The sequence below is a fragment of the Copadichromis virginalis genome, linkage group LG15 (genome assembly GCF_057382275.1).
Source record: "Copadichromis virginalis isolate Kocher_CV1m ecotype Utaka linkage group LG15, C_Virginalis_male_GT1.1, whole genome shotgun sequence".
Classification (NCBI taxonomy): domain Eukaryota; kingdom Metazoa; phylum Chordata; class Actinopteri; order Cichliformes; family Cichlidae; genus Copadichromis; species Copadichromis virginalis.
Genome location: NC_140632.1, coordinates 16849386 through 16992142, shown reverse-complemented (window position 1 = coordinate 16992142; position 142757 = coordinate 16849386). Strand labels below are relative to the sequence as shown.

The 142757-nt window shown below is 41.0% G+C and overlaps 5 protein-coding genes and 2 long non-coding RNA genes across 10 annotated transcripts; 4 read left to right on the top strand and 3 right to left on the bottom strand.

Moving 5' to 3' along the window:
* Positions 1-44855: 44855 nt before the first annotated feature.
* On the bottom strand, positions 44856-50542 carry LOC146692203 (uncharacterized). The gene has a single exon (XM_085433243.1). The coding sequence runs from the start codon at positions 50540-50542 to the stop codon at positions 44915-44917; it is 5628 nt and encodes a 1875-aa protein (XP_085289369.1). The 3' UTR covers positions 44856-44914.
* A 1474-nt stretch (positions 50543-52016) lies between these two features.
* Positions 52017-65451, bottom strand: gpr176 (G protein-coupled receptor 176). Its single transcript, XM_085432228.1, has 3 exons — positions 64574-65451; positions 58029-58281; positions 52017-53977 (listed from the first exon to the last, which is right to left on the bottom strand). The coding sequence occupies exons 1-3, from the start codon at positions 64803-64805 to the stop codon at positions 52738-52740; spliced, it is 1725 nt and encodes a 574-aa protein (XP_085288354.1). The 5' UTR covers positions 64806-65451; the 3' UTR covers positions 52017-52737.
* Positions 65452-66217: 766 nt separating this feature from the next.
* LOC146692201 (acyl-coenzyme A thioesterase 1-like) lies at positions 66218-74264 on the bottom strand. Of its 3 annotated transcripts, none has more exons than XM_085432224.1 (4): positions 74191-74264; positions 68887-69402; positions 68614-68816; positions 66218-67762 (listed from the first exon to the last, which is right to left on the bottom strand). In XM_085432224.1, the coding sequence occupies exons 2-4, from the start codon at positions 69341-69343 to the stop codon at positions 67175-67177; spliced, it is 1248 nt and encodes a 415-aa protein (XP_085288350.1). In that variant the 5' UTR covers positions 69344-69402; positions 74191-74264; the 3' UTR covers positions 66218-67174. The 3 variants fall into 3 exon arrangements, with proteins under 3 accessions (XP_085288350.1, XP_085288348.1, XP_085288349.1); XM_085432222.1 differs by lacking the exon at positions 74191-74264 and adding an exon at positions 70413-70496; XM_085432223.1 differs by lacking the exon at positions 74191-74264 and adding an exon at positions 70391-70472.
* Positions 73583-107413, top strand: susd6 (sushi domain containing 6). Its single transcript, XM_085432225.1, has 7 exons — positions 73583-73831; positions 80425-80610; positions 102171-102368; positions 102875-103069; positions 103199-103337; positions 104079-104551; positions 105017-107413. Exons 2-7 carry the CDS (start codon positions 80466-80468, stop codon positions 105040-105042), a joined length of 1176 nt encoding a protein of 391 aa, XP_085288351.1. The 5' UTR covers positions 73583-73831; positions 80425-80465; the 3' UTR covers positions 105043-107413.
* A 976-nt stretch (positions 107414-108389) lies between these two features.
* Positions 108390-114021, top strand: LOC146692199 (uncharacterized). The gene is made up of 2 exons (XR_014915152.1): positions 108390-108770; positions 108899-114021. It is a non-coding gene; the product is annotated as an uncharacterized LOC146692199 (long non-coding RNA).
* A 3368-nt stretch (positions 114022-117389) lies between these two features.
* On the top strand, positions 117390-119306 carry LOC146692198 (uncharacterized). The gene is made up of 3 exons (XR_014915010.1): positions 117390-117700; positions 117903-117989; positions 118689-119306. It is a non-coding gene; the product is annotated as an uncharacterized LOC146692198 (long non-coding RNA).
* A 729-nt stretch (positions 119307-120035) lies between these two features.
* Positions 120036-126740, top strand: srsf5b (serine and arginine rich splicing factor 5b). Of its 2 annotated transcripts, none has more exons than XM_085432226.1 (8): positions 120036-120168; positions 120385-120531; positions 122168-122238; positions 122323-122436; positions 122792-122864; positions 124186-124259; positions 124350-124457; positions 125363-126740. In XM_085432226.1, the coding sequence occupies exons 2-8, from the start codon at positions 120406-120408 to the stop codon at positions 125676-125678; spliced, it is 882 nt and encodes a 293-aa protein (XP_085288352.1). In that variant the 5' UTR covers positions 120036-120168; positions 120385-120405; the 3' UTR covers positions 125679-126740. The 2 variants fall into 2 exon arrangements, with proteins under 2 accessions (XP_085288352.1, XP_085288353.1); XM_085432227.1 differs by having other exon boundaries at positions 120036-120311.
* The last annotated feature ends 16017 nt before the right edge of the window (positions 126741-142757 follow it).

Sequence of the window (142757 nt, the reverse complement as noted above, 5' to 3'; positions counted from 1 at the left end):
ACACAGCCGCAGGAATGCGGCTTACTGATACTCAACTACAAAGAGCACAAAAGGCATTTAATATGATGCAGATCTCCACTGCTTATCTGAAAAGGAGAGGAACAGTCAAACTTGGCTCTCCTACAAACTTTGGGTATATAATTTCATCTTTGCCTCCTTAGAGGCAAAAACAATGGTCTCTTCTCTCCTAAGGTTATCCAAATAAAGCTGCAACCTTCCTGACTGAAAAATAAAGCCAATTCAGAAGTGCTGAAAGCTCCAATTCCTTGAACAACCACTTCAGGTTGGTTCAGTCTCCACAGACTGTCATGTTAAAATGCCCAGATTTCAAGGAGGTCAGTATCTGTGTGGTGCACCTATACCATCTAATGATGTGCCTTGAGTAACAATTTAGCTAGTATTAACTTTTGGCTTAGTGCCACACATTGTCATCCAAATATTGCACCTTCTGGCTTCAAATTTAAAAAATGAAAACACTTAATATGCAACAAACATTTTTCAAACCAACAGGCGGTGCCATTTGAACAAAGTGGCAGTTTGTCACATAACAAAGGAAAATATGTTTGTTTATCCAAGACAAGCAGAAGATATCATCTTCCCCCTTTTTAAAGGCAGATGAAAGAAAAGTACTAGCAATGTATAATTAGTCATGATTGTAACTGCTCATGGAGGGAGAGTTAAGCTTTTACTGAGCTGAATTCAAACTGTTTATCTTGTTTTTGAAATAAGTCTAATGGGCCAGATATGTGTGCCATATTGTCATTGTATGAACATCTTACTAAAACCCATTGAACAGCCTTTATTTTTATTCTATTTTGTTGGCATTGATTCAACAAGGTGCTGGAAATATTCGTCTTTTGCTCAGTATTGACATGACAGCATCACACAGTTGCTGCAGACATGTTGGCTGAGGTTGAGTTCTGGTTACTTTGGAGGCTAAAACAGAAATCAGTTTGAGTTCTGTGGCATAGCTGGAAGCAGTCAGCCAAAGGTGGGTGCACCGTGGTCCCTATAAAAGGGATGGCCATGGTCAGCAATGATCCTCAGGTAGGCTTTGGCATTTAAACACCAAGAAAATGTCCTCCACACCAAGGCAGGAGGGATCTGTGCTTTCATGTTGTTAACAGTGCATTCTCATCCCACATCAAGACTCAACAGACCAGGAAACATTTTTTTAGCCTTCTTTTGTCGAGAGTCCATGGAAAATGTAGCCTTAGTTTCCTGTTCTTAGCTAATGGTGTGGTCTTCTTCTTATTTGAGTTGGTGTCGCTGTCCTATCAACTCTGACCCCTGATATCGCCAGGTATTTTCACCCAGAGATTTGCACTCACTGAATGTTTTCTTTTCCCATCATTCCCTTAAAACCATAAAGATGGTTTTGTAGGAAAAACCCCAGTAGATCAGTTTTGAGAAATACTCAGACCTGTTGTCTGGCACCAACAACCATGCCCCAAAGTCACTTAAATCAAGTTTCTTCCCTATTTGGATGCTGAGTTTGAATTTCAGAAAGCTTTGACCATGTCTACATGCCTAAATCCACTGACTTACTTCTACACTATAGGCTAATATATTTGCATCAATAAGAAGTTAAACACTACCTAATAAAGTGGCCAGAGGGAGTATGTTGATTTAGTGACTCATAACCACATTAATGTGGCTTCTGTGGGAGTGATACTGTGCACAGAGCAGCTTATTCCGGCACACTTGTTTGTTTAAATTGTTTCCCCATTATTTTGACCTTCCTTTAATCAGTTTAAGTCTTTAATCATTCCGAGTCCTGTAGTTTTCTAGTTAAGAACAAACATCACACTGCGTCAACAACAGTGTCGCAGCACACTTGCTGTAATCGTATACGTGTGCCAAAACAGAAGTTTCAGCAAGACAAATTAATGCAAAGATAAAAATGTTAACCAAAGAGTCGTCTGGGGGGATCTATTTATTCTTTGTTAGCACTCAGGCAAACACAGGAGCAGGAACCATAAACATTTCCTTTAGAAACTTGAGAACAGGCCCTGTCGGTTTCTTCGAGGCCTAAACAACTGACACAAACACTACTTTTCAAAGTCTTTTGTTTAGCTTGGAGACTTTCACGATCTAGCTGACATTAAGAAGAAATGCATGCAATGTTTGGGTTTGTTTTTGTTTTTCCCTTCACTGGCATGTGTGTCATGCTGAAAATAAACTGAGGCCTTTTGTTCCTGTGCTGAATGGTGTTTTTCACAGCCGTCTCAATGTGCTGACTGAGCAGAAATGAAACAAAACGGATGATGGAGGTAAAAATATGAGTGAAGCCACAGAAACAGTTTCTCTAAGAAAAAACACCAAATAAATTATGATACAAACAAGACTATGTTAACTTATCTCCTTTAAAGACTTAGAATCATATATATTCAAGGAATAATTAAAGGAAGTTCCTTTCACCTTGTAAATTCTTGCATGTCTTGTCAAAAACAGAGGAGTCCATTCATCTATTTTCTTCTGCTTATCCATCAATCTGCTTTAAGTTGGGTATGGCAATAAATCTATATGTATATTAAAGATGTTGACATGGTAAAGCTCCGTGGCTTCCTCCTCCCTTCCTGAATGGAGGTCCAGGCTCTCTTGCTCACTTTCCCTAGCTTTCAATTTTGGAACATGGGTCACCTGACAACTCGAGCAGGGCAATGACCCTGCATACCCAAAGAAATCCCGATAATGCTTTAGAGTTTAAGTAATTTGCAGACTTCTTTCTTATGTTTTTGTTTTGTTTTTTCATTTATCAGAGAGAGTGTATTCATGTGTTTAGGAAAAATTTATGGCTAGAGGATTTCATGCTGGCGTTTTCTGAACAGAAAGCCACAGTGCATACAGTTTGCAAAGGCTTAAATAAACACAGTATATAGTGTCAAGTAGCTCTGCCACATGTCTTTACAAATACACTGCCATGTGACTGTGATGTCACTTATTCTGACTTCCAAGGGAAAGGGAAAAAATGGTTCTGGGTGAAGCAACTCATTCTTAAAACCACAAACAATCACTCTCTCTGCACAGAACATGCAGCATTAACCAGAGAATGTCTAACATTAGTATGCAGTGATTTTTGCAGAAAATATGAAGCGACCAAAATACAATTTCTAGAGGCTTTTAAATCCAAACATATAATTCTCTTGTAAAATTTGCCTTGCCGTCGCGACGTTATAACCACTAAGAGCTTGATTCACATACTGTCTGTGTCGAGACTTGCCTACAAAATCATATCATTATATTGCAAACCCTGAAGTTGGAAAAAACATTTGCATAATTTGGAGCATGTTCCAAATGGGAGCATATATAAGTACATTTGGAAGTTCAGAAGATTGGCTAAACTAATGCTAACCATGCAATGCGAGAAAAGGCAGCTTTCTGCTTTTCATTAGCGCCAGCTTGCAAACTGTCAAGTGTAGCCAGCACAGACTTTCCAGATGCATCTGTCCCTTTGCGCTCCTGAGATCTGCTCTGAGGTCTCACCTCGGGGATGGAAAGCAAGACAAAGAAGCATGCGCAGCAAGGGAGCCCGCTCATCCGGCCAAAGTTGTACGTTTGCAGGAAGCTGGGCAGACAGGCAGAAGGCTGTTCTGCAGTGGGTCTGCCAAATTAACAACACATCTCTGCACTCAGTGACTGGCACAGCTGTTTAAATTGATGCCAGGGTTGTTTTTTCTTTTTTCCTTCCTTTTTTAAAAAAAGTATTTGTCATGTGTTGTTAGTGGGTTGTTGTTCTTTCAAGTGGCAGGACAGGAGAAAACATTATGCCAGCACGAAGTCTTTCATCCAGTACAACTTGTCTCAATCACCTCTGAAACCTCAAACATATTAAAGGATTTAGCTATGCTGCTAACAAAGACTTGCATTCACCTGTAGTCAGTTTTATTTCAAAAGAACAAACACAAATTGAATGCCTAATGTGATTTGGAATTTCGGGTGGTCTGAAAACTACAAACTGATCCCACTAAATTCCATTAGAAGCTGGAATCAGATGATAGTGCTTTATAAATTCACCAAATCAAGTGCTGTCCACAACAATGTCCTAGCGAGGATAATTAATAGTAGATGCTTGCTTTTATTCTCTTGAAAGCTGTGATTGGGACTTCAAGCAGCTTTAACAACTGAAGGGAGTGATTCACCAGTTGTGGTATTACATTTTGTTATTTTCTGCTATGCAATACCGTTCAAAAGTCTTGACTTCTTTATATTTTGAGAAGAAAATGTGGAATAGGTCCAGCGATTTTTAAGTATATAATGCAAAAACAGCTTGAACAAAACCTTTACAATTCTAGCAGTTTAAAATTCAATATTTGGTATGACCACCTTTATTCTTCAACACAGTCTGAACTTGGGCAAACATTCTTGCAGTTTCTTTAAGTAGTCTTCAGGAATAGTTTCCGAGGCTTCTTATGGGACAACCAAAGCTCTTCTTTGGATGTGGGCTGGGCGTTGTTCTGTTCTCTGTCAAAATGTGACAAATGTTCACATCCAGGATCTGTGAGGCCAATCCATGACTGATAGAGTTCCATTGTGGGTTTTTCCTATCAAGATATTGCACTGCGTAATGATTCGAAATCTGGCTATCATTTTCCGTGTTCATAATTTCATGCCGCCTCAAACTAGGACAAAGCCTCCTCGTGATTTTCTCCACACATACTGGTAAAAGTAAGGAGTGGTTCAAGAGTTTTGCACAGTATTGTGTATGCAGTTAAAATGATAGACACTCATATCAAGTGGTTTGAACAATGAGATAAGAGCATGTAAAACATTGAAAACATGGAAACATTACCCACCTTCTGTTCAAATCTTAAGACCAAAGTTAGATTAAAAAGGCTTGTTGCAAACAAGCTGGACTTATACAAAAGTACTTTATTTGAATACAGGAATCAAATATGGTGTTGGAAAGTACAATTATGGGTCCCTTTTAACATTAGCATTGCCAGTACTGGCTTAGACTTGTGGAGACATGCAAGACAGTCAATAGTTAAATATTGTAGAAAAAAAGAGAAAGAGTGCCAATAGGTTTCATCAAAGAAAACCTTCTAAATAATATGATGTAAGAAGTTGTACCGGCCAGCTGAAAACCAGTACCAGTACAAGTGTAAACATCTCCTAGAAAAAGTAGTGAATAAATAAATAAATGTCCTAGTAAACTAAAAGAACTGTTCAAAACTAATAAAAAAATCAGTCTGTAAAAAATAATCCTACTCAAGCAGAACACTCTGCAAAGTTACAAAGATAACTGACATTTGGATAATATCTGTACTTGGTGTGCTTTCTTGAATCTAAATGGATAACAAATGGATCTGCCAGGGAGTGATGAACACTGGCTCAACAACCAAACTTCTCATAACCAACTTTTCATGTCTGTCCAAAGCATTTACTCTTATTATTAACGCCATACAACCAGCTTCTCGCAAGGACAAACACACATTTGTCAAAACTGTCCCACATTTAAGATTTTGGCTAAAGCAAAATTATGCTGTCATGCTTCCTCTTCACCGATTAAGCAGGCCAGGAGAAGAAGTAATTATTAGCAGGCAAAGCAAGCGGACAATCAGAGGGGGTAAAATTATGACATCACTTCCATAGAAGCTTCTAAGACTTTTCTGTTTATGTCAACAAATATTCAGCCAGGTCTGTCAGGAGATCTGACAATATATGAAACAAGAGAAAAGTTTGAAATGCATGAGCTGGAAAACCAATGGACAATTAAATGATTGGCTTAATAGATTTCAGGCTCCAGTAGATCTGTTGTTTTTTTGATTTTTGTTTTTTTCACGTCATTTCAAGTCTACTAGGTCAGAGCTGTTTTCCACTTTCCCGTTTCACTTTCTGCATAGACAGTGTTAGGTGACAGACTTCAAAGGCTTGTATAAACCTCAAATTTTAAGTAAGTAAGTAAGCTTATTACAGTCATTTATGTTTATGTATTTACAGTTGGTCCTACAGTGTAACTCACTGGTCAAAATAATCCCCATTTAATAGGTCCTTTGTGCAACTCCTCAGTTCAACCTACACCTGAAACAAGCTGCTTTAGCTTATGATTGACGAATGCCACTTACACTTTAAGTCAGTTCTCTTCTGATACACTTGATTAGGATCTGACATCTGAGGAAAAATTTATTTTGCTTGAAAGAGACAAAGATAAAAACTGTTGTAGTGTATTCGTTTTCATGCTCAGTGGTACATGGTATAATGCAAAAAATGCAATTTAAATGTGTGCTATCAAGAGGTGTTCAGTTGCCGCAGTAGTACTCTACCAGGGCAAACAAGGCAGGCAGGGCTTTCCCAATTAAATCTAAATACAGATATTAGTTAAAACCTGCAAATGTGAACTCAGTCTCTCTTTCCACACAGCGTTCTGTCATAAAGAACATTGGGGGGATACTCCCACTGGGTTTAAATCTGGGACTCTCGGCCATTTGACCTTACAACTGAAGAAGCTTCTCGGATGAGAGGTGGAACGTCTTCAAGCAACTTAAAGAAGTCCAGACGCTTTTCTTTGCAAGCTCCTTTGACTACGATGACCTGAATGACTGAGAACCTTCACAGACATAAAGAACATACGCTTTTCTCATTGCCATCCTTTAAATTACTGCCTTCTTGTGTATGCAGTTGGCTATTATTTCTGGAAGCAGGCTTAACTGTGTTTTCGTCAGACTTCACAAAAATTATTTGGTATGCGTATCTCTTTGTCCCACTAACAAATGCTGGAGTTGGAGAGCTGAGAGGACAGCAGCCTTTACGGTTGTTTGGTTATAAACGTCTGGTCTTTGATGGCAAACATGTGAGACAAGCCACTGGCTCTGCTTTCACTGCTCTGAGATCATTTATGATCTGTGTGATTTGTGGAATCAGAGATACCATTTCCAAGTAAGCAAACATGCTATGATTTGTCATCTTAAGAGATAGGTTCCCTGTTACTGATGACATAATACTGATAGGTCAATGCAGCTACACAGCTCCTTACACTGACCTATAGGTCAGCAACACTTTGAGCATAAATAACCTGCAGGACTGATGGACTTACACCTGGTGCCAGTTTTTAGATAATTATGCTAGTTAACCTTGCTCACCATAAAGCTATCTAATACAATACAGTAAATTAAAGCACAGAATAACCTGGGCCCTAGTTCAATTTAAATTTCTTATTTTCTCTGTCTCCAATTGTTGCACTTCATAAAGTTCTGTTTTCTTGCCTATAAAGAGTCTATGATACACCAGCAGCGGATGTTGTTGTCATCTATTTCCCACTTCTATTTTGCACTCCACAAACCAACCTGCCATTATCATATAATGTATCCATGAAATCATATTTCACCACTTATTACAGAGCATAAAACCACATGGGTCACAATTTTAAATCCACGAAGTTCAAAATGTTTCTCAGTGACTCACGATTGTCCCCGGTGTCATGGCTGAGAGCTACGCAGACAAGCTGTGTTCATGTAAGACCACACAAACACAAACAGCAAGGGATTCATTTGAAATCTGCAGGGGGAAGCCAGATTCATAATGAAAGCAGATGGTTACTGATATAAAGTTGAAAACAATTACAGCATCACATCATAAAAAGCAAGGTTTAAAAAAGTGTGTTCCCATTTATGATTAAAAAAGTCGTGCTTTTTGGTCAGTTTCAAAACTTTTGCCAGCCACAGACAAACATGGTGCATTTTTACACATTCTTGTGCAGTTTGAATTGAAAAAGAATTAGGAATTTTGAAATCCCAGCCACCCACTGATAAACATTTCTATCACTACTGTTGTTAATTTCCTTTGAAACTGTTGGGTTAATAACAGTTTTTCACCCCAAACATGATTGATAGAGCTGTTGACAAAAGCACTAACTGCAAAAAGGCCGCTAGTTTATCAAGTCCTGAGGACAGAGTGGAAGAAACCCAACTGCTCGAAACATTTCATACACTGCTGATTAGTGACTTAATCTATTCAACAGACTATTCTATTCAATACCCTTGTAGATGTGTCATTTTAAATATCTGTGCTTCTAGTATTTATTTGTACAGAAACAATGAGTAAAAGTAACTATTCCTTTTGGGATTATTCAGTGCAAACACACTAAAAAGCATTATGCTGGATTCTTACTGTATTTCTTATTTTTCCAGTTACCAGCCGAGGTTGTTGTGTGGTTTATTCCTCCACAGTTCAAGCACCAGAGCTGAGAATGTGGCTTATGCCCATGAAAAACTTGCCAAAATTTCTCTCCTAATATCAAACAGCTTATTTTGACTCTTTTTCCCGCAGTGTCACTGTTTAGAAGTCTGAAGAAACGAGATAAAGCAGAAATTCAACATTTCACAATTTTACAACAGCTTGAAGAGTAGTTGACCATCAGCAGTCTGCAACCAAAGCAATCACCAGGAGGTTTTCATCAAGCAGCTGGGGAATACACATTTTTACTATGAACAATGATTGTCAGTTGGTCGCTAACCAGTCTTCAGGCCTGTACGACTGGGGTTTTGTTAATTTTATTCACTTCTTTTTCCCAACCAAAGCAAGAGAATCTTAGTGAAATGCTGCATTTCTGCCTTTGATAGATACAGTTGACTAAAAACAAAAACAACACAAAAATCCATTACAATTTGTATCAGGTTGACAGGTGGGAGATACTATATGTTTGAAAAGCTATAAACTAAGTTTTTTTTCCTCTTTCTGGTTCCAAAAGCTGCTCTGTCGATATGTTTTCCATGGTGGCTATATCAAATAAGTATGTTGTTACATAGACACTGGTGCATTCTCAACTGGTGAAATCAACAACAACTTAACTATGGTGGGTGAAGGATGAAGGTTATCTAGTGGATGTTTTCTGGCCATGACCCTTATACCCATTTTGGTGTAATGTCAGCTCAAATGAAAAAGTGCTGCTCCACTCATATTCCAGCTTTCTCCAGTCCTGTGCCTTTTTGTGAGAGCCACTGATGTGTCTCATTTACTACCTGAAGTTTCCAATGCACCTGGTTAGTCAAACAGGCCTGTCTCACGGGGTACTTACCTAAGTATCTTGGGGTGTTGTTTACGAGTAAGGGGAAGGGTGGAGTGGGTGATGGACAGAGCGGTTGTTCTGGGTGTCAGTGATGCAAATACTGTTCCAGTCTGTTGTGATGAAGAGAGAGCCGAGTGTGACACCAAAGCTGTGAATCTACCAGTCCATCTATATTTCGATGTTTTTACCCTCGTCCATCATCACGAGCTTTGAGTAGAATGAGACTGCGGATTCAAGCAGTGAAAATGAGTTTCCTCTCATGGGTGTCTGAACTCAGTCTTAGAGATAGTGTGACATTGTTTATTTGGTAGATGGATAGATGAGACATTTCAGGCATGTCCTAGTGGGAAATTTGTTTGCTTGGGAACATCTCAATGTCCTACCAGAAGAGCTGGAAGAGGGAGGGGAGAGGTTATGTGGGATGGATGGATGGGCTGGCACTACAGGGCTACAGTTTTGAAATGGAAAGTGTTAACCTACAATCTTTAATTAATCTTAACCAAGCAGTTTTAGGGCCTAAACCCAACTCTGTAACTTAAAGCAAAAGTGAACATAAAAAAAAACATGTTTGTGTGTTACACTCAACATATAACAACAGTTTTGTTATAGACAGAATGTGAAAAAAAAATCCATGAATTCACATGGTAGGATTTGTAAAGAATTTATTCGTAAATCAGGGTGGAAAATAAGTATTTGGTCACCTCAAACAAGGAAAATCTCTGGCTCTCACAGACCTGTAACGTCTTCTGTAAGAAGCTTTTCTGTCCCCCACTCGTTACCTGTATGAATGGCACCTGTTTGAACTCATCATCTGTATAAAAGACACCTGTCCACAGCCTCAAACAGTCAGACTCCAAACTCCGCCATGGCCAAGACCAAAGAGCTTTCGAAGGACACCAGGAAAAGTATTGTAGACCTGCACCAGACTGGGAAGAGTGAATCTACAATAGGCAAGCAGCTTGGTGTGAAAAAAATCAACTGTGGGAGCAATCATCAGAAAATGGAAGACATACAAGACCACTGATAATCTCCCTCGATCTGGGGCTCCACGCAAGATCTCATCCCGTGGGGTCAAAATGATCATGAGAACGGTGAGAAAAGATCCCAGAACCACACGGGGGGACCTGGTGAATGACCTGCAGAGAGCTGGGACCAAAGTAACAAAGGTCACCATCAGTAACACACTACAACGGCAGGGAATCAAATCCCGCAGTGCCAGACGTGTTCCGCTGCTGAAGCCAGTGCATGTCCAGGCCCGTCTGAAGTTTGCCAGAGAGCACATGGATGATACAGCAGAGGATTGGGAGAATGTCATGTGGTCAGATGAAACCAAAGTAGAACTTTTTGGTATAAACTCAACTCGTCGTGTTTGGAGGAAGAAGAATACTGAGTTGCATCCCAAGAACACCATACCTACTGTGAAGCATGGGGGTGGAAACATCATGCTATGGGGCTGTTTTTCTGCCAAGGGGACAGGACGACTGATCCGTGTTAAGGACAGAATGAATGGGGCCATGTATCGTGAGATTTTGAGCCAAAACCTCCTTCCATCAGTGAGAACTTTGAAGATGAAACGAGGCTGGGTCTTCCAACATGACAATGATCCAAAACACACCGCCCGGGCAACAAAGGAGTGGCTCCGTAAGAAGCATTTGAAAGTCCTGGAGTAGCCTAGCCAGTCTCCAGACCTCAACCCCATAGAAAATCTGTGGCGGGAGTTGAAAGTCCGTGTTGCTCGGCGACAGCCCCAAAACATCACTGCTCTCGAGAAGATCTGCATGGAGGAATGGGCCAAAATACCAGCTACTGTGTGTGCAAACCTGGTAAAGACCTATAGTAAACGTTTGACCTCTGTTATTGCCAACAAAGGTTATGTTACAAAGTATTGAGTTGTATTTTTGTTATTGACCAAATACTTATTTTCCACCCTGATTTACGAATAAATTCTTTACAAATCCTACCATGTGGATTCATGGATTTTTTTTTTCACATTCTGTCTCTCACAGTTGAAGTGTACCTCTGGTGCAAATTACTGACCTCTGTCATCATTTTAGGTGGGGGAACTTGCACAATCGGTGGCTGACTAAATACTTTTTTGCCCCACTGTATGTGATATTATCCAAGTGTGTGCAGGTTTAATACACAGGTCTTAAGGTGGGGACTGGTATTAGGCCTATAAGAGGAAACGTTAAAATAATATCTAAATAGCGTTAGCAATATTTGAGTTACAAAGCATCATAAGTCCCCTTAAAATTAAACTCAGCCCAACTAAGCCGAAAGTGAAATGTATCTTTAAGACATACACAATAACAAGAAGACGCATAACAGTCAAGCTATTTAAAGCAATTTAATTTAGCAAATTTTGTAAGTAATCTGAATTTAATAAGACTGTATTGTCTTTACGTATTTTGTTTGTTTGTTGCGTTTCTATGAAGATTTAAATTTTAGACCCATCATTATGGTCAGCTGGAGTCAACTGCTAATTGGGTGCTGCCAAGCCGTGCTTCCACCCACAACCCCATTCACCGAGCAGGCAACTGTGACTTCCTAACCACATCAATAAATCCCATCAGTAAGAAGACGACATCAACAAGACTTTCACATAAACACCTACTTGTTTGCTGGGAATTCCCCAATGCTTGGGCTATGCCATGAAGCAGTTTATAAATTCAAACGTGCACAAATGTGACTCACTTCAACCACTGGTGTATGTTTATGCAGCATGACTTTTTCTTTCCTATAATCGGATGCTTATGGTTGTTCAGCGTTTAGTTCTGCTAGACACGTTTATACGAAAAGACGACCATCTTTTTGAGCTATATTAGACAACAATCGCATCATTACTGCTTTAATGTGTTGGTTATGGTGACTGGCTGAATATGTGCAACAGGATCTTTTTCAAGCACACTGTGGGAAGACTTAAATTTTTGGGGGGAAAGTACGTGCTATTTGATCTCCAGTTTGCAGGGCTTTTGGATAAAATTTTAGCAATCTATCACTTTGTGTTGCTTGAGTGTGGTAGGCCTGAAATTTGTATTGGTAATACATGGAGAGTTCACTGCCCAAAGACAAATGTTAATGAATATTTTTCACTATTCTCAGTGCTTCTATGAATTTTATCATGTTCTGTTTTAGTAATTGGTGACAATCTTTGACTGATTATACCATGGTGTCCTCAGTGTCACAATTGGTGGGATTCTGTTTTTCCCCCCGCTACTTCTCTATATCCATTGCTTTCTCATTGCCAGCAAAGTTCTCATCTGGGTACAGCCAAGTTTTTCAAAATAGAAGCCTAAATGTGGCAGCACACCACCCAAAACCAGCAGTCAGCCAGTCGTCTGGGTGTTTTTCCCTTATTTTACAGATTTTGTCCCCTGGCTTGATGTGGCCCTTAACAAGAGGGTGGTGGCACAGTGCTTCTGACTTCTTCTGTGTGAGTTTAATCATCAGAGGACAAAACTTGCTATGTTCACATATAGAAGAGTTTGGAGAGGCTTTGGACTGTAAAAGCGACTGATAATTTCAACTATGACCAACTATGTTTTCACTGTGGCACAGCAAGTTATGAACTGCATTTAGTGTTCATTTTGAAAAGCAGTACTAAAGCCTCCAAAAGGAGTACGCGTCAAAATCACATCCAAGGAGTAGCCTTGACTCAAGTAACACGATCAGATCACAAAATAAAGGCAGTTCTGGAGAAGACGATGTGGTTTCACTGGCTTGCAGTACCATAACGTTAATGTCCCCTGTGCTCGGCAAATCTGTCTCTCTCAGACGCCATGTGTATGTGAAACCCCCTTTATTTAACCCCTATTCACAGTCCCACAGTGATGGGAGCTAATTGGCATAGACAGTTAAAATTGATAATGATAAGAGGCAGCTCCCCTAGACCGTTTCAACGAATCCTGATGTTATGCTGTTTGTCACAGCACTGGGGCTGGAATGCAGGGCCTTCTTGGAAAAAAGATGAACACAAAAAGAACAAAAAATGTGAGGGATTTTTTTTATTATTATTTTGATCTGTTGCTTTTTGCTTTGTTTTTTCAAGCTAGACCTGAGAAATAACAATGATATAGTTGTGTTATGTTAGCGAAGTGAAAGAAAAATTAATATATTTTGATGCATTCTCTGTTTTTGTGATTGGATGAAACAATATATATTGTAGATCAAAAGTTCACACCGAACTGCCTGGTAAGCAGCTGTAGTGGTAGAGAGGCTTGTCCATTAATCACAGTTGGCTAATCCCTGGTGCTGTGATGGACCAAAGTGTTCTTGGCCAAGTTATTAAACCTGAAGTAATGAGAGTGCTTTGTAAAGTACTTTGGAGTCACAAAGGTTTAAAAGGTGCTTTATAAGTATAGTTCATTTAATCTAAACATTAGCTTCTTAAAAACAACAAAGACAGTCAAACCACTCCGTGTATATCAGTGGTACTTGGGTCACTCTGTCCTTCTTCAGAGGTCAAAGGTCTTAAAGAAGAACACTGCTCATCATTACATCTCCACAGTCCACTGGGTGCATTTAACTGATCAACAGCTGATGACCGCTTGGACTCAGTCACTCTGCAAGCTGCCTAATAATGTCTAATGACCTGCTGGGTAGTAACCCTCATAGATGAAAGGACTCTCACGGATGATGCTTCCAGACTACTGGGGTTAAAGTGTTTTTAGAAAGTTCCTTTGTTGTCTTAGCCACTCGAGCGGCACTGGAATTTACCTACGAAGTGTGTCTGGTATTTTTTATTTTTTTTTGTTAAATGCAGTTTTAGCAAAAGAAACAAAATTAGTTTCGGCCTTCTCTTCTAACCATTCACATATTTGCACAGCACTTTTAGATACTTACATATGGCACATTTCCTCTTACATTAACTCATTCTGCTGCTTTGTCTGCAGCAGCTGTGCTGCTTTCTGTCATTTTGTGTTTAACATAACATACTTTTTAACATGATTGCTCAGATGCTTTCCACGTACCTCCCACTCTTTCACACACACGTGTTTTGTTTTGGTTCTACTGACTGTCATTTCTCTTACTTCCAGAGCATACCTCTCATAAACCTTCCACCTCACTACAGATCACAATTTTCTGCAAACATCATTGTCCACAGAGACTCCTGCTTGACCTCAACTGCCAGCCCATCCATCACCACTGCAAAAGGGGCTAAATGCCGATCTCTGATGTAATCCCGCCCCCACCTTGAACCCATCTGTCACTCCTACTGCACACTCACCTCTGTCTCGCTATCTTCATACATGTCCTGCACCACCCTTACATACTTCTCTGCCACTCCTGACTTCTTCATTTAGTTCCACAGCTCCTCTCGTGGCACTGCACTAGGTTCTTTCTCTAGATCCTTCTCCATCAACACTCTCAAAGCAAGCATCAAATCTGTAGTGCTCTTTCTAAGCACAAAGACACACTGCTTTCCTATATCTTCGTGGTGTGGCTCATCAGCTTTATCTCTCTATGGTTACTGGAGCTCTGCACATCAAATTAATTTTTGAAAACCAGTACCAGTACTTTCCCTCATGTCAATATCAGAGCATACTGTTCAATTCAATTCAAAATTTGTTTGTATAGCACATTTAAAAAACAACAGAGTTGACCAAAGTGCTTCACAATCGTTTAAAAACAAGAGAAAACATTATGGTCCAGGTATCTTGAAAATGCAGCTTTCCTTCACACCATAATATCACCAAGCTGTGAAATCAAAACAATAATCCAAAGGCCACAAACACTCTAGGAAAAGAAAACGTTGCTTCACTGTGATATTTATTATTTGGGCTCCCATTCCATGTCTTTTATTTTGAACTGCAGCTTCGCTCAGTTTTGCTCACCTTATGTTTAATAAGCCTTTAGTCGTTTACAGGAAGAAAAACAAGCAGATAAAAGGGGCTCACTGTTGTTCTTGTGCTCCCATTGGAATATCTCTGTAACCACTATAGCAGTGTTGTGTATTTAAACTACATTGCACCTCTGAAGACAGAACAAATACTCTCCCTTCAGACTGCAACAAGGCCACAGCAGTTTTAATTAACTGCAATAATATCCTGACATTATCAAAAATAGATCACCACTGACCTGCAGCTTAGAACAGTAGCAAGAGTGTCCTTTCAACATGTTTGAGATATTGCAAGTTTCCCAATCGCCAAAGAGGTGATTATTAGAAGATAAAGTAACTTAAAAATATATCTTATTAAAATTATTTTATTTAATGTTGAACTTTTCTGATCTGTTTCATGGAAGGCTGTCAGATTTGAAAAACACTTTGACTGTAAAGTGTTTTTTGCTGACTTTCATTGGAAAAAAAATCATTTGTATCTCAGCTGCCTACTGAAGCTTTGATGAACCAATTAGTTTAATAAGCAGTGATCATTTATAAAGCACTTCAGTTTGAAAAAGTGTGTAGCCAATACCAAATTAAAATAATGCAAAAAGCTCTATTTAAGCATTTAAGACCCTCTTTACTGTGCAAAGAGAAACAGTCACGACCCTGATCAGGATCCTGCAGAGCAGAGAGGCCACGGGCTGCTCTGTGTTGTGACTCCAGCTGCAGCCAGACATTTCCTGGACGTCCTGCACGTGAGATGGAAAAACACATCACTGTCCGCTTCCCATGTGAAATTCCCTGCCCTTTACTAATCCCCTAAAGTATGTGGATGACTCATTAAAATCACAAAATTAACAGACAGACATACCTGGAAATTAATGGAAAAAACAATAAAATGGGGACATGAGAAGGTTAGATCTTTAAGATGTTTTCAGTTTTCAGAGTTGGTCATATGATGATTACTGTGGAAAAAAGGGGAGAATTCAGTGTAGAGCCTTCATTATTTTTATTAGATTTTTATTTTATTACATTTTCTCAATAGAACACCTGGATAAAATGCCTCCATAAATTACACAGTGTTCTAGTGGCACATGTGCTTTCACATGCAAAGAGAATCCATTCTTCATCACTATGCATCAATACTGGGATAACCTGAATTTGTAATCATCTGAAACAGATCAGGATTGTAATAGATGTTTTTTTGTAAGATTATTTATGTAATTTTCAGAGCAAACTACTACAGAACAAATATTATAGTAGGCCTAATGGTTTCCACATGAAGAAAAGTCATCATTCTACATTATTCAAAAAACAAAATAACAGATGATTAATGGGCCATCTGTCTGCCCCACTTTAATATCTAATTGAATAAACTATGGCAGCAGCTCAGTAGACAAGATCAAGGTGACCTGCTGAGATTCAAACTGAGCACCAGAATAGGGGGGGCAAAGGTGATTTGCCTGATTTTGAATGCAGCATAAAAACATCCAGTGAGTGGCAGTTCTCTCAGCAAAAAACAAAACAACTTGATGGAACAGGAAGTCATCGGAGTAACCCAGTAACTCAAACAACCCCTCATTACAAATATGGGCTGCAGCAGCAGAAGACCATACCGGGTCACACACAGATAAACATTGCCTGGTCTGATGAGTACATTTGTGCTGTGACATTCTAAAGACAGGGTCAGAATTTGGCACAAACAACAATCATGGATCCATCCTGCCTGGTATCAATGATTTAGGCTGCTGGTGGTGATCTAATAATAATAATGATGTGAGCCCCTTACTATTGGACCGTAAAGTATGGCTGCTTCCAACAGGTTAACATAACACGTTACAAAGTTCAGATGAACTCAAACTGGTTCCTGTGATTGTCCTGGGATGGTTAGGATTCCTCTGTTCTCTTCACTAATGTTTTGGCCTTCATTGAGGATGTGCAAGTCCTGCCTCAGACTCCACCTGCTGATTGAGCCCCCTGGTTTCAGCCTACACACCTGATTCTCATCAGGCCATCAGTGACAGTATTTAAGGACCAGCTGATGTTCCCAATCGCTGCCAGATTGTTGTTTATTGGTTGCAAAGACGTCTTTCATCGACAGAAGGGTGCAGTCTCCTCAAATTTTCTCCATTTTCTCCTGCATTGTCTGGTAAGGAATTGCTGAATACTTGCCTGCCTGTCCACCTTCTGACAACACCTACTACCTTTGGAATCCTAACCAGTCATTCCCAAATTGCCTTGCTCCTGGAAAATCAAAATCAGTCTGCCTTTGCTGTGCAGTAGACTGAAAACCTGTCCAGGGTCTACTCATCCTTTTGCCTCGTGACAGCTGGGACAGGTATCGGCCCCCATCCAACCTTAAATCAGATGTATAGATGGACTCTACACTACACTAACTCTAAAATACACTTTAACTCTATAAACACACTGAAGAAGCAGAAAATCTGAGAGGTAAGTTATTCTTTAGATCACCATCAATTAACCAGTTTCATAATGAATGGAATGAGTCTGCTATGTTGAAATGATAAGGATGTTTTTTGTTTTGTTTTGCTTTTTACCTTTTGTTCCTGATCCTTTTGGATTACTTATGGGTATTAATAATCTTCTTTAGCATGTTGAGATGATGTAATAACAGCAAGCAAAATCTCAGATAAGCCGACGTTGTCGTTTGGTGCTAATGACGAGAAGCAGATGAGGTTATCAGCTACTTAAAAAATATAATGAAGTTAGTGGAGACTTAAATCGGAAGAAATCCATCTACAAGGTAAAGTTGCTTTATGCATTTCCTTGTAAATAGGCAACAATTTGTGAAAATGCCTAGTATATCAACTTTATGAGGCGATAATAAGCAATTGTTGTGTTCACAGTTGCTACCAAGTCAGTAAAAAAATATTTATGGTTCTCATAAATATCTCAAAAATTGGCCACAGAAGTTTAGCAGGCTATCAACATGTTTTTTTTTTCTTACTTTTTTCCCCCTTTCTTACTTTATTTGCTCGCTTGTTTTGTTTTTATTTCTTCATATATCAACTCCTTGTGAAGAGGACCTCATGTGGCCACTAAAGGAACTGCAAATTCTGGCTTCATTTTTCATCCCTGTAGATTGCCAATTGGTGGGGAGGCAAAGGCTAGTCTGCAGTTCTGTATTACAAATTAAACAGTCAGGATGGTTGTTAATGTATAACGCCAAACCTTTTTGCAGGTATTTCTTCCTGAAACATAAACCCACATAAAGCACAGTGCATCTGGAGTGCACTCTGAGGCAATGCGTGGCACAGTGGCACAAGTGAGTCTTTGTTGTTTAGTGGGTCTTACATCATCTCCAGACTCCAGTTCCTGGATCAGCTACTGAAGGGGTTGGTAAGCGATCCCAGAAGTGCACTTTACCCTGGCCTGAACCCACTGGAGTTTTACCTGTCTCACAAAAGCTGCTGTTAGCTGCATTTTAACAGTGCATGTTCCCACAATATGTTTTTGTGATTCTGTCAACCAGTGAATTAAAATCTCACCTTCATGTCCAGTGTAAGCCTTTGAGCCTTGCTGTTTTCAATCAGTAGATGCAGGGAGCCCTGCTGGCAAGCAGGTCAACAGTTTCAGTGCTGAAACAGTTGTTGCACGGCAGTATGGCTACTGCTGCTGCTCCATCTCAGCCCCATCTCCTGCCTGAGCTCAGCTTTTCCAGCCGTAACTCATTCCTGCTAATTAGGACAAAGGCTCTTGCTGGTCTGTAAGGGAACCACTTTCACATGGGAAGCCCTTCGTTTGTTTCCACCCCCTGTGCCCAAGCACGAGTTAGCCGCGTTATGAGACAAGACTCCAACAGAAAAAAACACAGACAAGAAGAATCTTTCAGCTCTTCCCTGAGGTCACCTTCACTTGGCAAAATAAAATTCCCCTCACGTGAGTGCTGCTCAGCCAAATGTATAAACATAAAAAATTGATGGAAACAGCTATGAGCTGCTCATCCTTCATCCAACAGACATTTCTATATGATCTAACTTGACACACACACAAAAATGAATATGTAAATAATTTTCCTAAACCGCACAAGCTTTGAAACAAGGTGCTATTGATCAGAAGCTGACATGTAATGACTTACTGACATGTAAATGATTCATCATTTCCAAATATATACTTTTTTTGACTTTGCTGAGCACTAAAAGAGTTTGGTGCAAGTAACCTTTAGTCCCGTGCTTGCTGAACACACCTCACTTTGCCTTGTAAATTAGTGAGGTGTAAATGACCCTATTTAATTGGAAAAAATCAGTGCAGACGAGTGTGGAAGTAAATGGAAAATGCAAATCAGTAACTGGAGTCAATACCCAAAACTGGGTAACTACAGGGAGTGCAGAATTATTAGGCAAGTTGTATTTTTGAGGAATAATTTTATTATTGAACAACAACCATGTTCTCAATGAACCCAAAAAACTCATTAATATCAAAGCTGAATGTTTTTGGAAGTAGTTTTTAGTTTGTTTTTAGTTTTAGCTATTTTAGGGGGATATCTGTGCATAATTATTAGGCAACTTAACAAAAAACAAATATATACCCATTTCAATTATTTATTTTTACCAGTGAAACCAATATAACATCTCCACATTCACAAATATACATTTCTGACATTCAAAAACAAAACAAAAACAAATCAGCGACCAATATAGCCACCTTTCTTTGCAAGGACACTCAAAAGCCTGCCATCCATGGATTCTGTCAGTGTTTTGATCTGTTCACCATCAACATTGCGTGCAGCAGCAACCACAGCCTCCAAGACACTGTTCAGAGAGGTGTACTGTTTTCCCTCCTTGTAAATCTCACATTTGATGATGGACCACAGGTTCTCAATGGGGTTCAGATCAGGTGAACAAGGTGGCCATGTCATTAGTTTTCTTCTTTTATACCCTTTCTTGCCAGCCACGCTGTGGAGTACTTGGACGCGTGTGATGGAGCATTGTCCTGCATGAAAATCATGTTTTTCTTGAAGGATGCAGACTTCTTCCTGTACCACTGCTTGAAGAAGGTGTCTTCCAGAAACTGGCAGTAGGACTGGGAGTTGAGCTTGATTCCATCCTCAACCCGAAAAGGCCCCACAAGCTCATCTTTGATGATACCAGCCCAAACCAGTACTCCACCTCCACCTTGCTGGCGTCTGAGTCGGACTGGAGCTCTCTGCCCTTTACCAATCCAGCCACGGGCCCATCCATCTGGCCCATCAAGACTCACTCTCATTTCATCAGTCCATAAAACCTTAGAAAAACCAGTCTTGAGATATTTCTTGGCCCAGTCTTGACGTTTCAGCTTGTGTGTCTTGTTCAGTGGTGGTCGTCTTTCAGCCTTTCTTACCTTGGCCATGTCTCTGAGTATTGCACACCTTGTGCTTTTGGGCACTCCAGTGATGTTGCAGCTCTGAAATATGGCCAAACTGGTGGCAAGTGGCATCTTGGCAGCTGCACGCTTGACTTTTCTCAGTTCATGGGCAGTTATTTTGCACCTTGGTTTTTCCACACGCTTCTTGCGACCCTGTTGACTATTTTGAATGAAACGCTTGATTGTTCGATGATCACGCTTCAGAAGCTTTGCAATTTTGAGACTGCTGCATCCCTCTGCAAGATATCTCACTATTTTTGACTTTTCTGAGCCTGTCAAGTCCTTCTTTTGACCCATTTTGCCAAAGGAAAGGACGTTGCCTAATAATTATGCACACCTGATATAGGGTGTTGATGTCATTAGACCACACCCCTTCTCATTACAGTGATGCACATCACCTAATATGCTTAATTGGTAGTAGGCTTTCGAGCCTATACAGCTTGGAGTAAGACAACATGCATGAAGAGGATGATGTGGACAAAATACTCATTTCCCTAAAAATTTCCCAAAAAGTTTCCCAAAACCTCTCCGCTAAACAGCCACCACAAAGCAACAAAGAAAAACACAGTTCAACAGTCCAATCCCCCGGTCCAGTGGCAGCAAACACAGTTCTGGCGGCCGACCCGCAGGACGGCAAAACAAGCGGGACCTGCTGTGGGTTAGGCAGTGGCGGCAAAACAGTTCTACCTCTAACCCCTTGATGGAAACGCAGCAGCTCTGGCGGGCGGCCACGGGTCCGGCAGCAGCGGCGGAACAGTTCTGGTGGCCTGCCACGGGTCCGGCGGCGGCGGCTGCTCCTCCGGCGGCCTGCCACGGGTCCGGTGGCAGCGCTGCTCCTCCGGTGGCCTGCCCCGGGTCCCGTGATAGCAACAGAATGCATCAGGCGGCCTGCCACGGGTCCGGTGGCGGCGGCGTCGCAACAGCTCCGGCGGGCGGCCACGGATCCGGTGACAGCTCCGGCGGCCGGCCACGGGCCCGGTGACGGCGGTGTTGCAGCTCCGGCGGATGGCCACGGGTCCGGTGACGGTGGTGTGACAGCTCTGGCGGACGGCCACGGGTCCGGTGTCGGCGGCGGAGTAGAATGGCCCATAATCCCCGACGTGCTGGACGTGGACGGCGTGGAGGTCGTGGACGCGGATCGCGTGGATAGCGTGCTAGACGTGGGCGGCGTGGATGGCGTGGAGGGCGCGTTAGACGTGGGCGGCGTGGATGGCGCGCTAGACGTGGAGGTCCCTCCGGCTCGCTGACCTTCGGCTGAGCGGGTCCCTCCAGCTCGCCGAGGTCTTCCGCTGGCAACGCCGGTCCCTCCGGTTCGTTGAACTCCTCAGCTGGTGGTTCGTTGAGCTCCGGCTCCTGCACGCTGAGCTCCGGCTCGGGCAGCGCGAGCTCCACCGGCTCGCTGAGCTCGACAGGCTGCGGCGCGGGCTCCTCCCGCTCGCTGAGCTCCCGCTGGGGCTCGCTGAGCTCCGGTGCGGGCCCCTCCGGCTCGCCGCGCTCCTCCGGCTCGCCGGGCTCCTCAGCTGGCGGGGCTGGCTCCTCCAGCTCGCTGAGCTTCTGCTCGGGCAGCGCGAGCTCCTCCCGCTCGCTGAGCTCTCGCTGGGGCTCGCTGAGCTTCAGCTCCAGCACGGGCCCCTCCGGCTCGCCGCGCTCCTCCGGCTCGCCGGGCTCCTCAGCTGGCGGGGCTGGCTCCTCCCGCTCGCTGAGCTCCTGCTCGGGCAGCGCGAGCTCCTCCCGCTCGCTGAGCTCCTGCTCGGGCAGCGCGAGCTCCTCCTGCGGCTCCCGCTCGCTGAGCTCCTCACCAGGCGGTGATGACGGCGACACGGCAGCAGCAGGCGGTGGAGGTAGAGCAATGGATGCGGACGATGGAACAGATGACAGTTGAGCGACTAGCTGGGTGGCAGACAGAGAGGGTGATATGTCCAACATGAAGGGTGGAGAGGAGAACAATGTTACCGCTGGCTGCTGCTCGCTGAGCTCCGGCTCGGGGAGCGTGAGCTCTTCCCGCTCGCCGAGCTCCTCTGCAGGCTCCTCTGCAGGCGACGCGGGCTCCTCCCGCTCGCCGAGCTCCTCTGCAGGCGGCTCGCCGAGCAGATCCCGCTCCTCAACTGGTGGCTCGCCGAGCGGCTCCCGCTCCTCAGCCGGTGGCTCGCCGGGCTCCCGCTCGGGCAGGGCAGGTGCGGGTGGCGAAGCAGCAGCCGGTGAAGAAGATGGCTGAGGGGTGACTGCAGGTGGATGAGATGACGGCGGCGCTACAACTGCAGATGGTGAAGCAGCGAGTGGTGTGGAGACCGCTGAATGAGGCGGCGCTAGCTGTACCGTTGGCCGGCTTGCAGCAGCGTCAGCGGTGTCACCATCCACTGTAAACAAAAAAGCAGACTGGGTGAGAAATGAAAAAGTGTCCTTATTACTCACCACAGCCGGCTCTTGAGATGTCCAGGAGGTCGGCTGCGGTGAGGAATGCCGACGGCGCGAACGTCGTTTCCGGGTAGACGTCGGGGCCGGCATGTCGGGCTGAAGAACTTCAGGCTGGCCGGGTGGGGGGGGCAGCCTGGATCGGAGAGTGGAGGTGAAGGGTGTTGAGCAGGAAATCCGCCACAATCGGAAAAAGATTGTCCAACACCCAGGGAAAACAAGTCAGTGTTTCCTGCAACCGCTTCTCCACAGCGCACCGTAAAACCTCCGCGTGCGCTTCCAGCCACAGGTCTCACAGGTCCATCTGGCAGGATCGTTCTGTCATGGTCTGGGTGGCAGACCGTGGGGGGATGTTGGAGAAAGGACCCAAACGCTGGACTTAGTGGAATGAGCAGTGGATTTATTTACAGTGAGGTAAATGTACACCATACAATAAATCTCCAAAGTGCTACCTCGACTCCCGTGATGTGTCTTCCCCTAAGTGCTGGTATCTCGTGCTCTCTGCCCTGTGCCTTCGCACACCCCATGTGTCTTGCAGTCCTGTGTTCTGCTGTCCTCCTGAGAAAAAACGACAGACACAGCCATTATGGCACCAACTCCAGCAGGCATACACTGACCAGCACTATCAACACTGACATGGAGTCTAACTCAACGATCCTGCCCCGGAGGAAGCTCCATCGCTCTGTTAAGTACGAGCCCGATCAGAAGCAGGTGTGTGAGAACCTAGGCGTGACCGGCAGCCGGCAGGGCCACGCCCATCAGGCCTGCAGGTGGCTGTCCTTCATTCTTCAGTCACACCCGCAGACACCCACACACCCACACCAGCATGGAACACAAGAGCACAGTGCAGCAAACATACATCCAATACACTAATAACAATAATAATAACAATAACAATAATGGTTCACACTGTTCACGAACCCCGAGTCCCCGGAACCGGGTCCGGGACATATATACAACAACTATTTACCTAAAAATGAAACCAATGGCTCTGGCATTTTTTTGTACAACCATTTAAAACTTGCCACATATAATTTGAATTGCATATATTTTTTTTTAATCTGAACTTTTTTCTACATGGCCTATCAACACAATTAAAACTGGTATATAGTTTGAAGTCTGCAATTTCAACACAAGTTGAAACAGAAACATAATGAGGCTGTATTTTGCTGCTATGTCATCTTAAATTGGTTATCTGTGTCTGTTTGAGATTCTTGCATAGAGCTATCAGCATTAGCTGATAACATAGCCCTCCGCACTGCTGTCCAAATCCCATTACCAAAATGCTATAACTGAGGCGCCGGTTAGTAAACAAACCAATGAGTTATGTCACAGAGCCCATCTTCAACATACAGTCTATGCTTTCATACGTTCACTAGCTACTTGCTAACATTGTTTGTCTTTGCAGATGACATAGAGCAAGGTTATCAAAGATAAAAACAACTGTACATGGTTGAAAATGACAGCAGCAACAGGGAACTAAATCACAGCAATAAACTTCTTGTCCACCTAGTCAGTGGGTAAGTATTCATATGGCCTCTTTGGTAGTTACATCTTGCTAGTATCAGGTCAAGAATTCAGAACTGCCTGAATTCTTTATGGCACAGGTTTAAAAAAAAAGCGCTGGAAACATTTCTTTGGTCCACATTAACAGCGATAGTATCACACAGCTGCTGCAAGTTTGTTGGCTGCACATCCATGATGCAAATCTCCTATCCCACCGCATTCCAAAGGTGAATTGAGATCTGTGACTGTGGAGGCCATTTGAGTACAGTGAACTCATTGTTATGTTCAAGAAACCCGTTTGAGATGATTTCAGTTTTGTGACATTTTGAATTATCATGCTTGAAGCAGCCAGAAGATGGGTACACACCGTGATCATAAAAGGATGGGCATGGTCAGCAGTTATACTCAGGTAGGCTGTGTTGACTAAATGATGCTCAGTTGGTAATAAGGGATCCAAAGAGTGCCAAGAAAACATCAGAAGCAGCCTGAGCTGTTAAGTTATTTTTCTCTTTTTTTTGTATCACTTTCTGTAAACCCTAGAGATGGTTGTGTGTGGGAAAATCCCATCAGATTAGCAATCAGCAGGCTGAAATGCTCAGACCCAAAAAACCTGCCATGCAGAGTCACTTAAATCACATTTTCAGTAGGCCATCTTGACAACGTCTACATTCCTAAATGCAGTGAGTTGCTGCCATGTGATTGGCTGATCATCCATTTGTGAAATCAGGGCGTTGAACAGGCAGTGAGTGTACATCATGTTCATATGAAAAAGGGAAAAAAAACACTTTTTGTACAATTTATTGCACAATATGGATTGGCTCTTTTTTATATAACTACTAAATGTAAGTAATATTTTACTCACTCAAACATTCATTCTTTAGGGGGTGATCAATTTAAGGGTTTTAAATTCAGAAGATTCCCAGGAAATGATTTTTTAAAAATCCCCAGGAAAATAACACAAAGTTATTCTATGAACTCGTGCAGTTTTGTTTATGTTCTATGAAAATGTGGGCCAACAACAAAAAGGTTATAACCCCGTGGACTTCGCTCCTTCTTTTTTTAATGTGCCACAAAATCTGCAAGGTTTCGTGCTGATAAAATTACACTTGGGTAGCAACAACACTCTGTGATTGTGAGAGCCATTGTGCATGTTTTTATATGAGACACAGTAAAGCTGGTATGCAGCAGAGCGAGGTGACTGGGTGGAAAAAAAAACACAAGGAACACGCAGTCTGAGCCACAGTGGGGAATACAGAGAAAGCTTTAAACCAGAAAATCTCCCCTTAAATTACAAGAAGCCAAAGGAACAAGAGATGCGAATAAGAAGCCAAGAGCACGACGGGCAGAAAAAGAAACAAAGAAAAAGAAAATACAAGAGGCAGATAGAGAAAGGGAATAAGCCCTGCAAACATTTAGACAAAAGGTTCTTCCCTGTATAAACTGAAAAAAGAATCAATAAATGTATTTATTTGTGGCGCCCTGGAGAACTGTCTGCTGTTAAAAATATATATTGCCCCAGCAAATATAAATAAAGCTTATCTTGACAGACAGCCCAGGCTTTCTCGAGCTTCTTTGTCCTGAATCAACCCACTGAAGTGTTTGTTATTTTAAGCGTAATGATTATTATATTGCACGATAATAAACACATGAAACACAGAAACGTACATGCACGCACAAGGCAAATTAAAAAACGGTCTTAGGGTCTACTAAAAGAGTAACTGTGATGTTGATAAAACTGATTTCTGTTACATTTTATGAAAAGAGGTCATTTTACTGACACTGAGTCTTTTCAAAAGTTCAGCAAGTTCATCTTCCTGCATCGTTCCTTTGCTAAAAATAAGTCTTTTTGGCGCCCAGGAGGTTCATCTGGCACCTTGTTGCAGGCAAGTTGCACATATTCATTCTGCCCTCTGCCCCGAAACAACACATTTTCTTCAAATAGACTTCTCCCCAAAGCAAAGCACTGGTAAATCTGTCATCATACTCATCCAATAATGCCATAAATCAGCAGCCTGCAGCTTATGAGCCAGTGTGAGTTTTAAAACTGGGTTAACATGCTAATATTTTTATTGCGTGCACTGATGTTTATCCTTTTTTCCCCAACTCCAACATATTCTCCTTGCACTTAAAGGAACATGAACGTAAAGATGACTGAAAAATAGTCGTCAGTCTACGGGAAAACTTCATCACCGCTGTGTGTTCTGCCCTGTTAAATCCAGCAGATGGGGTCAGAACTCCAAGCACTCTTTGATTGGGGTTATTGTGACTTCGGTCTGCTTGGAGAATATTGTTACAAAGCCTCGAGAGCTCAGTCATTTAAAGTATTTTATCTTATGTAGTATATAAATATCATCCCTGCTGAGCCCAAACAAGGCCACATATCTTAACTGAATTCAACGGTTCCTTCTCTGCACCATTTTAACCTCAGCCTTTCCATAAACCTTTGGTCCGATCAAAATCCTTCTGGTTTTATTATGTCTCCTTGGACGTGGATAAAATAAACACTCATGTCTTTGAAGCTGGACTCAGAAGGAAGACAGCATCTCTGTGTTTGCTGTCTGTCAGCTACAGACAGGCACAGGGTCTGATTAATGGATCATGTTGATTCCTAATTGAATTAATATTTGCGCAATCATTTTAAATTCTATACAGCAAGATTTTTAACTTTGCTTCATCAAAAAAAAAAAAAAATGGTTGCAGACTATGTATTTCCTGAACAATGCATCCATCTGTTTTCTGACACATCTATATATGCATCCATCCAAATGCCTGCTAGTTTGTGTTTCTGTGATCGCTGGCGTGTTAAACGAGATCGCTGGGCGTCCGTCAGCACATCAGCCTGCCTCTGTGTTTGCCGCCTCTGTCCCTCACAATCCTCCAAGACACTGAAGCTTTGATGCCTGCTGTCACCAGAACATGAGAAACTGTCATGTCTGACAGCCGTTTGGTCGCATGGCATGGAGAAAGTGCCTGAAGGAGCGGACAGCCTGCTGTCATGGCTGATCATCATGAGCTACATGTCTCTCACCCTCACAGAATAACCTGGAAAGATTTCTGACCAGTCTATTGCAATTCGTAACTACTGTTGGTTTTGTTATCATGACTCTTTAAAGCACAACAACTACTTGCATAATGTCAAGGTGTTTCCTGTGAGGCACTACTGCCCTCTATTGGCCAAATCAGCCAACATTTCCTTTTTTTTAAAGAGATGTTTGTTCAGATCTCTGTCACTTAAAATCTTGTGTCATTTTTTTATAAAGAATCTCTATTTTTCATCATTCTAATGAGCTGCAGTTGAAGGTACATGCGTTTATGCTTTAGTAGGTAAGCATCCACATAACTGCAATATCAGTCACGCTTGAGTGTGACAAAGGGGACAGCAATGCAACAATTAGTCCTCTTTTCAGTGTAGCACTCTCCTGTTTTATTACCTATGAGCCTTGTTTGAATGGTTTTGCTGATTCTCCTGCCTCAGTAATAAAGTCACCTATAAATCTGTTTAAACAAAGGTCAAGTAAATTAAAGGAAAATAATAAAGCACTCAATGTCACCTAATGCTTCTGCTCAAGTGGGCAAATTTAGAAAACAAAATGTCACATTATATCAACGCCGGTGTGCCAAGTGTCTGCGCAATAGGCTCTCAGCTGAATTAGAAATTACAGTCATGTTCAACACTAAATGTCAGCTGTCTACACTGGTACATAATGAGAAAGTAAAAATGTTAAGCCTTTTGAATCTCATTGAAGTTAAACTACAAGAAATACCGACTGTGAAATTAAATAATGGAGCTGCACAGTGCATGAGCATTTTCGAGCTGCTCTGTGTACGCTGCATTCATTAACAGCGCTTCTCTGAATTAAAGCAAGAACTGAATGAATAAACTTGCCTTTTTGGTTATGCAGTACTTAACGTTAATGGAAGGAAAAGATTTAACCAGACAGGCTATAATGGAAACTTCTTTTTTTTTGGTTGAAAAAACTGACCCCAAATTGCCACTGTTAAAGTTTGTGTACTTTTAGAAAGGTAATGTAATGAAACGTGAAATATCTGAAGCACAGCGGTCATAGCTTTGACACTTTTGCCACAAGTCTTCATTAGATTTTAAACAACTAACCAAATCATATTATTTCCATAATCTCTACTTTTGTAAATGCCCCACAAAACCACGTGACTGCTGTAGATATGCGCTCGCTAGTCACTTTATTAAGTACACCTGTTCAACTCTTTGTTAACACAAATAACAAATCAGCCAATCACATAGCTGCACCTCAATGCATTTAGACATGTACAGACTGTCAAGACGACCTGCTGAGGTTCAACCTGATCATCAAAATGAGAAGGAAAAAGTAATTTCATTGACTTTGAATGTGGTTCTTGGTGTTGGTCTGTATTTCAAAAACTGCTGATCTGCTGAGATTATCCCACACAGCCATGTCTGGAGTTTACAGAGAAGGTTCTGAAAACCCACCAAACTAAGAACAGGAAAATGAGCCTCACCAATAATTGGATCATAGAAGATTAGAAAATGAGTTTTCTGATGAGTCTCAATTTCTGCTGTGACATTCAGATGGTATAGGCTCAGAATTCAGCATAAACAACATGACAGCGTGACTCTATCCTGCCTTGTACCAGTGGGTCAGACAGCTGGTGGTGGTGCAGTGGTAAGGGTTATATTTTCTCTACATACTTTGGACCCCTTATTACTAAACTGAGGATCATTTAAACTGGACTAGGTGAGGCTAAATCCTCCCTTAGTTATGTTGACATAGGCCAAGACTTTTGAGTTGTTCTTCACTCAACTTTTTCACTTACTATGCGTTTATACACCACTCTGCCTTTAATAATGAGTTATTATGGTCTCTCACTCTCTTGCTGTTTTCCTCCCCTCACCCTCGTGGCAGATGGCTGCCCTTTCCTGAACCTGGTTCTGCCCAAGGTTTCTTCCTTTTAAAAGGTAGGTTTTCCCTTACGCTGTTGCCAAGTGCTTGCTCACAGGGGTCATCTGATTGTAGGGGTTTTCTATATATTTTTGAGTTTTCACTTTACAATATAAAGTGCATTGAGACAACTGCTGTTGTGATTTGGCGCCATATGAATAAAACTGAATTGATTTGAAAATTAAACCCCCACGGCCTGCTTGTGTGTTGCTATTAATGTCCACAATGTACCCATCTTCTGGGTGAACACATCACCTCACAAAGCTAGGATCACTCAAATTGGCTTCTTGAACATGTTACTCAAATGGCCTCGACTGTCACCAGATTTCAATCTGATAGAGCACCTTTGGGATTTGGTGGAACAGGAGAGTCTTATCATGGAGGTGCAGCAGACAAATTGACAACTGACAATGGTGTGATGCTGTCATGTCAAGATGGAGCAAACTCCCTAGAAATGTTTCCTGCAACTTGTTCAATCGTAGAATTAAGAAAAAGGTTGGTCCAACCTTGTACTAGCGAGCTGTACCTAATAAAAGGCTGCTGAGTGCACACCAACACATAAGATGTGTGACCCCAATTTCTATCTCCCTTTATTGGATAGTAAATTGAAGTGAATCTAATAAAGAATGTTGAAGGCATGCAGCATGGACTCAATCAAGAAATCAATCAAAAACGTAGCTAAAACCTGCTTGCATTTTTTTAAAGTCTGTACATTATGCTTACAAATTAAAGTCCAAACACCTTTTGTCAGACTGCTTATTAACAGTTCACATTATGGGTCTAAATTTACATTTATTTTCCTCTGCATTACAGCCTTCCTACAACCTATGGAAGCCAGTTTCCGCCACTAAAAAAATCAACAAAAAAAAAAACATGTATCCATAACTCGAAATTTCAAGTTACTTTTCTCTAAATATCGAGTTAGCTCTGCCAATCAGTAATCTACGTGAACGAGGTCACTTTCTTGTTACCCCGAAGCATATGGTGCAGAGTAACGCACACTCAAAACCAGATCGCAACAAATTGACGCTTTCGCGAGTACGTTTGCTGATAGTAACGCCATGTGATTCAGCAAATAACACAAGGATTTCATCATTTTTGAAGCCACGCTGAAAAAAATCAGCAATCTATGCATTCATGACCGGATGTAACACCGGCAGCTTAGCTGTAGCATTTGTACCTGAGGGCTTCAGCTTCCGGGTAACAAGAAAATGACGTCATCCACATAGATTACTGATTGGCAGTTCTAACTCGAAATTTCGAGCTACTTTTTGCAAAATTTTGAGTTAATAAGTCAAAATTTCAAGAAAATAACTCAAAATTTCAAGAAAATAGCTCGAAATTTCGAGTTATGGATTCTTTTATTTTTTAGTGGCGGAAACGGGCTTCCATATACAACAGCAGCTCAAAGTATTTAACATCAAGTGTGTCATATGGTTCAGATGGACAGGGAGAAACTGCAGCAGGTTGCGTGACAATTGAAAATCTACAATTTTGTAACCACTAACTATCTCTGTGACCACCCATTTAAAACATATTTTATTGCCAACCACTTCATGTAGACACTATTTTTATTTATTTTTTTAGCCTGAAGTATTGTTGGAAAATTGCTAGGAAAATGCAGATCATTATTGACGTCATTTCTCGTTTAAGTGGCTTCAGGGTTGTTAAAATTGTCTCGTTCTTCCATGTTGTGTGTCGCCGTATTTAAGTCCTTCACTAAAACTACTTAATTCACTGAGCTGTGACCTGAAGAAGCAGTCATGCATTTCTATGTTCGATTTAGAACAAAGGTCAGAGCACCTGAGCTTGCATTTTCTATTGATTATTGATTTAAAACTTCATTACAATAGACTGACCTGTCCTGCAGTAAAGCCTCTGCAGTTTCCTATAGACTTGTTGAGTGTGCAGCTGTCATCGCTCCTTGATTCGCTATCTTACCCAAACCCTGCATGAGTCGCAGAGAGCTGGAGGCGCCCCAGGTGAACGCCGGCTTCCCAGAGGGATGATGCGCTGCGGTCTGAACGTATGTGACAGGCTGAGAAAATCCTAGGTTAGCTCTCCGCCTGTCTTTAAATTTTAAACAGCAGTGACAAACTTTAGATCTCTTACAGGTGATTAATTTTTTAAAATGCAGTATCAAGAGCAGCAACTATTTTTTTAGGGTGGCATGAAGTACAGGCTGCAGGAGGCACAAGCAAGCACAAAAAATTGAACATTGAATATTAGATATATTTTCTCTGGACAGTGTTACAGTTATGCATTATACAAATTACATAAGAGGTCAGCCTCCTTTTGCATTCGTCATCATTATGATTCTCAGAATTGGGGAAAAGGTTGCCATGGGGATATTTGCTGGCTACCGTTCACCAGTACAGGTAATTGTTCCTCTTCACTGTCTCTCTCATGTCCTACTCATTCAGTACTTTACAGGCTGCTCCAAAAAAAAGAAAAAAACATACATACAAAAATGAAAGAAAAAAATGTTGCCTCTCATTTTTGTGGATTGTTTCTAATACTTGTTTTTTCACGTGACACTTGAGATGAGACTGAAACATGAGATTGAGGATTCTTAGTTGCTTGCGTTAATGTCAGGAAATTAAACTCTGAAGATAAACAAGAAGTAAAATGTAAACTAAACCTCCAGCACTGAAAAATGAGGCCGACAGAAAAGAGCCAAAAACGGAAATGCATTTCGTCACACGGCCATTCAATAGACAGTTTATGACCACACATAAGAGGCTTGACCAAAAGTCCACATTCTTTTTTTCTGAAACACAGCTGGGACAGATCCACCAGCATTTCAGCATTTCCATGGTGTATCAGTCCAAGAGTACAGGGATTTTGCAACAGTTGCTCAAGACGGGACATTCTTCAGCAGACTGAAATATCCTCTGTATTTGGTTTGTTTCCTTTTTTGTTTTCCTCTGTTAAGAAGGCATCGCATCCACTATTTGAGTCAACGAATCCGATAAAACCTATCCCAGCAGTCAGGGCTGAAACACATAGATGAACTGTAGGTCACCTGTCTGTTGAAGGGGTGAAGAGAAAGTTATATACAAACTGTGCAATCTTTGGCATTTTTTGTAGATCCAGCTTAACACATTTTGCCTTTTTGCACTTGGCTGCTAGTAGCAAAGTTTCTAAATTACAATTTAAAATTTGTATAAACACAACACCAGTTTGTCTTTTCAAATAGGTGCCTTTAATATGCTTAATTAAGTTGATGATTAGGCTAGGGTTAAAGAGTGATTAGACTAGCTTAGCAAAAAAAAAGTCATCATTAAATGGTCGGGTACAAGGACTGGACTGAAAATGATTGAAAAAGCAGCCAATGTTCAAAGAAAAGCTTTGATCCAGTAGAAAATCTACTGCACACAATACCCAAAGAAGATCAGGTTTTATGTGATGAAACTGTAGACTGCAGTGCCAAAGGTATGAAAAACACAAATCTTTACCTTTCCAGTTAGAAGTGTATTCTGTTTTTTTTTTTACTCACAGAAACATCAGGTGTTGTTTTAAAATGTAAACACATCTGCACTTTAGACAGGAGAGAAACAGAGTCCTTCTGAGTAGGAAAAAGGAGTCTAAGCGGTTCTACATCACCACCATCACCTCTGACAGAACCTGTCAGGTTTTATGCATCAACAAAAATATATTACTGATGAAAGACGAGAGGCACAGGTGAGGACTGCGAACAAAAGGTGCCAGCTGAGCTCTGGGGCCAAGTCTGCATTGATGCACATTTAAATGACACTGAAGCTTTGAAGAATACATCCTAAACATATTAACAGCTAGTTCTATAACATGCACAGAGAACACTGAGGATTTTGGAAAGACTGCTGAAGAAATGTCAAGCTTTCAGATGTAACCATGATGACCTGACACTAACAGAGATGACACCTGTCATTTTCACACCTACACACTAACTCTGCACTCACAGGAACAACCCTTAAAACTGAAGGGCTGAGTGTGATTGCGTAAGCTAGCTCACTAAGAAAGTCCAAGCAATTTCCATTATTTATCTTTAAAGGTTTGACGAAATTACCATTTAGTCATCGCTTGTATACAATAAAAGAGTCACGTGACATCCTGCTGATGGGTTTCAGGCCGAGGTAATTGCTTTGACTCACTTAAACTCACACTAAAAGAAAAAGAAAAGGCTGTCGAGGCACACGACTGTGACAGTTTCTTTTCTGGGCTGCCAGGCAAGCTGAGCTAAGCTGGGTGGAAAAATTGGGTCTCTTGGCCCTGTTGCTCCCAAACAGCTGCCTTCCACTTGTCACACAGGCTTCTTTTATTTATTGAGACCGCAAGAGACACATTTCAAATATCATAGACCAAAGAAAAACCCTGTTGCTGAGCTGTCCTTTGTTACACACACCCCAGAAAGTCAGTGAGATGTGATATAAGAAAGAGTGTGTTCAGGGGGTAATAGCAGACCAACGGGATGAAAATGAAGACAAGACCAAAACATTCAAACTAGTCAAAAAAAAAAAAACAACTTAAAATTTACAAGTCAAAAGAGCCCTCAAAAGCTCTCCCTTATTCAAAAGTTTCTATGTAGACTTATACACCTCAGAATCAAAAAAGAACCCCGCACTATTTGAGATGTTCTTTAACAAGTTTAGTGTACCTGTGATCAACCCAGACAAAGTAGAACAACTCGAAAAATCCATAACTATACAAGAGATACAGCAAGCAATAGATAATTTACAGAACTCCAAAGCTCCGGGTCTAGACAGTTATACTTCGGAATTTTACAAGGCCTTTAAAGACCATATCTCACCCCTGTTACTAGAAGTATATAATGAGGCGCTGGACAAAAAAGCCCTACCGCCGACTCTATATCAGGCAAGCATCTCTTTGATCTATAAAAAAGAAAAAGATCCTTTAGACCCGGCTTCATATAGACCAGTGGTTCTTAACCTGGGTTCGATCGAACCCTAGGGGTTCGGTGAGTCGGTCTCAGGGGTTCGGCAGAGCCTTCGCCATGGCTCATTTTGTGCACCAGTAAAAAAAATCACATTTTATTTTTCACTAAAGAGGGGTTCAGTGAATGCGCATATGAAGCTGGTGGGGTTCGGTACCTCCAACAAGGTTAAGAACCACTGATATAGACCGATCAGCTTAATTAATGTAGATAATAAGATACTTGCAAAGATTTTGGCAACACGCCTGGAAACGGTTCTGCCAACAATTATATCTCAGGACCAAACAGGATTTATTAAAGACAGGCAGCTGTTTTTTAATATTAGAAGACTTTTAAACATTATCTATAAGCAAGACAAGCATAATCCTAATCCTGAAATTTTGCTTTCTTTGGACGTGGAGAAGGCCTTCGACAGGGTCGAGTGGGATTATCTCTTCTCGACCCTGTCGAGGTTCGGATTTGGCCCTTAATTTATTTCTCTGGTTAAACTACTATACATCCAACCAAAAGTGTCGGTACAAACAAACAATGTCCACTCCGACTATTTCGATCTGAATCGTTCAACAAGACAAGGCTGTCCTCTTTCACCTCTGCTTTTTGCATTGGCTATTGAACCTTTAGCTCTTCTACTGCGCTCAACAGACGAATATACAGGGATCAGAAGGGGAAAAGCAGAACATAAAGTCTCGCTTTATGCAGATGATTTACTACTGTATATTTCTAACCCTGCAAAATCAGTCCCAGTAATCATGGAAATTTTGCAGAATTTTGGAGAAGTGTCAGGATACAAATTGAATTTATCTAAAAGTGTGCTATTCCCAGTCAACTCTAAAGCAATAGGTAACCCAAGTTGTTTCAATACCTTACCATTTCGGGTTTCTAATCAGTTCTAATATCTTGGAATAAATATCACTCAGGATTATTATGGTTTATTTAAACACAATCTCTCTAAATTATATGATGAAACCAAAAATAACATAGACAAATGGATTAATCTACCAATTTCACTAGCAGGGAGGATAAACATTGTTAGAATGAATATTCTTCCCAAATTCTTATTTTTATTTCAGTGTATCCCTATTGTGATTAATAAAGCCTTTTTTAATAAATTAGACTCCTTAATATCCTATTTCATATGGAACAGAAAGAATCCAAGAATCAAGAAAAGCTACCTGCAGAGACTGACATGTCAGGGAGGGATGGGGTTACCATGCTTCCGTCTGTATTATTGGTCATGTAATGCTCGTTCCATGCCGTTTTGGTTGCGGACTAAGGGGGCCGACTGGACAACGATGGAGAATGAAAGCTGCTACCCCTCCTTATTAGAAGCTATGATCTATTCAGCTCTCCCTATCCCTAAACATGACTTTAAAAATCCTCTAGTCTCTCATACAATTAAAATCTGGACACAGATAAGGAAACATTTCGGGTTGAAGGAAGCTTCCATACTAACTCCACTCATGAATAACGCAACATTCACACCATCACTTTCAAACATTTCATTTCTCCAACGGAACCACAAGGGGCTGCACTCAATAAAGGATTTATTCATCAACAAGGTTTTTCCCACATTCCGGCAACTGCAAGAAAAATTTGACTTGCATAGTAATGACTTTTTCAAATACTTACAGAGCAGAAGCTTTGTAAGGAGGCTTTTTCCATCTTTTCCAGGTCGGCCCCCAGACTCTGCCTTAGATAACTTATTTCAGTTTGATCCACTCAAGAAAGGACTAATAACAAAAATTCACAACGCATTGTTACAACTGGATGGAATTGACACACTTGACAATCTGAGAGAGGCCTGGCAGTGTGACCTTGGTATGAGAATTACAGACAATCAATGGACAAAAGCCCAGGAAAATGTACACTCTTCCTCTGTTTGCATTCGTCATGGACTCTTACAGTTTAAAGTGCTACATAGACTCCATTTATCAAAGTTGAAACTGTCAAAAATATTCCCCAATGTAAACTCGTCCTGCGAAAGATGTAAACAGCAACCTGCTTCACTGGCGCATATGTTTTGGAATTGTCCCTGTATAGCAACATATTGGAATAATGTCTTTCATATCTTGTCTAAAATTCTAAAAAAAACACTTAAGCCAGACCCAATCTGTGCTTTATTTGGAGTGAAGCCGGTTGTTGTAGACCTATCAGCCACCCAAAATAATGTGATACGTTTTGTGACGCTGCTGGCACGCCGTTTGATTCTACTAAATTGGAAACAAAAGGTGCCTCCAACCACATCAGCGTTAATACAAGATTTATTGAGACACTTGCAGCTGGAAAGAATTAAACTCCTACTAAAGGGGAGGCTGGAGGAATTCCATTCAACCTGGCAACCTTTTATAGATTTCTTCAATACTGTACAGATATAAATGATCACTGAGCCTCATTGGTAGTTCGATAAATAACATCCTCTGTCCAACGTTGTTTGTTGTTGCTTTTTTTTGTTTTGTTTTGTTTTGTTTTGTTTTTACTTTGTTTAATTTTTATTGTATATATGTAATCATTTATATTTGAATCTTAGTTGCCTTTATGATAAAGAACACTGGAAAACCAAATAAAGAGATTTGAGAAAAAAAAAAAAAAAAGCTCTCCCTCAGGTTATGTACTCCAGTCCGAGTGCTGACTGCTGAGTTGAGTCAGCCGTGCACAAACCGTTAACTCCACAGGATAAAACAGCAACCTCTGAAGCTAAATAATGAAGTGCCAAAAACTACGGTTTCTCCAATGGCCACTTAAAGCTGGCTTTAAAAGTGAGATAGTCCCTCCTGTAGTTGCAAAAAAGCAAAGTCCAAGAAAAAAAGAAAACAAAGGAAGAAAAACTACTTTCAAGTCATTGAAGAGAATATTAGGTTTGTTTTTAGCTCCTACGATAAGCTTATGAAATAGCTAGTCATCTATTGTCTGTCCAACCCTTCAAAGTTCACAAGAATCGTTGCACCTCCGACAGCAATGCTCAGACTTTTTCTAATAGGTTTTGATCCAACTGTGCTTCTGGTCATGATTATGTTTGTCATTGTCATTACTGCCAGAGTAATGGTCAGGTTTTAGTGAAACAAGATTATTTTGTTCTGGATATCACTGTTTGCGACGCTTGCCTTCTCAATAGATTCTCATTGGTTTCTTTCTTGTGATGGGTGAGCCGAATAAGCTACTACACTACAGATATTCTGGTTTAAATTATGTTCGTTCTGAAAGTCAGAAAGGAGAATTATCCAGGATATATCCTATTCCAAGTTATTAGCCAATGAGAATATAGCTTCCTGAGTTCCTCAGTGAGTTTGAGTGTTGGGCATGACACATTAAGTTATTGCTATACTAAATTCAGTAATTATAATAAAGTTATAATTGTGCCTACAGTAGAATAAGAGTGGTGATTGCTTTAAAATCTCTGACTTTGCATCTGTCTGCCTGCCATCATTTGGGCACTCCACATTAGCACCACCACTCTATTCATGTCCTTAATACATACTCACACTTGTTCTGTCCTCAGCCTCCCATTTGAAACCAGCACTGAGGGAAGCAATGGAGCTGCTACAGCACCTGCACTAAAGGAACTGGGTTCAGTTGCCTAGCCATCACGCTAACTAGACATCATCATTTGATTCCACTTATTACCAGTAATGGCTACAAAAAATAAATTATACATTTGTTTGTTTAAAAAAAACAAAAACTTTTGTGCTGTGTTTGTATGTGAGTTCAATTTACATCTGTGTGCTTGTTGTTATTTAATGTTTTAATGATACCAATAATGGCTCTGTGGACCACTTAGTGACTCATTTTCTCAAATGAAAATAAGGCTTGACCGCTGCATAATGACGAGGAGCATATTAAATTATCATTAACGTTGTTGTGCATTTAAATGAACTAATCACCTTTAATGCTGCATTGTTATGTGGTGTGTTTCTGAGACCTCTGTAGCTGTGGCAACGTTTCTGTTCATGTACAGGATACACCTAAATGATGAGTGATGCACAAATATAGTTTTCTTTGTGACGCAGCAGAGAAGTCCATGTTCCTAAGCCTTCTTTTATAGCATGGCTTCAAGCAGAAAGGCAATTATCATTCAAATGTTCTCATCACACTGAGTCTCTGGCTCCCAATTATTGTGTAATTGAAGTCTCTGGGTTTATGTTCTCAGGCCTCTCTGTCAGCCAAGCACAGAATAGCTGATCAGTAGTTAAAAGCAGCTTCAGCCTTTCTTGTTTTCAGTACTACATTCTACCAAAACCAAAGTCCTGTACAATCTGGTCATTGTTATATAAACCTTATATAAACTATTTTTTCTTTACCATAGTTTCTGTTATTTATTTCACCAACTGAAACAAGTTACAGTTGTGGTCAGGAGCTTACATACACTCATCATGGGCATGAATGTCATGGTACTTTGGGGCTTTTAATGATTTCTTTGAATTTATTTTTGTATTTCCTTTAATCTACACACAGCCAGAAGTATAGATACAGACTCAAATATATTCCGATAGTTCTACAATAGCTTTCATCTTTTACCGTATTAGTCATCATGATTGACTACAACTGGTAGTTACTCTTTGCCAGCATGAAAAGGGTTCCTCTGGAAGCACTGACTGAACTGACAGATTTTTAGAACAATGGAAAGATCCTAAAACTCAGTGAAGATCTAAGAAGGAGATCTATACATTTATACAAGTTATTTGAATGTCTAAGCACTTTGCTAAACTGTGAAGGAAGACCCAAAATCTCACCCTCAGATGTGAGGAAATTAGGTCGTATGTTCAGGAATAACCTAGGAACCACCAAAAGTTTCAAGCCTGCCATGAACTGGAAATGCTTTTTGGCCATAATACCAAAAGGTGTATTTGGAATATGGAATATAGGTGAGGTTTTTAAACCTAAGAACAGTGTAACTGCTGTCAAGCATGCTGATTATCATCATGCTCTGGGGCCGTTTTGCTGCCAGTGGTACTGTTAGGTTGCACAAAAAAATGGAATAATGAAGAAGGAGGAGTACCTCTAAATTCTTCAATTTCCGCTTCAATTAACAGCTAGATGACCTAAATCTGGATAAATTTAGGTGTTCCAGCAGGACAATGATGTCAAATACACATCATGGTTTGGAATGTTTAAGCAGGCTAAGATTAAGCTTCTGAGGTGACCTTTCCAAAGGCCTGACCTCAAGCCTAAAGGAAATTTGTGGACTGCTAAAAAGCCAGGCCCACTCCAGGAAACCAACCAATTTCAGTGAAGTCTTAGACCACTCCTCTGCAGAGAAGTCAATCATCCAACCAGAATGTTCCCATTCTGTGCGCATATTTATTTACCGGTTGGGTTAGAATTAAATTGAAAAAAAAATTCCAAACTGTGCAACCAATTCTTGTTGGGTCTTTTGGGGGTTTTTTTAAAAGTAATTTAGGATGTATGCTGGACAATCATTCAGCCCTGGGAAAAGAAAAGTCCACAATTACCGTAACATTCATGCCCATGATGACGTTTGTAAACTTATGACCATTTATTACATTTTCCATCATAAACTACCAGCTGTGTATAACAAGAAAAGGCAGAAGTAGTTTGGTGCCTTTATATGCCCTCAGACTTTGACCCAAGAGGCTATTTGTGTTATTTATAGTCAGTGTTTATTTCTTGTGGAAGATTATTTTTATTACTTCCCACAAGCAGTGTAAATTGTTTAGAATTAACAGTTAAATGGCACAAATGGCACATCATCAAAATAACATCAAAATTCCATTCAAGACCATTCTTCCCAAACGGGGATGTTGCATAAAGTTTGGGGATGTGACACAACCAAAAGGATTCAGTTTTAAGTCTGCTGTTTGCTATTTTAGCCACTCTGGGAACCCATCAGCTCGTCTGCGGACTTAGCCTCCGAGGTCAAGGGACAGTTTTTTGGGGCTTCGAGTGTAGCTAGCGGATATACAGGCCAACTTTCAGTTTTTCCACTACATTTTTTTTTCTAAATAAAGCTATGAGCAACTATTCAGATGATAGATGATGTTTTAAGATTGCATTTCAGCTAGGGCATTCCCTTTTCTGCTCTCTTCATGACCTGTTTGCCTCCATGCACGCAACAGCTTGCTCAAACCTGATTGGTGAATAGAACTCTGACCACAAAGTCCTGCATATTAAAAGGCAGATTTTAAACTAATTTCATTGAGTCTAGTTCACCACTTGTCAAGATTCTTTAATGGATGATCACTATCAGCCCTTAACCACTTAGCCAATTAGCCCTGAATATTTTAACCTAAATCCTGATTGTTGACTAACTATAATCTACATCATCTCTTTACAAAAGATACTACAGTTTCTAACATTATAGGCAAGTAATATTGTTGTTTAGTTTGCAGGACTTGTTATACTAGACTTGGTGAACTCCTCAAACAGTCTTACCTGTTATCTTTGTTGTCAGAGTGTTGTTTCTACTCTTCACCAGCAGCTCACTTATGGCTTTCAAACTGTGCAGCCGAACGATTCCACACCAGACTTTGTAAAACTGGTTTTTAAGCTGGAGCCTTTTGGAATCATGAACTGATTTTATTTAATATGATGGTGGTTTATATTTCTGCTAGAAGAGCCTCTGCTTTTGGCTGTTTAGGTTCCAGTTTATAATAGTCCTCCCATTTTTTATTTCAAGAGAGCATCTTCTTGCTCCTTTGACATTTTACCTGAGTCTTTGTTCAAAAAATGCCTTTCAGTCTATCAGTCCCTGTGTGCTCAGTAAAACTGATGCTTCACTCTGGTCAGGTCCCTGTCTATTTTAAGAATGGCATCATCCTGCTTCAAAAAAATTCTAGTTACATACCAACCTTATAATTAGATTTTATTGCTGGGTTTCAAGAAAAGGTTTTGAGAAGCAGCTTACAACTGTTCTAGAAAAATACGACATTATTGATCTTTTTTTTTATCTTTTTCTGGTGATTATTTCTCTGAAACTGCTCTTGTTAGAGTCTCCAATGACATTTTGGTGTATGGTGATGCAGGACATTGCTCTGTTATACTTATCTCTGTTGATCGTCACATTATGCTTGATTATCTGAGTTACTGGGTGGGTATAGCTGGGCCTGCTTTTGAGTTTTCCAGATCCCTATCCAGCACATTTCAAGCACGCTGAAGGACATTTCTTTTCGCTGCTATGTAAGTGACATCATCTCTCTCTTATGAGACCCAAGACGTTTCTTAGTTAGAGAACTTGCATAGGTACTGTAATAAAAGTTGAATAGTTGGCAATTATTGTCAAGTTAATGAAGAAAAATGAGAAGACCTTGTTTGTGGCTCCAACAAACTTGAACCCAAGGTAATGGAAACTCCAGGTTCCCTTGACACATTTGCTCAATCTTCTATGAGGAACCTTGAGTGAACTTTTGACTCAGTCTTTCTTAAGAAGGAGCAAACTTACAAAATATTGGTAAGTTGAGTTCTTTTGTATCACACACTGAATTGGAGATTATTCATTCATGCCTTTATTTCATATTATTATTTAGATTTATTCTCTGTTTACTTGTCTGAACAAAACCTCCTTAAAATATCTGAAGTTCTACTGTAAGGCTTCTGATCCACTCGTATAAATCCTTGTATCGCACATTTGATAATTCTGTTACACTGACTCTCCATTAAAATCAGGGTCCACTTTGAAATTCTAGGCCAGTGAACTTTTACATCCATATATGCTCCGGAGGTCCCCTGAGGTTAAGTGGTTAGGACCTGATGGCTTTGCATGATACAAGACATAGCACTAAAGAAGAGAGAGTTTTAAAAATGGTGGCTGCCAGTTTCTTGAACTCTCTCTCAGGGAACCCAGAAGCTGGGGGCTCAGTGATCTCTTTAAAAGTAGGCTAAGCTTTTTAAATCTTTTTAAATTTGCTTTAAATTAACTTTTTGTCTTTGATTGTCACGTACCTTGTAATATTTATCTTGAAATGTGCTACATAACTACTGTTTATTTTAATGAAATACACAAATTTAAAATTATATGACTAAACAACATTTCCATGCTACTTTGTCATAGCATTTCCATCATTATCTTTGGTTTTACTTCTTAATGGCACCACCGAATTGATCGTGCCCACTGACTTGGTAAACAGCACCTAAAATCCAATACTATCTTCCATAAAAGGGAAAAAAACAAGGACGGTAACCAGTGACGACAATTCCTGCTTAGATTACAATAAACCAAAGCTGATAACAAATACAGACTTTGTTCTCTCACTTCAGTTACTCAAAAATCTGTCATGTGCTCCTTCTTACAAAGACGGCAAAGAAGATTAAACTTTTGCAGTCTAGATTGCAGCTGCTATAATTTGCTGTAATTAAAAATGTTGAAGCATGTTTTACTTAGTTTTTTTCAACTATCTTTGCAAGTCACATAACAAGAGATAGTTTCAGACTAATAAAAGATGGGGGGACTCTTTAGTTAGCATGCCTAAATTCAGCAGCTTTTCGAATGACAGAATACATTAGAGTTTTTATGTAGGTGGTAATCCACTGAACTGCTTCTAATACATCTAGACATTGACCACCCCGTTAGTCACAATAACAAAATCCTTGACAACATGACTAAAGCTCAGCCACAGCAGCAGTAAACTGAAAATATTGGTATTTTCCTGCAAGTGCAAGGAGTCCTCTGTACATGGTGCCTTATGAGGGGATTTTCCAAAGAATACAAATGGAGCACAAATCTTGTTGCCTGAGGACACCAAAGGGAAAGCCAACATTTCAAAGCACATCTACATCATATTGATAGTGGTACAAAATATCCTCCATGTCTTCTTTTGATTGGATGGAAGCACTTTTTTCATGGCCCATTTGGGCCACATCAACCTACCACAACACCTGCAGCTTCTCTGCATGTGTCACTCATGTATGATTTTTTTTCAGTTTTCAAGTTCCTCTATGAAATAAATTATTCCCATAACCTTATCAGTAAATTTTACACCAAGGTATTGCATCTGATTCAAAGACACAGAACACTTTTTTATGGTTTTTCTCAAAAGTGATGTTTGGTTTCCGTTCGTACTTCTTTAGCATTAACCACTGACAGATGATGAATCCAGCTGAGGCCATGAGAAACGAAAAACCTTCTGATGATTTCAGCCAGACAGTTCTATTTTTATGCTTCCTTTAAGTTGCGAGTTGTCTGCAATGGTAGTTAGCTGCGTCTCACACAAGAACGTGACCCAATTTTCTGTCAGAGATTAGGTTATCCTCCTCAGTGTCAATCACTGCCTTTGAAGCACTTTCAGTATCACACTCTCTTATGCCATTTTTATTTCCCAGCAATTACTTGAACAAACTGGGTTTCACTTTGATAGAAGTTTAAATTATTTTATGTTATTTTTTTAAGTAAGCAGAAATTACCTCTCTATGTATCGATACACAGTACTCAAACAGTAAATAGTCACTTTATAAATTTTTGTGCAGCTGTCCAATATCGTGCAAAGGTCTTGAGCCAGATGTTATCATAATTTTCTTAAATGGTCTTGTACAATAGTTCTCCAGGCTGCTTTTCACCTTCAGTCCAGTCCTGGGACCTGCTAATTTTCCAGAAAATTGACCAAGGAATGTTTCTTTTTCTGTGTTTGTTTTGTTCTTTTGTCCACTTAACACTGAGTAAATGAGCTATTTTAAGTTTTATTTTTAGGCACTTAGTTACCAGAAACCAGCTGCAAATTAATAAGTTAATTAATTAATTAATTTCAATTAAATAAAAAGATATTTTTTCCTAATTCTTTGGGTGAACTTAACAGTATTTGATTAATAGTTTGGGGAGGTTTTGTACTAACAAGGTGAATCACAAAACGTTATTAGCCAAAAGTGTGGCATCTTTCAACTTGGTGTGTAGCATATCCTTAATAAAAGTAATGAAATTTAATAAGTGGAAAACAAAAGAAGAAGTTACAAGTGCCTAAGGTATCTGCAGTGGATTAATAGTATCTGAAAGTGATGCCCAGCAGGCAGCAAAGACCTGACACTGAACATGAGAGATTCATCTGTGTTACCGCGCCAGATCCGCGGCCCCGAACCGTAGTAAGGAAACCTCTGGCAGTTACTTGACTCGCAGCCGGCAACAGCTTACTATACAGGTCAACTCCGCTAGCAAGAAGATCGAGGGAGGCGTAGGAAACTGCTTTACCGAACCTTTATTTCTCCTCCAAGGCACGAACACCGCGTACAGTGGGCTGAAACAGTTTACTCACGGCGGGCATCGCCGATACAACTTTGGCTGCCGAGGGAGTTATTATATTCCTTTTATTTACTTTCTCTTCGTCTCTTCTGTAGTCAACCGTTACTCTTCTTTTCCTTCTCCGCTCACCCTCACACACCCGACAGGCAGTTCCGCTACACACACCCGCATACATTTCCCATCAGGCTTCACCCTTAAAGGACCATGCCTGTAACACTACCCCCACTCTGGATGATAATTAAACCCTTAACATCATTCCAGCACATGAACCCCCCATTAACAAGGAAACATACAGCATTCGTGCCCCCAGTCCAAAAATGGCGATCCTTAGGATGGAACAATCTTGAAGTAGACAACTGTCCATATTTTAAGCACAAGAAAACATAGGATGTACAGGGTTCACTTTGAGGAGGGTGCAAGTCAATGTCCATATCCCGCCCTTCACATAGACAGTATTCATAAAGAAAGACATTAAGGCACTACAGCTGAACGTTTACCCCTATATCCAGCTTTACCTCATTAGTATAAACAGTTCAAACAATAACTTGCAGCCCGTCGACAGCCATGTTGCCAGGAAACAGCAAGACAAACAAGCCCAACAGTACACGTAAGAATAGCCCCCTGTAACAACTCAATTTACAACAGTCATATCACTTAACATATGTAACATGAACAATTTTTTTTTTTTTTTTTTTTTAACTACTGAGCAGGGCAGCGATCCGCCTACACCCCGACTCAGTTAGGACATACTAGCCTAGTGACTGACCCAGTCACCAAACATGTCCGGCGCCCGCCGCACACGCTGTGGTCTGGAACGGGGTGTGGACCTGAAGGAAGGGTGCTGTTCTGGTCCTTCAGCCCCATCCACGTAAGGCTGAACAGGGCTGGCTGGCAACCCACTACCATCTCCTTGAGCGGGTGGCGGAGAGCCAGCTCTCAGGGAAGCACCAGTATCTGGTTGATCTGCCCCAGCTGGGGTCTCCCACAAGTCGAAGGGGCCGAAATCAATGTCAGAATCGCTTTCGTCGAGCGCTGGAGGAGGCACCTCGGTGGGTGCTGCCTGGTCGGAGTCTTGGAAGACCCAGCTGTTGTCCAGCGGCGTTCTTGAGTGATAAGGCTTGAGTCTGTCGTGATGAACCACTTTAGCCTTTGCTCGGGGCCCCTTTTTAATGCAGTAGACTAAATCATCCAACAGGCCCACTACGAAGTAGGGGCCCTCATAGGAAGGCAGAAACTTGCGAACCTTGTGCCGCACTCTCTTGGTCCCTTTGATCAGATGCCACACTGCAGCGCCGACTGGATACTGAACTTGGCAGATATTCTTATCGTACTGTTTCTTAGCGCGCTCAACAGATTTCCCGAGAGCCTCCCGTGCCAGTTGGTGGGAAAGCTCCAGCCTTTCCCTGAGTTGCACCACATACTGTGGTGTAGTGCAGTTGGGGGTGTCGTCGGCCGGCAGACCCGCGACCAGGTCAATAGGCTCGGTTATCTCTCGGCCCAGAAGCATCATGTTTGGGGTCAATCCTGTGGAACTGTGCTTAGTTGCCCGATAAGCCATGACAGCATAGGGGATCATTATATCCCAGTCCCAGTGGCAGCGCTCCGCGGTGGTGGCTAAGGCCTTCTGCAGGGTAGCATTAAAACGCTCTACCTGGCCATCGGACTGTGGATGAAAGGGCGTGGTGCGTGTCTTTTTGATTCCGAACAGTTCACACATCCCCTGGAACACAGCCGACTCAAAGTTGGTGCCCTGGTCGCTATGCAGAGACTGTGGGGCTCCATATCTACATACCCACTCCGCAACAACCTTTCCTGCCACCGTGGGCGCTTGTGCATCGGGGACTGGATAAGCCTCCACCCACTTGCTGAAGTAGTCTTGTACCACCAATATGAATCGGTTATGCCTTTCTGTTTCGTTCAACGGTCCCATCAGATCGACTGCAATCCTCTCCATGGGGGCGCCAACACGTACCGTGCCCATCGCTGCCTGGGGGGTTTTTGGGGGCCGCGCCCTTTCAGCACAACTGGTGCAAGTGCGGCACCACAGGGTCACATCATCTTTCATGTTGTACCAGTAGTACCTATTCTTCAAGCGTGCCAGGGTCCTTTCTGCCCCAAAGTGGCCACCCACTGGGCCATCGTGCATCTGCTGCATTACGGAGTGACGATAGGCGTGAGGCAGAAGGATTTGGGGGAAAAACACATTACTTTCTGTACAGTGGAATTTCCTCACCAGCACTCCATCTTTTAGGTACAGTCTCTTCCACTGCGCCCAGTAGGCTTTGGTTGCGGGGCTGCATGCCGCTACATCGGCCCAGACGGGCCGACCTTCCCCTTTTTCCTTCCATTCCCAAACTGGGCCTATATCCACATCGTTCTTCTGGCTAGCCAAGAGCTGTTCTGGGGTCCAGCCACTGAACAAGCTAGTGTGATGGGACTCATCCACCCGGTGGATATTTGGGCAGGTGTCGTGGCTACTACTGGAACAACAGTCCACTGCTGCTACGGGTGCACACTCTGGTTCTGCTACCCGGCTTTTCCCATCGGTACCATCAGGCCCCACTACCCCCACCGGGGGCTGCCCTGGGGGGGTCATGCTGGTACCACAGTCCTCTAAGTTACACTGCACACCTTTATGCTCGAACCGGTCGCTGTTGATGGTGGGCTCTGGGAGTGTGCACGGGCATGAAGCGCGGCAGGGTCTCCTGGAAAGTGCATCCGCATTCTGGTGGTTTTTCCCAGGTCGGTGCAGCACCTGGAAGTTATACTCTGCCAGCTTCTCCAACCAGCGGGCCAGCTGGCCCTCGGGCTCCCTCAGCCTGGTCAGCCAGCGGAGGCTGCTATGGTCAGTCCGGACAGTGAACGGCCTACCCAGCAGGTACTGTCTGAAGTGGGAAGTGAACGCCACAACCGCCAGAAGCTCTCGCCTGGTCGTACAATAGTTTTGTTCGGTAGCCGACCGCCGCCTGCTCCCATAGGCCAAGACCCGCTCTTCGCCCCCTTGCACTTGGGAGAGAATCGCTCCAATCCCACAATTGCTGGCATCAGTGTCGAGGAAGAAGTCACCCTGGTCCAGTGGGTAACCCAGGACAGGGGCTGCCGTAAGCCGTCTTTTTAATTCCTGGAATGCTCCCTGGCAGTCGGCAGTCCAGTTAAAACGGGCATACTTCTTAGTGAGTTCGTGGAGGGGTTTAGCCACTGTGGCAAAGTCCTCCACGAACCGGCGGTAGTATGAGGCTAAGCCAACAAACTGACGCACTTCTGTGACGGTCCGCGGTGCAGGCCAGTCCGTCACCTGCTGGACTTTCTGGGGGTCCGTGGAAATACCTCCAGCAGAGATGATATGGCCCAGATAGGCCACCTGCTCCCGAAACAGGCAGCATTTAGATGGCATCAGTTTTAGGTTGGCTCCACGCAATCTGATGAACACTTGCTCGAGCCGCTCCAGCATCTGGGTGCTATCCTGGCCCAGGACAATGATGTCATCTAGGTACACTAGGCATGTCTCCCACTGCAGCCCAGCCAGGACTCTGTCCATAAGCCTTTGGAATGTGGCCGGTGCGTTGCACAGTCCAAACGGCATCACATTCCACTCGAACAATCCCTTACGGGTACAAAATGCAGCTGCTTTTCGGGCTCTGGGGGTCATCTCTACCTGCCAGTACCCTGAAGTCAGGTCTAGTGTACTGAAGTACTTGGCAGTAGAAAGCGTGTCAAGGGTGTCCTGGATGCGTGGCAGGGGATAAGCGTCTTTAAGGGTTCGCTCATTTAGTGGTCTATAGTCCACGCATAGTCTGGGACTCTGGTCCTTCTTCTTCACCATCACAATTGGAGCAGCCCAGCCGCTATTGCTAGGTTGAGCTAGCCCAGCCTCCAAGCTCTGCTGTACTTGCTGGTCGGCCGCTATTTGTTTGTCCCCTGCCATCCTGCGCGGCGGGTGCTTAACTGGTGGCCCTGGCGTGGTCAGGATGTCATGCTGGACAACACCAGTGCGACCAAGGTCATTCGGGCCAGTGGAGAAGACATCACTGTAGGACCTCAGCAGGCCTGCCAGATCGTAGCGGGCAACGTGAGTCAAACCGGGGCTGCTCTCGGCGTAAAGGGCCTGCAAATGGCTTGGTACAGAAGCAGGGGGAGTACCATTAAGTTCGAGGGCTGCCAGGACCCTTGGTGGGCGACCCCCCGACCCCTCCAGGACCTGCACGGGCTGAAGAACCCCTGCCACGGCACCACGCTTTAAGGTGACAGCTGCGGCCCCAGGGTTAAAGACTCTGATTGGGATGCTAGAGGGTTTACTAGGTTGCACAACTGCGTGAGCTACCAGTACTTGGTGCTTCTCCACAAAGCCCTTTGTAGGGCTTAGCATCATGTCTCTATGGGCGGCACAGTGGGAGCTGGAAAACCCGGGGACCACATACTCGCAGCCTGGTTCCAAAACCGTAGTGCGTGCCACCCTAACAACAAGCACCTGGGGTCGAGGGCCCACGCCAGAACATGGTATCTTTTCATTAAACAGGGTTATCTCTTGGCGGCCGTAGTCTAAGCAAGCGCACGATTGTTGCAGGAAAGGGTGCCCCAGAATAACTTCAGTGCCTTCAGCCATGTCGGCCAAAAGAAAGTCTACATTTTCAACACCGCTCCCCACCTGTACAGGCAGGATGACCTCGCCCAGAACGGCCAATCCCTCTGGACCAATGCCTTGTAGAGTCTGAGCAATGGATGCCTGCACCTGAGGTCTTGACTCTGCGGGGATGGTGTTAAAATAGTGGAGGGGCAGCACATTCCGCCGTGCACCAGAATCCAGCAAGGCCCGTATTTCCCGTCCCTGTATTGCTATCTGGACACACATCACATCTTGGCCTCCGTTGTGGAACACTGTGCCTGGGTCAGGGGCTGGGCCTCTAGCAGCTTTTACAGGCTTTTGGGCAGGTGAGCGAGGAGAGGGGCAGTTCCTCTGTAGATGTCCTATGCCGGAGCAGTTATGGCAAACAGCCTCCTTCCTGCTTGACCTGTTAGATGTGCTCCAGCTTTGGCGCCCACGCTGGATAGGTCTTTGGGCCCTCTCCGGTGGTTCATAACTTAGCATATGAACACTCTCCCGTAATGCAGCTGTTCGGGTCCCCTGTGCTGTAGAGACTCGTGGCCCTGGCTGCATAAGCTGTGTGACTGCCCTGGCGGCCCTTTTCGTTGTCTCGAACCTGTGGGCGATTTCATAGGCTCTTGCCAGGGTGCGTGGTTGTTCTTCCAACAATTTCTGGACCATTTCAGCATCTGCCAAAGCATTAGTGAAGATCTCTACAGCAATGCAGTCCTGCTCCAGCTCGGAGCGGTTGGCATACACAATGGAAACCTTCTCGTATATATCATCTCTGAGGGTGTGCAGGGCCTCACCTGGTTTCTGGATTCTCTGCCGTAGCTCAATGCCAATGGCTGCTGCATGCTCTGAACACGGCCCATAGGCAGCCTCCACCTCCTCTACAATCCTCTGGTAACTCCAGCGAGCAGATTTGGGGTTTTTGTGGATTATGGCTCCAGCTGCGCCCCTCAGGCTGAATCTCAGTTGGACAGCCATGGTGTTCTCCGTCCAGCAGTTGGCCTGTGCACAGGTCTCGAACTGATAGAGAAAGTCTTTCCATGACCCTGACCCATCGAAATGGTCTGGTTGTAATGTGGGAATTTTCTCCTTGCCCCTCGTCTGTCCATCAGCACTACAATCTGCAAAACCCCCGTCTTGCACTACACCAGGAAAACAGCCGCGTGGCCCTGGCATGGCTTGTTTTGAACTGTGACCCTGGTCATGCTTGCAAAGCCCACACCCCCCATCTGGTGCTGGTATTGCCATGCGAGTTGTTGGGGAAAAATAGCCCTGAGCTGGCATTTCATAGCTGTACTGCGCAGGTTGGGGTATACCCGGCATAATGTGTAGCTTCGCTGGCTCAGTAAACGGCGTTTTTCTAGGGACACTGCAGGTACAGTTCATGGCGGTGAATGGCTGGCTGCATGGCCGAGATGTAACAATCCGAGGTGGGTGATCATGCGAGCCATGCTGTCCCACTGTGAGCAGTGTAGATGCAGTGTTACCAGGGCCTCCGCAGTCTGAGCACTGCAACTGCTTAAACTCACTGCACACTGCATTCTGCTTCGCTATTGGTGTTAAGAAAGGGTTGGTGTGAGCTGAAGGTGGCGGGGTGAGATGCCATGCAGCCTCAAACTCCATCGTATAGACTGCTGCTATGCTCGCCGCTGGCGTTAACTCTATGTCCGTGATGAAGGGGTTGCTGCTGTGGATTCTATTGTTTACATAAGTGGCACGGTCCACATTAGCTGTGCCACTCTCTGGGGTTTCTGGCAAAAATGGGTTGCTGCTCTTACTGAAGTACATTCCCATGCAATTTGACTGCAATTTTTCGGTACAAATCATTGTACACAGGAGGTCAAGAGGTACAACACTGAGTGTCTACAGCCATCTGTAATAAATGATGGAGGTGCTGTCATGGTTTGGGGCTGCATTTCAGTCAGTGGTGTTGAAGAATAAAAGGTGGTGCTGTAAAATATTGATTTTCAAGCTTGTTATATTTGTGCAAACTCTGTTTTTGCCTTACATACCATATTTCCATTTATGTTTGCAAATGTTTCAATAAATCACTGCACCCATTTCCCATTTTCTTAGCAAAATATAAAAAAGGGAGGGGCTGACTCAAGACTTACGCAGTGTACTCTACAAGTTACGAAATGCAGTGCACACATGGACTTGCCTCAAGGCACAGGGAAACTAACACTGATTTAACTCTGTAAGAGGTTTTCTGTGGGTTTTGATTTATAATTTAATATTTGACATGAATTTACATAACTCTGTTTTTCTTTTTGTCTTTCTTCTTCAGGGCCATGTTAGCCTAAGAGCTTAAACTAAAAATTCATTACTGGCACTGATCAAAAGCTTCAGAATGGCATCTTAACCAACCTGTGATGGTAAGACCTCCCCAAGGTCAAGAACTACTGTATTCGTTTAGGAAGCAGACTTTAAACCTTAGTGTGACTTCTCTTTTTACAGTTACAATATTTCTGTTGTCAAACCCTTGATCATTGCAAGAGAATCAGGTTAGGGTCTTTGAATAAGCCTTGAATCAATTTGGGTGGGAAATACAAGTCAATATTCTAGGAAACAATCAATAATCTTCTCCTTTTGGCAACACTGAATAACATTTTCTGCTCGGTTTATCCACTATATCTATTACAGCAACTACCACACACAGCCTGACCGCTCAAAAAGTCACTGCTGCATCCAGTGTATTTGAATAAAGCTATTACTCATCTCTCTCTTGCTTTTAAGTAGCACCGGTGGATATTATTTCAAGTCAAGCATGAGTGAACGATTCGCCTGATAACAGCATGGGTAGGATGCAGCATAGATTCAGCTCCTCTGTGGACATAACAAGGAATTGTGGGTAGCCCCGAAGGGAGTTACGGCTTGACAAATATTTGAAGTGTAGCCCAGCTCTGTTTACCTCAGCCAAAGGTGCAGGTCAAAGCTTTTACTGATGAATTCTGCATCACAAAGGAGACAGAGCCAGAAGTGTCAATCAGAGATATTTAAAAGGAAACATGTTTTACAGAGCGTCAGATGATATAAAATGTGCACTTGGTATCTCTGCTCCTACTTATTATACAACATTTTAATTGAGCAACTGACTTTCAGGAAATCTGTGAGAAATCATTAAGATTGATGTAAGGTCGCTAAAAGATCCCCAGTGTGCATGAACCTGCAGATTTCAGTATATGTGATGCACTTCCAGAAACCAAGACTGAACACACAGTTGAACTCGGATTGTTTCACATTGTAAACATGTATTTGCATACTCTACGTCAGTGTTTTAATCTTATGAAAACCATCGACATCGAAAGTGAAAATCACGACAACATCTAAGACATTACTAGAAATGTTCAGAAAGTGGAATTTGACAAAAAACAAAGGCAGCAGACAATACCCAAAACATTTCTGTAAATCAAACATAGAAAAGAAAAGTCCCACAATGGGTTAAGTGAAAAGACCAACACTGAGATGTGTTCATATACACAGTGCAATCAGATTAGAACTATTTTTAAAAACTGTTTTGTTAGCAGGTCCATAATGGTTGCTTGATTATTTGCTGTGGAAATATATTATCCATTATCAGTGCATCCCTCAAGATAATTGGATTTGTACAGTGTTGTTTGACTACTGATGTCACCTCCAATAAAAAGAAAGATTTATGAAGGCATCTATTTTCCTTCATCATGGAGTCATTGTGGAAGTCCTTAATTATAAAACTGGACCTCTCGAAGAGCTGTGAAATTGGATGGAATGGACATATTTGTCAGACTAGAAATATTATATTGATATCAAATTGATTCACAAATGGAAATACAGTGCTTCAGGGAACCTGCTTTTCTGCAGTAAAATGTCGAACCTGAACTTCTACAAGAGCTACAACTGCAAATCAGAAGAAGGAACCAGAAGAAACCATGCAGACATCATTGTCTTCTCCCAAAGGAGTTCTGATTTTTCCAGTGTTGCAGATCAGAGGCCAACAGTACAGTTCATGGATCCACGGTGGGAATTGTGCTGACTTTGTTGTTCCTGCTGATCCTGCGTTCTGGCTTCTGCTTTGGCACTTTGGTCTGGATCAGCTCCTCAGGCGTGTTACCCAGCGGTGGCAGTAGCCTCTTCTTGCTATTCCTGGTCTCAGGTAACCACTGAGGTGGCAGCTCAAAAGGTCCAAAACCAAACTGTGGGGAGTCCTCTGCTTCTGTAGGTGTAGCAGGTGCCACTTGTGATGAAGAGGCATAAGCGCATGTATGGACTGGAGAGGCCCGGGGGGCTATAACTGAAGGAGGGACCTCCTTGGTGATAACCAGCCCTCCTCCTGTGCCCTGCAGAGAGTCCTTTTTATTAATCACTTCACCTCTGAGGCTTCCCATTCTTGACCCACCTTTCTGGTCATCTTTGGGCCCTGAGCCTTCTCCTGATCCTTGAGATGGGAGCTCCACATCATTCTCCCCATCCTCCTCCTCTTCTTCTTCAGACGGTCTGAAGATCTGCTGTTGGCCAATGTTAAACATCTCTAGAAGCTGGCTTCCAGATCGACCAGCAGTCTCCAGTCCTACTGGCTCCCCAATCACGCCATCTGCTCCTAAAGAAGCCAGACCTCCGGTGCTAACCACGTTACGGCGACTGTAACGTCTGTGAATCCTGGCCAGCAGGTCCAGACAGCTGTGACGCACTGAGCGGTTAACAGTCAGAAACAAAAGTGGGTTGGTGAGCAAGGATACCTTAGGAAGCCAGAGGGCTGTGAGATACAGTGAGACAGGCAGCTCTTTAGCATCTGCCAAAATAGTGCGGTAAAATACTAAGGCCCCATAGGGCGCGCTGCAAGCTGAGAAAGCCAGTACCACAGCCAGAAGAGTTACATGAAGTTCGGCTTCCCTCTGGGACACGTATGGGATAGAGATGCTGTTCTGGGGAGTTCGCAGAGCTGCGATGATCACCTTCTTCTTCTGGCTGGCACTTAGTGCTCTGCGGATCAGAAGCATGAGAAGGAAGACCAGAGCCAGGGGGAGGATCACTGTGGTGATGTTGTAGATCAACACATACACCATGTGACTCAGCGAGCGGGCGGGGTCATTTGAGCAGGATGAGGTCACGTACACATCAGTCACATTGGTCACAGCAAACACGGGGAGGCTGACCACAGTTGCATGGACCCAGATATAGATGACCAGATCTCGAGATCTTGCGTCTGAGATTTTCCTCTCCAGTGGGTACAACACTGAGTAGTATCTACAGACAGAAAGACAAAGTAATTCAATGCTTAACAACATGTATTTGATATTTGATATTTGATAAACCCACTCAATGTCCATTATGCGTTTCCTACTTCACCTTCTAGAGGCTTATTCAGAGAAGGCTTTCTTGCCTTGCTGAATGGAAGAAGTAATGAGTAATCTGTTTTCGGGCTAAAATAGAAGCAAGAATCCACATATGAGGCTGTGAGGAAGACTTTATTCCACTTTACACAAGTGCCTTACATGTTTGAGGTTCCTCGTGTTAGAACATTTCTTACAAGCAATTTCTTTTGAGTTATTTGGAGCTAGCTTGCTGACAAAGCCAACTAGCGTTAGCTGCTAATTTAGCAGTCTCTCGTCCAAAAAGTTGTGACTTCTGGCTCAACAAAATAAATAAACCACTCACAACTCTAAGCACTTGTTACTAAGCTATACTTGTTACTTAGCTCTCCTATGTAATCTGTAATACAGTAGCTAACTGCCTTCTCAGCCTGATTGTAGAGGAGAGCATCTATTAGCAATAGGTACAGGGCTGATAACAGCTGATAATGGTTATTAAATGGTCTGATAACATTCAAATTGGGCGCTTTCCCCAGTGGAGAATTTTTTACATCCTAAAGCTTGCAGCAAATCAATAGAGGCATAGTTTTGGTGATGTTCACACTGTGAAAAAAAAGCTTTTTCCTAAGCCAGAGTGTCACCTGAGTCCAGGCGTACTGAAAATGCTCACAGAAATCCATCTTATGGTGATTTATGTGAAAATTATTTTAAAATAAACGTTAAAAATACTGACGTATGAGCTTGAAGGGGTTTTAGCAGAAAGGTAGTGCTGGTATAAAATTATTGAATCCATTATACAAGCTCCAAATAGACAAAAAGGTGAGAGGTGCAGTTTTCTGGGAGTTTTTTTATGTAGTTACTAAATTTATCCTGCAGCCTCTTCACATATTTATTGTATTACATAGGCTTATTATTTGTCACAGCCATTTTGAGGTATTTTTATAAACAGGAAAAACAGGAAATTCCACAGGAAATGGACAAAGCTCAGTTATCTAAAAATAAAGCCAATTGTGCCATTTTTAGTGGCCACTTTGGATACATTCAATCATGAACATTTAGCCCTTTTTAGATCAAAGAATTTTAATTTATCCATGGTATATTAACTTCTGCAGAGGTTAAAATTATATGGGTGATCTCTTGATAACTGCAGTGCAGATAATAGCATGCAGATTGCCTCACATCCTTTTGTTTTCCCTTACTCATAAGGAGAATAAACGAAATGAAAAAGTCATTACTACGATGTCCCTTGACTATCTTGTCTGTGCTGCAGTATGATTGTGTGTGTTCGTGTGTATGTACACTGCAGTCCCAACCTGTGTACAGAATATCTACAGCCTCGATTACCCTCCTGGAGAATAAATAATTCATTGGTTTGATATCATTCTGACTGTACCAGTTGCTATGGAGGCAACATAATCTCTATAGCAGTGAAACGAGGGCTGGGAAGAGGTTGCAACAATACAAAGTCTCCCTGCAATCACTATAAAGTTGGTAGAGGATATTCACGTACTACTGCAGTCATCCATATTATCCCTGGTATATTTTAATATTATATATTAATAAAAATGTGGCTTCTGTGCACTTTTATGCTCCATTTTGAACATGTCTATTCATGATATTTGCTATTTTTTTCTGCATTACATACAGAAGCTGTGTTATCTTAAGCTGCAACATGCAAAGAGATAAAAACATGATTCGATAAATATCATATAATAATAAGTCATGTATACGATTCTGAAAAAGGAACTCTTTTAGGTTTTCTCAATACTTGTATAAGTATATTTTTTATATTTCGTATAAGTCTGTGCATCTGTACTTGGGCTGCCCACTGTTTTCTATGCCAATTTTCTATTTTCTTACTGGACTTTTTTTTAAGCAAAAACAACACTGGTGTGGAGAAAATGCAAACATTAGAGCCACTGAATAACTACAGTCATTTTTACACATGAGTTCTGTACAATGTTGAGAGACTCAGCTGGGAACAATCTGTGAGAAAGGTCAACTATGGACAAAGTGGACAACAGGAAATAGTCACAGTTTTAGGAAATATTATACACATAACCAGCACCCACTTGCAATAATTAATGAAAGCAAAAGGTTAATTAAAGGGTATAGCATAAGAAAATGAAATTAAACTAGTTAAACAATATGCTTCAAACACTTCAGCTGAGATAAAGTGGGGAAATAATTAAAATTATCACCTGTTGATTTTATAGGTTTGCTCATTTACAAAAATGCAGAAAAGTAAATTACATAAAGGTTCAAAATTGATTTGCATATCAGTGAGTGAAATAAGTACTTCATCCCCTACGAGCAAGTCAGAGTCTGTGTGCTAATGTGGCAGACAGATTGTGTTCAATTATTCAAACAATGACAAATACTCCTGATCTCAATTTATGTGTACAAACCACACCTGTCCAGAGAATCAATTTCTTCTACTCCAACCTCTCTACCACCACGGGAAACACTAACGAGCTGTCAAAGGACATCAGGGACACAATTGCAGTCCTGCACAAGACTGGAATGGGCAAGAAGCTTTATGAGAAGGTGAGAACTGTTGGTATGATTATTTGGAACTAGAAGAAATATAATGACCATCAATCATCCCCTATCTGGAGCCAAAGCATGCCTCATGGGGTGAGCTACACAGGACGAGCATGTTAATGATCTCAAGGCATTTTGGACCAAGAACATCATTGGTAACACACTACGCTGTAATGTAAAGGATTCAGAGAAGGCTTGGAAGAAAGTCCTGGGGTCAGGTGAAACCAAAATCGAGCTCTTTGGCATCAGCTCGAGCCGCCGTGTTGGGATGCGGAGAAATGCTGAGGATGCCCCAAACCACCCTATCATCCCCACAGTGAAGAACGGAGGTGCTAAGGGTACAAGATGACTTCACTGCATCGAGGACACTGCCAATGGACAGGGCTATGTACAGTCATTTTGAATGAGAATTTTCTTCCCTCAGCCAGAACACTGAAGATGAGCTGTGAATGGGTCTTCTAGCGTGATAATTACAAACATTAACCCCAGGTTAACAAAGGAGTGGCTAAAGAAGAAGCACATTAAGGTCATAGAGAGTCCTAACCAGTTTCCAGACTTCAGTCCTGTAGAAAAATCTGTGGAGAGCGCTGAAGCTTTGAGTTGTCAAGCGACAGCCAAGAAACCTAAAGGAGTTGGAGAGTTTCTGTAAAAAGGAGTGGGCCAAAATCCCCTCTGAGATGAGGGTCAACCTGGTGACCAACTACCAGAAGTGTCTTACCACTGTGCTTGGCAAAAAGTGTTTCTCCACCAAGTACTAAGGCGCGTTTTGCTAGAGGATGAAATACTTATTTCACTCAGTGACATGAAAATCAATTTGTAATCTTTGTGTAATGTTTTTTTCTGGATTTTTGATTGGTAGTTTTTCTTTTCTCCATTAAAAAGAAACTACCATAAAATGAGACTATTCATTTAGTTGTAAGTGAGCAAACTTACAAATTCAGCAAATTCAAAGTGGTACTGGGAGGCCTGGGACACACGCTCCACCAATCACAACCCTGCACCTCCTCTTAACAGGGTGTTAAAAGAAGGTGTAGAGATGTTTTTCTGCTTTAAAAAAATCTTTCAGAGTTGGATTTCCAGGTGTTTAAAGAAAGAGAATTAGCCGAGTTGACTATGCTAAGCAACATATTGACAAACTGATCAGAGAGCTGATATAAAGGACCCACTTTTTTTGCCCCAAGTAGTCCATCCAGATACAGAGAGGTGAGTAGGAGGTGCATGTTAGTGTCTTTCAAAAGCATCATTTAAACACAGTGATTCTGGCTACAAACCTGAAGTGAGAAAAAATAAACACATCACTCATTTTACTGAAAGGATAGAGTGCTCTTTGGGTTTTGTAATTTCACGCACAATCCACACTTGATGACTGAAAACAAATGATGCTCCCCCTATCTACTTTAATTCTGTGTATACACTGAAAAGTATCATGTTTTTGCATTTACCTGTCCAATGCGATGGCGCTGAAGCTGAGAACGGTGACAGAGCAGAAGAGTTTGTGGAGGAACTTGAGAGCTTTGCAGAGCACCAGCGTGTGAAGCCACAAGCAGCACCGAGGATTGGCTCCGAGTGCCACATCAAAGGGGATGCACACCAGGCCGGCACAGATACCAGACCATGCCAGGTTCTTGATGAATCGATTGGTCACTGTTTTAAAGACGTTTGTGCAGCAGGTGCACCACAACACAGTGGCATTACCTGTCGAGAGAAAGAAAGATGTTTAAAGATTTAGAATAAAATGAGATTAAGTTTGCCTACTAACCTGCACCCCTCAGTAGAAGCTACAATTATCGACTCCTATAAGTCTGCATCTCTGCCAACCAGTCAAGTTTTGTTTATACGCACTCATTGTAATAAATGTAATGAAGATTTTATTCATTTAAAGGTTAGCTCCAAGGTTTGGTGTCACCAATCCTGCATCCAACCAAATGTGAAATATGGTCACAACTTGGTTTTCTGATCTTGAGTTAAAGTGTAGAATTATGGTCATATTATCAGTTCACATACAAAAACTTGAATTCTACAGTCTGTGTTGTCATAAGTCTAACTCAGTTTAAATAAAGGTTGGAAACCTGAACGCTGGTACAAGCAGCCCTTTCCTTTTGTTGTGCTGGTATGAGTTTTTACCAGGCACACCATAGATCTCAAAGAAAAGACCTGGTTAGCTTGAAGACTAAATTGCCCATTGACAGGAAGGAAGGCTTACTTATCTTACTGATCTGCTATAGCACAGATTAATGATTTCTCAGCTGCTTATTCCTGACGTCCATCCAAGACAAACACTGCGACTGAACAATGTAAGGAATGCAAGTACTTCTCGGACTGAGATTTAAGCCAACTGACAGATGTACGAAAGGAAAGAAAATGTGTCACTTTCAATCTGCCCGTTTTACACTTGCCATCAATGAACTCATCTGTGAACTGGAAGTCTTTACACATTAGATTGGAAGCTGCCTCACAGCAGGACGAGGAATCCGCTACCAAGAATACTGCTTCAAATCAAAATCAAACTCTTTATGAATTTGTCCAAAAAAAAAAATGGGGGGGAAAGTTCAATTTGAATGTTATTATTTGCATCTGGACACCCCTTTTTACCCCCATTTTACTGCAAAAAGGCTTCCCCTGTGACAGTTCAAGGAGTTTCAGCCCCCAGACTTGCTCTTTCTTTTCTTTTCTTTTCTTTTTATTTTTGGGGGATTTCTTGAAAAAATTATGAAAATTGTTTAAAGGTAAGCGCCTTCTTGTAAAGACAGAGCACAGGACAAAATTAGTGATGCAGGTGCCGCTAAAGCATAAAATAAAAAATAGCCAAATGAAATAAATCTATATCAGCAATAACAAATTCGTGCTGTATGTCACTTGTAGCAGGTTCAAAGAGGGATAAAAAGAAAAAAACAAAAAAAAAAACAGTTGGTCCACCCTCATAAGACATCCTCCCAATCATTTACATCTAATAGCCTGCAAGCTGGAACTTACTAAAAAGAAACTGCAACTGCAACCAAATCAAAAAGGACAACAGGAGACATTTTTATGTTTCTATTTCTCTCTGCATAATTTGGAGTGACAAAGTGGTAACGATTGGTAATTAAGTTTCAAAAGGTGAACTTTTTCCTTCTTGCACTGCATTAACTCATGTCAGGTCACACGGGACCCTGTGTGATTTCAGCTCCTTCAAAAGTAATTACCCACAGAGTGTTAGCTGCACTCTGGCTGAGAGCAAGATGTTCTGCAGTGAAGGAAACTGTTTCACGTTTTTCCTGAGACCTGTGCTTTAAAATAAAAGGTCTCAGTTTGTCAGAAGAAAAACGCATTCATCGTCAGGTGGATGGGGGAATAGAAAAGTAACCATAGTTTATAAAACTAAATGAAAGAGAGAAAAAAGACCTTTTCTATGAAAGCAAGGTCGTATATAACAACCACTTATCCCTGATTTCTGTTGTTATGTACCTCAGGAGGTTTCAAATGGAGGCGGAAGAAGCTGTTTTCAACAGGACATGGTGTGCTTTAACTATGCAGAACTCGATTAACATGCTGTGATACAGAATAGCACATAGGCGTGGTATTTCGGGGAAACCCTGGTAAAAGTACATTCTGCTAGGCTGACTAATGTGGAATAATTAAATCAGCACAAATATTAATTATTTCAAATGCAAACTACATAAAAAGAATGTTTATTACAAATGTCTGTTCATACGGTATGTTGACATTTTATCTTGCTACCTTTGGTCTCTAATGTGAGGCAATTAATACCCAGTCTTTCAAAAAAAAAAAAAAAGAAAGGAAGAAAGTGTGATACTACATTTATAAGGCGATAAAACTATTACTTAAGATATTTTTGTCCAGATCATTTCCAGAGTCATGCTACCATGTGATGTTCAAAGCAGATTTCAATAATCAAAATACAAGAGTTGATTTTTATCTTATAGATTTCAGACAGAAAATAAAAACCAAATTTAATCTCTGTTAAATACTCATAGAAACTGGTAGCTGCCAAAGATTAAAAAAAAAAACTGCTGTGACAAAAAACAAAAATCGTTTTATTTTTTGTTTTTTCAGGACTTGTATTGTCTGGAAAAACAACATCACCTTGTACTTTTGAGCCCAGAATGCTCGCTGGGCATTTGAGGAACACCTTGGTAACCATAGTCAGAGCAGCCAATAGCGAGAGAGCGCAAACAGTACGGATGATTATTTTGCCCGCTTAACAAATGGCACCCTAATTAGTGGTAGCAGCAACGTGGTCTGCTTCAATTTGAGCTGGATCATTTTCCTATTGATGTCTAACATGTGCTGTTCGACATACTAAGTATACTTAACAGTTTTTTACTTACATCCTGGTGATTTATAATTAACCTAGTTTTAGTGACAGGCTCATTTAGGTGCAGTAACCGCAGAGCTAGTCAGCCACATAATTCCCCACAGACCTTAATACAACTGTTGGCAAAGTCAGCCAGTGCCATGCACACTGTGACACATTAATGAGATTTGCAGTAAAACTCAAATCTTTGCCTTATCAGTGAAACTGCATAATTATGGCAGCAAATGTTATACATTAAAAAAAATCTAAATTTTGAGGAATGTATTCTCCCTTTCTAGGAGAGTTAGATGAGAAAACTGGAATGGCTCGCACATCTGTGCATTGAGGGGGGGGGGCATTTCCTGCTGACGCCTCTCTCTTTACTTCAGTTTAGTTTATATTTTAGGAAGAGTTACAGCTTTCTAATGGGGCCTATCTACGTCTGTTTCTGCAATGAAATGACTGCATCAAACTAGTTTCCTCTTTATTTATGGTGTAAACAAACAAGATTTCCTAACTGGTCAACTTTGGAGATATTAGGCATGTTTGGCATGTTTTAGCACTTTCCCCTCCTACCAGGGTTTAAGCGGTTATCCTTAAAGGTATGAGAAGAGAAATGCCCTCCTGATCCAAATCTGAAAACAGAACAAGTGTTACAGAAACATTTCTGAAACGTGACAAAATCAGAATGAGACTACAGTCACATTTGAGAAGATTGTGTCTCTACACAACTTAAAGATGATAATGTAGAGCGTTACAAATGCAGTGGTTAAGTGGTGTAAAAATAACTCCCCAACTTCTAACGCCTTTCAGCACACCCACCAACAAGTGCCCATGATTCTCTGGCAAGCTACACACTTCCTATCTGGACACACGTGTATCCAGGTGGGAACATTGAGGAATTAAATGGGATATTTAACACCTGCCAAAGTACTCAGCAAAGTACTTTTGCTGAAACCACTATATGGCTATATGTCAGTCAACTCCCAAAACAGCATTTTACAGCACACTGTGGCTTTTCAGACCCGTTAATCAGCAAACCAGCTTGATGTTAAGCCAAGGATCCCTACATTTCAAAACATAAAGCAAAAGATGAAGGGGAGGGAACCTTAAAAGAAGCAGAGGAATTTCTATCGTTAATTACTTGTGCTGGAAAACAAACCTTCAAATTTAGATAGCAGGGTTTTTTTCCCACTAGAGAGACTGTTCGTTGGCCTAATTTGTGATAGAAAAACCCTTCTTACATATCCATTTCCATGGGTTCAAATGCTCCACATTCATGCATTATAGCTGAATGTCATTCAAAGCTTCAAAGCAGATCCTACAGTTATAATTTATTAGTCTTATTAGTGTTGTTTTGTTGCACACATCTACAATGTGTGTTAAAAAAAAATCTTTTAAATTTAAAAAAAAAATGTCATTCTTCTCGAGTTTGAGTATTTCAGACCAGAAGGTGGATGATTCAGCGAGTTAATACCGATACAAAGTGCACAAACTAAGTGAAAACAATCTGCATCACTGAGAATTTAATGTGCTCTGGATGTTACCACATTGAGGCTTTTCAACAAATTTGCAGTTTGTGCAACATTTAATTTCCTTCACCTTCGCACATCTCTGTGTGCCATAAGAGAAGAAGTCATAAGCAGATACAGAAGGCAGTTACTTTTATCTTTTCCATGTCAAATGCCTCAGGTAATAAACATGAATCCTTCAACGATTTGTATTGATGTGCACAAGTTGTTAATGACACAGATGCCTCCAAAACAGACATCTCCCCATAAAAATTGCATGTTTTTTTTTCCCTTTCAGCCAGTGATGCAGGTTTTCTTTTGGGCACTAAAACCCCCATAGAGACAACAAAGTGCCTACATAATGGAACCAGCATATCCTGCTCATCTATGATAATAAGTGATGTCTGAATATAAATATGATGCAGCTAGGCTTTTATCATACAATCAAAGCCTTTTTTGAAATCATTAAAAGTAGCTTGAGAATTGACCACAGACACTTTTTAGGGGACTCAACTTCAAAAGACAGCCCCGTGGAACCATCATCATTTTAACACTCATCATTTTATGCTGCAGGTAATATAATGCATGTATTTAAAGGTGCCCACTGATGAAGTGTTCAGTTTCTGACTGGTCCTGAAATTGATTCAGATATCTGATGCTAATTATCTTTATTTTTTCCAGTAATAATTATTACTGTGATTATTGTGATTATTTCATTAGCAAAGGGGAACCCATTACTGTTATGGCACACACAGTCTGTTTGTATTTTATCACTCATTGTCTTATAGCTGTCATTAATATGTCTCCAAGAATCTTAGTGACCACACAAAGGTGCCCTGTTGTATTGACGTTAGAGAATTTATGCTATTCACCTTCCTGGAAGTGGGTTTGGTTCATTGGTGTATGTATTCCCTGCGACACGTAGAGCATGCAGAGAGAAACAAAAAGGCATTTTGAGCCATGCTGGCAGAGGGCAATTTTTACAGCTAGTCAGGGCACGCTTCTCTGACTCTGCGCATTGCACTGAGCAGCAGGAGGTGGCACTGGATCAAAGCAAGTCATTTGGACGTGTTTTTTTTGTCCGTTTTGTATCAGTTGCACAATATTTCATCATGGTGAGCTGTGCTCCTGCTTCTCACTGAGCCCATATGTTTCCATACAACACTAAGGCTGTGTGTGTTTCTGTAGCAGGGCAGAGAGGGCAACACAAAAACATTTGTGACAAATAACACATTTATTTGTAGCAATCATTAGAAGCGGGTTAATTATGCTTCTGGCGATCTATATGATGGAGACGGGATGTCAAAGCCAGGAGTGTGCAAGAGCAGTAGATCATTCTACACAGCTCCTTCCACACTTATACCACCATCATCATCACTGATGTCTAGTCAACACATATTCAACTCTAAGGAAGTTTAAAACATGTAAGTTACTGCTACTATTTATCAGTTTTCTGGTGGAAAAAAACAATAAAAATCTTCTTTGCTGACTTAAATATACAGCAAATTTTGCCAAAGTATTTCTGCTTATTTTAAATGGAATGCATCCACGTCAAACCAGAAAATCAGGAGTTATGTGTGTGACTGGTTTAGTGTTATTTGAATGGTTTTAGCACCTTGATCAAACTTATACATGACTGCAGGGGGCTGAGAGGTAAGCAGAGTAAGCAGGTGACATGGGCTGTGGGTTGTTTACATTTGGCAGCTGCTGGTGGTTTTAACGGGATATTAGATTAAAAATAATAATAATGTACCCTTGTAGCAGTTTTGTTTGTTTCTAATAAACTGGCCTACGCACTCATTTCTGTCATGCTTTTCTTATCCTTTACTTTTTAGTCGTCGTTTGACTTTTCTTTTAGTCGAAGATACTAGTTTACTATACTGACCAGAAGATGATTGATTGGCTGACTGATAAACGCTGGAAAAAGTCTCAGATATTTCAAATACATTCTACTGGGACACAGGTTGTCCGCACAGGAAGATCCCCTACACATATCTTAGAGTCTCACTGTTTTCAATTGTATTTGAAAAGCAGTGCCCTGTAGTTCAAAAACTGTGCAGCTGTTTAATCTAAATTTAGCAGAAATGAATAAGTAAATACATAAACGAGGCTGGGTTTTTAATATGTTTATGATTCCCTACTGAGTTTGCATTGAATGTGCGGGAGTACTGAGCGGACTTACCGATCAGCGAACCTAGGAGGATGAAAACCTGAACGGTGGTGGTGAAGTCCCGGTAGGCTTGCTCTCGCACGAGTCGCTGCCGCTCGTCCAGCCCGGTGCCCTCGGCAGGCGGGCTGCTGTCCCACCGGGTCGATGGGCTCGAGGCGTTCAGTAGATCCAGCCAGAGGTGGGCTGCTGTGAAATTGACTGCACCGTCCCCCACCATCGCTGCCCGGCTCCCTGCACTATCCATGTCGATTCACGCCGAGATCCTAAATATGCCTTTCTGTTGTTGATGTTTGTTTGTTTGTTTGTTTTTCAAGAAAGCTCACAAAGAGTCAACAGCCAAGAGTAAAGGGGCATTTCTGACCTGCTTTTTTTTTATAGTAAAAAGGGGGATAATCGACATATCACATCTTATGTTGCACGGGAGATCTCCATGAAGATTTAACGCGGACACAGGCAGGAAATGCGTTCCTCTGCCAGCAATGAGATGGTCTTTTGTCAGTAATTATGTCTGATAAATTGGGGAGGAAAATACATGTTAAAATAATCCCAGTCTGTATCAAAGCACGGGGAGATGGAAAGCCTACGCTGTATGCCCCATATTTCCCCAGTAATGCGGATGCACGGCAGAAATCGGTCACTGAAATCCGTGCGCAGTGTGGCTGGATGGATGCTGGACTATCTGACGCCCAGTGCACCTAAAACCACACCGGTTTGCGAAGTGTCCATTCCGGGAACGACGCCTGCAGCACCGAGAACACAGCACCATCACCCCTCGCCGTCCAGAAAAAAATAAATAAATAAAAATATGTGTGGCTGACAGACTGTTACTCCTGCTGCCGCTGCCAATCGCACTGTCAGAGGCCGTTTATTGGTAGACTGGATGGTGCGGGGAGCCTGCAACTGAATATTTAACAACGTGAGGTGCAAGACTGAAGAGGAGAGCCCTCCTCTTCATGTAGCACCGAGAAACTCCACTTAATCTTATGAATGACAAGCAGCATGGAGGAAGAGGAGCCTGGCTGATACCGAGAAATAAAGGTAACGGATGGCTACATTCCTAATAGGCTGTTAAATCACAAAAAAAAAAATACTTTAAGGAAATACTTCATTACATTACTTCACCTTAAAAGTCGTGTTTCTAAGCACTTTATAAACCTTTATATTGGTCAAAAGGCGGGATTAAGGATTAAAATTCAAAAACAAGGGTAGGTTTAACTTCACTCTCTTTTCACACTGACCCTGTTGTCTTGGTCAGTCTGTACTCTCATGGGAGCTTGCGACATTCCTCTCATGGTTGCTGAAAATACCAAAAATAACCCCGTACCAGAGGACATTTCATGGATCACTTAGCATTTTAATTAATAATGGACTTTCTTTTGGAAAATACCATGAAAAAAATGTTTAAATGTAGAATTAGTGCCATTTAAATACACTCCATGTTTTCCTGTTTGTTAAATAAGATGACATCCTATTACACAGAAAATCCACATTTTCATGTGATCAAAATATCAGTGAGGGACATATGTCTGTATGTTTTTCCCAGCTTTCGAATAAGACTCCCTTCTCTGGTGCAGTGTACTCTCGGATCCTTGCTCAGATCATCACAGTATATACACATTCTTGAAACAGGCATGGAAATAAAACCAGCACAGCAGGATTTATAATAGTATTTACATATTTGCTTTTGCTTTATTATAGGTTATATTGTACATGACAACAAATTTCTTTCATTTTTTGGGCAAACATCAAATATTTTTTACAAAGATCACTTTTTTCAGCTTTCTTAAAATACAGAATTATTCCAGTCCCTATACAATTTAAATATCAAATACTGCTAGATAAGTGCCAGAAAGATAAAACAAGATTAAAGAAGCTTAACTATTGGTTTTCAGTAGGTGATTCCATAACATGCTACCGTTTTGATAGTTTTCCACTCAAGCTGAAGTTACAAACTGCTCCATGCATTTTCACCAGTTCAGATGCCCAAAAATCTGGCACCAGCACCACATATTTACCCCCCCCCCCCCCCCCTTTTTTTTTTTTTTTTTTGCTATACAACATTAAACACTAAATAAGTTACAAATAGCACAAAAGCAGAACTGGTTCTGTACCAACATCATGTCAGTGGAGAAGTTATCATATGTAGGTTATTTTATAGGTAGACATTTTGTCAAGTAACTGCAGGAAAAGTCCAAGTGTCTTCTACTTTTGTGAGATACTTCAACAAAACAATCAAGTTTGAGCTGATGGCTGTGGCTTATGACGTAGACCACTACTCAGACCTTGAGTCTGCATCAAGAAGTGGGGATGACACTAAATTCAACACCCTACCCCAACAAAACTCTGTAGTGCTCTTTATGTGCAGTCCCTCTACATTTCCTTCCCATGACAAGACAAAATCTCAGATTCTTTTTACTATAGACGATTTTTTGCTACAAGCCCGTGTCCTACTGAAAAAAACTCATCTGAAACCAAACGATTGTTGGAGTGTTTCCGATGCAGAACACTAGACGGTTAATGGAGTTCTCACAATTTTAATAATTAGAAAATACAGGCACTGGTAACCATTTCTAAGAACAACCATTCAGAGATGCTCGATGGATTAATACAGTATCAAGTGCTCTTGTTGCCCAAGTGGGTCTTGAAGAACTCCTGGACTCTTTCCCACAGGTCCAGCTGAGCCTCAGAGTGGGCTTTTGGCTCCCCACCAAACACCACAACACTCCCTACAGCTGGATGAAAGCCAGATGAACAATAAGGCATGTACGGCACATCCAGAAAGTGACCAGCTTTTGGATAAGTAACAACCTCGTAGGATTTTTTGCCATGCTTTTTCAAAATTTCAGCAGCCTGACTGGCAAAAAACGTGCTGTTCCAGTTGTGGTCATCTTCAGAAGCAGCAAACAGGAAATGGCAGGTGGCTCGTTCAATTGGAATCAAAGACGCCCTGTTCTTGCCCTTGGTGGGGTCTGGTAAGGCGTCACGTATATCTACAAGCCCAGACTCTGTGAATTTCACATTCTCCATGACAGGGGGCAGTGGCGGGAATACAATGTCTTTGTAGTGTAAAGGAAGCACAGTGTTTGCATTACAGGCATTAATACAGACAGTCGCTGAGATCCCAGAGAGAAAAGATGACATGCTCAAAGCCAAGGCACCACTATGAGAGATTGATATGACGCCAATCCCAGGACCTTTCACCTGAATCAAGAGGTTTTATGTTAGTTACATTTTTTAAAGTAACAGGTGCACATCTGCTAATACAGTGCAGATCACAAATTGATGGACACTAGCATTTCTTTGTTCTTTAGGCTCAGCTTCAGTTAGAATGGGTTTACTTCAAAAAAGAAAGATATGCGAAAAGAGGAGAAAAGGGAGCAGCTCATATTGTTATCCGTTCAAGATGCTGGGAGTTCTGCAATGACTGAGAGACATTTAATTGTGCAGTAGAGGACAACAACCTTGTTATATATATCCAATGTGACCAAAGAGGGAGATTATCCTTAGCTGCACAAGTCAATCGACTAATTTTAGTTCAAGAAATATGAGAACAGGGTGTTGTATGCTCACTAGGACTAACAAAGTGTTTGCTGTTGTTTCCATGTCTGACAAATACTTTCTTTAAAATATAAAACTAAATTTTGCTTGTCTTTGTGTGTTTCTACTCAATTACTTTTGAACCCCTAAACATTTTGTAATGTTATCGAACTATTACTACCACAGATCATTACACCTTGCTGTAAACCTCCAAAATCAAAATTACTTATGGCCAATTAACTATTTCAACTAAAGAAAAAATGACAAAAAGCTTGTAATATTTTAAGACTTAAGAAATATAGAGGTTTCATCATTAATCCATGATGGTGATATCAGAAGAAAAGCCAGCAGGTGGCAACATTGACACACTAGACACAAATATAGGCCTCTATCTCAAATCCACTTCAAATGCAGATGTTTGAGCAATATTTTCACAACCTTCACATACATAAGATGCATAACATTGAATTACTTCTAATAAATATGTCCTTTGCTGTTTGCTCTTCAATACTAACCTCTTGCCGCTTCCTCAGATATGTGACCGCCTCCTCGAAATATTCCAAATCCAGGTTTTTAGGGTTTTTTGGGAGATCCTGGTAACGAAAATAAGCCAGTGCCAGAACAACAAAGCCTTTACTTGCCAAGAGGCTGGATCTGGGTTCAGTGAGACCTCCACCAAAAGTGTACAAATCTACAATTCCTGGGAATGGGCCATTTCCTAAAGGGGGGGACAGTTAATGTTGACTTGATACCTAATTTTGTGAATAATTTGTTAAAATCCTACTAACCTGGTGGTATGAAGAGGACACCTCGTATTCTGCCCTCTTGTAAAGGTATTCTCTTCATCCCCTCAATCATGTATCCTCTCTCATTAGATTCAGATGCTAAAACCTCGCCAGTCTCTCCATTAAGAGCCTCCAGGGCCACGCGTGTTGGGCTGAGCACATCCTTCTTCATGAGTTTAGTGTGTGGTGCGTCTGGTGCCAGGGCCCAAAACAAACCCATGGGCTCCACGCCGGTGTAACTACCACCCAGAGAGGGTGTGCGGAAGACATCCACCTGACCACTTTCATCTGCTTTGTACAGGGCAGAGGCTTTGAAAGTGACACCTTTGTCATCAACCAGTCTGGACCTCAGCTCCACTGGTTTGTGAGGAGTGAGTCCCTCTACTTTTACCCGCACCATCTTGTCAAAGAAGCTGCAAACACTAGGGAGAATTTTCAAGCGGATCTGTGATTGCACCATTTCAGCTGTTTAAGATGGGAACGGTTGTTTCACTGTAGCCTGGAATCGTGTCACTGCACCTGTCAAGGCAATTGAGAATTAAGTCAATGTAACTGCTTTCACCTAGAAATCACTTTTATGGGTTAACATCATCATTTACAATAGAAATATTCACAAAACAACAAAAAAAAGAGATAAATTTTAAGAAAAACTATTTATACCACAATACGAAACCTAACTGGGCTCATGAGATATATCACAAATCTCATTTTGCATTTAAGCAGCCTATGCATGGTGCCTAGGTGGAAGATAAAAGACAGTCTGTATTCAGCAAGAGGCCTTGAACATAGCCATTGCTCCAGTTTAGATAATTTATTTTGGAGATTGACTACAACAACCAAACAAGGACCGAAGCTGTGAAGTTAAATTGGAAAAACAACAAATGTAGATATAACTACTAAACTTATGATTATCTGTACACTTGCTTTTCATATATATGTAAATTAAAATAGCAATATACCCGGTATAGAATTTGGAGAATACGTGGGGTATTGTAGGATGTGTTCTCTCCAGCCTTGTTGGTGAGCCTTGTACATTAGAATGACGGCATTGACACAAGACCACAAATGAAATTTAAGAATAAAATGGATAAATTTAAGTGAAAGTAACCAAATGAACACTATAATGTACACGTTATTATTAAAATTAACCTTTTACGCACAATAAGAGAGTGACGAGTCACATTGGCACAGTTATCAGGGGACACTATGGTCTGTCACACTTTCTAGCTAAAGTGTTTAAGTAAGAAATGGTTTGATGGTCATCAGTTGATGGGAAAGGCTGGTGTCACGCTGAGATTGAGCAGCCACACGGCGTCACACAGTAATGTTTAACTGGGTGAAAGGTCAAGAAATTCTTTCGTTTTCTCCGGTTGACAAAACAACAAGGGTAGAAAACACAAACAAGCTAACTTGAGTTGCTTTCATTGTTTGGGCTAGCTATAGTTGTGGGCAACCAACAGGCTAAAACCAGGTCAAAATGTTTATATTAATATCAGAATTAACACACCCCCTCTCCAGTCTGACCGTACCTGTCCAACCTTGAAGCTTTAATGTACAAAATCGACGCTAATAACGGAAGTAGCACTGTCCAAGTAGAAAGCAAGCGGAAGCAGCCACTTATAAAAACGGGGGCGTCGGGGGTACGATTTAAGATCACCTGTAGCTTTGTCGTGTTTGTATTGCGTTAGTGTAACACTCTTTTTTACCCTGGTTTTCTAAATATGCCTTTCAAAATGTCAAAAGTGAGAGACATTTTTATTTCATGACAGTTTGAGAAGAATTGTTATCACCACCACCACCCCCACCATCCGCAATGTAACCGTCCATAATATTTTGAACCAGGTGATCTGTCAAAAAGCGATCGTCTGCGCGTGATTTCTAATGTTTCTATACGATTTTATGCCTAATGTATTTGCTTATGTTGGTAACCTGTAGTCAACTGGAATTACAAAGGGTTTATATAAAAATAACAAAATTGCCTGTTTTGCAAGTGTGTTCATGAGTCTACGTTATTGTACCTACTCAGTTTTCTACAGTATAATCAGTTCAATCATTTTTGGCTACTTAAAATATCCTTACAGAAAATTTATGTTAAATTTGTCGCAATTTCTGCTGCACATTCATTCACATAGACGTTCACATTCACATACAGTTTTAATGTCAGTTCCTGTTTTTATATGGATAAATAAAAGATACATACTTACACTTTAAAATCATTCATGAGAAATATGTCTGAGATTTCCTTGACAGATTATGGGGCAACTCATTTATATAACTAAATACCAGTAATCATCCATTTTTATCACGACACTAGAATGTAAATGAGTGTAAATTAACACATTTCTAATGATAAAGTAATTTATACGGAGATCTTTCTTTTTTTTCAGCAAATATCATGAAGTAAAATACCTATACATGTAGGTAAGTAGTCGATGGAGCCACTAGATGTCAGCACTAGTACAGACTTCTAATGCACAGTCTCACTCAAAGATAATACAGGCTACTTTACATATAGCCTGGGTCTTCTGTAGAAGACTAGCACTTTTTATATATACATATATCTTAACACAGAATAGACATTTGCATCCAGAGCATGCCCCAGTCTTATCTGTGTGAACACAAATCCAGAACAGAACATGATAAGTCATATCTCATTTACTTATCTAATGTATTTCAATGTAGAGCGAGAGATATTAGTTGTTAAACCACCTTAGTGCATACATTTAAATTTTTATGAACAAAGCGGTTGGACAGTGGGTGTCCCGCTTCTTGTTTCTCTACTGGGTATGAGTTTCTTTACAAGACTCAGTGGCATGTCTAGGTGTCAAACTGGAGTCTTAACATAATCCTATAACTGGCTGACCTTTACTTGGGCCTCTGTTATCAGGGAGATTTCTTCTCAGGGAGAGGAGAAGAGAAAGGAAACTTTTATGGAAAGAGGGGAAATTAAAACATGACAAAGGTGTGAGTAGGGATTAGGACGGCATCCAAATTTAAGCAAAACTGGAAAGGGTAAATTTTAAAAATGTGTTTTAAAAGCTATGCAGACACAACACGTTGGCAAAACATTAAACAGTCGTCAAAATTAGTGATCTCTTATTGGACTCTGAGGGATTTAAAAGGAAATTATTCACGTGACTCGAATGGATTTAAGAGGATAAGAGAGATTACTGTATGATAGGGATGAAATTAAACTCACATTAAAGATAATTCTGGTTAATATCATCCAATTTAAAATCACTCAGTGAGACCTTATTTGGTTTCCATGACTTCTTTATCGGTATTTCATTTTTTTTTCTCTTTAGGACAACCATTCTTTAAAAGTGGATGACAGAATTGGTTAAATGTTTTTTGATCTATCGGCAGTGATGTTTGCAAGCAATTGATCAACTTTCTTATGGTAAGCTCTAGTAACATAAGGGGTTTAAAAGGAGTGACTACCCTCTTTCATCCATATTTGCAGTAAAACTTCATGATCTGCAGAGCTGAGTGACGTTACAGTGATGTGTAAACTGCATTTAGCTATAATGAGAAATCTCAAAGATCTCACATTTCTCCTCTAAGCGAATGAAAGCAAAAATTTTCCCACTCATTTCCTGCCTTCTTCTACAGGCATATTGCATAAAGGCAGACATTTAGATCATGTGTCTATTTATGCATTGCCTCCTCAGTTTAAGAACCAGCCATCTGAGTTAATACACACTGGGATGTTCTTTCACTGTAGCATCAAAACCAATAAAAAAAATCACATCAAAAGATCTAATGACACACTCACAGAGGCACCAACCAAGGCATTGTTGGTTGCCTCTGCAGAAATCATCGGGAAAATTATTCATTAGATATAAACCCTGGGAGATAATTCAAATACTAATACATTTACATAATCTCACACTTTACCTGTGATATAATGGTAATGTCCAGAATGTATTTGTTTTTAAAGCATGGTTGATGTATATAGAGTATATTAACCTCAGTAAAGGGGAGACAGACAGGCACTAGCATTCTGTTAAAGAGATCATCAGAAAGAGCAAACCTTTAAATTAACAAATAAATTAAAAAACACCTATGCATGAAAAAAGTATAATAATTCAAACATGAAAAATGCAAGGCGCACACAAATAAAGAATCTATTAACATGTCCACAACCCCTCTGGACTATTCTTTTCTATTCTTAGCATTTTAGATTCTGTGGAAACACAGGAACATCACATTATTCCATTCTTCCCTAATTCATGTAATAACGTTAAATGTTAATTGACAAATAGTATGTTATAAAATTAGATATTATATACTAGATATATTGTAGAATGTTAACAAAATGAAAAATCTTTACAGTCATTTTTACAGTATTTTACTGTCATCTCATAAAGCATAACTGATAAACAGGTGAATATTATTTTCGATTATTACTAATTCTCTGATAATATTTGGCTTTTTATCTCTTGAAGCTGATATCTCGAGATATCAGATATTTATTAACCCAAATCTGTTGGCGAGCATACTCATACGACTTTATAAAAACTACATGCAACTGTAGCATACAGTTAAGCATTTGCATTTTTATTGTCCTTTTGTTTGATTTTTTTTTTAGTGATTCTTTTGTTTCCCCTCACCAAAACTCTGCGCTTTTATTTTGAAATCCAGCCCAGTGACTTGACAACCCATGGATCCGCCCTTTTTTTTTACAGAGGTAGCCATGGACACCGCGCGAGAGCGAGTCAGCCCCGTAGAGTTCTCACAGCGAGTGTTTCCGCTCACCTAAAATAAAGAGCTGGCTGAGTCGAGGACAGGGGACGAGCGGAGCGGCACTGACGGAACTTGACGCCGAGGACGTCGTATTTTTATATTTCTATACTCAGGTCCGAGCGTCTCCATTTATACAGTCCTTAATGCCTCGAATGTGAATGTAAGAGAGGAGGGCTCGCCGCCGCTGGTAACCTTTACGTTGGTGAGTCTTGAACGTATTTTCGCCAGCTAAGCACACACAGGCCACACGAGAGCTCTTGGTCTTCTCTCTTCTGTCTCTGTCTTTCTTTCTGTCTCTCTCTGCCCGTCAGTATTTGGTCATTACATAATAATTATAATAATAACCAGGAAAAGCGTAACCAATCTTAGGGTCACGCTTACTAACTCGTTAGTGTAAGTAATTAGTTTGATCTTTTTCCTTTTATTTTTGTTTAACAAACGAGGTCGATTATTAAACTAAGCTAGCGTATGATAAACGTAGTTACTGTTTGGCTAAATGTCATATTTTTTTTTCTCTGACGGTCTCTTGGATATAAGTTTGAATCTGTGGAAATATCTCACCTTGACTTGTCAGATACAGTGAAACAAAGAGCAAATTGTCTGTGGTAGCTGGTGAGTCCCGTCTAACAGTTACCCACTGTAACAACGTTACAGCTGGTCATGTGAACAAAAAAAGGAACGAGGAAGCAAGAAGTCTGCTTGTATTGTGTTGTTTATGGTGCATACATAAGAGGCTGAGTCGGTGAAGAACCGGGTACATCCAGGTGTATTGCTTGTTTGAATCGTGTTGTTTTCTCTTTTTATTCAGCTTTTTTTTTTTGTTCCCGTGGCATTGGCAGCCCACCACACTCTTTGTTTAAATACCTCACTGTACAGTTGCACGTGTTGAAGCGTGTGACTGCCGTAGGACTGCTAAAAAGAGCCAGCTGACCACATTTGATACAGTTGCAGAGATGCATCTTTGAGCTATTATTTGTCTGTGTGTGTGTGTGTGTGTGTGTGTGTGTGTGTGTGTGTGTGTGTGTGTGTTTGCGCTGGGGGGGTCTCTCATTCCCAGCAGTGCAGTTTCCCACCCCACGCTTTTGTTCCAGTAAAACTTTTTTTTTGAGTCGTTTCCTGTTACTAGGGAAAGGGTAAGATGTGACACTTGACCCAAAGCGGAGAGCAGGGAAGTTCAGATGTGAACTGTTGTGTTTATACCGAAGATCAGAGTCTGGGAAGTATTCAGGTTCAATTTCCTATTGTGGTCTCTTGATAATACAAGGCTGAGAAATGTTTTGATCCGATCTCTGTGCGCCACCTTCTTATTGTTTTGGTCGTTTCATAACATATACCGTATACAGTAGCCCTTTATTTAAGCTCCGATTTTCAGCCCAGTTATCATATTTTGTAATCATTTTTACCTTTCTATTTTTGTTTTAATAGAAATACAGCATTTCATATCATGTAGACATCCCAGACTTTTTAAACATGCACCAAAGTTTTTGTCTTTTTCAAAAGATTTTGTTTTTTATTAATATGTTTCAGTTATGTGCAAAACATTTTTATCACGCTAGTTAAATGATTTACTCTAACATGTGTACAACATGCTGTGAATAGCACTTTCCTGCCTACTGGCTACTTTATTGAGCAGGTCAAGGTTCAACAGTAAGTTGTTTGTGCCCATCCCTCGCTCGGTTTGCTCTTTAGAAATCCAGCTTACAGCTTCCATCTGCTGTCAGCTCATGTTTTATGTGAAAAGACTTCAATACATTCACTAATATGATGGGCTTATTGCCCCAAAATTTCCCAATATTTCATAATGCTGTCACTCCTGCTAGTTGTTGTTCAGCGATACCCAAATGTTTGCGTCTAATTCCTAGAGCTTATTTTTGTTGGATAGGTTTTTTTCAACAGAATTAAGGCGTGAGCTGAAAGGCTGTTTTTCTTTGCTGAACTCACTCATGTTCTTAATTTATTTATTTATTTCCCCCATTGTTTAGACTGACTAGTTTTGTTTTCATGCATTGTACAAGCCTTAGCATCCGCAGAATAATGGATATACAATGTGAAGCTTTAATGGTTCTTAGTTTAAAGGACATTATGTAACTGCAGTGAAATTTTTATAACTCCGGGCCCTGAGTTTGGGGGCGTTTTCTGTTTTGACAACATACCTAGAGAAAACACATTGTGAGTATAAATGAGAGTACTGCTTTTGCCTTAAATCCTTTCCTCATCTTTCACCACTATCATATTTCCCCCTTTTTCCCTTGTTTCTTCTTCTTTCTCTCCTTCATCTTTCTCTGTGTCTCTCTCTCTTTCCTTGCGGCAGTACAGAGGGATGCTGAGGCACTGTGGGGTTTAACACTATCGTACTTAATAACAAAGGGTCCTTTCTCTTCTGCCATGCAGAGCCCCGTTTCTGGGCTCCCTTCATAGGCCCACGTAGGCTCTACCAGCAGCAGCAGTAGCATGGAGGGCTATCGGATGGAAATCTCCTCTGGGCTGTTTCTTTGGCGCACTGAGTCCTCTCTGTTCCCGGACACATGCCTGTGCTGCTGCTCTCTCCTTGGCTCCCTTTGCATTCCAGGAGCCTCGGGCAGCTGAAAAACTGCAGTAGCAGTCTGCTGACTGCCTGGTTGGCTCATTGGTGTCTCAAGTGGAGAGTTACATAGTTTTTTCCCCCAAAGTTCAAGACTACACACTCTGAAAATGTGTTTATGTTTTTAAAACCTCAACTTCTTTAATGTGCTAGACCTAAGTATGGCCTACAGATGTAACACATGGAATGAGATAAACGACCAAGAAATGTCCAAATGACTTATGAAGTGCAGTTTTAAACTTGAGGGATGTCATGATCCAGTTTTTTCCATTTGATAGCCATTCCTTGGTTTTGGGTATCTGCTAAGACAGAGTACTTATCCAGGTCCAGTGTTAAATTACCACACTTTTTTTCCTCACACTGAAAAAGAGACTGGGAATCATCCTTTTATTGGGCTTTACACAAAGATTTTATTTTCTAATGTTGTAAAATAAAACTTGATGGATGAATTTGTTGAAGAATATAAACTTACCTAATTGGTATTTTTTTTTAGTAAAGTAATGCATAAAAGAACAGACCAAAAACAACTGAAGTTACAATTTTATATATCTTTTTTGCCAACATCTCATTTCCACTCAATTAAAGAGAAAGTCATGGTAGTTTCTAGTTTATTTAGGGCTTTTTTTTTCCGTCTTTTTTTTTTTTTGCCTCTTTGTACACACACAATGCGGAACTGACAAGAGATAGCTGAAGTGAAATATTAATCTAGTTCACAGTGTGTTGCTGTAAGTGTAATAAAAGCTTACCGAAACAACATCCTTCTAGTTTCTACTTTATATAATGTCTCTCCCAGCACAGATAACGAGAGCAAAACTAAAAGGGAGAGAAGACAAAAAACATTTCGTTGTCTGAGCTTTTCACTTGACCACAGTTTGCACGTAATGAAAAACATATAAAGAAAAGCTGTCAGTTTAGCAGGCATGAAATACATCCAAATCGCTTGCTCTTTTGCTGTTAGCTCTTTTCAGCTCTGCTGCTGTCGCATGGCGACATAAACATAGAACAACAGTTAAAAGATTTGAATAGATTGGTGCAGAGACTGGGAAGTTGTCACTGATATGCGATCCAGCTTTACAAGTCAATATCTGATTACAATATTGGATCGTTGCATCCTTAGTCTTCTTAATCAGACTTTGTGGTGCAGATTGAAAATTTTGGTCAATAGACTTCCTTGTCTATTAACTTAATGGCAAGCTAGAACTGCCCGTACCAGTTTTGTTGGTTGGCTGTTCTTGCCACTTCCTGTCCTCCTGCCTCAGAATGCTGTTACAGTATTGTTTACTGTATCTCATTTTTATGGGGGGTTGGTATGTTTTCTGAAACTCACACAGTTTTTTCCTTTTAGTTGCCTTTTTGTTGGTATATATAATTTGATAGTGATATTTAGTATAATAGTATAATGTAAAGTAGTTATACTCTAATAATTCATTTAGAAGTCAACCATTTATATTGGTTTGATTTCTAATATTTGCTATCTTTAAAGACACTGTACTTTAGTTTCGGTCTCAATTGCTTTGTTAGTACTGTGCAGCTTCTGGCAGGAAGTGTTTTTGTGTGCAGGTTGATTAAAAAAAAGGTGTTTCAGGAAACTTGAGGTTGAAAATAGAAGCACATTCTATAATGTGATGTTTCAAGCTTAACATCTTTTGCTGCATTTGACAGGAAACCCACACATTTGCAAGGCAGGTTGACATCCAGACTTAAAGTATTCCTGTGCTTTTAGCTGTCAACCTGCCTGCTCTGTTATTAATCAATTAAATATGTGAACATAAAGTCAGTGCATTAGAAGATGTGCAAAAATTCCTTTCATGTTGTGAAAATGTCTTGTTATAGCTAATTGGAAGCTGTGCTTTTTAGGATACCCTAGAACAGACTTAATGACTTTCTCCTTTTTCAGACTCTCTTGTGTGAAAGCAATTAAGCTAATTCTGCTTTAGTTTTCACTTTGTAGACATTCTGGCTGGTCAATACTATGCCCTCAGCTTTTTCAGGAGGTCAGTCCTGCATTTTAAATGCAGCCCTAAGCAGTTATTTAAACCTCAACAATTGCAGTTTTTTGTCTTTCCTTTGTGCATTTTGTCCTTGATACTTCTAAAATTGACATTCATCTGTCAAAAAGATAATGAAGGGCCTCTATATAACCCGACAATAGCAGCCAGCATGGACAAATGAGAAAGCATCTATGGATCAAATGGCTGGCACAGATCCATTGCATGTGCTTTTGACTAGCTGCCCTTTGGCTCAATGCAGTGCCCAGACTGTCCTGCCAAAATTGACTTACGTCACTGTTTCCCACTGGCTTGCGCCACAGTCAGGTATGACTCTTCATCCCACTCTTAGGGGCATCAGAAAGATGGCAGGCAGTGGGTGGGCTGCTTTCCCTTGTTTGTGTTGGAAATTTGGAATATAGCCCTGTCCAGAGCACTCAAATGCTAAAACACAGGCGATTAGAAATACAATGTTGAAGTTAATTAGAACCTATCTAATCACCTTGATGCAGAAAGCACACTAAAAACACATGACTCTCATTGACTTCTTAGTGAAGCAATGAGGAAGCAGCTATATTTTAATTAAACTGTCATATCTGCATCCTGTACCTGAAAAACGTAATAAGATTCCAGTATATACTGGAATCTTATTACGTTTTTCAGTAACTGTAACTGTAAGTAACTGTAAGGACATATACACTATATTATAGTGTATATGTCCTTACAGTTACTTTCTTCTACACAGTCCAGATCATATGCTGTGTCAGTGCCAGTGGCCATCCAGCAGATCAGCAATTAAATTTGCGGCTCTCTAAGTGCAGCCATGCCATTACTGTAGGCATTAGCTTCGCAGCCTTGTGGAAATGTAATGGGCCTCTGCCTCCTCTTGAGAATATTCTGCCTGCAGGCCATCTAGTTTCCCACAGAACAGAGCCACTTCTACTTCATCCTTATCCCTCTGATGCAACATAAACAGCTCTATGTGCATCTGCATCTCATTTACGTAATGGTGTGTTGCATCGTATCACCTCAATCAACCAACAAATGCTTTTAGGAAGTTATTTAAGTTGGTATCATGGAGAGATATTGGTGGAGAGAGGATGAGGTTGTTGCTCTCTATTTGCATATTACTGTTTAAAGATGTCTCACAGTAACTCTTGATGTCCTTCATGCTTTTGTTTGCTGTCTGCCCAGAGAACTAGGTGTCTGATTTTTGCATTTGCATCTTACCTTTAAAAAAAAAAAATTACAGCACTGATTTTGATTAAACTTTTTTATACAAGAAAAATAATCCGTAAGTATTATTTTCCGTCTCCAAGTAGTATAGGGAAAAGGAATCTGAACAGACTGATATCATTGCCAATTTACAGTATATGGTAAACAAAATATGGGAATCATTTCTGAATGCATCACCTATTGCCATTATCTTTGCATACATTTTCCATCACACTCCATTGTAGTAAACAACCAACAGTATGGAATAGAATCGCAGTTGAGGTGCACACATAGCATGAAAAAATCTTTAAGAACACTGTTTATTTAGATGTATAAATAATATTATGAAATATAAATGATATCCTTACAAATGTCTGAATTTTTGCTGATGCTGACTGCTTTAACAGCACAGTAGAGTGTGAGACATGATCTTCTGGAAATTAAACTTCTTTCATGATGATGGTTTTCTTAGACAAACTCCTTTTTCCCAGTCATCTGGGTCTTTGCAAAAGTTGCAGTTGTAATCACACCCAAATTTTCTCTCTCACACACATTTTTAGCCTCTGTCTCCACCATGCCCAGCCGCCAGTGTTGCTAACTCACCAGCAAGAGTGATCTCGTTACATCATCTACAACGGACTTTAACGTCTGGTTTATTTGGTTAGATGCTGTGGCAGAGCCAAGATTAGGGATCGAGTGGAGATAAGAGGAACACTGGCTAATGCTGGAGGATCCTAATAATAGATCAAACAAATGAGGAGGAAATGGACGTAGAGTCATTCATGCAGTTATTAATATTAGGAATTCAGCTGCTGTTTAATAAGATGCAGGTCAGGGCTTCACTTTGTGACTCTGTCTTCCAGCCCGTGCACTGTGGCTATCTCTTAATTCCCTCCTGTCTCTGTGTTGCTTGTGGTTACGTAATCCTCGCTGAATGTTGATAGTAATCCGCGCTCTTCCTCCCCCCTCCTCATACCTCTCTGTCCCTTCCTGTCTGTGTGGCCTGCACAGGTTAAGCCATAGAGGACTCTCCCTGGTTGTCGGAGGAAAAGATGTGCGATGGAATGGTAGCGTTTCAGACGAGAGCCCTGTCCTCCTCTTCTTCATCCTCTACCTCCTCCTCCTCTCCAGCTCACAGGCTGGCTGCCTCCGTGCTTATCCTCCTCTTCATCCTGCTCCCTCATGGTCACGCATCAGGTAAGTCACATGCTCATGGCTTTTTGAATTCTCTGCCTTTTCTCTCACACGATACACATCAAATAAACTGTTATCTTTGCCTGTCTCTTGTGAATTGATTGAGGTTATTTTCCCCTCCTCCCACAGGTCAGTTAGATTAAATCGTCTTCCTTTACCCTTGGGTTGGTCAGGTTCAGAGCGGCAGCTAAGAGCTCAGTCCCACACGCTCTGTGAATCCATTCACTGTCCTAATGAGTCACAACAGTTTTCCTCCCCTATTGAGTGAAACAGAGAGATGCGGTCACATTTCTGTCATAAGGTTTTAATCAACCATGACATTTAGAACCCTCCGAGAGCTTTTGGCACGGCTAGACAACTTTTGTTATTGCCCCACAACAACCCTCAGATCAGGTTTGGCGTTTTACCCTGAGGTCCTACATTATTTGGGAAGTGTCAGGTTTTAAAACTGAATTCATTGTTGTCTAATGGAGGGAAATTTGGTCTTGCACGTGGTAAACAGTAACATAATACAGGAACTATAAAGCTGATGTCCTTTGTTTCCTCTAAAGAAGTGTAATGTCGATGCTGTGGACTTGCTGAACCCCTCCATTTGTGTCAGCTTTCTTTTCTCTTCCAATCTTCCAGTCCCCTCCCCCCTACATACACACAAAACGCAACCACACTCACACTCACATGCACTTTCCACACATAGCCAGCTTGTGAAATGTGCCAGATGTCCTTGCCACAGAGTGCAAGCATACTGTGTGAGCGTGTGTGTCTGTGTGTGTGTCTGTGTAAGGAGTGGTTTAAGGCTCTCAGATGTTTATATGCATTAATTGATTTTCTTCTTTAATTCCTTAAATAAATAGTGTGTTTATGAGAGTCAGAAACAGCAACAGTAGGAGTATAAAACGAGGGAGATGTGCCGTTGAGCAAGGGAGGAGGGGATTGCTAATGGCAACTGTATTATCTCTCGGTATGCCTTATGTAACACACATGACTCATGTTGAGCCCAGGGGGGCTGGTATCACGCTCACGTTCTGCGTCCAGCACACTCGCACGCATAGACTGTCTACCAATACCAATAAAAGTGTGTCCTCAAATCCCTAGCCCACGTGCTCAGGGTGCTGTAGAAGATTGTGTGTGTGCACACGCGTGTGTGTATGTAATCAAGTATTTCTGTTTGCTGTTTTGCCTCCTGTAGGGCTGAACACAGATATTCGAGCCACTTCATTCTTTTTGACACAGAAAAAGGAACCTGCGCCTTTAAGACTGTCAGTCAGCTTCTGGGAAGTCACAGCTAGTTCTCTATACTCGCAACATATATTTGAGCATAATATGAAGTGTCTTGATCCCTCCGACATACAGGAAAGAAAGCAAAACAATGCTTAGAAATGAATTAAAAGACAACATTGTGTTAATGAATCTCAACGTGAATGACTGTAATGAGTCTGTACTGCTGTTTAACTTGGTTCCAACAAAGGGTGTGCCACTAATGCTTGCCATGGCCATGTCAAATGATTCAATATTGGTATATGTGTACAAAACAATCCCTTTTTTAAATATATGGTAAATATTAACCTAAGTCTTCTATCCTCTTACTGCAAGCATATAAATGTTTGAATTAGGAGACAAATATTACTTTTTGATGAGTGTAAAACAGTCTGATTTGAGTCTGTGTTTGACCTCTGCAGTGATGCATATTATACAGTTGAAAGGATGTAGGCTCATTTAGTTGTTTATACAGCATTTCAGAGGATTGTTTTATGTAAGTAATCTTTGCATGACAATATCAGTCAGCTCAAACATAAATATAATCAATTGTGCACCCTGTCTCACATGGGATGAAGAGGACTAGTACTATTATGGTATGTAAATTGTACAAAACAGTCAACATTTTTAAAGAGAAAGCTCTTGTTTTTTGTTTTTTTTCTTTTGTAAAGAGAGACATGCTTTTGTAGGCCAACAAACAGCCTACTGTAAAATAGTCTGCTGTGTGCACTACATTTCATGGAGTTTTACCATAATTCTGAAATATGTGTGTCGTCTGTCCATTCCGTGGCCCTTCATTTGCTTCTGGAAAACAAATGTTGCACACCCTTGCTTCAGCACTAGACTTTTAAGCTCTGTAGCATTCTAGTCTTGCTGTCTTTTTAGCAAGTTGCTTGAAGGAATCTGTATAAATCAAACTAAGTGTTGAAGTTTTATAGTGATTTTGTATATACTTTTTTTCTTTCTTTTTTTTAAACTTCCACTTTTATGCAAAAAATTGTTTGTCATGCTGCAACTAGCTGTTCAGGAATGCAATGGAACATTTCAAACGCTGCTGCGTGTTAACTGATAAAAATCCAAAGGTTATTTTTAACTGTTGTAGCTCTGTAAGTTTTTTTTTTTTTTTTACTTCCGACCACTTCCTTACAGTACATAAGGCAGTGTTTAAGCTGACTCACAGTTCAAACGTTCAAGTGTCCTATAACACTTAATATTTTCCTCTTTGGCATTAATTAAGTCCAAATGAAGATGGCTTATGCACAAGTTTTGGGGGGGTTTTCAGTACAATATTTCAGATTTCCTTTGAGGTTTCTGGGGTATCTTTTCAATTCAAGCACCGTATTATAAATTTAAATATTTGATCACAATCACAAGGAACTTGTAATGAGCAATGAAACATTTAGAGGCTTAGCTCCTTAGTAAACAGAACTTGAAGCTCATTTCATTCTTCTTAATTGAGCCCAGATCGCACAAAGCAAGATGAACCTGATATTTATTGATGAGACTCTGGTAAACTATGTCAGGATTAAAAAAAGAGAAAGAGAATTCAGCCAAGAAAAGTCATTGGAAATAATGGTAATACGGAGGGTTGGCTGTAAACATAAGTGCCATTAGAACAAGACACGAGTTGCAGCATTTACAGCAGAAGTATGGTGTTAAATCGATAATTAGAGTCAAATTACCATAAAAGCAAAACACTCATGTTAAAGCGTTAACTTCATCATTAGCTACTGGCCGTTTCCTTTCGCTCTCCTGCTCGACATACATAATTCACACAGGTAATCCCTTGACGTGTTCCAGGGATGGAGATTGCTGTGGAAATTTCATGAATCTAAAATTTCATCACAGCCAACAGGCCTATTCCAGACTCCAGCAAACAGCAGTGTTGATGATGAATAGAAATGGATACTAGAAAATATACTATAGTCCATTTAAATAGAAGTTTACACTACAGCAGAGAGCAGCATCAGATTTCTACTTCAAGTCTGTGTAGGTTTTGTGGATATAACTCTTTTAGGAAATTTGACCTTTAGCTGATGGAGAGAGAAAATGATAGACATTAACCGTTTGAATGTGCTTTGCCTGTCTTTGGTTCCTTTAACACGTCCGGGAAAAGCTTTAAGCGCCTGTATTTTCGGCCTCATGTTCTTTCTGGAAAAGGTCAGGAGAACAATTTCTTGTAACTGCTAATACAGCCTGTTAGAAAGTAGTTGCAAAGCCTTCAGAGTCTAGGTATTTTTAAAACTGGCTATGTCTTGTCTCTTGTCATGTCTTTTATATCTGTCGTTCAGCTGTTCATTGTAAACAAGATTACCAGAAGGTTATCTTCTGGGTTAATGTAAATGGCTCTCTGGGATTTGTGTTTGTGATTGCTTCACATGATTACATTTGCGTTTATGATTCTCGACATTCTTCCCAAAGTAGCAACATACTAAACAAAACATCCTATTCATTGAAGCAGGGTGCCAGTAAACAAACATGGCTACGAAGCAGCACCTTGGGTTTTGTGTATGCAAAGGATAAATAGCATCAGTCTGGAGGATTTTCAGGGCACAGTGCAAACGCTGCTTGTTTCATGTCTTTTCTGAGTCTATCTGACATCCCACTATGCTAGCTCCACAGAGCTCAGTTCCTAATATGGTGTCAATTCCTAACAGTAAGCCTTTGTGGTTTGTTTCAGAGGAAGTGAGCCCAGACAGTGAGTCAGAAGTGAAAGAGCAAAGATGGAAGCTCAGAGGGTCTATTCACATAACTGCATGCTGCATGTTTTCTGCTCTAAATGTATTGTGTATCAAGAGCCAGAAAGGCTATAACTTTCCCAGTCAAATAGATAAATATTGCCCCCCCCCCCCCCCCCCCAAAAAAAAAGAAAGAAAATTATCCTCTGAAGTTGAGTTAAAGCTGTACATGAAAGCACTAGCAAGGACCAGAAACAAGCCCGCTGTGTGCTCTGTGTGGTGGTGACATTAATGTATGTTCATGTGTGAGAAAAGGAAACGGCTCTCCAGGGCTCTGGGAAAAAAAAGTATAGGATAAAGAAAGTGGTGGAGGGAAGAGGGAATGAGAGCAGGACAGGGTCCAGAGGGCTGCATTTTTAATTTCCTTTGTAATTTGTGTTTTTAACAGTCAATTGTTGTGCATTCATGGAGTAAATACATTTTTCTCTGCCTCATCAAGAGCTATTGTGCTCATAAATCCATTTTTCTTGGCATGTCATAAATCAGTCCAACCCAAGGAACTTTTTTTCTTGAAGGCTCAGTTTTAAGTCTTAAAGAACAAGACTTGACAACTCTCCTCTCTCTATAATAATGGAGAGACTCTAGTGGCTAACATAGCGTCATTGCTCTGACCACAGAGGAAAATATCTGAATGGGCCATGCCCTACTTCTTGCATCTTCAAACAGGATAAGTCTTTGAAACTTGTTGCTTTATGTAGCAACAAAATGGTGTGTGTGTGTGTGTGTGTGTGTGTGTGTGTGTAACAAAAAGACCACAGTGTGTGAGTCTCCTTCTACACTATTGGTTTCCAACCATCACAGAAAGTTTGCTAGATAGGCTGGGTTTACAAACAGTGCAGCCCAAGGGAGGGGGAACAATTGTTCCTATGCAATTAACTCTTCAGAAAAGCCCCCTAAAGTCCTGTTAGCAAGGCGGTTGCAGGCAGGCAGGAGTAATCCAACACACTGGCTACTGGCTCCTTACTGAAATGTGAGAACAAAGAAGGCTTTTAGCCCTCTATAGCCCAAATCACAGCAAGCTGCACCTCCCCTAGATCACCACTCAGCAATTAGGACTGCTAACTCAAGTCTGTGTGTGTATGTGACTGTGTGTAGAACACACTAGAGCCTTTTTTTTATATGATGTCTCTCTTCTTCTCTCGCTCTCCTTCTCTCTCTTCCTCTATGTGTAAAGCCAGCCATTAGCCAGGTGAGACTGGAACCCATTAGCAGCAGTCTGGTCGAATGCAGCAGCCTTTCTCTTTCATTACCTGTGTGTTTATCACTTGAGCCATCAATCTCTGCTCTCATCTTGTGTCATTTAACAGCTCTACCAACCAATCAAGCCCTAAGGGGAAACTTTAAATGCCTCACCAGACAAAGAAATACTTCATGAAAACAGATGCTGCAGTGTGGACAGGTGATGCAAGACTATCTCATTCACTTTAAAGTGTTGACCAGACAGTTCCATTACTGGTACACATCCCAGATGGCCAGGATTATTGTTAGCTACACAGTGCTGCCTCCCAGCTTTTTGCCACTAAGCTTGTCACAATGTATGATTTACATTTTTTTCTTTAGTGTTTATCTGTATTTTAAATTTTCTTCCCATTGATTTTGGTGCAGTTTTTGGTTAACATGTATATTGTCCTGTCCTTAAGATGCTTGACTAGTCCTTTGCCATTGACAGATGTTTCATCATAAAGGTTAATGAATGTCAAACAAGGAAGTAGTGGTACAAGCGCACCACCAGTAATGTACAAAATGATAATGTACAAAATGTACACAAAGCTGCTTTTATAACATAACCTCATTCTTACTGGTTACACCTCAGGCTGATGTAGTGTGTGTTGTGTTAAAATCTATGCAGTTATCATGATTAAAACATGCCGCTTTGTTGTTTAAAGCTTTGGTTTTGGGCCTCTTTTCAAAAACTGAGAATCATTTTGAAGCAACATTAAGGCTGTGGAGAGGAGAGGCGGTTTGTAAATTGTTTTCCAGTGAGATGTGTGTGGTTGTCTGAAGCAGCAGGCAGTCATAATGATTTCCAAAGGGCCTCATCTGAGGGACCAGCCTGCTGAGTAGAGGACATCTCTGACTAATGAGCTGCTAAATATATCCCCCAGTCTCCTGTCTTGTGTTGCTTTTGCTTCTGCTTTTTTCTTTTTGTCATTTATTCACTCAATTTTTCTTAACGTGCATTAACTCCCAATGTTTTTGCCTACCTTTGTGAATTTCTGTTTTCTGTTTCATGTTTTTTTTGTTTGTTTGTTGTTGTTGTTTTTTTGGACTTTGCATTGTCAAGCTGTCACACCTTTATGTTAATCTCTTTCTGTCGTTGACTCTTTTTTTTCTATCGAAGTTCAGTCTCCTTTTTTTTCTGCCTTGTCTTTTTTCCCTCCTGTCTCGCCTTAACTTTGATGTGTGTTTTTCAGGCATACTGAAATGGTGTGGGCTGGGTTTTTTTTCCCTCCTTTTTTTTGTATCACACCGTTAGTCAACAGCAACATCCTGTTCAAACAAGTTCATCAGCTCACACATAAGGCTCCGAGCATCCCACACACATATGCTGAATCTGCCAATGGTTGAGACATCCAAGCTGTTTCAAACTGTGAGCAATCGTCATGAGCGCACATGACGTGGGTGCATCGTGCATCGTGAATGGTTTTCTGTGTAGCAGTATGGAAGGGTAAAATGGAACTCACACTTAATCTCATGAAAATGTCGGCAGGATCAAGCATTGCTGCAAAAGTGTTATCACTACTACAAATACTCTACATGGTTTAGGGAACGAAGCTGACCAGATTAGCTTTCACTGGACTAAGACAACTTATCTGTTCTGTTGTTGACTTGGACAGCAGCAGACAGTACAAACCGGTACACTGAAGTGGAGTCTTTACACATCTGCATGGAGCCTTGCACTACATGTTTGATAATGACCTTTATCTCATCAAGATCCTAGCTTAATGGAGGAACGGAAACTCTAGCTTGCCTTGAATATATGCAATGACTTTACAGTGTGCACAATCTGACACTGAGTTAACGTCGAGAAAAGTTCAGGAATTTGGTTTTAGTGATAGGGGCCAATGATCAGCTTTCTGCTGATTTGACCAACCCCCATAATATAATTGGAAAAACAATGTTATCTTGCTTTGTAGCTCAGTTGATCTCTGACACTGTTGGCAAATAAAGCTGCACTTCCTGTTGTTGCGTGTCAATGAGGCCTTCCAACGCATCGCCATTTGAAAGCTTTTACCATGAAGCAGAACAGCGGCTACAACTCCAAAACATAGAAAGATACTTGGCTATACAGAAATGTTTTTGTCCTTTTACCTCAGCAGTACCTCTTTTAATGGTACCTATCATGTTTCAGCCAAAACTGCAAAAGTGAAGTACATTGTAGATATGTGCAGTGTATGTTCAAGCCTCAACATGTGGAGCTGTGCCGAGGCAGTGAAAATGGGAGAATAATGCACTGCCTCGCCACACAAACCCTAACTGTTACCCTAACTGTTACTTCAGCTTTACTGCAACTCTTCCTTAATCTCCAGCTTTCATTTTAAAAAATCAACTGGTTTAATAACTAAATAACTTCTCCAAAGTGCATATTGGCTGCTCAAATACAGTCACTCTCATGCAGAAAAAATGGAAAGCAAGATAAAATTTGTCTGACAGATTTACTGTTATTGAGCCAAGGGGAAGGGCTGGGCTGTACATGTGCTATCCTGCTGCATGCGTACCGCTTGTTGTCATGGGTGGAGGTGCTGTACAGCTGTTTCTCTTTAACCAACTGAAATGCAGTTGGTTAAAGAGACTCTTATCTGATGTTCTTGCATAGAGAAATCAGAGAAATACCATCGCTTGATTTTGCACATGCTTTCAGTATTGAAAACGCTTCAGTATTATTTGTGTTTACTGTTTTGCAGGCCTGAGATGGGTTCTCACATAAAGCACATCCCCTTAGTCTCACCCTCTTGACACGGCTACTGACTTTGCAGTGAATGCATTGTACGAAACTTGGCTGTGGTCTCAGGAGAATGTCCCAATTACCAATCAGCATTTCCTGTCTATTTCTCATTATTTCGTGTTTCTTTTTCCTTCTTTTCTTTTGTCTTGTCTCATCGCTCAAACTTTAAACAGCCCATTAGTTGGAGTGTTGAGATATTTCGTGGCCAGTTGGCTTAGGTCCACTCTAATGCCCTCTGTGCTTATTACGTAATTTGTAAACAGCTCTCTGTGACAAACAGCAGCCAAATGGTGAAAGTGTTTGTTTATGCTACCCTGGAATCCATTTGGATAATTGTGTTAGCATTTACAGGAAGCCGGCTTGTGTATATCCTGAATATCATATTTTTGTATTTGCATATCTATTTGTATAGGTGTCTTCCATCTATCAGAGTCAAGAAATGTCTTTTAAAGTGCTTATTTTGTCTGACAAAGTGTGAGCCAACACACTTAGATTTAGAAATTATGTGTTTTTTTGGCTCTTCATTTTCATGCAATGAATTTGCTAAATATGTTTAAATTGAACAGCTGGGGCTTGCATTTGTAGGCTGAAGTTATTACTACTAGTTGTTTATGTCGCTGCGCTGGAGTCCCACAATTTAGTTTTGATAATGTATTTGGCACATTTAAAAATAACTAGAAACTTGTGACACTCTTAATGACTGGAGGCTTGGCTAACTTCTAAATATGAACAATTATTCTATTGTTTGTAAATGACTTATTTGTTGTTCATTGTTTTGTGCTTCCTCTTTGTGCTCTCATTCACAGTGCTAAAATGTAGTGTGGGTAAAGTTGCCCTCCTGGCCGCAGGGCCATTCAGGCTTTGAGTTTTATAACATAGCCGTTCATGTCCATAAATGGCTATGTTTTAGGTCTACCCAGCAGTATAAACTGTACTTTGTAATTGCCTTATGATGATACAATAGTTATCTCTCCTTCTCTTTCTGGACCACTTACTAATAATAAAATCAACCTGCGTTTCTCGCTTGAAACTCTGTTGTTTTGTTTTTACCCTTTTTTCAAGCTATTATGTTTCTATATTCTTAGAAATACATCATTTTATATTCAGTGTTTTCCATCAGGGATGTTTGGCCAAAGAAATCAATTTAAAACTAAAGACGAGACTGGAATCATTTTGTATTTATCGCTGTTTCATACGAGCCTGGAATTTTTTGGTCGTGAATCATTTTTGTCTGTGTTGAATACAGGCAGGAACATCTTTGCTTTATTACTCTATTCAGTAGGACTGACAGTAAGTGGAGATGTCATTATCAAGTTTATATTGCCCCTGATGTGTATGCAGTTTCTGAAATAGTTAGCCTCTGACATACTGAACACAATTCATTGCTTGCTAATATGTGAATTTAAAGTGCTGGCTGCTGTTTCTTTGTAACAGTTGTATCTCTGATTAGGAGATAAGGTTGCCTCTGCTATACACAGAACAAACAAAGGGTATAAATGGATCAGGCTTTACAGTAAATAGTCTATCGGAAAGTGTCTGGATTGTTCCCCGGGAAACCTTATGAGAAAATTAACTGATCGTTACAGCAGAGTAAACAGACTTGCAGTGTTTCTTCTTAGATTTGCCACAGACATCCTTTGACGTTCTTAGCTTGTTATTAAGAGTGTTTGGTAACAGTTTAAGGTTTTATGCTGAAGAAACATGAAACGGTGTATTGTCAGCTAAGTATGTTAAGTATATGGGCCAACTGTTACAAAAAATGTGAGGCACACATGGACAAGAAACAGCATACCACTTCTATCAGCAGAGCAGGCTGCAAGTGTTAAGAGGTGACACACACTCATGCTTGATGCCATTTGTCCACCCTCTCGGTGACTTGCTCAAGCAGTTGCTCTGTCTTCGTCCAGTTGGACTTCATTACGTTGGTGGTAAAAGCGAGGCTGCAACAGTGACTGCATTGTCTGAGTGTGGGTAACATTGTTTCTGTATTCCCTGCCTTTCTCTTTTTGACAGGTATAGGATACCATAATCCTGTATTACCCGATGTTGACATAACAGAAGTAAACATTTATTGTTCTTGCTAAGTCTTCCAGTGCTCTGCAGTACGACTGCTCCATTTATTCGTGCTTTCCCTCTAGCCCAGAGGTGTCAAACTCATTTCAGTTCATGGGTCAACACGGTGCAATTTGATCTCAGAGGAGCCAGACAAGTAAAATGAGTGCATTAAAAAATCCCTTCCTTTCATTGAAAAGATGTATAAGTTACTTGTGAAACCACTGAGATTTAATGAGCCATTCATTCACAAAACACCCTGAAATCTCTTAATAAAAATAAGTGCAGTTTTGTCAGTATGTCTCAGATTACAAAGCTGTTCAGTGGAATACACTGAACCCTTTGGCCATATGTTGGACATCTCTAGCTCTAGCCAGTATGTTGTCTGTAATAAACTTGTGTCCTGTGCTTTTGCAGTGAACCTGTTAATGAAACAGCTCACGCAGGACTGAAAGGATGAGTTGGCCAGAAAAGAGCAGCCAGCTGCAGATTGAGCTTATGTCACGAGCACGAGTTTTATATAACATTTCTTTGCTATTATATCTCGTACACTGCTCTCAGCAGTGGCTCTGCTACTATTAAAACACCAGCATGCCAGCTCTGGTGAGCAGGGTTGGTGATTTCACCCTGACTTTCACCTTCAACAAATGTTCCAGGCTCAGCATTCATACCTCTTCAGGCTGTTAAGCTCACACTGTTGAAATATGATCAACCCACAGTTGCACTGACACTGCTTTGGTTAGGGGGGGGGGGGGGGGGGGGTTGTGTGTGTGTGTGTGTGTGTGTGTGTGTGTGTGCCTGAACACATGCACGTGTATGTAGAAGGGGTCCCACACACTCTTTTGTTTTCCTCTGAAAGCTGAGAAGAAGGAATGTCTGCCTCCCAGCTGTCCTCAGCAATGAGGGTAACAGCAGAGCGAAGGGGGAGCTCACTATTCGCCTCCTCTAACATCCTCCCATCTGTTACATGGAGGCTGAGAGTGAGTGTGTGTCTGTATGTTGAGGTCACACAATAGGGGTACTCCCCCTTGCCCTTACCCTTAGTCGCCTTGGCCTCTCATGCATATTTAACCCTTTAGATGCAAAGTTGTCTGTTGCCCTATTCAGAGGCACGCTGCTTAAATCTGTCACTGTGCCCCATCCCTCAATGAGCAGGAACAATGGGATGTATTGGCAGCACACGTGGCTTGCTAAATGCATTGCAACAGCAGGGGGGTAATGGGTGTGGAGGGGGAGGGGGAGGATGCCTCTACCTGCTTAGAGGCGATGCAGCGTGGGTTAGTTGCTCTGGGGTGCAGCTGCAGGAAGATAAGTGGCGACTGGATGGCTAAGTTTTCTGCAAAATGCTCCTTTGGAGGCTGGCAGCTGTTTGACTCATGTTTTCTGGCAAGTTTCCTGTTTACCCTACAAATGACAACGTTGGCTTTGGCAGCAGTGTAGATAACCAATAGTGGTTGGCCTTGGAGAAAAACAAGTATAGCCTGACTGATGCTGGATCAGGGGATGGGGGTCGGGGGAAGCTGTGTTTATACATAGGGAGTAAAAATTCAGATTCTGATTGATATTTACACATCCAACCCCTTATCCAACTTAGGATTGGCCACCAGCTAAAAATAGACGTGCGCGTGTGTTATGAGATTCAGCCAAAGTAGCTTTAGTTTTTATCGACAATAAGGTTGATAACAGAAGTAGTGAAGATGATGCTGTCGTTGATTATAGTGGAGCTGGAGTCTCTTCAGAGGGAAACAAATAGACAGCGCTGCAACTCACAGTTTTCTCGAGCTAACAATAGCAACGCTCGTTACTATAAACACAATCAAAGCCTTTGAGGCGAGGAAAACTGATCTAGTTCTGGACAAATGTTAGCTTGGACAGCTCTCACCACAGGGATAAAATGTATGTGCAAGACACCTTGTGATATACCTGCAACCTCTGCTTACATAGTGAGTAGACTGCTTGTATTTGTGAGTACTCAGGCTATTGTATAAAGGCAACATCACCTCCCTTTTCTTCATCCTCCACCTCCCTCCTTTCTTATGTTCTTCCATCTTCCAGTTAAAGCTCAGGACATTGATCAGCAGCACCTTAAAAAATGTGTTTCATGCTTTTAGATTTCAGCTGTGTTTGAAATTTATTCCAATGCTACAGTAATAGAAGTTCACTGTTTTTTTTTTAAATATTTTTTTCTTTAGTTTCATTTCCAATATTTTTTCTTTTTCATTTTTTGTGCTCTTTCTTTCTCTTTAAGCCCAGCCTTTACATATTCTAAGTGGAGTATGATTTGAGTAGGACTGTGTGTTTCAGTGTATCAGGGTTTTTAGTACAACAGGACACTGCTATTATCTGTCGCTCACATAACAAGCATCGGATGTTACATATCACCCACCTAGGTCGGCGTACTCGTTGTGTCACTGTATACTGTGTGAGATGTCTCTCTGCTTTGCTTGAATGTGTGTGAAAGAATAAGTATTACACATAGGATGTTGTGTCACATTATGCAGAAGCAATGACTCATCTAATAACTTCTAATAAAGGCAGCGTTTATCACAGCCGGAGACTTTAATAAGGGAAACCTGAAGAAAGTCTCACCAAAACTCCATCAACACATCCTTTTCAACACACGTGGAAACCGGCAACTCGACCACTGTTACACCTCTTTCCGGTATGCGTACAAAGCCCTCCCCCGCGCCCCATTCGGCCAATCAGATCACTGCTCCATCCTGCTCCTGCCCGCCTACAGGCAGAAGCTGAAACAGGAAGCTCCAACCCGGAGGGCGGTGCACTGTTGGACGGACCAATCGGAGTCTGCGCTGCGGGACTGTTTTGATCACGCGGACTGGGAAATGTTTCACGTGGCCGCCAGAGACATTGATGAATACACAGACTCAGTCTGTGGATTTATCAGGAAATGCGTGGAAGATGTCGTCCCATCCAGAACAGTCAAATCCTTCCCAAATCAAAAACCCTGGATTAACGGAGATGTTCGCGCGGCACTGGCGGCACGGAACACCGCCTTTGCCTCTGCGAACACATCGGACTACAAACACGCACATTACCAACTCCGGAAGACGATCAAAGCAGCCAAACGTGAGTACAGGGACAGGGTGGAGCAACAGTTTGACAACCCTCGGAGTATGTGGCAGGGACTAAACACGATCACAGACTTTAGAGGGAAAACCAGCACACCGCAGACCACGGCCTCTCTGTGTGAGGATCTAAACGTATTCTACGCTAGATTCGACACAGCGAACACCATGAGACCGGACAGTGTGCGCACCGCGGATGACGTCAGTGCGCACACTGTGTCTGAGGAGGATGTGCGGAAGTGCTTCAGGAAGGTGAACGCACGCAAAGCTACTGGTCCGGACGGGATTCCTGGCCGCGTCCTCAGGTCATGCGCGGCTCAGCTGGCTGGAGTGTTCACGCACATCTTCAACCTTTCCCTCTCTCTGTCTGTAGTCCCAGCCTGCTTCAAAATGGCCACCATCGTCCCTGTACCCAAATCCTCCACCATCTCCTCATTGAACGACTGGCGACCTGTAGCCCTGACCCCCATCGTAAGCAAATGCTTCGAGAAGCTGGTCAGGGACTTCATCTGCTCTGCACTACCCGACTCACTGGACCCTCTACAGTTTGCATACCGCCACAACAGGTCCACTGATGATGCCATAGCCCTGACACTACACACTGCCCTGTCACACCTGGAGAAGAGAGACACGTATGTGAGGATGCTGTTTGTAGATTACAGCTCAGCATTCAATACCATCGTTCCCTCGAAGCTGGACAGGAAACTGCAGGATCTAGGACTGAGCAGCTCCCTCTGCAGCTGGATCCTTAGCTTCCTGTCTGACAGACGCCAGGTGGTCAGACTGGGCAGCATCACCTCATCCCCCATCACACTGAACACTGGTGCTCCACAGGGGTGTGTACTGAGCCCTCTCCTGTACTCACTCTACACCTACGACTGCACAGCCACTAACAGCTCCAACATCATTGTGAAGTTTGCGGACGACACTACAGTGGTGGGTCTTATCACCAACGGTGATGAGACGGCTTACAGGGAGGAGGTCAGCGCCCTGACCCACTGGTGTCAAGACAACCATCTCACCCTCAACGTCGCAAAGACAAAGGAGTTGATAGTGGACTTCCGGAGGTGCAGAGAAGTACACACCCCCATCACCATCAACGGCGCTGCTGTGGAGAGAGTGAGCAGCTTCCGGTTCCTTGGCGTACACCTGGCTGAGGATCTTACGTGGTCAGTACACACAAACAAAACAGTGAAGAAGGCGCAGCAGCGCCTCTTCTTTCTCAGGAGACTGAAAAGATTCGGCATGAGCCCCCGCATCCTCAGGACCTTCTATCGCTGTGCCATTGAGAGCATCCTCACTGGATGCATCACCACCTGGTATGGCAACAGCACCGCCTACAACTGCAAAGCTCTCCAGCGAGTAGTGCGGTGCTCTGAACGGATAATTGGAGGTGAGCTTCCCTCCCTCCAAGACATCTACAGGAAGCGGTGCCTGAGGAAAGCGGGGAGGATCATCAAGGACTCCAGTCACCCCAGCCATAAACTGTTCAGACTGCTTCCATCAGGAAGGAGGTTCTGCAGCATCCGGTCCCGTACCAGCAGACTGAGAGACAGCTTTTTCCATCAGGCCATCAGACTGCTGAACACGTCATAGACACCTCAGCTTCACTACTGGAACTTCAACATTATGCACTCCACACTGTATATAAATGCCACTTGTTTTGCACATATTCAACTCTGTATATTTTATATATTTTATTATTATTATTATTATTTTATTTTATTTTTTTACTATTTAATTTGTAAAAATGTGTATACACACACACACACACACACACACACACACACACACGTAGGAAAATATTTAGTATACACATCCAGAAATGCATACACTATTATATATTGTACATATATTTATTAGTTTCAGGTTGGCCATTCTTGTATTTTGCTCGTTTGTGTTGTTGTGTTTGCACATCTCTGTTGCTTGTGGGGCTCGCACACAAGAATTTCACTCGCATGTGCTGTGCCAGTGTGCCTGCACATGTGATGTGACAATAAAAAGTGATTTGATTTGATTTGATTTGATTCTAGTTTCGTGCCTACATGACCAAATTATGAAATGCTTTCACTGTCATGACTTCACAATAATAGGGTTTTTCCCAACATGTGGAAACCACTAAAGATGTGTTATCCTCCCACCAGATGAAAATAACCAAGACGCTGAAAATTTTTTGACCTTTTTAAATGGAGTTTAATTTACTAAAGCATGGAATACATTTGATTAGCAAATGGCCAAAAATGCCAGGAAAATACACAGACTTCTGTTGCGTAAGGCACCCTAGACCAATTGATGTAATTATGTGCAGACCAGTCATGTTTATGAGGTCCATTATAAACCAGGAAAAATCTTTTACAAATACCAAATTTGGTAAAGTCAAAACTTTTACTGACCAGTTTTCTGTCAGTAATCATTTTAGTAATATTTTTACTTTTGGTAGACCTTTCACAATGACCACACTGTCAATTTTTTATTCTTTTTGGATATTTAAAATGAATCATAACAGATTTTACCAATGGTAGAAATGAGTTGGCGAGACCACTAATTCTTTCCAATGCTACCCTCAGCACAGGCTCTGGTGTACTGTACTGTACTCTAATAACAACAGCTTGGCTAAAAATCCCACGGATTAGCAGGAGAGACAGGGGAACGTGGCAAAAAACAAAAAAACACCCATCCCAAAAATGACAGCAACGTCGTCAGAAACAACAACAACAGAGGACTTGGAGGGAGGCCGAAAAATGAACAAAAACATATTTACACAGCCAAAGAGAGCATCATCATCCCTTCGGTTTTGAGCTTAATCCAATGCACCCCCCCCCCCCCCCCCCCCCCCATAGCATATATCCATGCACACAAATTCCCTCGCTCCCTGACACACTTAAACATGCCCACTGGAAAACACACCCTCTTTTATGGCCCATTGTTGCATAGAACAACCAGACAGTTGGCTACAGAAGTCATCAGTATCTGATTTGCTTTAGAGCACACCCAGCTTGTAATGGAGGATAATTAGAAATTTAATTTGCTGGGGCAAAGAGGGCTCAAATCCTTTTTCCCACTTCTGTTTTCCTCAATCCATTCCCCACCCCCTCCAGCTCTTAGCAGACTGACTACCATCAGTAACAGATGGGAAAAGGGAGATATTCACAGCCCGTCCGACACTTTAGAGCAAGGCAGGCGATATTAACGCCCCCCGTGGTCTTAGTCTCCTAGAGCATAGCCTTAAGGCGCTGAATGTTGGGATTAGCATTCAGCCTCATGGGTGCCCTGTGTGGGCCCAGTCCTCCCAAATGTTTCCCCAACCTTTTAGCAACTAAGCTCTTTCGTCAGCTTACAACTGCGTTCTTAGATTTATTCTAATATTTTAACCTTTTCACATGTTTGTTTTATTTAACTCAATATGGTAAATGTTGGAGCATAATACTGCTGGGGTCTTCAGTGGATAATGAAGGCAAGTAGGGGATAATCTGTTGGCCACATCCTTAAACACAAATGTATTTGTACAAATGTATTATTTTTTTTTGAAATTCTATAAGTGTGCTTTTTACACTTGTTCCTTCCACTGGCTTTTACAAGGCACTTGTGACTCTCCTTTAGTCATTGTTGTTTTTCGACATTTCTCAAAAACCTGCTCTCTTGAGCAAACTCTTAACATCAGACCAGCGAGAGAACAGCTTGTGTTTAACTGTGACTCATTCCCTTCTTCATAAGCACAAAACGTGGTGTGCTGAAATCCACTCTGGCATTGCTTAGTGCTTTAATCATTTTTCCTAGTGTGTGCTTTCAAAGCTAGTATTCAATTTAGGCTGAGAGGCTGATGGAAAAGGGGGAAACAGCAAGGTTATACATTATCTTTACCACTGCACCATCTCTGGGCACCAAACGAGTGTTTATTCTTTCCTTTAACAGCCTCTATCCGTTTTTGCTTGTCCGATCCATGGTGTGGTATGAACTGAAGACTCATCTCCCCATTGCTGTAGTGCAGAGCCTCTCCCTCACACTTATGACTGTTAGTTGACACTTACCTGCCGCAACATGTCTCATTGTGGATTGTGATTGCTCAGAGCCATCATGTTCCACGGTAATGACGTATTTCTGCGCTCTTCCTTCTCTCGCTCTTCCTCCCTTCTCCTCCTGTTCTGTTTATCTCATGATGAGTGCATATTCCTGTCAGTATTTTATGATTTTACTGCTTCTCGTTATTTTCTTTACCGCTTCTAAACGTCACCTCTATCTTCTTTGGTAATTTTCAGAAGTACTTCTTTTCCCCATCTGTGCTCTTTTTGCAGTTGAATATAATTATATATTTGACCCTCAGGTAGGCTCAAACTAGTTTTGACAAGTACAGTCCCATGAGGGTATGGGTTTAAGTCAAATTTCTTCACTGCTCCACTTCCTTTTGACGTTTCTTTATTTTCCAGATCTTTTTCATCATTTTCACTTTTTAAGCTGTCATCCATTTGAGTTTCTCTATTCCCAAAGGATCCAGTAAGGGAAAAAGTGCGTGTGTGTGCATGTGTATTTTACCCATACCTGAGTCCATGTTAGCACTATAATGCAACACAGAATTACTTTTATTATCACTTGAACAGCTAAGTAATTTCATAGCACCGTTTTAATAGTTTTGTCTTAAGCTTTATACGAGAACCTTCCTGAGACCAAAGCTGACATATTGAAAAAAAGATACATTTACAGTCTTTTCCACAAATTCTTACTTGTGTTGTTCAATCTGGGTAGATAATAGAGGTATCTGATGCTGTTTAAATCATCCTTACAATAGTACAGGGAACCACACTGTGTTCCTCTGCAGTTTGTAAAAATATTCTGGGCTGTTTCTGTCGTGACAAGCAAAGGCTTGTCACTGATTTTCTTTGTGAATGCTAGTCTTGGTGTAGCAGATGCAAATGAAAACTCCAATAATGGAACTCTCACAGAGCTCATATGCAGTTCAGGTTTTTCCTGCCTTGACTGAAAGCACTTAGTTTGCTGGGCTTCTTAATGGAGCAGAAGTTCCCACATTGCCATGCATTTCATTGCCTATGGGGTTCATTCAGACTGGCCTGACTTCAGTAAACTGTGTGACCTGAACAATCTAAGCCTGTCATTGGAACAGTTTCTTACTGCCCTGTCAGCTAACACCATGATCATGCAGGAGCCTTGTTGACTTACCAACAACATAAACAAAAGTGTATGTGCTTAAAGTTACAAGAAGAGCGAGCCTCTCATTCTTCACTCACAAGTATTATACATGATTTGAGATAAAGCCAGATTAAACTCATTCTCTGGTCTCTTCTGTGTTTTTCGGCTCATTATTTCGGCACATTTAAATACAGTATGCAGTCTGAACTCATTACTATAGAATAAAGAGAGAGAACAGAGGAAGCCTTTGTTGTAATAGGTTTAAGGTATTGGCATTGTGCATCTTTTTTTTTTAAATCTGTCTTTGTTGAAGAATAGCATTAACTCAACTTACATTAATATGCAGATGCATATTCAGATGCATTTGTATCTGAAGCAGTCCTGCAGATAAGAAAACATTCAAAAGAACAAAAGGATGAATGCAATTACCACTGATCTGTCTTCTGCACTGCTATTGACTACCTTGCAGTGCACCACAAAAGATCAAAACAGTGGCTAAAGGCTGTTGCCCCAAAATGCCCCCTCAGGCCTTTTTTTTTTGTTCCCTGCTGCCTTTCAGCCCAGGGTCATTAATTCATCACCTTACCACCTCCGTTACTACCATCCTTTACTCAGAGGTCCTTTAATCACCCACAAGCAGTTCAGGGACCGAGTCATGGTGTCAAATGGCATCCTGAAATAAGTGCAGACAGTGTTTGTATGTGTAGGAGAAAGCGTGACTGTGTGTGAGTGTGAACACTTGATACTACTTTAACACACAAAGCTTGGCATTTCTTGTAAGGAAACTCCAGCTCATTGTTAGGGTCTGATTATTACTGGTAATCTCTTTCAGTACATTAAGGCAGCTCTTTAAATATCTCTTTACAGATCCTGCCTATCAAAGCCAACATGTTTGTGTCTGTTTGGATTGTAGATTTTAATTTAGGTAGCTGCTGTAATCATGTTTTTGAACTTGAGATTCAGGATGGATCATCTAATTACATTTTGAGATGTGTGTTCTGTATTAAATCTGTGTACTATAGAAGCTAACTAGAGCATAATTAGTATTTGATTAAAAAACTAAGCAATCAAGAAAATGAATGTAGGAGCAATTATATTAAAACCAAATGAGATGTTTCAGTAAAACCAAATGTGAAACATTTGTGTGTTTCTTTGTCTTACATCATCTTTGACTTTTGGAGACTTGACAGGGTGCAGCTGCTAATCTGGTGATATCATCTGTCCTTTTGGGAAACTTTAATCAGCATTTTTCAGGGTGCTATGTTCTAAATAGTTAGTTATTCAAGATAATAACAATGTTATCTTGAGCTTAAGCCATAATGAAAAATAATTGCTAGCTTCTGCTGATAAAATTAGATGATTTGAAAGTAAAGAGGGTTTAATGTCAACCTCATTATCTTCAATTTTATATCTAAAACTGTACTTATAATTTTAGAATATACATACAATAATGTTATGGTAACTGCATGTTTTGTTCTGCTCAAAACACCCAAACACACACACCCACGAGCTCAGGGTGTGCCTTGTTTCTGGGTGTTGACTTTGTGTGTGTGTGTGTGTGTGTGTGCGCGCGCGCGCGTGCGCATGTTTGTTGTGTATGAGTAGGCACTCGCACATTTAGAGTGTTTGCATTTAATCTTGTGCTGCCAGCTTAGAGCGGCATTTCTCTACGGAGATTACAGGATGTTCGAGGCACTGCTGTGGAAATAGTCTCTCTTTCAATCTCTATACACACACACACACACACAAGAGGCAAGACAAAGTGCCTGTTTGTGGTGTTGGTGTGTTTGTTTATGTCAAGCAAGTGATAAAGCACTGCATTAGACCTTGGCTAATATGATTTTATAAGTACTCAGACCAGGGATTAAATAATGAGCCATATGGTCATTAGCGCTGATGGCATTATTAATGTTTTTGTGTTGAGTGTTTAATTTTACTTGTTAGTAAAAAAAAGCCACAACACAGTGTATAATTCAAATCAATAAATCAGACAAATATGATGTACGGATTAAAAGACAAAAAAAAATCCTTCACTTATTATGACAAAATTAATTTATACATTATTGCCCAAAGGGGTTTAAGTGTTTATTGGAAAAATACCCGACCTCCCTCCAAATGGGTCACATGGGTGGTAATAAAAATGTATGTGTATGATCCGCATATCTTTTTTCAGTCATACCGAAAGCAAAGTCAGTCTCCTGCTGTCTCAATTTACACAGGTGTTGCAATGTTGATGTCAGATCGGCTGGATTTACAGGCTCTGCTCTCGCCAGTACCAGCTCTTGTTGCCTGCATGTATTAACATGGCAGTGGGAGTGCAGCACAAATTCACTCTAACACGCACAAGACGCAAAGAGCAGTTGCCGTGTCACTGCAGTATGTATGTGTGATATATGGAGCACAGGAAGGTGGATCAAAGCTCGATTAACTTTAGGTCTTCTGACTCATCTTGTGTTTATTGGCTGGCTTAGAGCTTCAAGTCTGTCATTAGCACGGAGCAAATGAGCCTCGCTAAAGACTCTGTCTCTCTGCCAGACAGATAGAACCAATGTTAGCGTGGGCTGAAAACGGTTTAATGAACAGCAAATAATCAAGAGAAATTAGATCTGTATGAAGCTCCTTGTGACATTTTAATCCACTGTAGGCTCTTGAGGTATTCTCTAAGATGCACAGTACGGCTGTCTCCACCTAACTTGTCATGTTGATACAGTGCTTCTCTCTTGCTGTTGTAAAAGCAGCCTAGTTTCAAGTAACAATACCACAGAGCTTTAATTATAAGCTCAACCTGTCAATTTGACAGAGGCTCCCTCTGAAAAGTTGTTTGACCCTGTGGCAGTTGCCTGCAGGGGAGACCAAGATGCAGTTTATGTCAGAGTAATGAAAGGACAGCACTATATTCCAGCAGCATTAATCTACCACTAAAATTTTAGTCAACGGAAAATGGGTCCCTGTTAAACTTTGATGGAGTCGGACAGAACACAAACTTTAATTCATAAATTTGGCACAATAATGGTAAATTATTCTTCGGATAACCCAGCAACTTCTCAGTCAAACACTTCCTGTTTCCTTGTAAGCCCTATAAATTGGAAAATTCTACATGAATTGATCCTTAAGATGTACATCATTTCCAGAAGGAGTTTCAGCTTCATTTAGTTACATAATTTATAATCGCTTTATATGGATCAAGATCCCAAATTGGATGCTGGCCTGCAGCTGGCAGTTCCCTAAGTAAGTGAGGGGAAGAGTTCTCAGATCCTGTTTACGTCTTGCTCAGAAGAGGTTCTCCACTGACAACTTAAGCAGCCCACTAATAATTATTTCTTTGACTTGTTTTTGTATCTTCAGGTTGTCAGCACCCACCTGGTGTGCAGCACGGATACCTGCTGAACCAGACTGAATCCAACCGGGGCTCTTTCCCACCTGGCACTGTGTTAGTGTATGGCTGCGAGTCTGGATACATTGCCGAGTCTGGATCCAGATCCATCGTGTGTACCACTTCTGGAACCTGGTCCCAACAACTGCTACGCTGCATCAAAAACAATGGTAAATAAGCTTCAAACATGCAAATATACCTGTGATAAAGCAGACAAGCAATGCAATTTAGTGTTTTTAATGCGACTTCAAGTAGCGTACTGTCGATTTTGTGGTCAAAATCCACATTTTTAGCTGATTTTGCACATAAGAAAGGCACTTTTCTTTATGCTGATAAAACGCGCAAATTATTTTTTAATATTGCGTATGCACTTATGTAGGCAGGGCTGGGAGGATGTGTATGGATATTTGTATTGCTGTCATACATATTTGTATTTTATAGTTTATTTACTCTTAATGTCTTCCCTATAAGGCGACTTTTATTACTTCTAACATTGATCACGTGCTCATAAGAGACATGGCTGTACCAGATCTGAAGTGTCAGACCTCTTTAGAAAATTTAGCTTAATTCTGAGAACTCAAGCCAAAGGAATTAAATAAGTACACATGTAGTAAATAACAGTGAACACATTTTCAACAACAAACATAAAATCTCTATTGCCTGTCTCTCTCTCCAGTATGTGCACTCCCTACCCAACCAGAAAACGGGGGCTACCGTTGTCATCCGACTCACTGCAGCCCTCTGATTGAAGGCACCGTCATCGAGTACTTCTGCGCCGAGGGTTACGCTCTGAAGGGAGAGTACAAGTTCCTCACCTGTCGGAATGGCGAGTGGGACCGTCCCATGCAGATTAGCTGCCGACTCACAGAAGGTCTGCCATCTCAGCTAATCTCTGTTAGCTGTTATAGCTCTCTTCATGAGCATGCATAACCAGTTGCAGATATGTTAAAATCAGCAGATCACATTCTCACTTCCTCTACGTCTTGTTTTGTCCTCTCAGAGAAGGAACCGAGTTCTCCACTGGGTACACCTGCTCTGTCTATTGTGATAATCACAGCCGGCTCTGTGGCATTCGTCCTGCTTTTAGTGGTGCTGTTTGTTCTTGTACAACCAAAGCTCAAGTCTATTCATCACAACAGGTAAGACACATAAACTTTGCTGCAGTCTCACACCAGCAAATACTTCACGATAAAAAATTAGTTAGATATGTTGCTGATAACAAAAACGCCGCTTCTACGCAGTCGTGTAGTTTCTCAATCGACTGAAGGCATTTTTAGTTGTGGTTTCATAAATTTCAGGACCTTATGTAACATTTTAGAGGGTATTTTCTAAGACAATTGAATAAATTGTGTTCATATCCTTGTTGCAAAACATAGTTGCTCATCTCTTCTTAATGGACTCCATTGTAAAGCTGGTTTCAGGGAAGTTGCTCCTCCGAAAACATCAATAAAATTGGCCAGTAAAGTGTGATTACTTGAAATGACATCAGGCTTTAGATTTAGTCACATTTTACAGCCCGGTAAAGACTTTTCAGCCTCTGTGTGGCTCTGTTTGTGTTTTGTTTGTTGAAAATATATATATCATATCAGTCTTACATGGAAACTTTCGGAAGCTTAACCTTTGTGCCATAAATGAACACAATCTTTCTGTGACACACCCATCATTCAGACGTTTTGGTTGGCTCGAATCATAAAAAGTTTATGTTTGACTAGTTGCGCAGGTTAGCATTTCTTGAATTCCTTAGTAATGAAACATAACCTATGTTATGAGTTACTGCCATCTGCGTAACTAACCAGCTGTGGTTTCAGCTTGAACATGGACTTGGTTTGGTGATTCACCTGGTTCACACTTTTCATTCTTTCTTCATGTCTGTTTATCAGGAGGGAGCAGGGTGTGTCGGGCCAAGCCAGCTCCATCATGGTGGAGGGTGTACAGGTGACCCTGCCCTCCTATGAAGAGGCAGTATATGGAAGCAGTGGACCATGTGGCCCTTCCGGTTCTCTTCCTCCTCCTTCTTCACCGCCGCCTCCAGTCCCTCCAGAGTCTAGAGTTCCTATTGTGCTCTCTGAGGGGCTTCCTCAGGGAGCCACAGGAGGTCAAAGCTCCAGGAGAACCCGCCACCACAGAGACTTAGACTTCTGTCTCCCATCCACCTCCTCTTCATCCTTCTCCTCCCGCCGTCATGCAGAGACAGTGTTGGTTCACCAGGCTCCCTCTTCCTCCTCTTCATCATCATGGATTACAGAGCACCCTGGGGGTGCATGCGCAGGTCCCCTACCTCTCCGTAGAGACTCTGACAGCAGCGACCAGCACAGCCTGCTTTCTGTCACCTCAACAGATGATTTTTGTGATGGTAAGACAATGCAGTCTGCTCATTTTTCTCTGATTTTTAAGTTGTAGCTGCATTGGTCTAACTGTGTTCATATATATTCCATAGACTGAGTTACAGCTAAGATTCTGAATAAAGACAGAGGAGCACTTTAGATTAAAAACTCAACCACTCTGCATTGGATTAAGTTTGTAAATTTAAATAACTGATTTTTTTCCCTTTTTTGTTTGTTTTTTTGTTTTTATAGAGGATAGCATTAAAAAGTAGCCAGTGTGACACCTGTGTAATATGTACATGGATTTTATTTTCCATAGAACATGTAAAGTGCATATCAAGGGCAAGAGTAGACAAGATCAAAAATGACAAATGAATAAAACTCAATATAAACTTTGATGTAATGTATTTTAAGTGTGATGGGTTGAGGACTGCACTAAGAATGACCCTAAAGGTATTGGTCATTTGTCATATGACTCTTCTCCTCTCCTGCAGATATTCCCCTGTTGAAGGAAGCATGAAGCCTGCTGGCCTGCTATCAGCATCAGCAGCAGAGCCCCTCTTTCCCTTTCTCACGCTGCTGGCCAGAACTGACTGTGGCTGTCAACCTTCTTCCCTGATCCTGCCCCACTGCAGCCAGCAGAGAAAAGACTAGAACTGTGCCCTTTCCCTATCACAGCCTCTTCTGCCATTGCTAGACATGCAGAGCAAAGCTGACAACCAATACCCATATTGCACTGTAAGGCAATTACGGAGCACCACAGGACCCACCTGCTGGATCAGACTAAAGATGAGCCAGACAAGCAGAGTGGTGCCAGTTTAAGTTAAATCCTGTAGATCCTGTGTATATGAGTAAAAAACATACCTGAGTCAAGGTTGTGTACTATAGGCTATGTATTACCATACACTTGCCTCTACCCAGATGTATTTCTCTATATTAACATTGCTAAAAGAGGCTTCTTCAGAGAAGGCTACAACAATCGAGACACGCCAGCTGCATCTGACACAACTGTGGATACAAAAAAAAAAAGAACAAGAAGAAAAGGAAAAAAAAGTGTGATTTTCGCTCCTGATGCTGTCGGCACTCAGTCTTCCCGCCATACTTGAAAAGTTGTGAGTGATGCCTGAGTTCCTTGTGAATGCTGCATGTGGTTTTCAGTTGTTTGCTGTCACGGCACGGCGGCCTATTCTGAATGAAGCATGAAGCCTCCTCTCTGACTGTCTGCTTATCTGTGCATCCAGTTGGCGTCTAACGTGTGGATAAGTAGGAGTGACAACCACTTCACCAAATCACAACTATAAAAAGATCTGTTTCTTCTTTTTTTTTTTTGTTCTTTTGCTCGCTGCACCCGGCATCTGGAAGCTGCTCCTTCTCTCAAATGAGTGGGATTAATTGGTGTTTTGGATCCACAACTTCGCTACACATCTTAGCTGTACAGGGAAAGAAAAACAAAATGCAACATTTTATCTGAGCTTAAGAGTGAGCTGTTATTGTTGTTGTTGTTGTTAAACAAGGTGATTGGGCACATGAGCCAAATTTAATTTCTTCCCATCGTATTTATTGCGTGGCGTGTGGCTCGGTTTGCTTTAAGTTGCTTGATTTTGAGTGCGTGTCTGTGCGTGTATGTTTATGTGCCAGCGAGGCCACAGAGAACATGTCCTCTTATTGGTTAGGCCTTGATACAGCCATTTCCTGATTTGCCTCCCTTCTGATCCGAGGCTGGCTTCACAATGTCCCTGTCAGTCACCATAGGAAAACATCCCTCCCAGCATTGAATAAGTCACATGAACAAACCAGCTTCACTTCGGGCGTCGAGTCCACAACACAATGTGTGTATTATTCATTCGCTCTCAAGCTAGAATAGTTATTATGTTCTGCTGAATGGCTGTAAAACACGGGCCTCCTCAGAGGAACTGGCTCATGCTCATCTTCACACTGAACTAAGGACTCTCCACTTTTGTGCATTATTGACACAAACTGCAACTGGTTGCAGTGAATTAAATAAGAGTTTTGTTATAAATATAAATATATACAGCACCCTGTCACATGTACTCACTCACCCCTCGAATGCCAAGTGCAAGCTTAAGAGAGAATCTTGTTATTCTGTTAGAAGTCATCCTCTGTTTTCGTTGCCACTTGAAAAGCTTAGGGGGTTGAGCTGGTCACCCTGACAACAGCATGACTGGGATGGATCCTCAGAGCTACTTTATAACCTTAACTGCCTGGGAAAAAAATACAATAACACAGCAACCTGTCTGAATTTCTATTCTCAGTTTTATTTTGACATTCGTTTGTCACGTCAATGGCTACATTATTAATGCAAACAGATGTTGCCTTAGACTTGTAAATGTTTTTTCTTTTTTTGATGTATAATCTTAAGCCTCTGCATTGGTTGCGCCACAATACTGCAACATGTTCTGTTTTCCCAATGGCCTTACTCTATTCTTTTCTATTCTATGCATAAAACTGTCTGTATATGTATCAATGAGTTTACTTTTGTTGTGGACACGACTAAATGAATGTCCATCCTTCTCTGTCCTCCCCTAGCTTTTCCAGCTACTGTGATGATGATGATGATGATGATGGTGATCCTTTAAGCACCTATGTTTTATTTGCCCTTGGCTTTCTCTTTTGTTACAGGGCATTAAAAAAAATTATGGTAAAGGGGAAAAAATTTAATTCATTTGCATTCAGAAGCACTGTTGTACAGTGTTGCTTCCCAGTTAGAAAAACATCTGGATTTTTGTTTGTTTCAATGCTTTCAGCTTTGGTTTTTCCTCTGTACATGGCAGTGGGTGTGAAGATAGTAATTTAATATTTGTATAAAGTTTAATTTAATTTTACAGTGTGTATATAACTTTCTAATTAAAGCTTTCTTTTGAATGTGTAAAGTGACCTGTCTCTTATTCATTGCCACATCGTGCTGGACCTACTCTGTGTTGCCGAATTTATGCACTTCCAGGAAAATATTGATCACATTCTCATGTCAAGACATTTCCAGTGCAATGTGTATCCGCTTGTGTTACTCGGAACATGATTCATTTTCCTTTGGACTGGAAAATGGAAGACCTGATTCTCGTTTTGCACATGGATGGCCAGCTCCAATCTGAATGAATGCACAAGCAGACTTCCTAGAACCATATTTTTAAGCCTAACAGGGCTGTGCAGTGAATCAGATTTTTATTTAAATACAAGTCTAGCTTCCTGCAATTATTAAAACAAGATAATCAAGATGGAAATTTGGGGTGGGCGATATAAACGATATACAATAGAAATGATATAAATTTGGCCAACGATAGAGATTTTGACTATACCGCTCTATCACGATAGCGTATGTTGATGACGTCATCAAGCGGCGCCTGTTCTGGTCGAAAGCATTGCAGCGGCTACAACCATTATCATCTGCAAATTATGATGGGCGACAGTCACAGCAAAGAGGTGAAGCACTTTTGAAATATGGGGAAAGCCAAAAACTGCGCTTCCTCCACTTTGACATTGATTCATTAATATTGAATTCTCTGGCAGCTGCGCTATTCCAATGTTGTTGCAGTATATTAATGACTAACCTCGTATTGTGGATGAATAATCTCAGCTGTTCTCCTGGCTGAAGTTTGCTCTGTGTATAGCATCCTGCTATGCAATTGCATTTGTCCCTAACCACCAGAATCCCTCACGTTAACTTTTATCAGTGGAAAGAAGTTGGCGTTCATCCTCCAGCGTCACTGTGCTAATGTTATGCTAACATAGCTGTGTCGCTAGCAATCACGTAGCACAACATTATATACCAGGTAGTCCAACTTCAGTAACCCTGCAACGCCACTGCTGTTTAGTTTTCTGTCTTTATGTTGGAAGTGGTAGCAGAGCTTGAAGAAAATATAATCTGATCAAACATTATTCAGCTTTAAATATTGTTCAGCTTTAAAGTTACTGTGCAACTGTGTGCTCACGACTTTGGCCTTGAGAGCGATAAGAAGCGATCGCCTCATCCTGCAGGTGGAAGATATCTGCAAGCGAAGAGGCTAGAACACCCAAGGCCGCTTTCCTTTTATGGAGTTGTTTTTCTGCTAAGGCAGCACTTTCCTCACAACCCCCTCCTGTAAGTTTTAGAGAATATATACCCATCCTTACAGCAAATATTAGGAATCTCCTGATGTGAGCTGTGTTGAGAGGTTGTCTCTGTCTCAATAAAAGTTCACTGATTCCCCATCTGCTGCAGGTGTCCGGTTGTCTTCATTCTCCGCCAGCCTGGTTAAGTCAATTCCTCCTTAACATCTAAAAGAACCTATTTAATGAAGGAAGACGGTTCACTTTGTGTTTAATATTATTCTATTGCTGTTGTTGTTTTTTTTATATCCTTCAATTGGCGTCACGAACAGGATCCGCTCCAGGCCAAACTGGAACGGGTGGGAGGACATCGGCAGTGGTCTGAGTGAACGGAGTTTGGACAAAAGCTGTGTGCACACAAAAACAAGGTAAGCAGACCTTTTATTTCTGCTATATTGAACATTATAAAAATACTTAGTGTCCAAACTCCTAGTAATTCATAACCAAAATTGTCTGGCTTACTTAAGGCTTGTTGAGAATCAGACAAGTGAATAAGAGATAAGTGAATAAGAAATAAGTGAATAAGTGAATAAAGATAAGAGTGAACTGAGGTCTGACCACGGTTGCAGCCGACGGGTTGCTCTCCGGTGTCGGATAAATACCTCAGTGCAGGTCTGGGACCTTGAAAGGGTTTATTAGTAACGCCTTTCTAAACAAATTAAAAGGTTAAAGGCCTTGAGAATATTTTTTAGTAATATTCTCTAAACTACAGAAGGGTTAGGAAGGCCCAGAGGACTTTATTAGAAAAGATCCTCTAAAACTTAAAAAGGAGAAGTACTGGTTGGAGTCCAAAGGAGGGGTCCCTTTGATCAATAGGAGAAAACGGATCTCTTCTTAAAACCCCGATGATTTTAGTGTTTTAAATGTTTTGATGTTCTGTTTGATATTGGACACACATAAATACACGCTGAATGCTTGCTGTGGAACACTGGGCAGGACAGTTTGGTTCTCCGTTGTTCACAGATTACACAATTAAAGGAACTAGGTTCCTCTTTTGGTTAAAATAATACACCACACATAGAATTTTTTTTTTTACACATTTATTACATACATAAGGAGGGTAATGAGTGACTGCAGGTAATGTATGAAGTGTGAATGAGACGTGTGAACAAGGTGACAACCAACTAGCACCCCTATCAGGAAGCTCTAGGCAAGGATACCCGCCAGACTCCGGTTTGGTAGAAGCCTGGTAACACCTGAAGGGATATTTCAGTGCTGACTCACCTTTAAAGCAGCGCCCCAGCTGTTAGTGCCTAACAGAGGCAGAAACCCAGCTGGCCCAAATTCTCCTTTAAAATCAATAAATAGAACATAAATTACCGGTGTGTGTAAATAAGTTGTATAAATCTGTTAGATCTGAAACTCCTGCTAAAAAACTTCCTCTCTACAACTCTTTTCTCTTCTCTCCCTCTTTCTCTCAGTTGGGATTCTGTGTGTGTATGTGTGCTGGAGAAATAAAAAAAGGAAAAGGGTCTCTCTCTCTGTCTCTGTGAGAGGAAAAAGGTGGGGGCCGAGTGAGCCCGCGGGGCCGAGCGGGTCCGCGGGAGCGAGCGTGTATGCTGTATGAGGAAGAAGGGAGTGAGAGGGAGCGAGTGAAAAGAGTAATCGAGTATTTGGTGATTTTTTTTTATTATTTCAGAGGCACTGGGTAAGAGTTTTGACTTTAGCTGTGAGAGTTGTGAAAAGAGCAGGTTTTTCTTTTGTTGTAGACTGTGAGTAATCGGTGTTTTTCTGCCTATTGTGCTGCGTGGAAGACACAGAAGTGTAGAAATGTTTGTGGTTTATCTTTGTTTGACGTTTTATATAGAGTTGGTTGATTCAGGGTGATTTCTCCCGTTTAAGGGAGGAGTTGCATTGTGGTTATGTTAAAGCTTTGCTGTAGGGGTATGTGTGTGATTTTGTGCTGGCTTCGCATGTTTAAATGGATGCATAGAAGTTTGTCAGTGAGAAATTGTTATGGTGGGGTTTTAAAGTTAGTAAAGAGTCAAACAACGCCCACTGTTTTAAAAAAGGCCCAAAACATCATAAAAGACACCTCACATCCTGGCCACTCCCTGTTCGAACTGTTGCCCTAAGGCAGACGGTACAGGGCAATCAGAGCAAGGACTAATAGACTCAAACACAGCTGTTATCCAACTGCAATAACACATCTGAATACTACAAAAATGTCCACCATGCCACTCTTGTGTTAATCTATGCACGGTCTGAAGCATGACGGTGGGAATACTTAGTATTTTAAGTATTCTATCTATTTTATTGATTGAATTTTATTGTTTTTTTATATTTGATATTACTAGGGATGATGCAATGATCGGGGACCATTCTTAATGTCGTCGGTCTCATGACAATGACAATAAAGTTTTTGATTTTGATTCTGATTCTGAAATACACCCTCCTCAAGAGTTCAATGATTTAGGCAGTTATGTTTATACAAATACTAAATGTATGTTTAGTGTCTTCATACAGGTGTTTTTTCTTAACCTGGAAGCCTGAGTACGGCAGCAGAAGACAGGCCAAGCTTTGGCTAAAATTCACGGCTGGACACCAGAGTTGTCCTCACCCCTCCCGGTAAAACAAAAAAGAGAGAATGTAGTTTGAGGCGGGTTTTTCTCGCTGAACTGCTCTGGGTGCTGTGTCCCTGAATCTCACCAGTGTTAACCTCTGGCGGAAGACATGGAGAAAAGGAAAAGATGTTCCTGGTAAATCACTGAAACAAATAAAACCACACACAACCAGAGAAAGATATGAGAAGGGTGAGGAACAGACACATGTGCGTGTTAGAGAAATGCCTCGTTTGAGAAAAAGTTAAAGTAACCCATATACAGACGCACCCATACATGCAATGAAGAAACAGCTTACATACATGTGCACGTACATGCAAGGTTAAAGTAGCGACACTTAACATACACCTGTTTTTAAATGATATAGTTTATACATTACTGACAATTAAACGCTTTGGGTTGCAGGACAACAACGTAACGTCAAAAGACAAAGACACTGGTCTGAGGATTAAGTGAGGACACGACAAATTTAGTGGTTAAAAGGGTCGACTTGGGACATGTTTTTGTTGATTGTTTAAGACAAATGACTACTGAATGATAGGAAATTCCTTTTTAGGTTTCTAAACAGGATCTTAAGAATTTTAACACGTACCTGTGTTGTCCTGTCAACTTGAGGGGTTATGAGTTGATTATATGGTGAAAAAAAAAAAAAAAACAAAAACAAAAAAGGGGGGAGACGAGATCTCGTTGTTTCTCCCCTCTCGGGATAACACAGCCAACACAGCACAGCCAACACAACATCATTTTCCTGTTCGCCTGTTTTGTTTTGTTTTTGTTTTTTCTGAGAGCCGAAGCTGACCTGGACTCCTACCCTCCCCTCTACCATCGTTGCCCTCTCCGCGACCATCTTTGACCCTTTGACCCCTGAAGGCCACAGCAGCTGGACTCACAACAACAACTTGAGGATGTCAACAGTGCTGCAAAAGAGTGATCTCATGCAGCAGAGACGGAGAGCACTAAACCTAAAGCCCGTTTCACTACACGGGGGAAATTCCCAGGCTGCGTCAGCTGACAGAGCTGTGACGAGACGCGCATTAAGCCCGGAGGAAAAGGGACGGTGAGCAGAAGGATGCTGACCTCTGAGAAGAGCCGAACAGCAGAGCTGCAGAAGGCAGAAGCAAAAGGGTCAAGGTACAAGGAGAAGATGCAGGCAGCTGCAACAACGGATGAAAACAGACCCAAAGAGGAGGGGAGGACCCTAGGCCATGCGTCAGGCCGCTGGTTTACCTAAACTACAGAACAGGAAGGTGATGAACACAAACATATACCAACACACGAACACACACTTCTGCATGCGCCTACTTAGAATGAAGGGAAACACACACATGAACACTTATGCACTTGTTGAGGGAGTAAAAACTGATACATACCCATGCACTAAAATCAAAATGTTGATTTAATTTACTAAGAAGTGACACACAATGCTCCAGCTGCTGCAATGAAGAATGCTTTACTGACAAAGGCTCAATGCTGCACACAACAAAGTCAAATACAGAATTTGCTATAATAATAAGCCCAGAGGGCATTTGTGTGGTCTGGGGAGCAGAGTCCGGAGCGGTTTGGTTATGAAAATGATGCCCGTGCGAGATATCTGGGGCTTAAGGCCTCGACTTAATTGTTTACTCTACACTAAAAAGAAAAGAAAACACTCTGAGCAGTGGTGCAGAGTGAAAACGAGGAATTAACAGTGTGAGTTTTATTTCAGAGCGCCACGTCATTGTGATGGAGATTTAATAAAGGAGGAACACACGGACAAAGAAGAAGAGAAGGGGGGGGGGCAGCCCTTGAACGCGATTCCCTGAGGCATTAAAGTTCTGTACTAAATTCTGGTTTCCAGTGTGAGAAAAGTCACGCAGTGCCAGTAGTAGAGCTGGGTTGAGTGATGATTCTAAATTACTGTAAGTAAATCATCGTACACCGTTCAAGTTTCATGATAACGGGGATCTAGACTTTGTTGAACCCTAGGCAATTTGAACAGGTAAAAGTCGAGTGACCAAGTAGCAGTTGAATAAAAGTCATTGAATAAGTGTTGAAATAAACTGGCAGAATTAAGAGAATTAAAACATTTCAAGAGCTCAACTTACTTAATGGTTCAATTTTGTTTCACGAACGCAAAACATATAGGTTTATGAATATGAAAAGGTTGAGGTGGTGTTGATTTGACTCTGTGTAGGTTTAGGTTGGTATTTTTATTGATGGGAAGAATATTCAGTGACAAGTCCTAAGACCCGGGCGTCTGCATTTTGTTTTTGTTATTTTTCATTTTATTTTGTTTTATATTTACTGATTTTTGTTTGTGAATCTTTTCTTTAAGCAGATCTGCACATCGGAAATTACAAGCATTACACGTCGGCGAGAAAATTGTTGTAAGTGAGTTTCTCCGCATTGAAATGGGTTCTGGAGGAAACACTTGTGGGGACAATTAGAAACGAGAGTCCCTGTTTAAAAAAGGATTCAGCGAGGTAATCCAAACTCAAGTTCTTGTTTCTTTTTGAGATGACGTCATTTTGCTGAGTGTGGAAACTAGATGCGATGACAGGTTTCACTATCAGCAAAGAACGGATGAATGGATGAAAGACTGGGAATAAAAACAAACGGACTGACTGGTAAAAGATGACAAGACTTGACCATGACTCAAGGTTAACCACCTCCACCTAGATAGGATAAAAGGGTGGATGAATTTATGTGGGTTTCTTTTACAGGAGTAGAAGGATGACAAAATATTCGAGGATGAGTGAACCTGTAAATGCCATTTTTGTGTCTTGTGTTGCTTACAGAGGTAACTGCGCAGCGTTACCATTTACATTTTCTTCCCTACAGGGTTACAGTTTTAATGTTTTTCTATTACAGGATTTCTGGGCGGATGTATGAAGAAACGGTGTTTATGGGTTAGGAGTTGGGGATGCTATTACACTGTATTCTGGTGAGAGTGTTGGGGGAGACACACCCTGTCTTGAAAACTGTGATTCTTTTACAGGAAATGTTTTATAGCACCTATGGAATGAGGATGCCTGACTACGGTCAATGTGCTGCTAATGTTTGCTTTGCTTTGGTGAGAGGGGTGCAGTAGAAAACAGACAAGTGACATGAAAACAAGTAATAATAACAAATAACAAAGTTGGGGACAGTTTGACCTAGAGCCCACTAACTGGCCATTAGGGGCTCTCTCTCTCTCTCTCTCTCTCTCTCTCTCTCTCTCTCTCTCTCTCTCTCTCTCTCTCTCTCTCTCTCTCTCTCTCTCTCTCTCTTGGAATAACATTGCCCAAAGGGTGAATAAAGCAAATTGTGGCAATAATAGTGATTTAATGATTGGAGAAACCTGAACATGATACTTGTCTGTTGAGCTGAATCGTTTATTACTCTTATGATTTTCCGGTGGGACTATGAAGATTTTTTGGTACAGATTGCAGGTTGTTGCTCTTTAACTCCTAGAACACGCCCTTGGCGAGGTGGGGGGAACTGGACCACCTTTCTCTGCCCCATCATCCTCTATTAGAAGACATCCAAGCTAAGTAAACATGTCTTGGCCCTTTCCCCCTGAAATGACAGGCAGGCAAAGATGTTGCGTCTTTGTTTGCTTCCTGGCCCTGGGTCTCATTCCCATTGGCATAATCCTGATCTGTGAAGGGCCCCCGACACTTCTGACACCTTCAAGTTCAAAAGCTTCGCCCCCTTCTGACAGTCCCAATCTGACAAATGTAGCCCCTAGGGTCTTGCCCACCACTTCCTCTCCAGTTTTGCCCACGCCCGATCCATTTAGAAAGAAACGAGACACGGTTACCTCCTCGCCAACGGATGATGAAAACTCTGATCGTGAGGGTGACGACCATTATCGTCTTTCTCTTGTTTAAATGCTTCTAGAATGGTTGTTTCTCTGTGGTGTTTTGTATTAGGCTTGTTATTAATTGTTTCCCTCACCCACTTCCTCTTGAAGGATATATCTGGTTGAACTGTGTCTGGTCGGGTTGTGAGGGTTAAGCGATGTTCTCAGGGTCTCCGGACTTAAGCCTGAGCGAATGTGTACTCCCACCACTGGATATAAATTGTTTTTTTTCCTCACCCCTTCCTCACGTTTTACCATATTCACTTTTGAATGTCCTTAGCAGTTACCGTTCTGGGTTTATTTTACGGTTGATTTATTCTTTCACATTTTCACGTTTATATCTCTCATTATTATAGTATACTCTGCACTCTCCACATTTTTATCATTACTTATGCTTTTTGGTTGCTGAGTTACAGGAACTGTTAATTTTGTGTCACTACCCTGGTTGCACTGACTCGTTGTATCCTTTTGTGCAGGACAGCTGTTACTGCTTTCGTCGGGAACCGAGACTGCTTGCAGCCGACCCCTGGGCAGGGTGGTGCCTGGACTCTTTTCTCCTCATCTGCAATGACAGATAAAGACAAATGATAAGACCCGAGGAGTTTTTCGAGCCAGGCTTCGACACGTCTCTGTGTTCCTTTGAATGTTACTTATTTTTGTGTGTTGACCCATTTAAGATGGGTCAAAAGGGGGATTTGAAGAAAATATAATCTGATCAAACATTATTCAGCTTTAAATATTGTTCAGCTTTAAAGTTACTGTGCAACTGTGTGCTCACGACTTTGGCCTTGAGAGCGATAAGAAGCGATCGCCTCATCCTGCAGGTGGAAGATATCTGCAAGCGAAGAGGCTAGAACACCCAAGGCCGCTTTCCTTTTATGGAGTTGTTTTTCTGCTAAGGCAGCACTTTCCTCACAACCCCCTCCTGTAAGTTTTAGAGAATATATACCCATCCTTACAGCAAATATTAGGAATCTCCTGATGTGAGCTGTGTTGAGAGGTTGTCTCTGTCTCAATAAAAGTTCACTGATTCCCCATCTGCTGCAGGTGTCCGGTTGTCTTCATTCTCCGCCAGCCTGGTTAAGTCAATTCCTCCTTAACATCTAAAAGAACCTATTTAATGAAGGAAGACGGTTCACTTTGTGTTTAATATTATTCTATTGCTGTTGTTGTTTTTTTTATATCCTTCAAGCTGTATGTTTGAATTGTTTCAGAAATCTCTGTCAGAACATGGTATGTCATGTTTAGGTGGAAACTAGCGAGCTAACTTCCTGTTAACTTGTAACTCCGTTAAATTTAATAAATTCTGTTTTCATGGATGCCTGGATGTTAAACTCAATTGTTACACCTGGTAAAGCAGCAACGCTGATGATTTTATTAAAGATTAAAGAATTTAGACCGTTTTAACTCTGTGTTCGTTTGACTTTTGGACCCAGATTACTCCGCAAAGCTCCTCACTACGGCCAGTGTTGCCAACTCCTCAGTAAGGAAAATCGCTATTGGTTGTCCTAAAAGTCGCTAGAAGTCGCTAAATGACGTCATCGCCTAATTTGCATAATTGGTCATGCTAATCTAATTGTAACCTATGTTGTTGGAGAGAGAAATAACATCGTGGAGGAGACATAAAGTGAGTAAAAAACGTCCTAAATGCATTTAGAATTTATTTAGAACTACAAATTAAATTTCTTTTAGCAAATATTGTTTTTTTTTAATGCCACAATTCCAACCCTGATCCTTTACCGGGCTTGGACCGGCAAAAGTGACCCGAAATTGGCACTCTGGTGTGTGTGTGTGTGTGTGTGTGTGTGTTTATAAGTAGTTTTAAACCTTGTGAGCCACAAAACAGCATAAGAGTAAAAGAAGAACTGACTGTGTTACAGCACCCGCTGCTTGTTGAGAGTAAAAGAAAAAAAGTGGTTAAGGGGTCTGAATATAGCAACAAAGTCGCTAAGTTGGCAACACTGACTACGGCAGCCGTGATGCTCTGACAATCCATCAAGCAGTGCAGCTTACCAAAGTTGTACTAAAACATTTTTTAACAGATTTCTGCACGCTCAAATCGGTTCGAGGTCAGTAAGCACAACCAGAATTCATACATAACACTGGATTTTTGAGAAAATGAAAGGATTTTAAGTGTTCTTTATAGTGTAAATAAAGCACACTTCACGCCTCAAGGCATGAAGCACCTTGAGGCGACTTTTGTTGTGATTTGGCGCTATATAAATAAAATTGAATTGAATTAAATGGTGTGGAAAATACAAAAGAATATATTGCGATATATATCGTTACCGCACGTGCTTCAAATTATACCACGATATGGATTTTAGGCCATATCGCCCAGCCCTAATGGAAATCTTGTTTAGCTTTAAGCCAGGGGCGGAGCGTGGGGGTGGCTTACTGGGCTTAAGCCCGGGTTGTTTTGTCAGAAGCCCGGGGTATTTTGGAGTGCAATTTTTTCATAGTTAGATGCCTGGCTGACAACTGTATAAAACAAAAAGTACACACAATATTCGAAGCACATAGTGCACACTGTGGGAATTTACGACTGTGCGTGAATCCCCCCCTGATATTGGTATGATCCAAGCTCAGGCACTAAGCGACTGAGCGAGGGGGCGGGGCAGCTGCTGCCCGTCAGTGCGCTGTTGGAGAGACGGAGCCAGCCATACTAAGGAGAGCTTAAGTTTGACCAGGTACCAAAGCAAATCATTCGTACCGTACAAATAATGTAAATATGACGGTGCATCACGAAAGATTGATATCAAACTGATCACTTGACCAATATTACGTTACTTGCTCTTCAAGTGAATCAACAAATGGCGAAATGAAAAGCCGAACAAATGCTATTTTTTTTTAGAGATTCTTAGCTTACGTGTGTTTATTTCATATTTTCAGTTCTTACCCTCCCCGACTAAATCGGTTTCAGTTATGTACTGAAATATAAGAATGGACATTAGAGGGTTCTTTCAAAGAAAAACTCAGGTAAATGTTATTTTATATATTATGCTTTGTATGTTGTTCAGTATATTTCTATGCAAAACAAGAGGAATTTCAGTACACAGCAGGATATTCACATTTGTAACCAGATATTTACACTTTAGGGAGAAAACATAAAACATTTTTACTGCACAACATCAATTTAGAGTAAACTTTTGTTTTAGATAAATATTGAAATATCTTTTGAATTAGTTAAATGTCACAATAAAGAGAGACAGAGCTTTCTGTTTTTTATCACTTTCATCAAATTTAGGAGTACATGTACACTAAGTTTATTGTTAATTAATAAGAAAACTCCAGACGATTCCATTCTGAGCTGAAGAAGCTTCTGATAGGTTAGTAGAGTCCATGTGAGTAAACAGGTGGCACAGCTGTGGATCCATATAAGGCAAAACACAGAGCCTGTTTCTGTGACATGGGAAAATCAAGAGATGTCAACCAAAACACCAGGAAAAGAACTGTGGAGCTCCATAAGTGTGGCTCAATTTTGAATACAATTTGGTGCCATTTGCAATTAAGAAATACAGACGATTTCTCTCTTTACTCTTAAAGTTAACAAATATGTTTTTTATATTTATCAATCTAAAAAAATAAACATTTAGTCTGATTTGATGTTACAATTAAAAAGTGTTTGTGTTTTTATCTGAAGAGTTTGTAAATACCTGTATATTTGATGATTGTCAGCACAAAGAGGGAGAGAGGAACAGAGAGGGAGATGGAGAATGAGGACAGAACAGAGATGAACAAGAGCAGGTGAGACACACATGTTAGTCAAATGGTTGTTTACCAAAAGTATCACCGTATCATAGGTACTCATGTATCTCGTACCTAGTGTTTCTTTTTAGGTTTGTTATTTTTCAAATTCTATATTTATTAAGTTATGAAGGCTTGTTTGCACAACAAGGCTAAATAATTATATAAACCTTTCTCAATCTAAATATTGTACTTTGGTAAAATTAAAAAATAAATGTAGTGCAGGTCTATGATGATTTTTAGTGCTACTATCATCTAGTTCTGATTCTGGTTCTGTCTTGGTTAAGTCCCAAGTAGTGCTGATTTTGAACTGTTGTAGTCCTGTTTTAATTCTGGATCAGTTCTTGGTCTGGTTGAATTGGGGTTTAGTCCTCGTGTCTTGATACAGCCCTGATTTTGTTCTGCCTTGCTGCTTAATTAAAAAACTAGTTTAAGGTGTTCTGCACATGTGATATATATTTTTCCCTATATGAAGTCATTCTTTTTTGAACAAAACTCAAAACAGAGCCAATTAATCTTTCAGTCATTTCTACCCCCCCCCCCCCCCCCCCCCCAAGGGAAAAAAAATCCCACATGCATACTATCCTTTTGGGCTAAGCCCCGGGTGTTTCAAATGTCTGGCTCCGCCTCTGCTTTAAGCATCGTTTTACTTCACTTTTGCCTCTCCATTTAATGTCCAAATTGAATTCACAGGCTATGGCAGAACTGCTTCTTTTAGCTTTTCAGCTGAATTATAATTAAAGCTAAAGGAATCATTCAGTATTAAATAATTCTGATCTATCCATATTGATCATATATATTTTTGCATTACCTAGCAGCTCAGTTTTGGGTGGTATTGCATCTCCTCCAAATCAGTAGAAATAAAATTTAAACGTTTAACTGATAGGAGATGGAAATATGTGTACTCATGGTTAAAGGTTATCGTGGTTTGTTTTGATCTATGTGTGTTGTCTGCTGTATTTGATTGAAACCTGAGAAGCCTATCCTTCTTTAAAGGTGTGGTATTGCTTTCTTATTACCTGTTTGTTTGTTTTTGTTTTGTTTTCTGCTTGATTTCTGTAAAAATTATTGCAACTTGCGCCAACAGCCCAATTAAACCGTAGACATAATGCTCAAAGTGAGAAAATTGGTTTTTAAATGTTTTCTATATAGTTGCCGAGTGACACCTAGTGGTCAGACTCCAAAACTACATGAGTCGGATTTGTGACGTCATCTCCGTAGACGGTCTCCCAGCACTTCGGCTTTTTTCGAGTTCTGCAGTGTCAGGCTGCGTCACTGATCACGCGGGATGTACCCCACTCCCTCCTCCCAAACTCCCGGAGACAGCTGAGGTTCCATTTTGTTTTATTCTGGAGTTGAGGCTCACTGTCGCCAGTCAGTAAAATCAACTGCTGCTGCAGTCCTCTTAAAGGTACGTGTACATCGACTGGAATTTATTATATCTACATTACAGACGGGTGTCATTACTTGATATTATCTGGGTATTTAGTTATCTTTGGACCGACGGTTGACAGGCTATCGTTGCGAAAGCGGGCCACAGGCTGAGGCACATAAGTAGGTCATTTGTATTCCTCTGAAGCTGTGTTAGCTAAATCCTTAAAAACTAACGCAAGTGTTCTGCTTGTAGCTAATTAAACGTGACCAAATCATGAGCGGATGTCGTATTTTCATCGGCCGGCTGAGCCCCTCGGCCAGAGAGAAGGATGTGGAGAGGTTTTTCAAAGGATACGGCCGCATCCGAGATATCGACCTGAAGAGAGGATTCGGCTTTGTGGTGAGTCACCGAGCGAAAGTAGGTCAGGATGGCTGAAAGGTATTTAAATGTACTCTGAGCGCCATGCACGGGTCTGCTGTTAGATTTAGACTCCATACTTTATTTTACAGACCTGACGTGGTGTTTTGAAGCAGGCTGCCGCAGGGAATCCTCATGGTTTCGTTTTTACGGCCTACTTCTTGTTTAGCGACATACCCACCAGTAAATCAGGGCCAAGTCGAGACTCGTTCATATACTTGGAGCGTTTTCTGCATACCAGAGTCATAAAGAAAGCAATTCAAAATATATGTTGTTTTTTTTTTTTAAATCGGAAATTTCATAATAAAAAAGCCTAAATTTAGAGGTGGAACAAAGCTCGACTTTAAGCGGTTTTGTATATATTTCAAGGTGACCATTGAAATAAAGGTATTTTGCATAATGCTTCTAAATACCTACCCAAATAAGGACCTGGGAGCGTTACAAGATGGCTGCCGAGTGTCGAGACTTGGATCTGGAAAGATTTTGTTTTTTCCTGCATCGATAATGTTATGGCATCCCCTAAAGAGGATTTGGCCTTCCCCCAATGAAAAATCACCAACCTTGTAATGACGTTATGATTTTAATAGTTTATTCTACTTATTAAATGGCCTGGGCTAAATGATTTCTCCGAGATTTTGCTCCATATCGACATTGACAGCATCACACAGTTGCTGCAGATTTGCTGGGTGATCATGATGAAAACATCCCAAAGGTCCTGTATTGGATTGATGTCTGCTGGATTGAGGAGTACAGTCATGGTCTCATTGTCAGGTTAAAAGAGCTGTTTTAGATGGTTTGAGCTTTTTGACATGCAGCATCATCCTGTTGCAAGCAGCCATCCAAAGACGGGCACACTCTAGTCATGTAAGGATGGACATTTAAGGCTAGAACCACCAGGAGGTGTCATTCTTGAAGTAGTGTTATAAATTTTAATCAAATTTTAACTAAGATTTGACAACACGTGCTTGAATGTAAGATGAATTTTCAGGGGTTTTAAGCAGATTTCTAAAATTTTGTCGATTATTTCATTACAAGTTAAAATCCACATTAGAATAAACCGAACATGGCACATATCTATCACAAAATCTACATCTATCAGTGGGATCTCTTTTTATTGAAATAATAAACACTTTCGTTAAAGAAATCTGCATATATGGAAGGAAAATCCATAGATTTGATTAGACAAAGTAATACCTACTGAAAAATCCTGGCATTAGCCATTACTTCTAAGCTAATAGTTTCCCCTGTTTTCATGTCCTTGAACACAATTTGGTCTCATTTGCTCTGATTTGTGTCCACTTATGCAACATTAATATTTCCCTCTCTAGAAGGACAGAAAAGTCCACATTGCAACACTTGGAAGGGTTGAATTGAATCACTTTACCGCTCAGACCAGAGACCGATTTTGAGTCATACGTGTGATGAATTTTTACACTTTTCTAAAAGAGTGATGTATCTTTTAAATGTTATTCGTTACCATTCTTTTGGTATTAAAAGCTATTAGATTAGTCATTAAATGTTTCAGTAAAGTATTTAAAAACAGGACACATTATTGGTGATGAAAAGGATAAACATTAAGAACTGTGGATGTAAAAGGTGTTGTGTGCTTGGTCTGCAGGAGTTTGACGACCCCAGAGATGCAGAAGATGCTGTTTACGAGCTTGATGGCAAAGAGCTGTGCAATGAAAGGTAATGAATTTCCTTTAGGAAACGAGTCCCTTTATTCACATTTGTTGCCATAATAAAATATATTTTTAATGCTTGATACATCAGGGTGACCATTGAGCATGCTCGCGTGCGTCTGCGCGGTGGCCGCGGACGCGGTGGCGGCGGCGGAGGGGGGCGTTTCTCTGATCGCTACGGCCGCGGCTCCCAGAACAGCCGGAGGTAACAGCTCCCCTTTTTAAGATGAAATGCAAGTTCCCTTTAATTCCATTCAAAAAAAGAAGAATGGATGCACACAAAACCTCAGCAAGCACGCTCTGTAAACAGCTTCTGTTATTTGGTGAAAGGTCAGTCGTCAGATTATTGTGGCAGTTTAATGGCCTGCAGGCTGGAAATGTTCATAGCCACGATTAACATGCAACACAAGTCTTGTCTTCGCTGATCTGGAAAGCTCTTTAACATGAGTTAGCCTTGTAATGACAGTTTGCTGATGAGAGCTCTTAGACTCTGGGTAAAGTCTGTATCAGCCCTACGCTGTTATTGCTCAATTGCTTCTTTTATATCTTTCCATTTCCAGTCGTAACCCTCCTCCAATGCGCACCGAGAACCGCCTGATTGTGGAGAACTTGTCCTCTCGAGTCAGCTGGCAGGTTAGTATTGGCTCAAGCGTCTTTTAAAAACCAGAACAAAAGCAAAAAAACAAACATGACAAGCCTTTGAAAGCTGCAACAGAACACAAATGTTATCACCTCCAACAGTCTATCTCCAAAAATACACATTAAAGTTTTAGAATTGCTGCTAAAAACAGACTATGTTACTGAAATCAAAACAGTTCGAACAGTTTTACCTTGTTATACATCAGTCAGCCCAAGTTATTCTTTTTCAGAATAATTGCTCTGATTAATCTGCATATCATGCAGTTCATTAGTGATGCAAAGAGCAGCAGAAGCAGCAACAAAACACTTAATTTGTTCCTGTTTTCACATTTTAACCAATTCTTCACCCCTTTATTTGCCAGTCATATGGAAGAGCTCGCTTATGGTGGAGTTAACCCCTTCTGGGTCCTTCTGTCTGGGTTGAGCCTGTGGTGTCAGCCAGTCTGTCCTACTCCTAGTTGATGCCTGCTGGTCATGTGAGCGCTCGCTCCACACTAGAGGCGCTGGCGGCCCCCTTCGCTCGCTCGCAACGCCTGATGTGTGGTTGAGGGCGAGAGAGAGGAAACAGAGGGTTGGCAGAGAGAAAGCAGAGGAGAGAGCGAGAGTCGATGGTGGTGGCGTATTGATCGATGGTTCGTTAATTTGAGGGGCTTCGATCGATATCCCCCCCTCCCTTCCCCCCTCTGGTGTTCCCGCACGTCGTGAGCGAGAGAGTGTGAATTCCTGCCAGGTGCCCGTGGATATAATCTGCTGTTTTCCCGGTTATGGTGGGCTCGGAGAGCCTGCGGCCCACCCCAAAGGGTTTCGCTCTCAGGTAGTAGTTTCCTCTCTTCCACCCTGTTCACTCTCTTTACTGAGGTGGGGTGCCGAGGCAGGGATGATCCCGGCGCGGAGCCCTGTGTCCTCCTTCCCAAGGAAAATGGGGCTCTGAGTGCCAAATGCTGCCCAGGCTGCACCTCTGCAGTTCTTGCAGATGGTGTTCATCTCTCTGTAGTTTTAACGAGCGGTGTGTCCAAGGACCTCAAAGCTGCTGCAAGTAATCCGCCAATCACAATTGGCTTAGACCTTAATTAGCAATTATGAAACCTTCTTCTCCCCCCCCCCCCCCCCCTCTTCTATTTTTGTAATTTTGTATATTGTTGAAACACTTGCAAGCTGAACAGACTGTGAGGTTCTTGGACTCATTCTCCTTATCTGCAGTAGTCTGTGTAGTCCTCTCAGAGAATCTAACCATCTCTCTTCAGTCCTGTTTGTGTCTCAGCCTGTGCTTGTGTTCTGAGGCGCTCCGTAATTTGACCAAAGTTTGCATGTGTAGGACCTGAAAGATTTCATGAGGCAAGCTGGAGAGGTGACTTTCGCAGACGCACATCGTCCCAAGCTCAACGAAGGGTGAGACTATTAACCGGTGCCCAGTGTCTGTTTATAATAAAAAAAGGAAAGTGAGTTTTTGACTTAACAGTGTGTCTTATTTGTTTTCAGGGTGGTTGAGTTTGCTTCTCACAGTGACCTGAAAAATGCACTTGACAAACTCTCTGGAAAGGAAATTAATGGCAGAAAAATCAAGCTCATCGAAGCTGCCAAGAAGAGGTGTGTTTGTGGAAAGCCGTTCACTTCAAATAACGCCAGAATTTATGAAAGATGTCTTTTCTCACTTTTTCCCTGTTTTTCTTTTATTTTTAAAGTAAATGGCCTGTATTTTATATAGCGCCTTACTAGTCCCTAAGGACCCCAAAGCGCTTTACATATCCAGTCATCCACCCATTCACACACACATTCACACACTGGTGATGGCAAGCTGGGGCGCACTGACAGAGGCGAGGCTGCCGGACACTGGCGCCACCGGGCCCTCTGACCACCACCAGTAGGCAACAGGTGAAGTGTCTTGCCCAAGGACACAACGACCGAGACTGTCCAAGCCGGGGCTCGAACCGGCAACCTTCCGATTACAAGGCGAACTCCTAACTCTTGAGCCACGATCGCCCCATAAAGTGTGCTTCAAACTGAATTCACCCAGTTGTAACAAATCAGTGCTGCTTTTATGAAGAAAAACAGCTTATGTTGAAAGTCAAACATGTTTGAGTTTTGATAGTAATTAAGGAGACATTAGGTTAACCATTCAGTGCACCTGAACTAAATGTTAAACCCTCGCTTTCAAATTGTGCCATGTACAGGCTGATGGAATGTAATACTGTACTAGTTTCTGATTACTGTGTTATGAAGGCAATTCTCAGTAACATCTGTAAAAATGGTTCCCTTGAGACGGATTTAATTAGTTTGGGTTTCACTTTGAGCGCACCGCATAGACTCTTACTATTATTAACTATTATCTGTTATTAACAGATTAGTTTTCTTTTTTCATGAAACTGAAAATGCTCATTTAAATAAAAGCTAATAATCAAATTTTTTATGAATATATATATATATATATATATATATATATATATATATATATATATTTATTTATTTATTTTATTCTTCCCCCCCTCTTTCAGATCGAGAAGTCGCTCACGGTCTGAGAGCTCCTCTCGTTCGCGGTCCCGTTCCCGTGGCCGCTCTGCATCACGCTCCCCAAGACGCTCCCGCAGCCCTGCCAAAGCCCACAACCGTTCCCGCTCCCGCAGCGGCTCGCCTGCCGGCGGCGCATCCTCCCCAACCTCCAAATCTAAGGAGCCCGCCAAGCGCTCCTCCAAGATGAGCAAATCAGCGACCCCGCCCTCCCCCGCGCCTGCCCAGAGAGCCTCCGCCTCCCGATCCCGCTCGCGTTCACGCTCCCGCTCTCGTTCTCCTTCTACTGACAGCCAGCGCTAAAGGCTGAGTGTAAGTTATCGGGAGTCAACAGAAGCCACGGCTTGTTTCATCAGTAGAATCAGCTCGGAGGATTTGGCACACTGGAGCTCCTGTAAACTCTTTTGAAAGAGTTTTCCCGGAGCAAGGTTTGCTTTTTCCTGTCTGGACATTTCAAGTCACTGTTACTTGATTTTCCCACATTTACAGGTGTTCTCTGAATCCAGAACATTCTCGAACAGAACTTCTGTGGACAGCGATGCTGTTTGTCCTCTTCCTCACTAGTCAAGAAAGCCCGGACGCGTATCTGTTAACACCCTGTGGCTCAATTTCAGGTGCGGACATGCACCACTTTTGTTTCTTCTAGCAAAACGCTGTGTGAGCCAGCATCTGCATCAGTTAAATGAATCTCTCCACTATAATAAACTCTGAACAGGGATTTGAATTTCTGTTCAACTCTAGGATGCTTTTGATACGTCACCACTTAATCCTTTTGTGATACCTTTTGCTGGTCAGTGGCAGAATTTGAGATCATATTTCCTGTGCTTATTGCTCATGTTTTCTGAACCCCACAGCTGCTGTATAACTTCTGATGGTTGCATGTGCTTTTGTTTCATCAGAATATAATACCTTTGTTTTGTTTTGTTTTTTTACCTATTTGTGCTTAATACTCTTAATGTAACTTTGGCAGCTCTCTATCAAGAACAATTGTGTATAATTAAGCACAGCATCAGTTAAACAGCTGTACAGAAAAATTAATTTAATAAATCCCACTTTTTTTTTTTTCTTTTTTTTTTTGCGGTGGCTTTATTATTTTAAGAGTCAAAAACTCAAGGATCAGTGGTTTTGCTTACAGAATGCAGTTTTCATTAGTGTTGTACTTGTTTTTATTTGGGATTTTGTGTACAGATTGCAGACTTTCGTTTTAAATGTAATTCCAGTGGCCCTTGTTGGTACTATGAGAGTTTGGGTGGGGGGTAGATTTTTGTACATGAGGATTTTATTTTCAGTGAAAATTATAATGGGTGTTTGTATGGTGTAGAAAGACAATAGACTTAACTAATAAAAGAATTTTCATTAAAACTGGATCGTCGTCATTAGTAACTTAAGTTATAAAGCACCAATACATTTACAAGTTTCAGATTGCAGTATGCTATAATAACTCTACAGTAGGACATTTTTCCGTTTGTATAGTCAGCTTTAAGATTTACTTGTCTGAGAATTCACATCATTGATTGATGTTATACAGTAGACTCTTTCAGCTCCTCCCCAGTAGCTGCAGGCTGGTAATTCTCTGTGGGTTAGAGGCAGGCTCATTACAAACCAAGCTCTGGCACAAAAGTTTCTAGTAGTTAGACATGAAATGTTAAGGTCTGGTTATTCGTCTGCGTAGACAAAACATGATCACACGGTTATTCTTTGATTGTTCTTTTTTTTGTTTGTGTGTGAATGGAAAAATAAGAACAAACAGCAAACTGTTTTCTCAGTATCTGATTGGTAGTTTGAGATTTTTACAGACATTTTGACATGTTCAAGCAGGAAAAGCTGGCCCTGCGACAGCCTGGCGACCTGTCCAGGGTGTACCCCCGCCTCTCGCCCTATGACAGCTGGGATAGGCTCCAGCGCCCCCCGCTACCCTGAAAAGGATAAGCGGAAGCGAATGGATGGATGGAAGCAGGAAAAGCTGGAAGATTCAGTTTTCAAGAGTTCATGCTGCCTGACAGAAAAATTGTAAATGAGTTTGTAGCTTCATAAGTCATCCAGTGGCTTAGATAAGTGTCACTGAATTTTAAAACGCATGCATCGAAAAGATATACAGCCAACTATTTTAAAAGCTGATCAATCTTTTAGTCGTTTATCAAAGAAACTCCAACGAAAAATGAAGCTGTGATTTTTCACAGTTTTTATTGGTTCTAATTTTTGTCCTCTCTGTTTGATGGAGTCTTAAGGCCATGTTAAGAAAAAAAAATATTGGTGATCATTCTGAGAATAATGTAAAGAGAGGCTGCTGGTGACATTTTACAGAGCCACCATAGAGAGCATCCTAACGTACGGCATAACAACATGGTATGCAGGGTGCTCAGCTGCGGACAGGAAAGTACTGCAGAGGGTCATCAACACAGCCCAGAAGATCACTGGCTGCTCTCTGCGCAGCCTGGAGGTCACTGCAAACTCTCGGTACCTCAGCAGAGCTGGCAATATCATCAAGGACCACTCTCACCCCAGCAATCAACTGTTTGAACTATTACCGTCAGGCCGACGGTACAGGTCACATAAAACCAGGACAAACAGATTCAGGGATAGCTTCTTTCCCAGAGCTATCACCGTAGTAAATAAGCATAAAAACAATTGAACCTGCTTAGCTATACCATACCGTCACTGCCATTATATCATGCTGCTATTCATACTGTCATTATATTAATGCTGCTATCCTGTATATATTGTACTTACTATTGTTTGAGTACTTGAGATTGTTTTATTGTACTTTTTATATTTTACATTTATATTTATTATTGAATCTTTAGCCAAGGGAGTGGCACTCCAATTTTGTTGTACTCTGTACAATGACAATAAAGGCTATTCTATTCTATTCTAAAAGATTTATTTTGAGAAGAAAGTCAAAATATGGAGATACCATTGCTGTTTCAAGACAAACTGCCACGGCTGCTACGCCCTTTACAAATTGCCTTGTGTAGGTGAGTTGGTGAAACAAATTGATCAGCCAACTGACCAGATGCAGCTTTGTGCACATCCTTTAAACATCCTTATCACCACGCTGTGTTCCCAGGAAGGAAGAGGTTTCCACAATCATTGTTGCAAAGTGGAAGCATGTAGGAACCACAGCAAGTGCCATTTCAGAGGTGTGAACCAGTGCATTTGTTCATGTAGTGTTCAAGCTTCCTTAACACACCCCAGGATGCCACAACTGTAGGTACTATAGAGCAATTATGGTCTTCAGCCTGGAGTTGATGTTGCCAGATGATACCCAACCTTCACTGACTATTTTGACTCTCCTGATGGCAGGTCAGCAGTGGTGGCCAAATCACTACAAACAACCTCGAGGCTTCTAGCCCAGCCCCCCTCCTCCATATACCAGGGCCAACAATAGGCTCACTCAGCTGCTTCCCCAATCCTGTGAACAGCTGTCTACTGCTCATTCCCTGAAACAATACAGTGTTTTCTGGGGACTCTCTTTTGCCATTCTTTCTCTCTGCACTTGGTATTTTATGCTCTTGAAATGTCTCGAGGTCGTATCTTGAGATTTTAGGCCCAGTTGAGCAGATGACCTCCTTACCCTGCTCTGATTAGATATCCATGTCAGGCCTCAACGTTGCCTGGGTAACAGGTGGGATATTCAGAATCAGAATCAGAATACTTTATTCATCCCGAGGGATGAATAAAGGTCTACTCCCATCTGCCACCTTGGAGGATATTGAGCTTAGGTCTTCTTAGGTCTTCTTGCAGTAGATGCAGAGCTTAGGTCTTCTTGCAGTAGATGGTTGTTCCCTTGCCCAAATGAACTGTAATTATCATACTTTAGGCTTGTTTAGTGGTTTTGGCCTTTTCCTGGCCTGCTCCAATCTCTGCAGCCTCTCTAAGCACCTTGTCATTTCACCTGTGTGTGCTGTGTGTCCTGTTTGATCAGGACACACAGCCTTTAGTGTTTGTTCAGTGTTTGGATCCACGAGTTCCTGCCATTTAAGTTCCTTGTAATTAGTTATTTGTGTTAAATAAAGCTGTTGTTAAGTTCAGTCTATCCTGAGAGTCCTGCATTTGGGTCCTAACCTGCCTGCTACACACAACGCTGCATGGAACAATACATTTGAACTATTACCCCTTTGTGAAAATACAATGTTATACTGTTAATAGACGTAAAAGGCCTTTGTCAACATGTAAACTCTGAAATCTGTTGTCATGGTGAGCACCATCCCCTCCAACAGCTGAAACACCATGTAGACTGCCTATCACTTCCTGGGGGAAAACAATCTTCAATACGGTGGAGCCCCGCATGATAGTCTGGCAGCCTGTTTCCATAGAAATGGTCCTCCGTTCCCTGAGGGCAGATAGAGTAATTCACATGTGTAAAAAAAAAAAAAAAAAATATATATATATATATATATATATACAGAAAGGCTCATATGACCACTAACAATATCCATCAGTGACTGAATAAAATCACTTACGCATGGCTGAGTCTGGAGATCCCAGAGAACAGATATCCAAAGGAGAAGCCCATGAAAGGCATGGGAGCGCCAATGGCCAAGAGTGAAGGAGACAGCACAGCCATGGCGATGTCTCCATTTTCGATGCATGTTAAGATAAAGATCACCACTAAAAAAAATCTCCATTATAGTGAGGTGACTGTTGTTGTGATTTGGTGCTATATCAATAAAATTGAATTGAATTGATGACTACCTGAGAACAACAAGACAAATCACTGTTTAGCTTTTATTCTTGTTTTATATCGTTAACAATTAATTATGTTGTTCTATATTTTAATTATTCAGTAAGAAGTATACAGTAAGAAGTACAGAGGTTATATAGAACATTGTTATTCCAAAAAACACTTTTGGCCCAACACTTACTGAATTTGTTTTGACCTGGTTCCTCAAGTTCCCATATGATGTAGAGTGAAGCCATGTTAATGACAACGTGTGCAACCATTGGAGATGTGAGCAGGACAGACGGAACAATTGACGGAAAAAGTGTGGACTTTATACCGGTTTTTAAATTGTGTTGATAGGCCACGTAAAACCAGAGTTATGATAAAAAAAATGCAATGTTTGTTTTTTTTCCCCTGAATACTATCATTTATATTTACTGCGGGAAGAAATGGTAAAAACAGCATTTTATAAGGAAAGCGCTTGAAAGCACTCGCCCCCTGTGAGCAAAGACAAAACCAAAAACAACCCCATCCTTTCCTATTGGTGGAAAAATGTACCATGTCGACCAATCAAAAGATTGTAAATGCTGTAATTTGATTATTTTCATAAACCATGTAACTTGGATGGATTCGATGCTGGCGTGACCACAGTGAGTGCACACGTCTAATGTTGCTCACAGTGGTCCAAGGGACTGCTCAGGGAGTTTGTGTGTTTGCTCAGACACACAAAATTCTAAAAATTAGAAGGAACATTGCTCACCAGCCACTTTATTAGGTAAACCTGTTCAACTGCTCATTAATTCAATTCAATTTAATTTTATTTATACAGCACTAAATCACAACAGTTACCTCAAGTCGCTTACAGAGAAGCAAGTACTTTGGCAACAGCGGGAAGGAAAAACTCCCTTTTAACAGGAAGAATCCTCTAGCAGAACCAGGCTCAGGGAGGGGCGGGGCCATCTGCCAGGAGTGGTTGAGGTGAGAGAGGGTAGATAGGACATAACACATTCTGTTGAAGAGAGTCAGAGATTAAGTATGATTCAGTGCAGTGAGGTCTATTAACACAAAATGAGTTTGAAAGGTGATTGAAGAAGAAATACTCAGTGCATCATGGGAATCCCCCAGTGGCATTTTAAGCCTGAAAGCAGAGATAGACAAACTCTATCTGAATCCAAACTGGAAGCTGGTTCCGTGGAAGATGGGCCTGAAAACTGAAGGTTCTGCCTCCCAATCTACTTTTGAATACTCTAGCAACAACAAGTAAGGTAGTGAAGTGCTCTAATAGGGTGATATAGTATTATAAGGTCATTAAGATAGCATGGGGCCTGATTATTCAAGCAGGATTTTGAATTCAATTTTGGATTTAACAGGGAGCCAGTGAAGGAATCCAAGAGAGAAAGGAGAAATATGCTCTCTCTTTCTAGTCCTTATCAGTACTGTTGCTGCAGGATTTTGGATTAACTGAGGGGTTTTCAGGGAGTTTTTAGGAGATCCTGATAATAATGAATTACGGTAGTCCAGCCTAGAAGTAATAAATGCATGAACTAGTTTTTTAGCGTCACTCTGAGTGCAGAATTATTAGGCAAATGAGTATTTTGTCCACATCATCCTCTTCATGCATGTTGTCTTACTCCAAGCTGTATAGGCTTGAAAGCCTACTACCAATTAAGCATATTAGGTGATGTGCATCTCTGTAATGAGAAAGGGTGTGGTCTAATGACATCAACACCCTATATCAGGTGTGCATAATTATTAGGCAACGTCCTTTCCTTTGGCAAAATGGGTCAAAAGAAGGACTTGACAGGCTCAGAAAAGTCAAAAATAGTGAGATATCTTGCAGAAGGATGCAGCAGTCTCAAAATTGCAAAGCTTCTGAAGCGTGATCATCGAACAATCAAGCGTTTCATTCAAAATAGTCAACAGGGTCGCAAGAAAACCCAAGGCGCAAAATAACTGCCCATGAACTGAGAAAAGTCAAGCGTGCAGCTGCCAAGATGCCACTTGCCACCAGTTTGCTCATATTTCAGAGCAGCAACATCACTGGAGTGCCCAAAAGCACAAGGTGTGCAATACTCAGAGACATGGCCAAGGTAAGAAAGGCTGAAAGACGACCACCACCGAACAAGACACACAAGCTGAAACGTCAAGACTGGGCCAAGAAATATCTCAAGACTGATTTTTCTAAGGTTTTATGGACTGATGAAATGAGAGTGAGTCTTGATGGGCCACATGGATGGGCCCGTGGCTGGATTGGTAAAGGGCAGAGAGCTCCAGTCCGACTCAGACGCCAGCAAGGTGGAGGTGGAGTACTGGTTTGGGCTGGTATCATCAAAGATGAGCTTGTGGGGCCTTTTCGGGTTGAGGATGGAGTCAAGCTCAACTCCCAGTCCTACTGCCAGTTTCTGGAAGACACCTTCTTCAAGCAGTGGCACAGGAAGAAGTCTGCATCCTTCAAGAAAAACATGATTTTCATGCAGGACAATGCTCCATCACACGCGTCCAAGTACTCCACAGCGTGGCTGGCAAGAAAGGGTATAAAAGAAGAAAAACTAATGACATGGCCTCCTTGTTCACCTGATCTGAACCTCATTGAGAACCTGTGGTCCATCATCAAATGTGAGATTTACAAGGAGGGAAAACAGTACACCTCTCTGAACAGTGTCTGGGAGGCTGTGGTTGCTGCTGCATGCAATGTTGATGGTGAACAGATCAAAACACTGACAGAATCCATGGATGGCAGGCTTTTGAGTGTCCTTGCAAAGAAAGGTGGCTATATTGGTCGCTGATTTGTTTTTGTTTTGTTTTTGAATGTCAGAAATGTATATTTGTGAATGTGGAGATGTTATATTGGTGTCACTGGTAAAAATAAATAATTGAAATGGGTATATATTTGTTTTTTGTTAAGTTGCCTAATAATTATGCACAGTAATAGTCACCTGCACACACAATATCCCCCTAAAATAGCTAAAACTAAAAACAAACTAAAAACTACTTCCAAAAACATTCAGCTTTGATATTAATGAGTTTTTTGGGTTCATTGAGAACATGGTTGTTGTTCAATAATAAAATTATTCCTCAAAAATACAACTTGCCTAATAATTCTGCACTCCCTGCATTTGTTTAATATGTGCATTGAAGAACATATCCTGGTCAAAAATGGCTCCAAGATTCCTCACAGTGTTACTGGAGGCTAAGGTAATGCCATCCAGAGTAAGAATCTGGGTTAGATACAATATTTCTAAGATTTTCAGGGCCGAATACAATGACGTCAGTTTTATCTGAATTTAGAAGCAGAAAGTTAGCGGCCATCCAGGTCTTTATGTCTTTAAGACATTCCTGCAGTTTAACTAATTGGTGTGTGTTATCTGGCTTCATGGATAGACACAGTTGGGTGTCCTCTGCATAGCAGTGAAAATGTATGCTATGTCTTCTGATGATACTGCCTAGGGGAAGCATGTATAATGTAAACAGAATTGGTCCTAGCACTGAACCCTGTGGAACTCCATAATTGACCTGAGTGTGTGAAGAGGACTCTCCATTTACATGTACAAATTGGAGTCTATTAGATAGATATGATACAAACCACTGCAGCGCAGTACCTGTAATACCTGCATGTTCTAATCGCTCTAATAGGATATTATGGTCGACAGTATCGAATGCTGCACTAAGGTCTAGCAGGACAAGCACAGAGATGAGTCCACTGTCACAGGCCATAAGAAGATAATTTGTAACCTTCACTAAAGCTGTTTCTGTGCTGTGATGAGCTCTGAAATCTGACTGAAACTCTTCAAATAAACCATTTCTCTGCAGATGATCTGTTAGCTGTTTGACAACTACTCTTTCAAGGATTGAAAGAGTATAATTATAATTAGCTAAGACTGCTACTACTGCCAGCTTGAAGGCCTGTGGTGCATAGTTGATTAATAGAGATAGGTTGATCATATTTAAGATTGAAGCATTAATTGATGGCAGGACTTCTTTGAGCAGTCTTTTGGGAATGGAGTCTAAAAGATGGTTTGGAGGAAATCATTACTAAAGTTAACTCAGAAAGATCAATTGGAGAAAAAGACTTTAAATGAATATTCTTGTGTTCTTATTTTCTTTAATCAGTGATGAGTAGTAAGATGTTCTAGCTTTGCGGAGGGCTTTCTTAAACATCACCAAACTATTTCTTTAGGCTACATGATGATCTTCTAAATTTGTGACACGCCATTTTCTCCCCAGCTTACAAATTATCTGCTTTAAGCTACATGTTTGAGAATTAGAACATGTAATCAATTATTGTAAATTTAAATGTTATTAGCAAATGATCACACAAGAGAGGCTTTTCAGGAAACACTGTTAAATGTTCAATTTCTGTGCCATATGTTAAAACAAGAGCTAGAGTGTAAATAAAGTGGTGGGTGGGTTCTTTTACATTACTTTTACATTATTTTACATTAGATTAATACAAATGTGAAATAAGTAAAAGCAACTGAGTGAGGGAAAGCAACTGAATGCATTTAGGCATGAGGGGCTTACGGAGAAAAGGAAAAAACTATCCAGCAAGCGGCAGCTCTTTAGGGGAAAATGCCTTGTTGATGACAGATGTCAGAGGAGAATGGCCAGACTGCTTTGATCTGATAAGAAGGCAACAGTAACTACAGTAACAGTAATCGTTTGTTACAAGAGGGTATGCAGAAGAGCCTCTCTGAACATTCAGCAAATTAACCTCCTAAGACCTGAACTCTTCCATTTTTTTTTACCTGGTTTTTGTTTCTAAGAAAAATGAGAGCCACATATGAGGATATTCGTTTTAAATTTCTATAAAACAGAGGCAGTATAATGTCCTTGTAAGTGGATATCAGGCCCTTGTAGAGCAAAATTTAGTATTTTGGTCTAGACAACCCAAAATGTGATGTCCACATATGTGGACGCCAAGTCCTAGGAGGTTAAAACGTGAAGCAGATTGCTTACAGCTGCAGAAAAGTAGGAAAACATTGCCTGTTTGATGAGTCTCAATTTCTGCAGACATATTTGGATGGTAGTGTAAGAATTTAGCGTAAACAACATGAAATCATGGATCCATGTTGTTGATGCAACTGTTGCAATTTGGTGCTATATAAATAAAACTGAGTTCAACTCAGTTCAATTCAACTCAATTCATCCTGCCTTGTATCAGTTGTTCAGGCTGGTGGTGTAATGGTGTGAGGGATATTTGCTTAGAACACCCTTTAGCACCATATGAGCAGGTCACAAATGTCACAGCCAAGCTGAGAACCCTGTTCATCCCTTTATGGTCGCAGTGTGCCCATTTTCTGATAGTTTCCTCTAGCAAAATAATGCACCATGTTAGAAAGCCTAAATAATTTCAAACTGGTTTCTCGAACTTGTTATACTCAAATGACCTCCACAGTCACCAGATCTCGATTGAATAGAGCACCTTTGGGCTCTTATGGAGCAGAAGATTTAGAGTTGACAAATCAGTGGGAACTATGTGATGCTATCATGTCAATATGGACCAGAAGCTCTAAGAAATGTTTCCAGCACCTTGTTGGTTCTGTGCCAAAAAGGGTTAACATTGTCGTGAAGACACAAAGGACTCTGACCTGGTACTACTAGGTGTACCTAATCCAGTGCCCAGTAATTGTATACTCCCGTCCTTATTGTGTATTCATGTGAAAAAAGGACTTCTAACTGGGAACATTCACTTTAACGCTAAGTTCCTGACATCGTACACAAAAACATGGCAGATATTTCCCCCACGATGACGAACATTTAATTGATGTTGCAACACAGATGTATTGCATCTTTTTTTAATTTCTATGGCTGATCAGGTAATAACCTTGACACTGGAAATATCGGACAATAGTAAGAATGGACAGAAAGTGCAATTCATTTCAGCATTTAATAAATAAGTTTCGTCGCCTGTCAGAGATTTACAGTTAACAAACAGTCAGGTGAATAAACAACACTGAGACACTTAAGATTGACAACGTGCGGCACGGGTGAAAAGCTCAGAGCAAATCACACCGAACTGCAGTATTCGTTTATTTTTATAGGTTACATCGTCAATATGCAAATATAATCACATTTCCTGTTACGCAGGTCCTGATGCTGTCTGTGTGTGTAAGCTGTGTGTGTGTGTCACAAAGTATGTGTGTTGCAAGTCAATTTCTAAGAATAATATAATGCAAGTCAACTTCTGCGGATATGTATTTCTGTACTGGTCTCTTGTCAGTGTCACAGGGTCAGCTTCCTGTTTCAACAGAAAACTGTCTGGTGAAATATGTATAACATAACTTTTGAAGCATAAGCAAATAAAACAATAAATCAAATCAAATCAAATCAAATCACTTTTATTGTCACATCACATGTGCAGGCACACTGGCACAGCACATGCGAGTGAAATTCTTGTGTGCGAGCCCCACAAGCAACAGAGATGTGCAAACACAACAACACAAACGAGCAAAATACAAGAATGGCCAACCTGAAACTAATAAATATATGTACAATATATAATAGTGTATGCATTTCTGGATGTGTATACTAAATATTTTCCTACGTGTGTGTGTGTGTGTGTGTACACATTTTTACAAATTAAATAGTAAAAAAAATAAAATAAAATAATAATAATAATAATAATAATAATAATAAAATATATAAAATATACAGAGTTGAATATGTGCAAAACAAGTGGCATTTATATACAGTGTGGAGTGCATAATGTTGAAATAAAAACTCCCTAACATCGCCAAAAGTAGGAAAGGTGTTTTTTCGGTCCTGAAATCCATGCACTATTGCTTGACAATGAGGTCAAAAAGAAAACTGATTGAGTCAGCAGCACAGAAAGCATTAGTGCAGGTTGCCAGGAATTTTCTTGGCATTTATAGAGCATATAACAATAGTGAACTCGTGGATAATGTGCTGAAAGCATATCTGCTAATGGGTGCCAGAATGTCACTAAAGATTAACTTTTTTCATTCTTATCTCAACTTTTTTTTCCATCAAATTTGGGCATTTTCAGTGATGAACATCAGGATATAAAAGTGACAGGCAATGGATATTAGGGAAAATTTAATCTGAACATGATGACTGATTGCTCTTAGTTATTACTTGAGTTAGTGTAAAAAAAAAAAGAAAAAAAAAGATGCAGAGCTGATCTGAATTTCCAGTAGCAAACAAAGGATATTTTTGTAGACCGGTGAATTTGGACAGACATATCAAGTCAATCAGTTATGTTAGAAAAACATATCAGTGTGTTATTTTAAACATTGACCAATTAACTGCATAACTTTGTGTATGCACCTGAGGTTCATGTCCACCTGTAGACCCAGACCAGATTAACCACAGCTGTTATATCACTGAACTGGAACACCTGTGACACAAAATCACACTAACCTCTTACAGGGTGCTACAAATACCAGTAAGAATGTCTAATAGTAATACAAATTCCAGTCTGGTGTCAGCTATGGAAACTTAATGTATTGAAATAAAGTACAGTGACATAAATGAGAGTTCATGGGAGGTATAATAAATGGGCGTGGAAAAAAATTACATTAACCAAGTAACTGAGCTCATCTCTGTCCAAATTTTGTAGGAGGCACAAATCATAACAAAATATCCATAAATCCATAAATAAATATAATACATAAATAAAAAGTGCATTATTTAACTGGTTACTGTATAATCTTTTTAAAATTTTGCATAAATACCAACCTTAGCTATGAAAAAGGCTGTAAGAGGCATGATGACATACTGAGCCACAACTGCAATAGCCAGTCCTTTAGGTTTCATCATGTAATGCTGGAAACTGGGGAAAGTACACAATTATTAAAATATATATACACTCTAGTGCACCTCCAAAATTTAGAAAATTGGAGGTCTTTTTTTTTAAAGTAAACTTTCATGTGTTCTATATTCATGACCACAGGTTATGACCATAGCTCGTGAAAATGAGAAATCCAGTTTCACCAGTTATTAAAACATTTAATACATCTTATGTCAGTGTATTCATTTTTACGTCCTCCCTGTCTCGTCATGTTCATTAGGTTAAGCCGTGTCTCCCTTCTGTGTGCAACTTCCTCTTTTCCCTCCCTGTGTACATAGCTGTGTCGAAAATTCATGGGCTGCATCCTCCTGAGGCTGCATTTGTAGGCCGATTACATCACAGCGACGCGCCGAAGGCTGTCCAAATTCGTAGACTCCTCCGAATACAGCCGACAAATGCGTCCTCCTTTTCCCCGAATTTGAAGGATGGGTCGGGTGTGTTCTTCGTGGGCCTACCATATCCCAGAATTCATAGCGCGGCCCAGCCAAACTCCAGTTTCCGGCAATGGCGGCCGCTACTAAGTTTTAAAATTACTCTTATTAATCTTTCTGGGTCACAAAATTAACTTTTAACATATTTTCAGGCGAGAATGTGGGTGTGTAAACTTCAAACATCTGCTCGGTTTATCAAGGTGTCGCATATTTGCAAAAGTGCTTCGACGTTTTCGGAGACGTCTGTTACCCACCAGCTCGATAGCTAGCCGAGAGCTCGAGGGTCACTAGAGCCGCAGAGAACGGCACAACTCCCGGCACATCATTTTCAGATCACCGCGGACTTTCGCTACTCAGGTTAAACGTAATATATAAATCACCTAGACAACCTAAAAATGTTATTGTTGGGCTTTTTTCAGTGTTTTATTTGTTCGTGAGTAAATCAGTTTGGCTGAGATTAAAGTTATTAGATTAGATTAGATTATATTAGATTAGATTAAATAAAACTTTATTAATCCCCCGGGCAAGTTCCTCCTTGGGCTTCACACAGCTGAATAAACGTCAAACAGAAAACTGATTAAATGGAAGTGTGAGATGGTTGAGAATTTACTCCAATGTTCTGTTATATTTTAGATAGCAAGGAGCAGACGGCCGAGTTTATTAAACTCCACCGAGACAGTGGGGACGCTAATCAGAAGGCTAGACCGTCCAATTTCCCCAGCTGTTTACTTCCGGTCTACCTCCTGAGGACCTGGCCCACGTAGACCGCGAAGGCTGGGTCCTCATGTGTCCCATGAAATGAAGCAGGCAGCTCAGAGCGACCCAGAGCAAATCAAAGTTGGCATTCAGCGGTGAGTGAGAGGAAGGACGCTAGCATCAACTAGCTAGCCGGTCGTCACGGCAAAGCTACAAGAGCGTCTCTCAGCATGGGCCCGAAAAAAGTTCTGTCAGCCGAGGAAGGAGACGATATTAAGAAGTCGCTGGAGTTTATGACAGAGGAGATTTCTACTGTCAAACTGCAGCAGAAAGCCATCCTGGACCTGGTCGAGGAAGTTAAGGCTCTCCGCATCCAGAACGCCGAGAAGGATCGGCGGCTGGCGTACCTGGAGAACAGAGTGGCGGATTTGGAGCAGTACACCCGGATGAACGATGTTATCATCACGGGGCTTCGCATCAAACCCCGGTCATACGCCCGGGCGGTCGCCACTGACAATGTAGGAGGGCCAGGAGAGGAAGATGTCAACTCCACGGAGCATCAAGTGGTTACCTTTCTACGGTCCAAAGGTGTGGAAGTGGATTATAACAACATTGAGGCTTGCCACCCTCTACCCCGAAAAAATGACAGTGACAAACCAGCCATCATTGTGAGATTTGCAAACAGAAAACAGCACTGTTAAAACAAGGAAGGAAACTGAAAGGATCCGATGTCTTCATGAACGAACATCTGATAAAAAGAAATGCGGACATTGCCAGGAAAGCACGTTACTTGAAGAAACAGGGAAAAATTCAAAATACATGGACCACCAACTGCAAAGTATTCATTAAACTCAATGGAACACCGGAACAAGCCAAAGTGTTGGTCATCAGAAATATGGAAGAGCTGGACAAATACTGAGGTCAACTTACTCTGGAGGTATGAATACACATGTGACGTGACACACAACACAACACATGGCACAGTCCAAAAGAACTTCATCTGCATCCGGCAACAATATCAACATAACTCATTGGAATTCTCTTTATGATAATCTGGAACTGAGAACATTTCGATACACAGACCATAATGTTCTAGACTTAGAAAAGGATATAGACCCAGAAAATAATTTCTTCTACAACATCAGCTGTAACTGCTGCTACTTCACTGATGAACAGTTTAAGCACACCATCAACACGGAAAATAAATTATCAATAATCCATTTTAATAGCAGAAGTCTGTATGCCAACTTCAACAATATAAAGGAATATCTAAATGAGTTGACAAATCCATTTGGAATTATTGCCATTTCTGAAACATGGATCAATGCGGAGAAAGGAATGGACTTTGGACTGGAGGGATATGAAGTGAATTTTGTAAATAGAAGGAACAAGAGTGGAGGGGGAGTAGCTGTGTATGTGGATAAAAACCTAAACTACAAGGTGGTAGAAAGTATGACAACTGTAATTGATAATTTACTAGAATGTATAACAATTGAAATTTATAAGGAAAAAGAAAAAAATGTAATAATTAGCTGTATATATAGAACACCTGGCTCTTGTATTCAAGTATTTAATGACTTCATAGAGGAAATATTCTCTAAAACAAATCAAAAAGTTATGTTTATCTGTGGTGATTTTAATATTGACCTGTTGAATCCAAAAAAGCATAAAATGAGCGACGAATTCCTAAACACTATGTACAGTTTGAGTTTACATCCTAAAATAACCAGGCCTAGCAGAATTACACCACATTGTGCCACCTTACTTGACAATATTTTCACTAACAATATGGAAAACAACATTGTGAGCGGATTATTAATTAATGACATCAGTGATCACCTACCAGTTTTTGCAGTTTATGACACTAATTATAAGAAAAATCAGCATGAAGAACAACTGAGATACAGACGTGTAAGGACGGAAGAAACGATGACTGCATTTAAGAACGATCTATTAAATCAGGACTGGGACAATGTGTACAAAGAAGCTGATATTGATATTGCATATGGCATATTTTTAAGAATATTCATGGAGTTGTACGATAAAAACTGTCCAACAATAAAATACAACAGAAAGCACAAATATTCAGATAGACCATGGCTCACTAAGGGTTTACAAAATGCATGTAAAAAGAAAAATACACTCTATAGGGAATACCTAAAACAAAGAACAAAAGAAGCTGAAAATAAATATAAAAAATACAAAAATAAGTTGACCAATATTATACGTGTATGTAGAAAGGAGTATTATAGTAAAATATTGAACAACAATAAACATAATATGAAAGGAATATGGGATGTTTTAAACGGTATCATTAAAAATAATTCTGGACAACAAAGTTATCCACAATACTTTATCGATAATGGCAATATTATGGAAAACACTGCTGATAAGGTCAACAGCTTTAATCATTATTTTGTAAATATTGGACCAAAACTGGCAGAACAAATTCCTGAGTCACTGCCATCAGTAGACTGTAGTGAAAACCTGATTGATAGGAACCCTAACTCAATGTTCCTCACATCAGTGGAGGAAAAAGAAATAATTGACATTGTACACATGTGTAAATATAAAACATCTACTGATTGTAATGATATTGACATGAAAATCGTCAAGAAGGTCATTGAAGGAATTGTAGGACCTCTAACATATATTTGCAACTTATCATTTCAGACGGAAAAGTGCCAAACAAAATGAAAATAGCTAAAGTTGTGCCGCTGTATAAAACCGGGGATAGACGCCACTTCACAAATTACAGGCCTGTTTCTTTACTACCACAATTCTCCAAAATCCTAGAAAACCTGTTTAATAAACGATTAGACAAATTCTTAGATAAATATAAATTACTCTCTGACAGTCAATATGGATTCAGATCAAAAAGATCAACATCTCTGGCATTAATCGAATCAATTGAGGAGATTACGAATGCTATAGATCAGAAACAGTATGCAGCTGGAGTATTTCTGGATCTCAAGAAAGCATTCGACACAATCAATCATGACATATTAATTAATAAACTGGAACGGTATGGGATTAGGGGGGTTGTACTGCAATGGGTGAAAAATTATTTAAGTGACCGGAAACAATTTGTGAAGCTGGGTGTCCATTCCTCATCATGCTTGGACATTGCTTGTGGTGTTCCACAAGGCTCTGTACTGGGTCCAAAATTATTTATTATTTATATAAATGATATTTGTAAGGCATCTGATATATTAAAATTAGTATTATTTGCAGATGACACAAATATTTTTTGTTCTGGGGGGAATCTAAAGGAGCTGCTGGATACAATTACTTCAGAAATGTGCAAAATTAAAAAATGGTTTAACAGGAACAAACTATCGCTAAATCTAAGTAAAACTAAAATTATCTTATTTGGGAATTCCCTTAGAAATGCACAAGTGCAGATTCATGTAGATGGTGTGGAAATTGAAAGAGTACTTGAACATAAGTTTCTTGGTGTGATTATAGATGATAAATTAAACTGGAAGTCTCATATAAATCATATACATAACAAAATTTCAAGAAGTGTCTCAATCTTGAGTAAAGTAAAACACATTCTGGACCACAAATCACTCCACATTCTCTATTGTTCCCTGATTGCACCGTATTTGAATTACTGTGCAGAGGTTTGGGGCAATACTTAAAAATGTTCGCTATCATCAATCTTTATATTACAAAAAAGGGCCATAAGGATAATCCATAAAACTGGTTACAGAGATCATACAAATCCACTATTCTTAAAATCAAAAATTCTAAAATTCACAGATCTGGTTCATTTTCTC

Coding starts and splice junctions, on each gene's coding strand:
- LOC146692201 (XM_085432224.1), bottom strand. CDS start 69,343: ATGGTGCAATCACAGATCCGCTTGAAAATTCTCCCTAGTGTTTGCAGC. Junction 68,817..68,886: donor TGTCCTCTTCATACCACCAG/GTTAGTAGGATT, acceptor CCCCCCCTTTAG/GAAATGGCCCATTCCCAGGA. Junction 67,763..68,613: donor ATCTGAGGAAGCGGCAAGAG/GTTAGTATTGAA, acceptor CTCTTGATTCAG/GTGAAAGGTCCTGGGATTGG.
- gpr176 (XM_085432228.1), bottom strand. CDS start 64,805: ATGGATAGTGCAGGGAGCCGGGCAGCGATGGTGGGGGACGGTGCAGTC. Junction 58,282..64,573: donor CCTCCTAGGTTCGCTGATCG/GTAAGTCCGCTC, acceptor TTCTCTCGACAG/GTAATGCCACTGTGTTGTGG. Junction 53,978..58,028: donor AGCGCCATCGCATTGGACAG/GTAAATGCAAAA, acceptor TTCTGTCTGTAG/ATACTACTCAGTGTTGTACC.
- srsf5b (XM_085432226.1), top strand. CDS start 120,406: ATGAGCGGATGTCGTATTTTCATCGGCCGGCTGAGCCCCTCGGCCAGA. Junction 122,865..124,185: donor CCTCTCGAGTCAGCTGGCAG/GTTAGTATTGGC, acceptor TTGCATGTGTAG/GACCTGAAAGATTTCATGAG. Junction 124,260..124,349: donor CGTCCCAAGCTCAACGAAGG/GTGAGACTATTA, acceptor ATTTGTTTTCAG/GGTGGTTGAGTTTGCTTCTC.
- susd6 (XM_085432225.1), top strand. CDS start 80,466: ATGTGCGATGGAATGGTAGCGTTTCAGACGAGAGCCCTGTCCTCCTCT. Junction 80,611..102,170: donor CCCTCATGGTCACGCATCAG/GTAAGTCACATG, acceptor TTGTATCTTCAG/GTTGTCAGCACCCACCTGGT. Junction 103,070..103,198: donor TAGCTGCCGACTCACAGAAG/GTCTGCCATCTC, acceptor TTGTCCTCTCAG/AGAAGGAACCGAGTTCTCCA.
- LOC146692203 (XM_085433243.1), bottom strand. CDS start 50,542: ATGTACTTCAGTAAGAGCAGCAACCCATTTTTGCCAGAAACCCCAGAG.